Below are 144,179 nucleotides of genomic sequence, written 5' to 3' on the forward strand. Positions count from 1 at the left end.
GCAGTGTCTCGCAAGTATCAGCCTAGCCTGCGCAGCCAGGTTCCTCGCCTTGCTGCGCAATATATCTTCTCTGGGAGCATCATTAGCACTGTCACTTAGGCACATTCCCAAGTAAGTCAGAGAGGCCATCTCCATGATCTTCTCCCCCCTCAAATACCAGGTGTTTTCCTTGCCTTCTCTTCCAGGTTTACGGGCCAGGGTTAGAATTCTCGATTTCTTTTACATTTATTTTCAGCCCATTAGACTTCACAAAATCTGGTCTGATCTAACAGCACCAAATTGTCGGCGTACAATAGCGGCGGAAAGCATCTGGTGTTTATAAATGCTTTCTCTTTATCTGATATATACAGATTGAACATTGCTGGGGCCAAAGTCCATCCTTGCTTTAGACCCTTTGCCATCGGGATAGGCTCGGACATATTTCCAAAATAGTCTAGTCTCACCCTGAAAGTCGTGTCCAAATACAGAGCCTTCATGGCTTCTCTTATGTCTTGAGGGCAACCCCAGGCTTTTAACTTTCTTCAAAGAGTGAGTCTGTCCACTGTATCAAAAGCCTGGGCAAGGTCAATCAAGGCCAAGTATATTTTAGTATTATTAGCCTTGACCCTGCTTTTTAGGGTGTTAATCAGAAAGAGATTTAGTGCTGTTCCAATCCCCTAAACAAATCCCGCCTGCCGTCGATCATAGTTTTCGTGTGAGTGCTCCAATTCGTGAGAGCCTTCAGGATCAATGCAGCGAAGATCTTACCCACAACGCCTAAGAGGGCCACAGGCCTGTAGTTAGTAGTATCAGACCTATCACCCTTCTTGAACATTTGCAATAAAATAGATCTAGTCCATGAGACCAGGATAGTTTGGTCTTTTTGTTTAACTCAAACAGTTCCAGCATAAAAGAGGCCCAAAGCTCAGGTCCCCTTTTCAGCATTAGATTTGTTATGCCATCCAGGCCAGCTGCCCTTGAATTGCTTGATTTCCTAATTAAATTAAGGATTTACCTTTTCTCTTTCTGAATGGACCAGTTCATTGGTGGCGCATGGTTTTCACTATCCACTGCTTTAAGAGATCTAGTGAATAATGTCTTGAAATGATCTACCCATACTCCTGCGGACACAGCATTTGACATCAGAGAGAACGTGGGGGATTCATCTCATTAATTATCCGCCACATTTCAAGTGTATTGTTCGAAACCATATATTTTAACATTCTTTTGGCATCTTGAAGTACAATTTTGTGCTTATGATGTTTCATCCAATTTTTAAACTGATGTTTTAGTCTTTTTGAAGCTGCCTCCATCTCCTTTGTGCTGTTTTTTTTTGCACATTCTTACTAATCTATTAAGAGACTTTTTCCTTGATGCCACTTTGATATCAAACCTATGGCATTTTACAAAATCTCTTCTCGGGCCGACGGATCGGTCTTTCGACATAAACCATGAGGTTGCTGGTGTAGTGAAGGTTTACCCCTGACGGAGAGCTCGAGTTACCCCTTGGTCACCCTTTAAGAATCTTCGTAAGGGACACAAAACATTCAGGGTATATTTGGAGCCTATTTCTACCCAGAGTTACTCCAGCCTTTGTCTCTATGATTTCAAGGGCTTCGGAGTTCCATTTCTTGCTGGTTAGCTTCAAGATGTTATGATCACTAAACTTAGTTTACTGTACCTCCAAGCACAACAGTTATTCTTGTATATCTTCAGAAACGAAGATATAATCTACTACCTTCCTCTCGAGGCCTCTCTTCCAGGTTGGTCTAGCTGGTATGTTCCCCCTTAATGTGTCCATTAACCAGCTTGATGTTCCTCAGGGCAATATCGTCCCTCCATTGCCAGCCTCTCATTACCGATAGAGAGGTGTATGGAGTAACTTCTTTTATCAAGTTCACCTCTTCATCGAAGCAGTGGACATTTAAATCCCCGCACAAAATAATGTCAAGATTTGACCATCTCCTCACAGCGTCATCAATGAGGTCCAGAGCAGTTTTTGCAAAGTGAACCGACTTAGTTGCACTAAAAATTACAATAAAGGTTGAATATCATCACGATCCTGGATGCGCAGTCCTGAAGTTGACCCACCTTTAGTGTCAGAACCTGAATCAGCGGTGATGGGTGGATAGCTGAAATTACTTTATTTCTGCCAGATTTAAGTAAATGGAAAAGCTCTCCAGCACTGGTAATTCACGAAGCCACGTTTCTTGTAGGCAGATGACATCTAATGGTTAAAGTCTAGATAACCCTTGCCAAATAAATGGGCAAAGCCTCTAGTATTCCAGCTACCAAAGACCATGTGAGGATACTCTACCTCTTCTTCAGGCTTTAAACATCATGATCACAAACTACCGATTGCGAGTACACCAGTTAACCAGCTCCAATTATCTTCTTCCAACCCTTGTGATCTTTGCTCCAAATTGCCTCTCCCAACCTTGAGCGGTTTATTACCTTCCACCAAAATGTGGAATCTCTGATTTTTTTTATTTTAGTAACCATATGATGGGAGTAGGTTAATTCGTCCTCTATTTTTTTCACCCCCGTTTTCCCGGGACTTAGTATCCATGATTCTAAGTGCAGGTGTTTTTGAGCGAAACATCTGTCTTCTTGCAGTTTGCGGTTTATGCAGTCTTTCTTCTTTTAGCTCAAATTTCATTAATGAGAAGTCTATTGGGAGTAATTTAGCCGCCTCCATCAGTAACAGATGTTTAATCACAACAGAGGATAGATAAATTACAGCTTTATCTAATCCAGCTTCTTCGGGGAATACAATCAGATGAAGATCCTTTGACTGACTCCCCCTTAGTTTGGGGATACAATGGAATAGCCATAACACATTTGCTCTGTTCAGGGTTAGATCGTCATTTATGTACAATACTCTGTCCAGGAACAATCTGAAAGTATCAAGTTCGGTTTTTTTGCAGATATCCTTTCCTTGCCTCCCAACCTTATCAACTCTTTGGCTTACCCAGTTATTGTCCCCTCTTTGGTCATTGGGTCTGCTTGCTTGGTCCTTCCTCATTTGTTCCATTGTCTTGAATGTTACAGCATTATTGACAGCCCAGTTCCTTTCCTTCTAGATTGGGTAGAAGTTGCAATGAATGACGGGGGGATGGGCCTCTACCCCACCATAGGCCTTATCGGTCCTCGCCCCTTCTGACACAAACTCATTTATAAGTGCTCCAGCTTATTCACTCTTAATCTGCTCATCATCAGATCTTTCGTCTTCTTCATCACCATCATTTTCCTACCCACTACTTCTTTCAATACAGCTGTAATCGTCGTGTCTATGACTAACTGCTTCATCCTCTACCTCTCCCGGTCCTATAATCACCTCATCATCAGAATATGAATTTGATGACAGGTTAATTAGGTCCACATCCTCCTCTTCCTCGTGCACCTCCACTACTTCACGACCAAACTTTGTCAGCTCTTTGTCGGACCGCCTACCATTCGATTCCTTTGGTTATTTTTTCCCTGACTCAATGGGGTCACCATTGGCTTTGGCGAGTGATAGATTTTTCACTAGAGAGTTTTTTTTAGAGGATGGCGTTGGCCGAGATACTCTTGGATTTTGTATCCTTTTCAACACCTTGTTCACCTGCTGCTTATTTTTAGAAAGATTATTCTTTAAAGTCTCTCTCTTACTTTGTGGAGTCCATTCGGCCTCCTGGGAGACCTTCCTCTCGTCCTGTAATCTAGAGAAAATATTGAATTTCTTGTGAGGTTTAATCGAACTAGGCTCCTCGATCGTAGCTGAAGCCCCTAACCTGCCAGTAATCTTTCCTGATTCCCTTCGGTCGCTTGGGGCCATCATATTGAGGGTTTCTGGGTTTTCGTAGTAGCTGACATCAGTGGCCTCACCCTCAGTATGCCTGGAGGGATATTCGCTATGAGCTTTGAAACCAGGCCCTTTCTGACCTCCAAGGCCTTCGAGTTGAATGGATCTACTAGCACCTTTTCACTGGGCCTCTCAAATGAGTGCAGTGTTGGGATAATGTTTCTTAATGTTTCCACCTTACGTAGGGTTTCCGTTGTTTTTCTTTATCCCGATCAAACCTCTTTTTATTGTTTCATTTATTATAGGGTCGATGATACAATGTAGGAAATCTGTAATCTGCGCAGAATTTTTATGCAAATTGCCTTGCAGCGCAGTTATAAATCCTTCTACAAATAGAACCTTGGAATGGAGCATTGCCATTATAGTTGTCTGGTCTCTTATCTGATCACTCAAGTTTTCATAAAGTTTGATAAAAGGCGCCATCGTGATCGAAAAAGCGGCTATCAAGCCTGCATCAATTGTAGCTTTAATTGTCGACTGTTCTTCGACTTGGGCTGCTGCCATGTCCAGTAAGAGGTCTTCATCCGAAAGTACTCTATCTGACTTCCAATGGGCACCCCCTGCAGCCTGCAGTGTTCTAGGAAGCTTTGTATTCAGGCAGCAGGAATGGCTTACTTGCCGGTTTGTTTCGGGTGTCAATTTGGCCCTTTTGTTGCTTAAGCTTCATTCTCATCACAAGCCCTTCTCCTCCAAAATTGCCCTTTTACGAGATGTTTCAATATCAAGTGCCCAGTTCCTCAGGGCACGGGGAATGGAGGGTCCCTCCGGAGTAATGGCATTCTGGCCCTCCACCTGACTCTGGACGTCCTCACACCTCCTCCCCATAACTTCAGAAGGATTATTCTCCCCCTGGGGGAGGCTAGAATGTCCTCAGTATCCACAACCGTCCTTCCAACACAGTCCAAGATCTCACAGTCTGGCACCTCCTACGCCACCTCCTGGCGAGGGACAGGAGGTACCGCACAATCAGTAATTCCAATATTTACTCCAGCCTTGTGACATTCGATTAAATTCTCTTATCTGATCTGAAATAAAAGAAGCATTGTTTCGACAGTAGATTAGTCGAAGTTTGGCCCCTGGGCTGACATATTGACTTAAGTGAGGGTTGTAAATGTTTTTTGTTTGCCCTTTAGTTTTATTTCCAAAAGTATATATGACAGGTAGCTGGCTCACCGCGATTGACCCGGAGTCAGCCTCTGTATCGTTCTGCACGAGCATGTCAATCATTGTAGCATTCTCCGGAGCAACCGATGACCACGGAATGCTAATTTTATCCTCTGCCAAATTAGCTGCTTGCCCAAAGTTGCTGTCTATTGTAAGGCCCGGGCGGTGTCCCCCACTTGGCGTTGCAAGCACAAGTCCTTTGCCAACATGTTTTATGGGTAAACTGTTCTTGCACTGATTGTGGTCTCGTGCAGAAGGGATGTGGCCTAGCAGTTCGGGCTGGACCGCCCCTTTTGGGGTGGGGCCAAGCCTGATTTGCATATGGTCTTTCCCTTCTGTAATGGCTTGGCAGGCGAAGAACGGTGGTCTGGAGGGTTGCCCAGAGCATTGCCAGTGGTTAAGATTAATTCTAAACCTTCCAGCCATCACCTCTTTGTTTTTGCTATGTCACCCCGAGTGGGACGGGTATGCCCAGACGTGGGTCCCGTGCCTGCTGGGCCTAGAGACCCAAGCTACTCCTCACTGATGAGCCCCAACAAGGGCGAAACATGTTTGGGGATGCTTGTGGTCTCGTGCAGAAGGGATGTGGCCTAGCAGTTCGGGCTGGACCGCCCCTTTTGGGGTGGGGCCAAGCCTGATTTGCATATGGTCTTTCCCTTCTGTAATGGCTTGGCAGGCGAAGAACGGTGGTCTGGAGGGTTGCCCAGAGCATTGCCAGTGGTTAAGATTAATTCTAAACCTTCCAGCCATCACCTCTTTGTTTTTGCTATGTCACCCCGAGTGGGACGGGTATGCCCAGACGTGGGTCCCGTGCCTGCTGGGCCTAGAGACCCAAGCTACTCCTCACTGATGAGCCCCAACAAGGGCGAAACATGTTTGGGGATGCTTGTGGTCTCGTGCAGAAGGGATGTGGCCTAGCAGTTCGGGCTGGACCGCCCCTTTTGGGGTGGGGCCAAGCCTGATTTGCATATGGTCTTTCCCTTCTGTAATGGCTTGGCAGGCGAAGAACGGTGGTCTGGAGGGTTGCCCAGAGCATTGCCAGTGGTTAAGATTAATTCTAAACCTTCCAGCCATCACCTCTTTGTTTTTGCTCTGATTTCTACCCTAACATTAAAAGGGTAATCCCACTGAGGCCTTGGACTTCTCCGTCTTCAGTTGGCCACCCTCTAAGCCATGAGCACATACACTGTCCCCCGGCATCTTTCCTGTACCCTCAATTCGGCATGAAACTATAGAGTTTTCAACTGCTGAGGCCAACTCCAATTTATCCAAAAAATGATTGGTAGGGCCTGGGATCTCAGACGCACCACCCCTCTCAGTCACCATCTCCATTCGTCCACTCGGCCGCTTGGCATTTCTAGCTGTCAACAATAGGGCTCCTTAAATAGTAACTTGGATCAAAGGGCTGACGCCCCACAGTCTCAAAGTTAACAATGAGGCCCTAAGTGGTAGACTTAGTTTGTATAAGGATATTGAGAGTATTAAGAATATTACAGATCCGCACAGGTAGGAAAATTTGAGGTGAAGTGCCGCGTTGGTTCAGGTCAGTTCAGACGTATGGCAGTCGCTGCTGACTGTTTCAGAGTAGCATGCTGGAAAACGAAAGACTCAGAGGTAGAATCTTCAATCAGCTGTACTCACATGGAAACTTTCCCAGCCACGGGCGGCTGAGACAACCACAGCTCTCTGTCCGCCAGCTGATGCTGCTGCTGTCTACGGACTGCAAACTGCTTCCACTTGCACACCACTTTGCGGCCGCTTTGCGGTTCACGTGGGATTTAATAGCAAATACGGGGGTGAAGCTACTCTCGCTCAACACAGCGTCCCCTGATTTAAAGCTACAGTGCGTCTCCAACAATCATCCGGACAGGAAAAATAGCGGCCTGCTGCAGACTGCTTCCACTTGCACACCACTTTGCGTAAATTACCACAAAGTAATTACTGTCGGCAAAGGGACATGGAACCACCACTGAGGATATCATGAACCATTATGACTGCAACTATTTGCGGGTCTGGGAACATACAACTTGTGCTGTGTCTTGGGGCGCAAATGCTAGTAAAAAATTCACTTGCTCATGTGGTTCTCTCACTGGCCCAATATGTAGTGAATCTCACTCATGCATTACGGGCACAGAATACATGTTATAGGAAATTCACGCTCCTTTAGGAAATATGAAATATCTATGTTCTATTTTGTATCATTGCTACTGATAATGGAGATAAACAGTGCCTACTGCATCATACAGGCCGCCATAAAAACAGCATTTGAAAATCATTCTCAGAAAAGACTGCAATCTACACATGAATACATTGTCAACATCCTGCAATGCTCTCTGGCAACAGTTGACAGGACTAGAAAGAAATCATGTTTAACTCCATTGGCATAAAACATGGATCAGAACACCACAACATCTTTCTCCAGGATATTTCGACCACCCTTTCCGATTTCGTAAGCAGTGAAAGTATACATCTGTACAATCACACAATAGACCTTTTTGAAGAACCTGGGAATGTTTTTGCAGTTTCTTCTATTCCTACTCAAGCAGCGTCACTTACCCTTGGACACCCTAAACACAAGTATTAACATGTGCAGAGCTGCGAAAGAAATTGTTAAGTGCACTTTCCATAAATGATTGTGGATTTAGCTTTGTTGGCACACAACCACTGGCCCCTCGTCAGTGTTCGGTATGGGAAGGGGTAGAGTTTGGTAGAGCATGCATGCGCTTGAAAGCATCTAGGCACAGAGGCTTAGCTCTGGGAGGGGGATGATTCTCGGTGAAACAGCCAGGTTTTAATGACTTTCCAGAAGCAAAATGCATCCTTAATGAGAAACCATTTAGAGGAAGGAGGTGTGAGTACAGATGAAGAGTGTCCACCGTCAGAAAAGATCCAGAAAAAGATTCAGACAAAGATTCAGTGGAGGGTTGCAGAATGACCTAGAAGAGATTTAGGGAGCTAGTTTGCAGCTTAGAAATGATGGTCTGATCTCACTGTTAGCACAGTGGGAATTACCTAGGCTCTTAAAAATAATGCACTCTTTCATCTGGAGCAAGTGCAGGAAGCACAGAATTTCAACAGCGAGTGCTTTTTCATCAACAGAGTCTCAGCTTTCTGGCTTGTTTCCAGATTTTGAAGCAGTCAGAGAGAAGAGAGTACAGTGAGGTTCCGGAGTCAAGGTATTAATAGACAGGGATCAAGGGTGCAGGAGCTGCATTAGCCTACACAAGTGTTTTTGCCCTGCAGGGCCTATGCATGCTGTTGAAGGAGGCCACGCTCCCTGCTCATAAAAGTTATCAGCCTGGCCCGCAGGGATCAAGGGTGCAGGAATTGTGCTCTCTCGGGGAGTTTCGCGAGAGCTGGGTGAGTGGGCACCACACCAGGCGAAGTGTTTAGAAGCCTGGACGGGAAGGCCGAATTGTTGATTGCCGTCCATAGCTGCGGGGAGGAGCGCCGCCTAGGTACATTTGATGACTGTCCAAGTGGTAATTCGGCTTGTGCTGATTGAATAAGACACTGTTAAGCACTTGTTCCTACCTTTATCCGTTTATTGAAGTCTATCCCGACTATTTGATACAGTGCTACCTAGGACGCTGCAGTGTACCCCTATGGTTGACCTTTTACTTGAACAAAATAAGCTAGGCATCTGTTGCTGGAGGGCTGAGGTATCTACGATTTGTACTGTGAAATCCTGGAAACCTCTTTCTTTACTCAACGACTTGTGAGGAGCGGGGAGGGGGAGACGGACTATGGCTGCCCCCTGGGCAGTCGCGCGTTGCCCGCTAACTCCATAGACTGACTTGAGAAGCCACAGTGTTCTTTTCGGCAAAAATGTGTTTGTGTTTTTTTTATTTTTTACGTCAAACATTTTTGTCTTTTAACTTAACAGATTTTAAATTGGGCATTATAGTGAAGCGTAAAGCAAATGTTATCGCTTCGCCGGGACTTGGATCGAAAAGAGCATTTAAACACTTCAAACCCATACAAGAGGTCAATTAACTAATTTCTGAAATTAGAGACTTGTATGATATTGATGGAGGTCTCTCAAACAATTGTAAATCTAATTGTGTTATTCAAGAAGTGTGACCAATCGATTTGGATATAATTGAGCCAGCGGACATGGGTGGTCCCAGCTCTCATAGTGACAGAACAGTGGTGTTGAAGTGTGTAAGAAAATTGGATAGCAAGGACCCCCTCGATAAATTTACAGTAGCAAATAATATTGGCCAGGAGGGGGGTAAAAATTGACCATGTCCCGTTATGTAATTTGAAGTCAGTAGTTCCTGCCATTGATAAGATTATCGAAATACACATGTCATTAGGGTTCAGACAGCAGGAGTTAACTACAGATATCCCTCCATTACACTTGTTGTCGATCCGAGAAAAGAGGAATGATATGGGGGGCTATGTAAATTTAATCAACACTGATCAGAGCTTAGCTTCTATTCCAATGGCACCCAATATAAGGCCACAGAATAGATTCTCGCAGTTGTCGGAACGGGTGAGGATGATGGAGAAACAGATAAGGAGGGCATAACTGGTAGGACAGCCAACTTGCAAACAATTGTTACTAGTGATAGGGATGAGGTGTCCAGAAGGACAGAAGGAGGACCTAGTCTCAAGGAAAAACCACCCAGGAAAGGGGCAGATAGGCTAACAGCTTGTCCCAATTGCCAATGGAAGAATCATATGGAATAGGGATCTGTGGATGTGAACATAATCTAAACCATACCTTAAATATAATATTTGGGGAGGTGTTTAAATTGAAAGTTGTTGTGGCTTACCTGGTTGGTGTCGTTACTGAGCAGGGGTTACAGCTATCTAATCTCCAAAAGGAGCTCATTACTAATCGGGTTGGCATCTCGCCTGGGCTGGATGAGCAACGGGTATTGGTGAAAGGTTTGGTCCCTCCACAGAATAAGACCAATGTGTGTGCTAATAATAGTGATGGGAAATGTAAGCAACCGATTACTGAGAATGTGAGAGTCAAGAATGATATTAATCGGGCTAAAGCAAAAGTAGAACTTACTAATCGGTACCTGCCACATGCCCATTATATGGCCACCACAGTGTTTGCCATCCAATGCCAGGCGACATAATTTAAGTAATGACCCCAATTGTGCACAGGTAGGGATTGACAGGAAAGGAACTGTTTACTTGTGCAATGCCCCAGAATTGAGGCCAGGATCCTATGAGACCAAGGATGCTTTAATGAATAAGAGTATGCATTGGATACGACACGCCAGAGGGTGCACCTCTGTTATAAGAGATTATATTATGAACTGCACCAGAGGCGTATTGCCATATGGTCAAAGTGACTTCATTCAACTAACATTAAAGTTTGGCACAGGGGCTGTTGACTGTAGAGGCAAGATCTTATCCTACCCCGGGAACATCCACTTCATTGAGGCCACCCCCCTATGGTGGACGGCAGGGGGAGCCTGGGAAACCTTGGACCGAACAAGATCTGGGGTGTGGGGGTGGTCAGCCTGCTCAGGTGGTCAATCTGGAGGAGGTTGATTTACCTCCTCTCCCCTTGGGCCCGGGGGCTTCTACCTTGGTGGCTCTGGAAAAGCCAGGGGGAATAAAAGTCCTAGTCTGGAACTTTGTAGAGGTTGGGAGAGATTTAAATCGACCCAGAATTACTCGATCTGATTAACGAATGTGAGATTGCCTGTTCCCAGGAAACTTGGGCCTCATCCAAGATTGAGATACAGGGGTATAAGGCTTTCAACACACTAGCAATTAAAGGCCCCAGGAGAAGGGTATCGGGTGGGCTTCTAACCTTGATAGCTATTGATTCAGTGTGCGTAGCTGAAATATGTCAACATAGTGCACCATATCTACAGTTGGTTATTGTTTTAAATAGAGGGGCACACTTTGCTTATATGTAATCTGTATAATAGGCCTAATGGAAGTAATCACATGGGAACACTATCATTACTTATCAGAGAAACTGCATATTGTAGTAGCAGGTGATTTAAACTTTCAATTTGAACCCCTAAGAGAGCTGGAGGGAATGTGGGACGGATGAAGTTGACCAAGAGTCGGATATTCTATTGCTAGAAACAAACCCCCCAAAACGGGCCTATAAATACACCCTGGTGACAGCCCGAATGTTATATGGTTTAAATTTGAGGGCATGTAATGGAAGGAGTATAGGTGATTGCCCAGGAGGTTGTATGTTCTTCGTAATTGGTTGCTCCTCGAGGATTGATTATATTTTGTTTTCATTCCATGATTGGGAACTTATAGAAGAGGTCACCATAATTGACCCAAGAGATAGTGACCATAAACTTCTCTGGTCGGTGGTAAGATTAGAAGGTAAACTAGATGTTAAGCAGGAACCAACTGTACCATAAGCTCTCTCAGGAAATGGTAGAGGTGTAATAAAGTGGGAGCATATACAGATGGTAGGTTTAAAACATGCAATCTATCATGCAGCACTGGACGATATTACACGTATTTGTGATGTTAAAACTTGAGGGGAGGTCATGGTAACATATAACAAGTCAGGCCGATTCATGGAATTAATGTGCGCTGAGATTTTCAGCCAAGTGTGCGAAAGCGTGCGAATCGCAGTGCCAGTGCGAAAATCGCAGTGAAACCCGCGGACAGCGATTCATGGAAGTCCGTGCGCGAGGAAATTCCAGGATGTGCGCCAAAATTCTGCATGGCGCACGCTGGCGCACACGTCTCCAAACAGCGGGCGCTAAGCGCACAGCGAAATCGCACATAGAGCGGCGCACACAACAAAAGTAGGAGGAACAGGGGGCGTGACACGCGGAATGGGGAACAACTTGTGAAAATGTGGGCGTCACGGTGGAAGTACATGAGGCAAGTGCGCGGAACGCCCACACGCATGTTCAAAACACGTATTCATGGAATCGAACGGGGCTAACACGTGCGCCAAAAACGACGCGCTAATCCGGAAACACGTACGCCAGCAGGAAGCAGGCGTACGTGGACCCGCGCAACATAAAAGTGCGCGCAAACAACAAACAAGCACAGACGCCAGGATGAATATACCGTTCCTAGCAGCAGTGGTCGTGGGATACCGCAGGAGGAGGAGGAGGATAGTCAGGCCCAGAATTTTTACACCCAGGACCAGCCTTTTTGGGATGCCTGATGACCAGGCGTATGGGAGGTACAGGTTTCCACCTCACATAATACTCGACCTGGTCAGTGAGTGGGAGGATGACCTCACATCAGCCACCCTGTGCTCCCAAGTACTCAGCTCCCTGCATAAGGTCCTCAATGTACTGCACTTCTTGGCCACTGGATCAGTTCAATGGACAACTGCTATAGTGGGGGGGTGTCACATGCCACGCAGTCATGCTGCCTACACCAGGTCTTGGCCATGATGCCTGCACGCCCATCAGTCCGCAGGCACATATACCTGCCCAGAACACCTGCAGAAAGGCAGGCTGTTGTCCAGGATCTTAACGGGGTGGCACACTTCCCCAAAGTGCTAGGTGCCATTGACTGCACCCATGTGGCTCTACGTCCCCAAGGGAATCACCACCTCAGTATATGCCAACTATCCAGGGTCCACCCACGACAGCTTTATTTACAGAATGTCAACCCTAAACCGGGACCTAGAAGCTGGGCGGCATGGCGATACATGGCAGCTCGGTGAGTATAAATGCCACAGCACATGCGTGCATGTCAGATACTGAGCAATGTCACAACCCCACTAATGATACCCATCACCACATCCCCAGGGGACAGTACCTACCCTCTGAACACCCACATGATGACGCCAATTCGGAACCCCACCACGCCACCTGAGGTAAGATACAACACAGCCCACATTGCAACCCGGGCATAGTGGAGTGCACATTCGGAGTGCTCAAGTCACGCTTTCGCTCCCTTGACCGTTCTGGCGGGCAGCTGTTATATGCTCCCCCAGTAGTGTGCAGGATCATAGTGGCAGCATGTGTTCTGTACAACGTTGCAACACGCCGGGGCCTGCCCGTGGACCTGGTGGTGCCCCCACATCCCCAACCACAAGCACAGCCGCTGCGCATGGGAGGGGAAAGGGCACGGGGTGAGGCAGCCCGTACACAGCTGATGGATAATTACTTCACCTAAAATCACACCCCTATGGAGTGCACACAGCCCTGGCACATGCCAGCTGACAATCAATGATGATGACATAAGGGACAGTCAACTGTCACAACCATACCAGCCTGAGATGGTCACCTGGAAGTGTTACATTGTGTGCCCTACCTACACAAACACCACCAATGCTGTGTCATCAAAAGACACACTTCTATGCAGCACAAATCATTACCCACTTGCAAAATACAACATGACAACAGTGCCATGTCACCCAACCCCTCCCCAGCACCGCCACCCAACACACCATGGCATGTCATGCTATGTGAGAGCAAACAAAGCAATCCCCAAAACATCACACAAGTGTCAAAGTACAGTGTCCTCAATGGAAACTGCCCACACACAATATGCTCCCAGTAATGTAGAACTAACAACACACATGACCAAATACTTACCAACAATACAATGCAGCTACACAACCTCAAACATAGCATAAACATGACAGTACTAAGTTAAAGTAGTGGTAGTCTTACAACCTGATCATGCCAGCACATCGGCCATTTCCAACTGTACAGTGCTGCTGCCACGCAAATGTCCAAGTGCACTGCTTACAACATGAACTCCATCTCCAAAGTAGACGGCCTTGTGAAGACATGATGAATTAACCTGAAAATTAGGCGAAAGACATGGATGCACAAGCACATAGCAATACACCATGCAGTGTACAATTCAACAACAATATCCACTAGGAATGTATACACAGTATTGACTACAGATTGCCCACACAGCTCATGGGAGTCCTACGTCACCGTGTAAGTCAATGTCACTTGGGCACACCCTTTGCAAGCCCATGGAAACGGGAAGCAGGAGGGGTGTGTGTCTCACGAACCCAAGCATCTAACCCAAACTCAGGACAAGCCTGCATGTGCCCAGCCAGAATACAGTGGATGCCCACGGGAGCCACACAAGGCAACACACTGCAAAAAAAAAAAAAAAAATCAAAATCAAAAATGGCCATGTGGGGCCCGCGGGGGAGGGGGCCACCTAGGAGGTCCGAGGACAGGGTGCGCACCAACACCCACCTGTGTGGATGTTGGGAAAAAAAAAACACCTCCATGGGCTCATGGCCTGCATGGCTATGCCAATGTGGGAAAACTGCTGCTGTCGCTATCATCACCCTCTGCTGCTGCCACAGGAGGTGGTGGTGCAATGGGAGGCAGCCCACGCAAAGCCCTGGTATGGTCCTCCAATGCAGCAAGCATGCAGGTGTGGAAGGTCTTGTTTTGGAGGATTATAGTGCGGAGATCCCCATGCAGCACCTGACGTGATGCACGGATCTCCTCCCGAGTTGCCTGCATCTCAGCTGAGAGTGAACGTGTGAGCCGCTCCAGCTGCTGTTCTGTCGTCAAGTTAGTGGAAGCCTCAAGGTCAACAAGAGTCTCCTTGAGGTGATGGAGTTCTACCCTCAGGGCTTCCCTGTGGCCCTGGGACTCTATTGATTTCGATTGGCGCAGAGTCTCCACTGCCACCCGTCTGTCCCTGTTGGACGCCAACATGTCCTCCCTGTGTGATTGACAAATGGAGTCTGTTGCCTGCTGTAGTAGCTCCATCTGCCTTTCAGGGGGGACAATGGAAGTGGCCACCCTCTCCATTGCTTGAGCCATCATCTCAACTGATGCTGCCTGTTGGGTTGCCATACCGTAAATGGATTGTTCCCATGCGGTATTGCCTAGTGGCATACGGCCACCGCGTCGGCAGGCACCACACCTGTTTGGGGCAAGGCGATCTGCGCCTTGCTGTGCCGGCACTGCCTGAGGCTGCAGGACTGCATTCCCCCTCTGATCTGCTGGCCCAGGAACAGGATCAGATGTTGTGGAGTGTGACCCTGCATCCGTAACCGCCAAAGGCGGACTTACCAACACTGACATCCCCATAGAGGGTTCTACCCCTGGTGCCGGTGGGCTGGACAGAACAGAATCCCTGCCAAAAACACTTACCTGCAACGGCACATAGGTCTCATCATCCGAATCAGCACCTGAATAGAGGTCTGGGGAGGTGCACCCAGAGGCACCCCTCGAAAGAATGTTCTGCAGCAAGATTGGGTTCTCACCCACCACCACACCACGTCCCCCACTGGTGCCCTGTCATGCCTGAGATTCCTCCTGGGTCTGCACCATCTCCTCAACCTCAACAGCATCAAGTGCGTCATCCCCTGCAAAAACATGAAAGACAAAAATGGAAACAGGCATTAGCACCATAGCACACAAATAGGCCTGACAAGCTACATAACCAGTACATGATTTACACGATTTACACATGTCCCACATGACTATAACCCTCCCATGCATGCACTGTCACTGAGTTTGAAGGGGACCGAAAAGGCAGACACTGATGACACCTACATGGAAGAGCAACACATTTGCTGCATGCTGGGTAGCACTGCCATCACACATTGGCCTGTGAGTGGCATATCCAATACACATACATGACACATGCCATCACACAGATGGCATGTACCATAGCCATGGTAAATTCCACATGTCAGTGAATGAATGCTGTCAGCCATCCATGTGAGATGGACATGATGAGATGAAAAATGCTACATAGTGTGACAAAATAGGCATGTGCCACACACTGCAACACATCCAGTGTACAAAAATACAGTGATTGCAGGCCGATGTACACATCAATGGTTTGTCACTTTAACATGACAGGAAACAACTATCATGTTCCACATTCAAACAGGCTCCATAAACTCCTGTGATCAGGCCAATACTCAATTAGCCTGAATGGTCAAATCATTCATCTAACAAGGTAACACATGTGGTCCAATGTGGGGTTCATCAATGACAGAAGCATGTCACAAATGTGACAATAGGGCTGAGGAATGCGTAGCCAAACTGGGAGAATTGAAACAATCAGCCTGAACGAACACTGAAAAATACAAACAATGTTGTTGCAAGATGCCACTTCAAGGGCAACTGCCGTAATGTTGATCCAAATTACTAATGTGGCCAGAAGGGATACTGTCACACCCAAATCCAAGGCCGCTGAATGTTTTGGATGAAGCACATGGGTGACCCATACCACTCAGGCACACACACCCTCACCTGGCACTCAATCAGAACCCGTCACCCAAACAACATACACATGCATTACACACACATGCATGGGCACTCATCGGACAATGCTTCATAATCAGGTAGTCCTCCCACACCTTGGATCTGTTCCTCTCTGACGAAGGCCCCAGCAACAGACTCATGTTCAGTGAGTTTGTTGTCCTCTTGTGGAGACCCACCGCCAGTCACCAGAGTAGCGGCATAATTTGAGGACAGCTTGTTCTTTGCTCTGCGTTTCAGGTCATTCCACTGCTTGTAGAAATCATCAGCTGAGCGCCTCACAAATCCAAGGGCACTTATGCGGTCGGCGATGGTCTGCCAGTGTGCCTTACGTTGACCAGGTGTGGTCTTGCACCATGCAGTCACCACCATTTCGTGGCTATGTGCCGACACATAGCCCACAAGTGCATCAAGTTCCGTCTCATTGAAGCAAGGCTTCTTTGAGGTAACAGAGTGTGTAGCCGTGTCTGGGGTCTCAGCCTGTCGTGCCAGAGCACCCTTCTTTCTCTTCTTTAAAGGTGGAGCACAGCCAGAGTGGCTTACGCTGCTCTGGTCAGTAGGGGCACAATCACCGGTGGACTGGGTAGTAGGAGTGTGGGAATGCACAATGACCATAGGTCTTGATGCAGGCATTGGTTGCAGGGTTATGTTGGCAGGGGCAACGTCAGTTTGATGGACTGGGACTGACACTGTCCTGGCTGGGAGAGTCAGAGCTGGGGCGGATGGAGCTGCAGCTGCCCCTGCAGCCTCCCCACTCTGCATACTTGGGGCAGCAGATGACATAGCTGCCCCAGATCCACGTGGATTGGTGACAACAACTTGCACCGCTACACGTGGCCTAGACTTGCTGACCTGGAAGTCAGCCAGTGAGTCATCCTGTGCCAGATGAGGTGCCACAATGGGCTGGTCCAACAGGGGCTGAGCTTGGATGGTGTCAGTCACGTTTCCCTCAACCATGGGGGGAGGCGGCATGGGTGTCCTTGATTGTTCCTCCACACATGGGGGCATATGGGCACCCTGCAAATCCCGGCCACGTCCCCTACCACGCCCACCACGCCCACCCTTTGAGGGTCGGCCACCTTTGCCACCCTTACCGCTTGGTCGCCTCCCAGCCATGGCACTGATGTTGTTATGCATATGGGAGTTGCAGTAAACAATTGTCCTGGGCAATTGGGGGTCAAAGGGGTAGGATACCAGATGGAATTCGTACCCTAGTGCTCTAACAAGGCTGTCTGTGACCCCTGGGGGAAGATGACGGGTCACGCAACGCACAGACAGCCCAAAATAAAAAATAAACGTGCATGCAACCCCTTGTAGACCACGTGCGTGAAAAAATGAACTCGCACTACGCAGCCTACAATGACCTCTGAAGGGGAACGCGACACACGGGGCAAGCACAGTTGCTAAGTACGTGCGGAACTCACTGTCTGCCTGGAAAAAGAACGTGAAAAATACACGCCTGTGCGCATTGGCAACACCCCCGCCAAAAGAAGAATTGTACGCTGTCTGAAGAGACAGGACAAAAGGAGAAGTGAACTCTGTTTGAGGAAACAGGCCCAACAAAAAATCTGAAAAGAGCTGTCAGAGGTAACAGGGAGTACGAACTAGAAACGCTGTGAAGTAATCGCATGTGAACGGACAAGAAGTACAGATTTCACCCACTCGCTCTCCATGAAAAGCACGTACAAGGAAATAGCGTCCTACACGCAGATTTTAAACCGGCCCACACGTACACGTCAGAGACGCGTGTACGCAGGCGCTTTCATCCAATTACACGCAATGACACTCGGATGTGCAGTTTTTCCACGTGTGCTCTGTCATCACGTGCTATGAGGGAAACGCCCGCGCGCATAATGTAATTACTCGCCTACACGCTAAGGGCCTTTGGTCCAATGGAATCACATGCGTGTGCTGACGCGCTTACGCGCTAAGGCCCTTTCCTCGAATTACACGCTGACGAGCAAGATTTTCACGTGCCAAAAATACTCAGTATCAAGATGGCCACGCAAAAACGCACAGAAGACCACGCTCCTGCCCTGAAGGCCATTTTCCTGCCCCCAAGACCCCCGAGCACGCTCCCACCTGCCATCTACTGCTGCCTCCCTGCCTGCTGCCCACGTGCCCTGCTATTTGCTGCCTGCACATCAGCCATCTGCAGGGGTGCAGTTGCTGTGACCACCCCTGCTGGAACTGAAGATTCCCGACTGGGATACCATCGCTCCAAAGCCCAGCCCCAGGACCCAGTTGCCCACCCATGCCTGCCTCTGGGGTTGCCATCACACCACCATCTGAGACCACTGGCAACCCCCAGCCAGAGAGGCAGAGGGCCACCAGCTTCACTGTCACCGAAGTTGGTTTCCTGGTGGAGCAAGTCCTGGGGCAGTATGATGCCCTCTTCAGAAGTTTGCGCGCCGACAAGGAAGGACGGACGAGGATCTGGATGGACATCGTGACTGCCATCAACGCAGAGGGCGTGGCAGTCCGAAAATTCAAACATGTCAAGAAGCGCTGGGAGGACTTCAAGTCCAGGACCCTCAACAAGGCCCGGCACCTCCTGAAGGCAGCGAATGCTAAGGGGCGCCGGGCCACCTGTCGGAACATCAAATGAGGGTCCTGGAACACATATCCCCAGCGCTCCACGTCCAGGTCCTTGAGAGGCAGACCCGTCTGGAGTCAAGCGGTAAGTGTACAAGCCTACTGATTGTAAGCTGTGCATGTGGTGGTGTGCCAGTTGTGTGCAGGTTGCATATGTGGTTTTGTAGGGCCATGTATGGATGTGTATGTACAGGGCCGTGAGGCTAACACATGCGAGTCCTCTCATGTCTGAGACACATGGATGGTGCATGTGTGTGTAAGCTTGCATGCCAAATGCAGATGTGTGAGCACACATGCTTGAATGACTGTGTATGTAGGCATGGTTGTGGTGTCACACATGGATGTCGGTTCCAGCTGCATATATCTGCACTGTGTACATGTGCATGTGTGTGTATTTCACAAGGGTGCAACAGTGATGCAACATGGATGCTTGGGACACTGATATGTAGAAGACTGATTGCCAGATGTGACATCGATGCCGATCTCATCACTGCGACAGTTGGTGGAGGTGTACACTTGCATGTAAGTGTGGTGGCGTGTGTGCATGTCTAGTGCACTCCCTGTGTTTCATGTGATGTCTGGCTCACCTTTGGCTGCTCATGTTGTTGTATGTCTATGGATGGTGCTGGCTGTTCCCATATGGCTGTGGAATTGCTCATGTGTGTGAGTTGACATGCTATGTGTGTTGGGGATTGTGATGCCATGTCTGAAGTTTGACACTGCCACTCATGTGCAACTGGCATGTGTGTATCAGTCCATTGTACAGTGTCCTGATGCCTGTCTCCTATCTCTCCCTGTCTGCAGCGTCAACTGATGAAGAGGGCGGAGAGGGTGCTGTGGAGTACAGCGGCGGGGATCACACCACCAGCCGGAGATGCAAGGCCCGGCTCCCCTCCCAGGTTGTGATCTCGTCAGGGAGTGAGGAGTCCGGTGCCGCGTCCCAGGCCGCAGCTGCCGAGGGTAGGTCCAAGAGGCGGAGGTCGGAGTTGGACTCCTCGGCAGCAGAAGGGGCAGCTGAGACCCCACAGGGTCCGACGAAGGAAGATGGCACGGAGTCATCCAGGTTGGTGGGGGGTTTGGTGGAGGAGGAGGCCGCGCAAGGGACAGAGACGGGGTCTGGAGGTGGGGATTCCACTGGTGCCAGTGGTGCAGTGCAGGGGCAGGGACAGGAGGCAGCACAGGCCGCCGCGGAGGTGCCTGTGTGTAATCCTGTCCCCGATCCTGTGACTGCATCATCCCGCACCAGCAGGGATGCCTACGTCCAGACCCGTTTTCAGGGAGGGGATCCACTTACAACAACTGGCCTTCCTCTCCCTGCGGATGTGGCTATCTGGGACCGGGTTGAGCCTGTCCTGGGTGGGGTGGCGTTGTGTCAACGGGACATGCGAGGTGACCTGCAGTCTTTTCATGGGGAGACTGCACGTCATCTCGAATGGCTCGTTGAGCACGTCAGCCTACTGGGACAGGTCACCCAGGCCGGATTCCTCCGTTTGCTGAACCTTCCTTCGACTCCCTCCTCACCTGAACCCCCTATGCGCCAGTCATCCTCCGTGCCATCTTCCCACCCATGTATCACCTGGGTACCCTGTGGAGCTGCCTCTGACCGTGAGGTCAGGCTGGTGGAGGACACATACCTGCCACAGTCGGGAGTCGGACGTCCAGCAGGGGTAGCCACCTCAACAACTGCACCCCAGCAGGACGATGATGTCCAGGCAGCAGGAGCCAGGGCCCGTTCACAGGCACAGCAGCAGCAGCAACAAGGTGGGAGCCATGATGGCTCGGGGCCTTCGACATCGGAGGGGCAGGCATCGGCCAGAGGGCAGGAGGACCCAGGACGGGAAGTGTCTTCTGTGTGGCAGCGGTTAGGCCATGCTATAGATGCGGAGCGGCAGCGGGCGGAAGAGGCACGGCTAACGATGGTCAGGGAGGAGAACTCCATGCAAAGGACTCTGAGGCGGGCCGAGTGCCTCGAGGCAATTCGCAGGGACCTGGAGGTCCGGATGTCATCGTCCCTGCGAACCCTCGGGGCCTTAGAAGAGGACCGCCTCCGGGACATCGAGCAGGAGTTCGATGATGCCCTGGCCCGGGAAATCAGGAAGTGAGCCGTCGGACTAGCCCGCTGCCATTGTATATAGTTAATTAGTGTTAGGTTTCCTTTTGATTTTCATTTCATTTGGGGCGCTTGGACAATGCCCCACCTTTTTGTATATAGTTGTTCATTAGGTAGGGTTTTTGTAGGTTTCCTTTCAATGGTTGGGCTCATGGACCCTGGATTTGTACTTTGTATGTAGTTCTACACTGGATTTCACTTAATTTAAGTTTCTTTTTTACCATGGATCAATGGATGTGTCTTATTTTTACATTTTGGATTTGGTTGGACGGACAGACTCTTTGGACCCATTTGCTTTTGGATTGATTTGGATTCTGCTTTCACAAATGTTTTTTGAATATTTTGGACATGCAGTTTTTTCTTCATTATTTCCATTATTTTGTGTTTTTTTTTAAATTCATTTGGTTAATTATTGAATACACATTTATTATATACTTTACTGATGTGGTCTTATCTCATTTGTTTTGTGCATGTCACAATGTTGATCTTTTCACAGTCATGTGTCACCATTGCGTGGGTCTGAGGGACATTGATTCATGGCCATGATGTTTTTTTTTTAATTATATAAAAGTTGTTTATTAGTTTGATTAACAAACTTTTACAACATAATATCATATGTTATATTCTTATCATACAGTACTTATTACTTTAACATATGATCACAAAAAGAAAAACATTAAATGTCTCATAAATTCCTTTCATACAGTACTTATTACCCTAACATATCGTCACATAAAAAAACATTAAATATCTCATGAATTCCTTTCTATCATACATTCACTACTATAACTCTTTTTAAACAGTTTACAATTAAAACACAAATTATTAATATAGATATTTTCAAGTAAGGAGGATAAGAGTAACGGTTCACAGACATTGTAAATAATTCTTGAATTCGTGACACAAATTATTCCTTATTAAGAGAATGAGCAGACTTACATTTTTCTATCTTGATTCTGCTTTTAAATTTGCAGTTCGGGTTATACCTTAGCTGTTATTCAATTTTTATCCATTGATCACCTCTTTGTATTCTAACTCATGTACCAAAAGTATAAGAAATCTCATACGTGAGATTATAGTTTTAGTCGAATTACCCCACATCATATTTTTTCAACACCATTCCCTTGCATTTAGTGAGTTCCCGATTTTTTCAGGTCCTATCATATCGTGTCGTACTGATTCAAAATAACTACAGTAGATAACCAAATGTTTCAAAGATTTAGTTTGTGACGTAACTTTACAGAATCGATAGATGGTTACACTAATGTTTTCAAGGGTTTTATGCCATCTTGAAATATTTTCTAAGGTGTGGAGTTGATTCAACTTAAATCTCATATATAAATCTCTCTGTTTATTACAAGGAAATTGTATTAGGTACATTTTTCTCGGAGTTCTTGCAGTTGCAAATAAATTGGCCTCGTAATAGTAAATTTTGTTGTTCATTATATTTAGTGTTTTAGTCCAATCCAATTCAAATAGTCGTTTCTTAACATGCAACACCCTACATTCCAAATCCTCAGTTGTCACTGCCATTTCCTTAAGTAAAGTTCCCATTTCTTTGTAAAAATTCATAACAGAAGGAGGTTTCTCCTCAATGATCATCGCCCTAAATTCTTCATATATTGAGTTTTTTGGCGGGTACAACATCTTTGCTAAATTCGACAATTGCCGCCATTGAAATCTCACGGATAATGCAGTTAGGCCCAATTCCTGCCGTAGCACACAGTTAGGCATGGATTTGGCCAACCGCAGGGTACATTTCCAAGCTTTTCCTTGTAACTGATCTAAAATGTCATAAATATCCATTAAACACAAGTCGGGCCCATAAAGCAGGACTGGTTCTACTTTGAGCATGTAAAATTCAAAGAGCGGACACATCGAATACTTGCAATATCTCCCATAGATCATCTTCACTTGTGTTATTAAAGTAGAGAGTTTTCCATTAAGCCCTTCCTTCCAATTAGTCTTAGAGTTGGTATCTGTCACGTTATAGCCTAGATATCTTAGGGAAATTTCTACTGGTATGATCATGGAGTCGATAGTCCATTTCGTTAACTTTAAGTTCCTTTTGAGGTTCCTAAATATCATAATTTTAGATTTGTTTACATTACATTGTAGATTGTGTTTGTAGAGAAATTCAGCAAAGATGTTTAACTTCAATTGTAGGCCATATGGTGTTCTATCAAAAATGATAACATCATCCGCAAAGGCCAGCCACTGAATTTTTAGGTGTCCAAGCCTAGCGGGGTATGATATCTCCCTTGTCCAAATTTCATCAATATCACAGAGGTAGAGGTTAAACAGGGTCGCTGCCAAATTACAGCTCTGCTTAACCCCCACCTGCGTCGGTATTAGACGTGTGGTTGCTCCTGTAGCTCTGGTTCTTACCAGGTAAGATGTGTTATAGTGGAGTCCCGCAATTAGAGATATCAAATGATCTGGAATACCCTTCCTGGCCATTTTTTCCCAAAGAAGTGCTCAAATCACACAGTCAAACGCTGACGACAGGTCCACTGAAGCCTTGTATAGTGGGCCTGAATTGGGAATTTTAGATTGTGCCAGTAAATGAGCTAACTATGATGCATTCAGAGCAGTGCCCATGTGGGCTCTAAAACCAATTTGGAAGCGTGAAAATATTTGCGCTTCACTAATAATTGTGTGAAGCTCTTGCAAAATTAAGATTGCAAATACTTTAGCACTTGCATCAATTAGTGCAAACGGCCTATAATTTAATGGGTCTGTTAACGTAAACCTTTTATGGATAGGTACGAATATATCCTTTACCCATGATTGGGAAATTACTTGGTTGCACATAATTTGTTGGATTTGATAGTATATTATGTTAGCCCATAACATAGGATCTCTTTTGATCGCACAAGGCGGGATACAGTCCGGTCCAGGTGCTTTTGAGTTGGTACGTTTAAGTATGGCATTTTTGATTTCTGACCGATCCCAATATGAACAAACTCCCACAATGATGATTTGCTTGTTAGAGTAGGTTCTTTCATAGGGTTCAGGTAGAGCAAATTTTTGTTTATAGAAGTTATACCATTCATCCTCTGAAATAATAGATGTTTGTAGTCCTCGCTTTTTGGCTTTATCATTGCGCAAAATAGCCCAGGTGGAGCGCCTATCGTTGCGACACAGATTGGAAATCATTGCCTGATTAGTAAGATTATATTGATAGATTTTATAGTTTCTGCATCTATTTCTATACAGGTTACATGTCCGTCTTTTATATCGTTGGAATTCTTCCTCGTTCAATTTTAAATATTTCAATTTTTTCAATTCAGAGTTTTTCTGCCTTTTGGCAAGTTGCATTTCTCTGCTAAAGTTCTGTAAGCACCAATTCTTAGTTTTGTTTGTTTTTTGTCTTGAAATAAGTATTGCAATTGCCTCCTTAATAGCTTTCAAATATAGTTCCAATCTGAGTTGTACATTTGTGGGTAAACAGTGGGCTAGTGTATGTATTTGTATATTCTCTTCAATTAACGCATTTAGGGAATCACAAGTATACGCGCTCCAATTTAGAGAGGCTCCTAGCTTATCGTTTGTTATTAGAACATGCGAGTGGTCACATATTAATCTTACTTCTTTTTGTTTCAACGTTAAATGCAACATCTTGTGATCACTGACACCTGGATCCGTGATTGCTATATCATTACACATTCCACATATTCCCGTAGAACCAACAAAATAATCAATCACAGAGTAGTTGTAATTTCTGGACCAAATAGCCATCACTTTTTCAGATTCAAATGGCACAAAGTACAACTCACCAAGACGTTAAAAATGCATACCACACATCCCCACGTACATTGGCTGGAGTATTTTTGTAACTAGCGCACTTCATTGAATTAAGCTGTATGATACCAAGGCAATCTGCATTAAAGTGCCCCCCCCCCCCAGAATCACATTAATTTGTGGCCACTGTAAAAAGACATCCTCAAAAAGGGCTGCTAGTTTCTTCGTAATCTGTTCTAATTTAACATTTATAGGATTGTGATATAGGGAGATTACCAAATACCATTCTTTATCCTCAATCCCTATTTGCATTGCAATTGCCAAAAACGATTGATCCTTGTATGTTTTGTGAATCACATATCCTAATTAATTATTAATGAAAATAGCAATTCCCCCTGCAGGCCTTCCATGAGAGCCCTTTGCTGCAGCTATTTGAACAGCCTTAAAACCATTAATCTGAATGGTTAACACCCTCATGGTTTCCTGTGAAAGAATGATATCAACCTGCTCCTGAATGTTATTTGTGCTTGCCCAACATAGTAAATTTTTAGTACCACAGGAATTCCATGAGACCACACGTAGTGGTGTATTTAGTGGTTAGATATTTCATGTATTTTTAGATTCTTTTGAAGATGCTAACAATGCGGACAGCCAAGACCAATCCTTGCTGGTCGCCGATATTGCTGCTAATTGTGCTAATACCGCAAATTCAGAAGAGTGATTCTCTGGGTTTAGTACCCTAGGACTTACTTGCGTAGTAATATTTGGTAAAGGTTTCTCATTGAATTCAATTGCATCCTCAATTGATTGTAAAAGATGCAATTCCAAACCTATAATATTTAGTTGTCGTTTGTACTTCCACAGCAACTCGGTAATAATAGTAGATTGAACCTGGAACATCATCCTATTGTTTTTAATCGGTGGAAGCGTGATCCATTCAATATCATTGGAGGATAGTGTTCTCAGGGCAGGAATTATTTGAAAGGCTTGTAGCATAAATGACCAATTTAAGCTTTTTTGTTGGTTGATTTCGGGGGAACTGATCCATCCAATGATACAGGTCTTCAGCGGGATAGATTCTGCATACTCCTCCTCTTTAGCTCCTTCATATTTGTCTTCGACATAATTTGATTTTTCGTAGTACACTCGATGTTCGTGTTCCTGAGAGCAACCCTGTTCCTGTTCATGGATTACTACATTTGGTGAGAGTACAGGCTGTTCGCCTTTTAAGTTCTTATTTGTTGTGATCTTTTTGGGATATTCCATAAGTGTTGTCTGATCGAATTTTTGCTTGTTCTGTTCATCCAATACCTTTACATTTTTTTCAATACAACCTTTTGAGGCAGCGTTTGTTTCAAATTCAGCTACCTCGGACACTTTGTCCCCCACAATGTCCCCAAAACATTTCCCCATATTAGATTTTTTATTGGGGATGGGTTTATCAAACAAAGAGAGCAGTGTCTGTTGAGAGACCGTGAGGGATGGTACAAATTCATTTTGTTTTAGTACAATCAGTTCAGCACTTTGTTTAGCTACAACATCATCTGGAATCTCCCTAATTTTCACATTTACTTTATCAGTGATAGTAGGCTCACCTTTTGCATTTAACTGGAGTGCTAGCCTACTCTCCATGGTAAGTTCCTCCATATTTATTCCCAAGTCAGATGATTCCTGGGGAATAGGGCTTTTCATTTTTTCTTTTCTGCTTCCTTCGGTTTTTTCACATTTTTTTATCTTTTTTTTTTCTTTGTTATTATTGTTGCCTGTGGGCAGTTTTTTGTTGATTTCACCATCACAAGCCTTTCGAAGTTGAGCTCTTTTCAAAGCACAAAGGTAAGATTTTTTTTCTTTCCTGGAAGTAAAGTGTTTACCCTGTGGAATATTTAGGGAAGCATCTTCTATGGAGTCGACTTCATCTACCTCCTCCTTCTGTTTATTTTCCTCATCCATCAGTTTTATGAGTACTGACGGACTATCCGGTATGGGTTTATTACCTGTATGATTTGGTAACCCATCCGAAGTAAGCTCCACTCATTTATCCTCTGCATTAATCTGATCGAAGAACATCAGTTGGTCAATTTTCTCTGCATGAGCTGTTATCATCTGACATAATTGTGCATGTGAGAACATTTGGATCACCTCCTCAGTGTTTTTCGTAATCACGATTTTTGAGAAGGATTGAGGGAATGTATAGATTGATAGACCTTTTGACTGAGGCTCTATTTGGTTTGGAGGAATTTCAACGTACTGATCCTTCTTCATAGTATCAGGGTCCGTTTGGGTCGCAGATGCTTTTTTAAGCGTCCCGGTTGATTTTGGTGAAATTAGTCCCCCATTTTGTTTATAGGTTTCCGCAAATATAAACCCCTCTAGCTTATTGAACTTTTCCAGGATAAGAGCTAGAGCCGTTTTAATGTCCCTTAGCTCATAGTGAGTATATTTGTGTCCTTTATCTAGAAGATTTAAAATTCTAGATATCACTGGATAGTTTGCTTCCAAGGATTGCATTTCTTTTACTGGGGATATGAGTGGAGGGGGAGATGAGGTGTTCTGTGAAGCTATTCTAGGAGGCCTCTCTGGCTCCTCTGCTATAGATGCCTCTTCATATGCCAGGATTTTGTTAGGGATATCAGAGGGTCGCTCTCCCAATTCAACTGCATATTCTTCCTCACCCATGATATAATCCATGGGCAGTGAAGCATGACTCTGAATGGCTCTGTGAAAATGTACTTTGGCAACTCTCCCTACTGGTGCAGTCACTGGGGTTGAAGGACCCTCTGATAGCTCCATTCTTTTTTCAAGCACGTTAAGAATCTCCGGTGCTAGCATAGATACATAAGCTGCATCATTTTGCTCATCATTTACTGGAGAAACGGTTAGTTCACAGTCTCTCATACTTAAGAAAAATGTTGGTAGCTTTGAGATAGACCTCTTCTCAACCTCCTTGATCAAATTGAGGCTACTAGGTAGAGGTGGAAGGTTCATTGATAATTTCATATAAGCAAAGGCCACCTTATGGCAAATCATAGATTCTTCTATCGTCTTTTGTTTTGTATCTCGCGGATCGCTACCCCCAATATTTGTATTGGTATAATCACAGTTTGCCATTACAGCAAGAGTACTTTTAGAATTTGCTAAATGATTTGAACCATGGGGCATGCTTTGCCGCTTCTTAAGTGGAGGCTGCCCCTCTTTGTGTCCACTGCATAGACGCACTACCATCTTTTATTCAACTTCACTTTGCTGTTAATATTCACCCCGGAAATAGAACATTGACTGAGTATATGTTTACCCATTTCTCGCTTGGGGTATTTTTGCAATCATTACAATACATTCATGTGTACGTCTTATGCTTATAGAATAGCTTCAAGATACAATCATAAGTGCACCCCACATCACCCACCTCCCTGCTAACCTTCTCAGCCTAACAGCCCAACAGCCACTTTCCAATGCCACTTGCGATGCGCGCGTACGATGCGCGCGCACGATGCGCGAGAGCCCCAGTAAATAAAGAAACCAAGCAAATGAAGACAAGTATGGGGGCGTGGCCAAGCACTGCAAAGAGAGAAGAGAAAGCTCCAATAAGATTCAAGGTAAGTAAGAAGCTCACCGCAGTCCGCGGTACCTAGCACAGAATGCACAGAATGCACAGAATGGGCACAATAACCCAAAGAGTCAGTCCAAAAATGAGTCCTTTACTTCAATTATGGTTGTAGTAGTGTTACAGCTTGTAAACACTCAAAGGGGCTTCCTCTTGCTGACGGCAGCGGCAGCGTTTTTCACCGAGCAGGGGAGGGCTGAGCATCGTCCTTCCAGCCCAACAGCCACTTTCCAATGCCACTTGCGATGCGCGCGCGCGATGCGCAAGAGCCCCAGTAAATAAAAAAACCAAGAAAATGCAGACAAGTATTGGGGCGTGGCCGAGCGTTGATTTATGGTTGTAGTAGTGTTACGGCTTGTAAACACTCAAAGGGGCTTCCTCTCGCCGACGGCGACGGCAGCGTTTTTCACCGAGCAGGGGAGGGCTGAGCAGAGTCCTTCCAGCCCAACAGCCACTTTCCAATGCCACTTGCAATGCGCGCCATGATGGTTATGTATTTTCTATCATGACTTTGGGAATTCAATGTGGGGTGTTTGGACTGGGGTGGGATTTGGGTGGCCATGAGGGGCATGGGTCTGGAGTGTGATGACCTGTCGGGGGGGACATGTGTGGGGGCCTGCTGGCAGGTGCCCCTGACTGCTATGGGGTGGGGGTGCAGGGGACATGTGTGGGACATGAGTGGGGCCTCCTGGCAGGTGCCCCTGACTGCTGGGGGGTGGGGGTGCAGGGGGTCATGAGTGGGGGCATGCTGGCAGGTGCCCTGCACTGCTGGGGGGTGGGGGTGCAGGGAGTCATGAGTGGGACATGAGTGGGGGCCTGCTGCCAGGTGCCCTGCACTGCTGGGGGGTGGGGGTGCAGGTGGTCATGTGAGGAACATGAGTGGGGGCCTGCTGGCAGATGCCCCTGACTGCTGGGGGGTGGGGGTGCAGGGGGACATGTGTGGGACATAAGTGGGGGCCTGCTGGCAGGTACCCCTGACTGCTGGGGGGTGGGGGTGCAGGGGGGCATGTGTGGGGGCCTGCTGGCAGGTACCCCTGACTGCTGGGGGGTGGGGGTGCAGGGGGACATGTGTGGGACATGAGTGGGGTCCTGCTGGCAGGTGCCCCTGACTTCTGGGGGGTGGGGGTCCAGGGGGACATGTGTGGGACATGAGTGGGGGCCTGCTGGCAGGTGCCCCTGACTGCTGGGGGGTGGGGGTGCAAGCTGACATGTGGCTTGGCTGGGGGGCATGCCCATGGTGGATGGGCTGCCTGCGGGACATGATCAGGGGTGGGGGGTAGTCCCCTGTGGTGTGGGCTGCCTGCAGGTGCCGTGGGGGGTGTAGAGGGAACACCTGGGAGGACCCACACTGCCAATTCACTTGTAGGACTCACTACGCACCCCTGAAATTCACGTACCCCGCTCTGACTGCAAAATCGCGTGTGAAACTTCCCTGCGAACCCCAGAAATACACGTACCCTGCTGAAATCGCGTGTGAAACTTCCCGCGAACCCCAGAAATAAAACACACCCTGCTGAAATCGCGTGTGAAACTTCCCGCGAACCCCCGTAATACACGTCCCCTGCTGAAATAGCGTATGAAACTTCCCGCGAACCCCAGTTATACACGTACCCCACTCGCACAGGCCCTTTCGCATGTGAATCTTCACGCAAACTCCTGTAATACACGTACCCTGCTGAAATTGCGTGTGAAACTTCCCGCGAACCCCAGTTATACACGTACCCCACTGGCACAGGCCCTTTCACGTGTGAAACTTCCCGCGAAACCATGTAATACACGTACCCTGCTGAAATCGCGTGTGAAACTTCTCGCGAACCCCAGTTGTACGCATACCCCACTCGCACAGGCCCTTTCGCGTGTGAAACTTCCCGCGAACCCCCGTAATACACGTACCCTGCTGAAATAGCGTGTGCAACTTCCCGCGAACCCCAGTTATACACGTACCCCACTCGCACAGGCCCTTTCGCGTGTGAAACTTCCCGCAAAACCCCGTAATACACGTACCCTGCTGAAATAGCGTGTGAAACTTCCCGCGAATCCCAGTTATACACGTACCACACTCGCACAGGCCCTTTCGCGTGTGAAACTTCCCGCGAACCCCCGTAATACACGTACCCTGCTGAAATAGCATGTGCAACTTCCCGCAAACCCCAGTTATACACGTACCCCACTCACACAGGCCCTTTTGCATGTGAAACTTCCCGCGAAACCCTGTAATACAAGTACCCTGCTGAAATTGCGTGTGAAACTTCCCGCGAACCCCAGTTATACACGTACCCCACTCGCACAGGCCCTTTTGCGTGTGAAACTTCCTGCGAAACCACGTAATACACGTACCCTGCTAAAATCGCGTGCGAAACTTCCCGTGAACCCCAGTTGTACACGTACCCCACTCGCACAGGCCCTTTCGCATGTGAAACTTCCCGCGAACCCCCATAATACACGTACCCTGCTGAAATAGCGTGTGAAACTTCCCGCGAACCCCAGTTATACACGTACCACACTCGCACAGGCCCTTTCGCGTGTGAAACTTCCCGCAAAACCCCGTAATACACGTACCCTGATGAAATAGCGTGTGAAACTTCCCGCAAACCACAGTTATACACGTACCCCACCCGCACAGGCCCTTTCGCGTGTGAAACTTCACGCGAACCCCAGTAATACACGTTCCCCGCTTGGCGTTTGCTGTTTGGCAGCCCTGTAAAGTGGTCCAGGGTTAGCGCAGCCCTTTGTGCAGGATTGGGGATTTTGATGGCTTTTCCATGCGCTAGGGGCGTTCTTCGGGGTGTAACTGGCGCTGCTGCAGGGTCGCTGCGCCACTCTGCTCCACGGCTGGTTTTGGAGGCGAAAATCCATGAATATGCTGTGCGCGGAAATCGATTTTAGCTCACGTGGCTGGCGCAGACATTCGCACGCGCACACTGTGCGACAGCCGCGTGCGCCACTTTTGTGCGAAATTCTATGAATTACCCTGTTAGTAGTGGGATTTGTGCCTTTTTTAACTAAACCATCAAAAGAAATACAATTGATGGAGAAAGAAAAGTGTAACTGGTTTGACAATGAATGTAGGATGTCCAATAGAGCCTTACTACATTGCCTCGCCAACTACAGTAAATTAAACAAAGAGGAACTGCGCTCCTTTATAACCACTTACAAGAAAATAATAGGGGGTAAAAAAGAAGGCTATTATAAACTTAAGTGGAAAGAACTTCACGAGGCTGCCATCATGGGGGGACTCAAGACCTTTCGATTTTTGTTTTCGGATAAAAAGGGAACCAATGATAATAGGCTTCACTCCCTCATCACACCAGAATATTGGTTAAATCAATTCTCTGGGTTGTATAAAGGTGAACGGGACAATGGGGTGGAGATTGAAGCAGGGGATTTGGCGGAAGGTTTAGAGATTACTCGTCCAGTTATCGATATACCTTTGGCAGAAGTGAAATGTGCAATCCCAAGTGCCAAAGCCACAAAGCCCCTGTTACCGACGGGATTCTACTGGACCTGTTGAAAGATGAGCCAGATGTTTTGGCTCCGGTTATGTTAAAACTGTTCATGTCAGTTGTCAAATTAAATTAAGTCCCAGATTCCTGGTGAAAGGCACAGATTGTGCCTATTTCCAAAAAAAGGTGATAAAGGAACACCAAGTAAATATAGACCTATTTCATTGTTAAATTGTACAGACAAACTGTATGCAAAGGTGATTTTAAATCAGTTGCAGGATTGGGTGAACTCAAATGACTTGGTTTCTCATTTACAGGCAGTCTTTCGATCAGGGATAGGTACAATTGACCAATGTTTTCGCTTATCTCTCGATCTTCAAAAATATACAGTGTTAAAGTGGATGCAGGTCTATGCTGTATTTGTGGACCTGTAGACTGCTTTTGATTCTGTTCTCAAAGGCCAACTCTGGTGGGGGCTGATGAAGCGGGGTGTTCCCGTAGAATTGATAACTGTTATTTTTTAAAATTATTATTTGTTTATTTTTAAGGGATCTGGGCGCACCTAAACACAACAGGACAACACTATCCGGCATCTGTATAGTAGAAATACTGCAGTGGTAAGGTGGGGGACTGTAGGAGAGTGCACTGAAGAATGTATGGCAGACAGGGGCGCGCGCCAAGGCTGTGTCCTTTCTCTGCTCCTATTTTCCCTCTTTACTAATGAAGTAATCTTGGCACTGTTGGCTGAGTGTACAAGTGGTAATCTTGATTCCCCCAAACTTGGCATCGATATAATAGCAGCATTATTTTGTTGCCAATGATACTCTATTGCTGGCTACTTCTCCAATGGGGATTAGGCGTAGTTTAAAATGTTTTGTTACCAATTGTTCTCGATTAGGTTTGATGTTGAACTAGACTAAAACAGAAGTCATGGTATTTAGCCCAGCAAATACCAAACCCTGTGTGTGTCACATGGAAATAGAGGGGGCAGTGCTGGAACAAGTGGCTTACTATGACTATTTGGGGGTAAGAATTGCAGGAAGGCGGGTCATGGTCACTGCAGATGTACAAATCACAGGTCACCCTTGATAGAAATAGTGGAGGTATACGGACATTTTTTGTCAATCACAGTGACAGGGCGTGTTTCCCCGGCTATAAGCATTTACAAGATTCAATCTCAACTGGCTGCTTTGTATGGAGGCGAATTATGGGGATACATCAACAGCCAACAATTTGAGTTTATAGAGAATACATTTTTAAAAATGTTACTGGGCCTCACGAATCGCTTCCCGAATGCACCATTGCAGATGGAGTGTGGCCTAGAGCCAATGAATGCCCAGTTAGTGTGGAAACCAATCTTTTATTGGATTAGACTCTGGGTGACTGCAGGCGTAATTAGGTTCTGAGAGGCAATTACAGTTTTGCTAAGCACACCAGGCGGGGGCTCATTACCATGGGTGAAGCCGGTTAGAAAACAATCGAAAGGTTTGGGCTTAAGTACCAGCTGGAATAGTCAAAGCAGCTGGTAATCATATCAAACCGCACAAGAGATGAAGTGAAGCTTGCCGTAAAACAGGCTAACTTCGAAAAACTCGTAAACGATTGTTTAAAACTATAGCTAGGTCTGTATTTAAAAAGTGAAGAGGGAATCGAAAGCTATTTGGACCTTATACCACCTGCTAAAACCCTATTTATGGATTTAGAATTGGTACCCGTAAGGCCGCCAAATTTATAAGCGCCTGTAAAGGGCAAACTTTGCAATGTTGCCTGATTTGTAATTTGAGCTCGGAGTCCATTATGCACTTTTTGCGATTCTGTGAGAAATACAGTCACCTGAGAAGACTATTTATTACAGCTGTTCAAAAAAGCTTGTGAAACTTGACCCTTGGAAGCCCTATAACTATGCCAGTCTACCAAAAATGTTAATGATGTATATTTTGTGGTAAGATTTGTACACCCGGCTTGGACACGTCGGAAGTATTTCATTATGCATTTGCAGTGAAAGTGACATGAGCTTACTAACTTGTATTATTATGAATTATGCTAGATCTTATGAACTCATATTTTATAAAAATTTTAACCCATTGATTTTTCATCTCGTTTTATACCTGCAGTTGTCTTCATAATGTTTACTCTTCTACTATTGTGGCAATGAATTGCTCTGCAAAAGTTAAAGTAATGGCTGAACATGTTAGATATATCATTATTTTCGTAACTGCCATGTCTTGTTTTAATTGTTTTGCTAAAGACAACCTGTCGAATAAAGTACACGATGATGATGATGATGATGATTAATAGACATTAGTGGGCAGCATGAAGTCATAGAAAACAAAATACAGTAAGGGAAGAATGCCCCTGGGTGCATTTAAGCGCAAGAACCACAAGTCAGCATTGAGCATTTTATGATGCACTTCATGGTCTGTGCAACACTATTATGCTGATGTTGCCATAAACGTAAGGGTGGATACTGAAAGAGCCCTCTCTGTTCAGCAATGCCTTTACAATACCAAGTGTAGCATAATTTGCATATAATTATCACCTAGGCACATGTATTATTTAACGCATGCGTTCTGATTGCGGCATAGCTTAACTTGTGGGCATTAACCAGCGATACAACTCCACAGTTCGAGCTATCTGTGGGCATGTGGACCTGCCATCCATTTTAATGTTACCTTACTCTGTTCTTGCGGCAGATCCACCTTGGGATTCTGTGATGATGCCGGTAGGTTCAGCGCAAGTTCTGGCCCCGCCGCCACATGTTCCTAGAAGTCAACAAAGGTACAAGCTGAGATATGATCTGTAAACAACCAGTTTAAACATTAGAGGTAATGCAACCGCCATAAAGAATAGAAATGATTGTGCTACACAAGTAGGGTGAGGAGTAGAGTGCACTCACACATTTAGGGAAAGTTGCAGCATACACAGAAAGGGTTAAACAAGTAGCATAGAGATAGGCATAGGTAGGGATAGGTTGCACAATACTTGGGCAAGGAATAATGTATGGCGCCATGCAACGCTCGAGACATGAAGAGTGGAGCAGTCTTGTTGAGCCCCTAGAGAGTCTATTCTCTCTACTTTTCTGAAGGCAGAGCGCTGTTTTCAACACCACCCGGCTCACGGAGTGAGTTGCAGAGTGGAGCAGTCTTGTTGAGCCCCTGTAAAGTTGTCTATTCTCTCTACTTTTCTGAAGGCGGAGCGCTGTTTTGAACACCATCGGCTCAATTAGCAAGTCATGGAGTGCAGCAGGGTGGAGCAGTCTTGTTGAGCCCCTGAATAGTCGGTCTATTCTCAATACTTTTCTGAAGGCGGAGCACTGTTTTAAACACCATCTGGCTCACAGAGCGAGTCGCGGAGTGGAGAAGTCTTGCAGCATGTGCAGCTGCACGGCTGTGCTGCTGGAAAGCCAAGGAAGGAGAAAACATTGATCAAATCCTGAGACTAAATATTTCACCACTACGACGCTGACTGCTGAAATAACATAAACTCTGGTGAGTGACTCTTGTATTTGTATTTGTATTTGTATTTATTTATTTGTAATGCGCACCAAACCCAAGGGTAACTGGGCGCAGAGGCAGCAAGAGGGTTGCAAAGCTTCGTTACATACAGTAAGGTGAGGTCCAGTTGGGGTTACATTGCCGGACGTATCACGCCAAATAGGATAGGTAGAGCATGTACATTAGAGGCAGTAATATGCATATTTACATTCAATGAGTAAGCTAGAGCATATATATTCGGGCAGTACTATAAACATATTTACATTCAATGAGGAGCCACATGGTACTGGCGAGTCCGGGTCTCAAGAGTCGTTATGAGTCGAGAGATTTGAGCCAGTGGACGGTCCTGGCTCTGAACTGGTGGTAGGGTAGGTCCTCCCTGCAAGTCGGAGGGAGGGAGTTCCAGAATTGTGCTGCTTTTACTGGAAAGCTATTGCCCCCAGATGTAGTACGTTTGAACCTGGGCACAAGTAGAAGGTTGGAGTTGGCCGTTCTTGAGGGGCGGGAGAGGGTAGGTCTGGTAAATCTGGCGATGAGGTATTGGGGGGCTGCTTGGTGGAGGCATTTGTGAATCAGAGACACCGATTTAAGGAATATCTTGTCCTTGGTGGATAACCAATTGACAGATCTTCTGGAATCTGAAATATGGGCTTTCTTTGGGATACTGAGGGCCGCTCTGAGGGCATTATTTTGGAGGATTTGGATTTTGTTAGAGATATATTTGTTGCACCCTACGTATAAGGCATTGCAATAGTCCAGCTTGGACAGGATCAGCGCCCTGGCCAAGGTGGTGCAGTTGGTGGGGGAGAGAAAGGGTTTGGCTGCCCTGATGAGTTTGCAAGTGTAGGAAGTGGCGGATGCCATTGCGTTCACTTGTTTGTTAAGGGTAAGGGTGGAATCTAGATAGAATCCGAGGGTTTTAACCTCCTTAGCTACCATGATTTTGTTATCGTCAATTATGAATGATGAATATTTGTGGCCCAGTTTGTTGAGGTAGTGTGTCGAGCCTAGAATGAGAAGTTCCGTCTTGTCATCATTCAGGCATAGACCGTGTGAGGCCATCCATGCCTGGATGATGAGGTACACTTTATTAACGAAGGCCAAATCCTTGTCATAATCCCCCGACAACGGGAAGAGGATCTGGGTATCATCGGCATAATTAGTGTAGGTGATACCTAGATCGTCTAGATCATCGAAAAGGGGCTTCGTGAAGATGTTATAAAGTGTAGGGGAGACGCAAGATCCTTGCGGCACGCCACATGTGATAGGGGTGGGGTCGGCCGCAGAAGATAGTGAGAAGACTCTCATCGTACGGTTATTAAGGAAGGAATGGATCCAGTTGGTTGCTTCTTGAGAGAAGTGGGCGGCTATTTGTAGGTGGTTACACAAGATCTCATGGTCGACCAGATCAAAGGCCGCGGAGAGATCAAGGAGAAGCAATAATGCTGTCTTCCCCTGGTCTCTCAGCTCGTCTATCTGTGTCTTGAGATCTATGAGTGCGGTTTCTGTTCCGTGTTGTGGCCTGAAGCCCGATTGTCGGACTCCTAAGAGTTGGAAGTGCTCAAAGTGTTGTTGGATCTGTTGGTAAGCTATTTTGTCAATGATTTTGAGAAGGAATGGTACTGTGGTGATAGGGCGGTAGTTAGTTGGGGTGGAAGGGTCTAAGTTCGGTTTTTTAAGCAAAGGGAGGACCCAAGACTGTTTTAAGTTGTTGGGTACGGTGCCTGATGTGAAAGAAGCATTTATTAGTTTGGTAATAAATGGAGCAAGATCACGGGCAGCATCCTTGATCAGTTGAGCGGGGCATAAATCTCTGTGGCAGTTAGAAGGTTTGAGGGTGAGAATGGTATTTTCAACCTCTTTGGTGGATACTTTGTGGAAGTTGAAGGAGGGGTTGTACGCTGGGGGGGAAGGTGGACTCGGGTGAACCTTTTTGTGGGGGATGGTACTCTGCTTGGTGGAGGAGAGCAGAGATTCTTTTTTGGTGCTTATCTTAGTCTTGAGGGATGAGATTTTATTCGCTAGGGCATTTTGAATGCCCGTGCACCAGTGTTTATCTTTGATACACGAATCTGGTGCTTGGATCGGGGATTCTATCTCTTTAAGAATTGTGAAAAGCTCTCTAGTGTTAGATTTAGCATGTGCAATTCGCGTGCTAAATGACGATTGCTTAGCCAGTATGATTTCTTTTTTATATTGGGAGGCTAGATTACTCAGGTATTTTTTGTTTTTTTCTGAGGGGGAAGCTCGCCAAAGTTTTTCACAGCGTCGTTTTTCCTGTCTGAGGGCTTTGAGGTGAGGTGAAAACCAGGGGTTAATGTGTTTCCGAGGCTTGCTCTTTTTTAGCTTCAAAGGGGCTATAGCGTCAAGGGATGAGAGCATAATTTTATTGTAGATGTCAACCATCGTAAGGGGATCAGTGTGATCTGGGATGGCGTTCAGAGTTGGTATGATGAGCGGGATCAGATTGTCAGGGGTGATGTTCTTTTTATTACGGGATTGGATAGCTGGAGCTATGTTGTTGGTTGGTGCTGGGGTTGCCTTTAGGGTGAACGAGATCAGATAGTGGTCTGTCCAAGGCTGCGGGAGTATGGCAGAGACCAAGACTGGGCAGTTGTGCACGGCTAGCCAGTCCAGAGTTCTCCCTTTGATATGGGTGGGCTCGGTAATCTTCTGGGTGAAGCCCAGTTCCTCTAGGGTGTTATTGATTGTACTGGCATTGGCGTCTGCAGGGTCGCTAAAGCCAAGGTTAAAGTCTCCTAGTAGGATACGTTGTGAAGAGTTTTTAAGATTATTTGATAGGATGTCTGTGAGGTCTTCTTCGAATGATCCTAGGGGGCCCGGTGGTCGGTAGATAAGGTGGATGGAGATGGATTGAGTACTAGAAAGTATTAACTTAGCTGTTAGAGATTCACAGGAACTAACATTAGTGGGTGATTCAATTATGATAGTAAATTTGGTTTTGGCTATGATGGCAAGACCTCCACTTCTAGAAGTGGTGCGATCAAGTCTTAGTAGCGTGTAGTCATCTGGGACTGCTAGCATAATTGCAGGGCCTGCCGTGGGGTGAAGCCAAGATTCAGTAACCGCTAAGGCATTCTGCCTGGTTTGTTGTTCTGATTTCTCTTTTGCCTGCGCTGTTGGAATACAGAAGGTTGGATCTGGAGCTCAGATAGTATCAGAGCTTCCTGGCCACCCATAAGTTACCTCTTCTGTCACGACAGGTCAAGTGTTTTGAGCTCCCACTGGTCTTCATTTGCCTCCCTTGGCAGTATTACTTATGTGCCTCAGCCTTCGATGCTCCCCTAAGGCTGATTCGCACACACAGAAAGAATGATTTAATGCGTAATGTCGACCAAGCAACCATGTACGCGACAACAGGGGAAGCCTCGGGAGAGCATTATTTCGTCTTCTCAAGGCCCAGGCCCTATCATCAGCATTGGGACCCCCACATAAAATGCTGGAGATCCTTGATGTCTGCCATGAGGCATCCAATGCTATACGCAATGACACAGAAGTGACATCTCAGGGCTCCATCAAGCCCCACTTACCACCTTCTATGGAATCCCTCAATATCGAACACTCAAAGCATTGGGGGAATCATCTGACATGGAAAAATGTTCCATGGGCTTAGAAGAGATCTTGGAAGGAGGATTTATAACCCGGCATAGCTCCTTGAAATCAAGAGAAATACTCAAGTCCCTGACAACCTCCTTTATAACCCCTGCCTAATTTAGACCAGTCATGGGAGGGCAAAGCCCTTGACACCGTGAAGATAACCGAAGACGCTATTGTCGGATTTTATCCTCCATCTTGGTATGACACCTTTGAATATTAAATGGATCCTAACTACTTGGAGGATGTTTTTACTCGGCTGAACTTTTGAATTACGCAATACTCAAGTTAAAAAAGGAAAGCAATTTTCAAGAAGACACTGGCCCTCATGACAAGTTTGCCGGTGCGAAAAAAAAGGGTGGCGGTAAGCTCACTGGCACCCTTGTTTCTGGACCGGCAAACTACAGGTTTGCCTGCCAGAGCCGCTGTACCTAACAGGTCTGACCCTGCCGGGCGCAGTGGTCATGGTAAGCAAAGCCGTCACGGAAGCACTGTTAACAATGGTGCTGGTGCTTCCGTGTTCCCATTCGCATAGAGTCCTATTGACTATGGGAATGGGGATTTACAAATTTACCAGCGCCTGACTTCCTGGCTGCCGGACTTGTAATGAGCCCATGGCACCGGAAAGTCATGCACCAGTAAATGTTTACAGGCCCGGCAGCAATCTGCTGGTAGCACCGGCAGGGTTACAGCCAGGCCCGTAATGAGGCCCATGGTCTTTGAGAGCTTGGCCCTTGACGGTCTTGAGACCCAACACTCTGCAATAGTAGTGTTCCCATTCGCATAGAGTCCTATTGACTATGGGAATGGGGATTTACAAATTTACCAGCGCCTGACTTCCTGGCTGCCGGACTTGTAATGAGCCCATGGCACCGGAAAGTCATGCACCAGTATATGTTTACAGGCCCGGCAGCAATCTGCTGGTAGCACCGGCAGGGTTACAGCCAGGCCCGTAATGAGGCCCATGGTCTTTGAGAGCTTGGCCCTTGACGGTCTTGAGACCCAACACTCTGCAATAGTAGGGAAACTTACTCGAGATAGGGCAGTAATAAAATGTACTATGGAAGGACAGAGAAGACTCAGTGATATTCACAATCAATTGCCCTTGACTCCTGTTCCAACAAAAGCAGTCTAGAGGGAGAACATTTCCTGGAAAGTGGGAGTAAGAAACAATGGTACCAAGACAAGTCTTTGGCGATGCGGGTAGAACTATCCGTTACCCTGCTGAGATCGACAGAGAGGGGGGATCGACCTTTGGACCTACCAATGGTCAATCAGAATTCTGAGAGAGGTTGCCAAACCAGCTAGATTCAGCGTTCTCATCTTCTTCAGACGCAAGACGGCTGGATGGCTCTTTTAATAGCCATAACATGTCCTTCAGGAGTCACCATCAAACCACTCTTTCCATGGAATATATCCAATCGATCATAATGTCGACACTAATGGTGTCTCTTAAATCCCTTCATCAAGCTGTATGAATGCCTAAAGGACACTATGAAAGATCAAGCGTCCTTACTGGCAATGGCAAATACAAAATTATTGCTAATTGAGTCATTTCTAGATACATTAAGAGGTCGCCTGGATAGGTAGGCGGGAACCTCATCGCAATGGCAAGAGAGGCTGCTCGACCTGGCAAGAAGGGAAGCCAATGAAAGAAAATTGCTAATGATTGCAATTTTGGAAATTTTGAATTGGATAAGAAAGACACAATAAGTGTCTCATAGACTTGAAGATCGACAAACTTTCAATGCCACTGATAGAATCTCTACTCACCCTGTCCAACCTGATCCCCGCTCACGCTCACACTGCTGAGATTCGTCCATTACAAACAGTAGATCTAACAGAGCCTGAGGGGATCCAAGGGACTGAGAAGTCTACGGGGAGCAAACCCGTCATTGGGCTAAAGGCTAAGGCCCTGGGTGCTAAATCTTATGTGAGCTTCGAGAAATCCAAAAGTAAAGAAAGAGCGAAAAAGAGTGAAGGCACTGCACAAAAAAAGACCAAAAATCAATCCAGTATGAATAAATCTATATCCAATGGGTTGTGGTCTTTCTTGCGTAAATTGACAACACCACCCCCGATGAAATCCACGCAAGTAAGAGCATTGCATATAAATAATGCAATGACAACCCAAAAAGGAGAGGCAGGAGGGGACACAACCAACAAGCCTGACAAACAGACATGGTTATGGATGAAGAGATGCCTTGTTTTCCGTACCTTTCTACCTACTCAGATGATCAAATCTGACGAAGTCGGCACCAAGGAAACAATACAAGATGATGAACGGCCTAACCAGTCGGCATCTCCCAACCAAGTAATGGCATCTCCCCCCCCTAGATCCATAAATGGTTCGCCAGAAATTAATGAAAAGGAAAGATTGCCCCTGCCGACCTTCATCACCTTGGAGGAAAAAAGAATGAGGAAGACTATCCGCGCCCAGGATAAAGAGACATGGACAGATGGAAAACAACCAACTCGCTATTTGAGAGGTGAATCGAGGGAGAAACCTATCAAACCAGTGGGCAATGATGGCCTATCTAATTTGGTGCTAAAGACGGTTTAATTTTGAATCGTGAAAACATCTTGAGACTCTTGCATCATGTCCCAAAATTGAGGAATATTAAATCTGAATACCTCAAAATAGTTCAATTTGTAAATGAGACTTGTATTTACTGGATAATATTACATCTACACTCCAGATTGGTACGAAGCATTCTTTTGGAATCAGCAGGAGACCTACTCCTTCGAAATCACTGAAAAAGCTCTTTCCGGGTCGTGGAGTGGAATCTCCTGGCTCGTCCCAACATGGGAATCCTAAACAAAAAGTGGACAATGGGAGATACAGAGGCAATAATGACCTGAGTCCACTACTGATTTGCCCAATAGGTAGAGGTAAAGACCCATTACACCCTCAGCGAGCCAAGGACTTTCCATCGCTAAAAATTACTGCAGATTGCACGAAGGAAAGGAAAAAGATCGATCAAGATTGCTGAGGAGCAGAAATTGCAAATAAAAAAGGGACAAAACTGGTCATGGCTGACAGGGGCCTTCGCTCAATATGTAGGAGAATAATGTTTGATTGAGGAGGAGGGAAATCATTTATGTTGGTGTTTATGGAATACCAAAGGCCATGGACATCTGTTCCAAATGGAAGGATTGGAGTTTGAGAAATATGATGTGATATGTTTACAAGAGACCTTGCTCACTGTTCCCCCCATTTGTGATGGGTTTGAGTTAAATGTAATGTGGCTAAAAAAAATCTTTTGGGCTGCCCATCATCTGGCCTCCTTACTATGGTAAAACTGGGCAGTGGTTTGAACATAGTGGCGAGCATAAACCCAAACATGTATGTCTAAGTGATCACGCTAACTTGGGAGCAAGCAGGGGGACTAACCAAATTGTGCTTAGTGATTTTTAACATTTACTGGAACCCAGTCTTCATGAATGACAACTTGTTTGTTAATTTGCTCATGACTCTGATTTACAAGGTATATTCGAAAGACCACAAACCCCATATTATCATCTGTGGAGACCTTAACATAAGATGCTTAGATGACAAGGGTAAGATGCTTTCACCCCCCGATCTTGAGAAGTAAGGCCCGGCTATGGATAAACTAACTCAAAGGGTGTGACATCATCATGCTGAATGGTCATATCCGGGGAGACATACCGGCCAACTATACATGGGGTTGAGGTTGCCAACGCTCTTGTCTTGATTATTTCTTTGTTTCTACCAGCATCCATAATTGGGTCTCAGACTTAGTCGTCATACCCTTCGGGCAGAGTGACCATAATCTTCTACAGCTGAAATGGAGCTGGGTGGGAATTCCAAGGCCTATAAAGGGAAGTGATACCTTACAGGTAAATCAAGCTGGCACTAGATTGAGAAGTCGCCACAAGGAAGTTCCCAGCGTGGTAGAGGACCTGAAGCAGCTGTCCCTGGTAAAGGTGCATTTCTGCACTATGAAGTGATACTGTTTCAGTTCCATACTAAAACTATCTTGGGTCCACGACACGGTATAACTCGCCTCCATTTCTATAACAAAGCACTGGCGGAGCAAAGGGAACATTTATCATGCTGATCTAAGAAAACTACATTGTTTGGAGACGAACGAGAGCTTGGTCATGGTAAAAAAAAGGAAACAACGATACTGCAATTGGCTGCTTTCTTCAAAGGCCATACTCCTTCAGCATTATGCTGAAGAAATGCTCAATGCCATAGTGAAAAAGGAATACTTGAGATCTCTACGCCCTCCTAAATAATAACAATGTTTTTCAACCAGCTAGTCTGCTAACTTCAATGTCGGAGGCTAATTGGATACATCATTTTTCCCAGCTTTTTTTCAGGAGGCTATTGAAGGGGGCGGATCCATTGTGGTATAGTACTTCTAGCCCACTGGGACAGCTGGAAGATGATAAGGACCCCCATAATAAAAGGATTGGTGATCCTAAGTGGGATATTGAATTTGATAAAGATCTTTTAATGCTCCTAATCAAAATATTGAACTCTTCCAGGGCAGCTGGCCCTGATGGCCCTAACAAAGAAATATTAAAGCAGAATCCATTGTTGTGGTCTAACTTCTGTCTTTTATTGTTCAATCAAATCATAGAAGGTAAAGAAGTCCCTAATCTTGGAAATCTGCTCTGTTAATCCCAGTGTTCCCGAAGGGATGCATAAAAGATCCAAGAAATTATAGGGCCATCGTCCTCTTCGACACCCTGGGAAAACTGTTCTCATCTATTCTCCTCCAACATCTATTGAAGTGAGCAGGAGAGGCAGGGCACCTCCCTCCGAGACAAACCGGATTTGGTAAGGGAGTGGGGACTAACCTTAACCTCTCCCTGCAAAATACCCTAAATCTTGCCCTTTGGGACAAAATCCAGACTGTTTGTGGCCTTTATTGACCTCGAGCAGGCCTTCAACAGTATTAGCAGAGAAAGCGTGTGGGGAAAGCTCATAGCCTGGGGATGCCCGAGAGACCTGATCGAGGCAATGATGGCCTTATATTTGAATAAAAGTGTGAGGGATAGACTCTCCACTCAAGGACTATTCTCTGGAAAAATCTCTACCTGCAGAGGCTTGAAGCAGGGTTACTCATTAGCACCTGCTTTATTTAATCTCTACTTAGCTGATATTATGGAGGGTCGCGATGCGGTTCAGGTCTTTGCCCCTAGAATAAACAAACAACATGTTCCAATAATCCTGTATGTATACAACATAGTTATCCTAGACCAGACCCAAATTGGCCTGCAGCGACGACTTAATGAACTGGTAAAATATCTCGAGCTGAATGGTCTGAACACAAAAAGGGGAAAAGACCCAAGAAATTCAAATGTTATGTCGGCAAAGAGATTTTGGAATAGGTAGATTTGCAACCCTATTTGGAAGTTCTGGTAAATCACAGCATCAGTGAAAAGCATTGGTTGGAGAATATTAAACTTAAATGCAAGCCACTCACAACCCAGGGGATAATTCTCCACAAAAGATTTGGCAAATGGTCATTAATCCCAGTTATCACCTTTTTTAAACACAAGGTGATCACTACCTTGATTTATGGAGCCAAAACTATACGAATTTGTCCCAAAAATATCTGGGAATACATTGAAGGATATTTCTGGAAAAGAGTGCTGCATTTGCGAAACTCTTTACCGAATGTAATGATTAGGTTTGAGTTTGGACTCCAATCTATGCGCTCAATGGTCAAATGGAAGAATCTTGCCCTTTACACCAAATATATAGATGAGGAGGCAGCTGCTCCATTTGGTATATTGAAATACAACATTAACCAGGAGGGAGAGGCTTGCCTAGCTGCGTGGGCAAAGAGCTGTGACTCCTGGCTTGAAGATTTAGACTGTTCTAAAGAAAGTCTGCTGTAATACCCAGAGAAAGTCAAACATCAGATAATGCAACTGGATTGCTACTTTGACCCAAATATTAACATATAGGCTAGTTCATAATTTGGAGCTGGAAGGCAGAGGACTAAATCAATTACCAAGATATTTGGAAAGGTTTCCCGATCCATGGTATCACAACCTTTTCTTAAGGTTGATGTTAAATATCCTATCAACTAAAGAAGTAATGGGCAATAGAAGGCTGTTGGGTAAGCTTGGGCCTGATTATAGATCCTGTGCCCAGACATGTAGCATTGAGTCCCTCGAACACTTAATCATAGATTCTAAAGCCCTAATTGGGTTAAGGTCCAAATACATGAAAGAGATCTTTGGGGAATGTCGCCAAAGGAATGTTGGCTAAAATGTCTAATAGGCGAGAATAACTCAGCAATTATAGGGGCACTGAAGTTTATGAAAGATGCCTTGGATATTCACAATGACAAGATCACTAGTGAATAGGAAAAAATGAAATTGGAATAATATTTGAAATTTTACTTTATGGCTGGGATTTTAATTTTGTTTTCTTGGGAACATATATTGATGGTTGGAATTGTAATCTTTTTCTTTTTTGCCTTTGTTGTGATTAGGATGGAAATGTGATGAAAGGTTTGAATAAACCAAACATAAATAAAAAATAAAATAAAAAACACTAACATGGCAGAGAAATAACTAGAGCACCGCCATTTTTCAGACAGAACTTTGTAAGGCCTTTATTCTGAAATACTGAATCCTGATAACAAAACTGCTTTGCACACAATCCCAAGCCCCACGATGTTCAGAAAGACGCTCAGGCATCAAGGTCAGTAAGGAAGGAGGCCCTGACAAGGAATCAAAACCAGACTAGATAACATTCTTCAGAAGCACACAGCATGCAACTACAAAGTTAATTTGTTTTACTGGTAGCAGTGAGAACGTATAGATAGCCTTGATTCAGGTGTCAATAGCTACCATGCCAAACTACCTCCTAATGAATAAATGTGCAGCGCAGCATACACGGGTTAGGATAGCAGGAAAATTCAATATATAGATGAAAGTGAGCTCTGAGCAGTGGTCCTCTCCCATTTGAACTTAACAGTGATCATGTATTCCAGACCTAGCTAAATAGTGCACGTGCTACTCCCTTAGCACATCCATGCACCAACGACATGCCAAGTCCACAAACACATTGGCAGATAAGTCCTCAAGCCTGGGAACGAGAAGGGAGCAACTTCTTAAAACTGAATCATAGTGGTCCGTTCATCTCCCCTGTTTCACCACGGACCCTGGCATCACATTAAAGTGCCCACGGTCAGATGAGCAAACTATTAACCAATTAGGATTCTGTCCACTGTGTTGGCTAATTTAGTATAGTTCCAACCAATGATATGTTAGTATGAAGGGTATCATTTTTAGATGGATGAACGTAGGAGAAGCCATCAGTTAAAGAATACCCAAAAGTAGTAGCCCTCACAGTGAATGTATATTATTAACCAATAGGACAGGTGAAAACATGTTTTTTTCTTATCACTAACCATGATGTCATTTGTGAGGTGTATTTGATTTAAAAGCTTTAAAGAAGTTTTTTCTCCTGCACTTGGTGTTACTCATTTCATTTTGTTAGTGATCACCTATTATCGATTATCAGTAATTTGGATCACCTTAACACTTGGCTGCTGAGATACCCATTGTCTGGTGGAGGGTTTAGGACTCCTTGCCGTTTCTCCCTTGGGCAGAGTAGGCCACTTGCAAGGAGCGGTTCGAGTGCGCACCTAAGAGGAGGTTGGCAGGAGCCCATATCTCTCAAAGTCCAGAAGGTCTCTCAGGCGGCACGCTGGGACTAGTGGGCGGAGCAAGCAGGCAGAGGGGACTTGACACCGACGGACCTCAGGGATCCTAGGATTGTATACCTGTGCACAAGAATTCCTGTGGGGAGGCGACAGTTGACTGTTGTTTTAAGTTGAAAAGGAGTATTGGAGATAGAAAGAGCAGATACTTCTGACAGTAGTTGGGGAAGACTGTGCGGTTGGGTGTAAATGCCAGTCTCCTTTGGGGGGCAGTTAAAAAGAGATAAAGAGGAGATACCTCATATAAAGGGAAGACAGCAGTGTTGAATAGGGGATTTTGGTTTATCTTGATTATTTACCTGCATTGTTTTGTATATAATAGAGCAGCAGAGGTGTTTTTTGTGTGTTGGTAGCACAGCAGTTATGCATGTTTGGTGGTAGATTGAGATTATGCGTTGTAGCCGTGGTGTAGGAGTATTTTGTTTTTTTGTCACATGGATCGGAGAGAACACGTCATTGGGCCGCATTATAAGGCTGGTGCTCATGGAATGAAGGGGGCTGGTACGGGACCGGCCCCCTTCATTCCGTCAGGGCTGATTATGAGGTTCCATTCGCGGGACCCAGATCGGACGCCTGATAAAAGCAGGCGTCCTTTCCGGGTCCTGCGAGGGGAAGAGGGAGGTAACAACGGGACACTCATAATGTGCCCATTGTTACCTCCATCCCCATTCCCATTGAGCCCTATGGGGGCTCAAATTGGAATGGGGAATGGTTCCTGCAAGGAGGATTTACCGGGTCCTCCTATGTCGGAATGACCCAGTAAGTCCCCATTGCAGGAAACCGGTAAAGGAGCCCGGTTTGGAGTCAGCCATGGAGCTAATAACTCAATGGCTGCCTCCAAACTCGGAATGAGGCCCATTGTGTTGACATCATAAGGAACTGAAGGAGATGGGTGACAGGAGGGAAGGAAGTGTGAAGGTGTATTGTAGTGGCGAGTGGCGATTTTTTATGGTAAGTTGATTTGTCTATATTGCTATAGTGACAGACACCCCCATTGCTCATCTGTGCAAGACACTTCCCCAATATAAGGAGAAGATTGTCAAATACCATATGAAATGGTTCAAAGAGAAGGGCGGCAAAAGGTATCAGCCTTGGCCTCTAGAAGGCACAGATTTGAAAAGCTTGCTGCAACACATGCACACATACATACATACATGTGAAATACAAGGGGAAAAATTGCAAAAAAGATGAAGCATACTTGAGCTAAGGAAAATAATTGAGGAAGAGGAACATATTGGAAATGAGTATTCAAGTAACCCACACGACAAAGGGCGTGTGTAACCAAATGCGCCTCCCCTTAATCAGCTGGGCATTTTGTTTTGACCGTACCAGGGTTATACCCATTGCAGGCAGCAGCAGTCTATACAAATCCTACATTTTCACCCCCCGGAGGAACAAGATGATATTGGTGTACAAGGCACGCAGGGCGATACAAGAAGTGCGTTAATGTTATATACTGTGCAGCACAGTATATAAGTGAAATTAAAAGAACAATTGAAGAAATAAAATACATTGAGGGGAGGGCGAGAGCCTCACATCAGACAAATGGATAGGAGGAAAAATAGTATTTAAAATAGATGGGACAAATACTGAAAATTACAATGTAAAGGCATTGGAAAGAGGGGACGAGCCAGGGAAAAGGGGAGACGAGTACAGAAAGGAGGTTAATGCTAGCATTAGTAGAAAGGTGGCAGAGGACAGGGAAAGAGAAGAGAACACAAGGGAGGTTTATGCCAGCGTTAACAGAGACATAATAGGGGAGTATGAAAGAGGAGTGTATGTAAAGGAAGGCCTTGCAAGTGTCAGCAATAAAGTGATAGAAGAAAGTGAGGGAGATGAAGAAGGCTGGGAAGAAGAAGAAGTGGAAGGAGATGAAGAGGTAACACAAGCTCCTCCAGTAGGTGCACCTTGAACACCGGAAGAGTATTCACTAATAGATCTGCAGGATAGTTAGTTACAATAGAGCGGGCGTCCACCCCCCCAGAGCTTCTGCCAATAAATTCAGGAAGGATAAAGCCATCTATAAACAGATTAAGGAGCTTTCCAGGCCGTTGCACATACCCCATAGTGATACTAGAGAAGGAAAAAAGGGTGCGGTTTCGCCTGTCAAAAAGACTGGGATGATGCAATTACCTGTGCATCAGAAAGGCGGAGGGGGCTGGCTCAGGATATACCATGTCTACAGCCAAACAAAGTCAACTTAATGACTAAATTACCATTGCACACAGCAGGAGCAGGGATGTGGATTTATGCGTTGGTAAAACAAATGTCAGGGATGACATTGGACATAGGGCATATGAAGAGTTTATTTGCTTCTATATTGGGGGACCAATCGGAAGATGTATAGAAAAGGTCATGCTACTACTAGGGTAACAGTGCAAAATACCACACATGATGGCTCACCTTTTAACACTTGCCGAGCAGACATTTGGAGGGCATTAAGGGTACAATTCCCAGACACATCAGACATGAGCACGATTATGACATGCAAAATGGGGTTAAATGAGGACCCAGCTGCATATGTACATAAGATAAAGGAGAAGAGGCAATTGGAAACGAGAGTGAATTGGGATAATAGTATACCTGTGTTTTATCACATCTTGAGTCAGGGTCTCCCTGAAGACATGCAAAACCTATTAAAGAAAATAGTGAGGATTGAAGTAAAACAATGTCCCGAAATACTGTTCAACATAGTTCATTTTTGTCGAAGGAAACAGGATAAGGAAAGGAACAAAAGTGAAGAGAGACAGAGGGATGAAGCAAAATTAGTGCAAAAGAAATTGTGAAAGATATCGATAAAGGATTGCAATGATTACGAATGTTGGGGGAGAGCAGTATGGGCAGGAAAGTCTACAGCCAGGTACCAGCAGATATTTTGCAGGGAGGGGGGAAATTAATTATTACACCAGGGAGTGGGGTATGCACCAAGAGGAAGAAGGTATAGGTTTGGAACTGGATTTGGAAGAGGATTTGATGCGTGAGATCATGATTTTGGGGTCCCAGAGGATTTGAGGGGCAATGTTGGATGTGTGTCAGAATGGGACATTATTCACAAACATGTGGGAGTAGAAGGGGGTTCAGCAGGGATGGCAGCAGTATGGACCAAGATAGAGACCTGTATACCCCAGCATACAGCGCTTATGACTCACCACAACTGCGGCAAGAGCAAAGCACATTTGATTACGCACAACAAAAATGATTTCCAAATGGTAATGAGCAGTCCTACTGCAATATGCACCACGGCCACAACAGCATACATTGCAGTAACAGCCACAAGTATCGATATCCCAGATACAGAAACCACAGACACAACAACAGCCAACAAATGCATTGCAAATGCAAGCACAGCAGTTTGTACAGTGGCACAGGAGCATATTGCTGGAAAACACAGGTGCCCAAAGTAGTGGGAGGGGTTACAGTTGTGGGAGGGAACAACTTTACGGGGACATCGATGAACATGTACCCAAAATAGGATAGCCCACAGAGTGGCATGATGTGTCCAGTCCGATCAGTAACTCCCGACCCGGAATGGGTGAGAATAAGAGACATAACATTTTCCTTTTTTGTAGTATTACCGGGGCAACGAGATCTTGTGTCAAGGAAGGGAGGTTTCCACTGTCAGAAAATGTGATGGACATGCAAGGATTCTCTGGGGCCTTTGTTATATTCCCAAAAGACACCAGTGAACATATTTGGGAAGGATTCGATGAGTAAACTGAATTTGATGATTTCATTTACTAAGGAAGGAATAATGTGTTTGACACCAGATATTCATTATGTAAATGCAAGGGGATTCATACAAGCATTATATGGTCAAAGGGAACTGAGAGGGACACTATTGGCCGCAGAGGTATTTCTTTATGGAGTACAAGTGTTGTTAGGATGTCTCCTGCAGATAAAATGAAAATGGTTGTGCTTACCTGCAGAATTTCTATTCAGAGTGGAGGTGCCCGTGGCTGTAGCAGAAGATGTCATTACACGACAGCCAGAAGCAGCAGTGGTGTGAGAGGACAGAGTAGTATTACATGGGATGGATGACAAAGGTGTTAATCAGAGCACAGTGATAGCACTTGACTCAGCAAAGTGACTAAGTGACGTGATAGGTTTTGACCTATTTGAAGACAATGACACAGATGATGAAGTTATTTTCAACATCTGCGCTCCATGCCAGTTGCAGGTACAATACAGAGAAATGCCTCAGATAATGTCATTGGTTAAAAGGTACCATACTGCTTACAAGAAGACTTAATTAAAGTACCTAGTGAATTATGGGCTAGCAGCCCCAATGATGTAGGAATATTGAAAGGAATTGGAGCAGTGAAATCTGCAAGGAGCTGGCCAACCCTGCTGCAGTAGCCACCCCTCCTCTCGCCTCTCAGGCTCTTTGCAATGCTCTTGCCGCACACTTTATCTCAAAAACCCAGGGCATCTCTCCTCCTCTCCCACTCCTCTCCCTTCTCCTTCTCTGCTTGCTGACCCACTTTCAGCAAACCACCCTCCCTATTTCTCCTCCTTTCCTCTCTTCTCCCCCGATGAGGTTGCAAGACAAGTCCGATCTATGAAAGCCTCATCAAAACAGGTCCATCCCTGTTCCTCTAAAACCATTAAGGACCACAACGATACCCTTGCCAATTCTTGCCCAAACCCAGAGCTGATCCTTCTTTCCCAATATCCATAACTCCCATTTTGGGTAAGCTCCTGGAAAAGCTTGCCATCTCTCAGCTTAACCTTCATTCTGACTCTGTTGGCTCTCGCCATGACCACCAATCTGTCTTCAGATCTGCCAGAAGCATAGAAACTGCTGTCCTGAACATCCGTGAAGACCTGCTCTCCAACTTTGACTCTAACATTACCTCTGTCCTCATTCTACTTGATCTCTCCTCTGCTTTCGACACAGTCAACCATACCACCCTGCTCAATCGTCTCCGTGACAACCTGGGTGTCATCGATCAGGCTCTGGCCTGGCTGACCTCTCTTCTCTCTGATCGACCCTCCCAGGTACAACTTGTATCCTTTCTATCTTGTATCTCCCTCTCTACCTATGGTGTTCCCCAGGGGTCTAACCTTTTGCCCTGGATTTTCAACCAATACCTTGCAACTTTCGCCTACTGCATTTCCATCTTTTGCTCAAATTTCCAGTGCTATGCTGATGACACCCAACTCATTTTCAGGCTTCCTTCAGCCACCTCCTCTCCTTCCCTCATCTCTGAGTGTCTCTTCGCCATTCAAAATTGGTGTGCCGCCAATGATCTCTGTCTAAATGTCAACAAGACTGAGATCCTCCTCATTGGTACACCCTCTCCATCCTTTCCCCTCAGTCTCTGGCCAGCCTCCCTTGGCCCTCCTCCTGCCCCTACCTGCAAAGCTAAGAACCTTGGGGTCATCTTTCATCCCACACTTTCCTTCTCCCCACACATCTCTGATGTCTCTAAAAAGTCAAACTTCTTATTGCACCTCCTGAGAGGTACTCTTCCTTTCCTCACTTTCCCTCAGACGCTCACTGTCTTCCAAGCTCTGATTCTCTCTAGGTTGGACTACTGTAACAGCCTCTTTCTAAATCTACCTGCCTCCACTCTCCGCCCTTTACAACTAATCCAGAACAGGACTGCGTGACTTGTCCTTGCGTGACTGCATGACTTGTCCTTGGCCTCAAGCCCTGGGATCGTATCTCTCCAGCTCTGTAATCCCTTCATTGGCTCCCAGTGGATGCAAGGATTACATTTAAAATCCTTTGCATTGTCCACAAGGCTTTCTGGGGCTGGGTCCAAAATACCTTCAACTATCCCTCCGTAAATACCTCCCCTCTCGAGCTCTTCGCTCCTCTACCTCTAACTCCCTCATGGTCAGTTGTTTTTCAAAGAAATGAGCTGGAGGTAGATTTCTGTCTTCAGCAGGGGCCTCCCTTTGGAACAGCTTCCCTGCCACCTTGAAACTTGAGGAGAACCATCTACAGTTCCGGAAGGTCCTCAAGACCATCCTCTTCGCTTCTGCCTTTGCCCTGCTTCTCCGCTGCTGATCTGCCTTTTCCCTCAGCAGTGTGCACCTGGCCACCCTCTGTCCTTCAGGCCCAGGTACCTGCTGACCATGCCATACTCCTGCACTGCCTCCGGGCCACCCCCTGCAATGGGGCCTGTATCTGTACCCATACAGTTCCCCACCCACTTTTCCTCTGCACTTATCAGATACACCCTATATGACTAATCTAGCACCTTTGCCTCTTACAGGCTGCACTACCCACACTAACACTCTATTTAATTATGTGTTTGCTTACTATTTATTTTGTTTCTCTCCTATGCTCTGCACTTCCCCCTTTTTCCCTTCCCCATGCACTTTCCCCTGTTTCCCTTCCCCATACACTTGCGCATTCTCAATGTCACTGGGCCCGGTAAGATAGTTGTTTTTGCTTCTCGCCTGTTCCCCTCCCTTTGTGTGGTCACACTCTGAAACACCTGTGTATGAGCGCAATATAAATAAAATATCATATCATATCAAAATAAAATGGAAGAAATTAGCAATTTTGCCCGAGTAAAACAGTACCTCATCTCTAGAGAGGCAGACAAAGGCATCTATGAAATTATTGTCCCCCTGATGAAACAGGAGATAATAGTACCATCTGAATCTCCATGTAAGATGGCAGTGTAACCTGTGAAAAAAGCAAAAGGGGGTCTTGGAGATTTATACAGGATCTGAATCCATTAAATAACATTGTGAAGGCAGAATCTCCAGCTCTGCCCAATCCGGGTTCCATTTTGTGTAACATACCACCTACGGCCACACATTTTATATTGATTGATTTGAAGAATACTTTCTTGTTCATCCATTTACACAAAGATTCACAGTATTTGCCAGTGTTTACCTATAGACTGACCAAACTACAACATACAAGACTTCCACCGTACTGTGAATCCCCTAATGTGTTTAATAGGTTTCTGCAAATGGACTTGGGTAACTTGCAGACCCCAGTACCATTATACAATATGTAGAGTGTGTGTAGCTCCACAAAAGAAGGGGGCAGGACAGACTAAGTGACATTATTGACCTGTTTGGATGATAAGGGATACAAAGTGGACAAGGAGAAATTGCAGTATTGTCAGGAAGAAGTATTTAATTTGGGCCAGTTAATATCAAAATAGGAGAGAAATGTGGCCCCTGAAAGAGCAAAGGCAATAAGTAATATGCCTCGACCAGAAACAGTCAAAGAATATTTTGGGCTATCTAATTACTGCTGTGTCTAGGTCTGTAACTACAGCATGTATGTTTGGCCCCTGTTCGAAGGACTAAAGGAAGCACAGAAAGAAAACAGCACCATATTGTGGACAGGTGAGAGGATAGATGCATTTGATGAACTGAAAAAAAGCAATACAGTCATCTCCTGTGTTGGGAATACCAAATTACAAAGATGAATTTCACTTGTTCTCCCATTCAAATGGGTATGTGATGACAGCTGTCCTCACACAAAAGATTTCAATGGGACACAAACCATTAGCATATTAGAGTGTGATATTGAAGATTAGAGGACATTTCCCACACGAGAAAGCACTAGCTGCAGCAGCTTTTGCATTAGAAAAGTGCTTAACAATAACAATGGGCTGTTCTGTCACAGTGTATGTGGAACATACCCCTTTTGCCATTCTTGAGAAGCCAAGATCCATGCTCACCACACAGCAGGCATCTGGATATGAGGTTATATTGTCCAAGCCATCGATTAAAATGTCTAGGTACCGCACAGTGAACCCTGCGACATTTATTGCTGACCCAGTGGAGGAAGGAGATTAGGTCCAAGATTGTACTTCATACGTTGACATATACAATGATATCCCCCAAATTAAGGAGATTGTGCTACAGGCGGAAGAGGTGGTCTTCATTCATGGGTCATCAATGACAGATCAGAGCACAGGATTGAGGCATATGAGTGCAGAGGTGGGGAAAGGGAAAGGTGACGATTTTGCAGTAGTGCAAAGTGTGAAGTTACCAGTGTATTTGTCAGCACAGGCAGCAGAGTTAGTGGCAATGATAGTTGCATTTGAACAACATGAACACAAGAAGTGACAATCTACTCTTATTCTGTCTTTGTAACATCTACAGTACATTCAGGACTGTCACAGTGGAAAAGGAGTGGTTTTCAGCACAAAGATGGCACTCCAGTATAGCATGCAGCATTATTAGAAAGGTTGATCGAGGTGCTGGCATTCCTAGCGGCGGCTGCCTTGGTGAAATGCGTAGCCCACACTAATGGAACAAACTTGATTTCCTGTGGTAATGATGCAGCAGATGAAGAAGCAAAAAGGGTAGCACATGTTTTACAAGTTCTAGAAATAACATATACCACACAGAAAATTGAGCATAACATGATGATGAGAGAGAGCTATAATGTATTTCCATTGACACAGTTAATTGAGCTATAGGGACCAACACCACAAGAAGAACAGAAATTACGGGTGAGGACATGGTGTTCATTGTCCCCCGCCGACCTGGAATGGTGTCAATAGAGTGTGGGAAAGCCTGTAATGCCTCTCAAGTAGCGTGAGAACATCTGCACTACCCATGGATAGGGAGGTTTCATTACAGGAGATTTGGTCGAAGCCAAATCCTTCTAATGTTTTCAGCTGAATTTGGCTGCAAATATATGTGGGGGGAGGGTGGGTGAGGGTAAATATTAAGGTTGGGGCAAGAGAGAGCTGTGGGGGGGTCTCTCCTCCCACATATATTTGTGCCAAATGGCTTAAAAGAAAAATAAAATTTTATGTATTTGGATTCAACCAAATTTCCTTGATCAAATCACATAGAACCCTACTGTGCTGAACCTAAGGGTGTCACCCCTTTAGTTGGGACAAAGACCACTATTCCCATACTTAAATTAAGACTTGGCACACATCTTTGTCTTTCTTGGACACTCAAATGCCACACCAGCGGGCATTTGCAAAACCAGTAGCTCCAACTATAGGTGTCCTGAGTACTGCGACAAGGAGGCCATGGAGGGAGGTCCAGAACGGTATTCAGGTTAGTCCTTCTTCTCTTTTAGTTAACAGGTCCTGTGATAAAAGAAAGGAAGGACAAAACGCAAGTGGTTGACGAAGTAGAAGTCGTGTTAGCAGTTGGAACAGTAGCAGTGGTCCAGTACCCGGAAGAAGTGGAGGTACGTGACAGAAGAGAAGGAGTTGGAGATGCAACAGAAGTGGAAATTAAGTGACACTGAGAATCAGCAGTAGAGTGGGAGAGGTACACCAGACACTAAGACCCGCGTCAGAATGCGGAAGGCGTTTAAAACTGGACTTCGTTACTGAGGCAGAGAAGTGTGGAACAATAACACGTTAACGAGAAAATTGTTCACCATCAGGATTCTGTTGCCGGTACGACCGCCAACATGGGACAACAAGGTACGGTCTGCAATGCGAGAGAAGAAATCAGATCGGGTTCAGGCCCCGTGGAGAAGACCGACACCTCTTTGGGAGATGGAACACAGAGCCGTTAGCTGAGACGGCATTCTAAGGCGGACTGAACGTCAACCTCACAGGGAGTGGGGAAATCTGTGCATGAGCACTGAGAACACTCACAGGAAGGTCTGTTTACAGTGGCAAACCACATCTGTGACAGGTCCACTAATAAACGAAAGGGCTGCAAGGTTAGATAAAAGAGAGCCTGCATGCCGGCTATGAGACCGAGAGAGGGGCTCATCGCTCGAGGGCTTCAGTGATTGGTGTCAAAGACGCCAACCTAAGAAGAGGATAAATGCCTTCCAGAAAACTGTTGGAATGTCTGTAAGCAGCTCGGAGACAAGCAGCATTGAAAACACATCTCAGCAGGTACAGTCTGGGGTGGGGGACGAGTAGCATTTTCGATAACAAATGGTTGAGCACTAAATGTTATTGAAGAAACATTTGAAAGAGCTTGTGATACAATCCCAGAGGAAGGAAAGCTAAGTACTCATAGTTGACCATGAAAGACTACCTAATCTATTTAGGAGGGTAATTTATACTGGTGTGGATAGTAAAATAAAGAATAAGAGACAGACATGGATGTTGTCCAAAACCACAGACGAGACTTGACGTAAGCCCTTCGACATAAACCATTGTTTATGTAGAAAAAAGCTGTGAGGGCCATTAAACACAGTGAAGACCAGGGAAGGGTTTGTTCCCCTGGCATTCCAAGACCAGGGAAGGGTTTGTTCCCCTGGCACACAATGACCAGGGAAGTGTTTGGGCCCCTGGAATTTATGGAATAAAGACGAACGCACATGGATCATGAAAGTTGCTAGGCAGGGAGGCAACTTCATTAGAAGACAGGATGCAGGAAAACAGCCAACATATTATTATTTTCCCTTGCAGTAGGTTTGTGTCACACTCACCTGTGTCTCTGCAGGAGCGATGGACGAGCCTTCCTTGACCCCGAGTCTTCACTTCCCCTGTTTCACCCAGAGAAATACCTGTCAAATACAAGGTATACACTCAGACCTGAATTCACCCGATTCCCCTGGTCCCTTCCCTTCTCTTTACTGCGTGCTGTGATGTCCCCCTATGGGCTTACCTTGATCTTTAGTAGGGTGTGCACTCCATCTTGCATTTGCAGGGGCGCGATTCACTCATGTGATTGGTGCCAATGTTTGTAGTCTGAGTTCAGATGCCAAACGCTGTTCTATGCCTTCACAGCAAGGCGAGAGTTCAAGGCACCAGTTTCTTCACAGGCTAGAAAGTCCTTCCCACTAGTGAACGTTGCGTGGAGAATGTTGAGTGTCCAAAATTGTCTGTATTGTCTTTGTTTTCTGGTATTTTGTGGGTGAGTAGCGCTGCGTGTAGAAGCTAGCTGCTGGTAGGTTTGTGCAGTGCCTTCAATTCGAGCACGCCTGGTAATGTCTCTCCCTTTCCCTTGCAGGAGAAATTATGTGGTATTAGCGCCTCAAGTCTGGGTTCAGCGCTATTGGAGACTTGGTGGTTAAGAAAGTTTGCACAGAGGCTTTTGGTAAGTATGCACCGCGTAGAGAGAGAGAGCGCAGTGAAAAAACTGTCTGCGTTATTGGAGCGAGCGCTATGAATAATGTCTCTTCTTTCTTACAGGGGTGTGCGCTCATGCAACTAACCTGGATTCCAGCGTTGTGGGAAGATTTGGTGAGTATGCGCAGTGTTAATGATGTGCGCGTGTTAACGCTGTTCTTCTTTGTTCTTACAGGTGCCGGTATAGAAGTCCCCTCTTGACTGGAGATAGCTGCAGCGTGGAGTAAGAACCAGGTAAGCTGAAGCTGAATGATCCAGAGCGGGTAAGCAGAAGCAGGATGATTATGAGCAGGTAAGCAGAAACAGGATGATCCGGAGCAGATAAGCAGAAGCAGGATGATCCGGAGCAGGTAAGCAGAAACAGAATGATCCGGAGCAGGTAAGCAGATGCTGGCTGATCCAGAACACGGCAACTGTGTTGCTGATACAGCTCACAGTGAGTAACACGAAGCACTGGAAGAATCTTGGGTGTGGCTTATATAGCCAGCCACACCCAAACACTAGAGAGCTCATGAGTTATAATGCACTTCCTGTTTGGCAACAGGAAGTGGTAACCAGGAAGTTACTACAAACACTAGGAAGGAATGAAAGGAGGGATTTGTTGTGGGTTCTTTGTGTGCCTATGCCAGGCCTGCAAAGCCTCCACCCAGCTTGCCCCAACTATGTGCCTGATACCCATGACAGTTTGAATACATGAGTGTGAGCATCACAATAGGATTTGGACACAGGACTGTGGATATTTTGTTTGGACATCCTGTCTCACGTTAGTTTTCTTGAGGCAGGGAAACCCCACATAGAGTTAGGGATAGTGAGGCCTTTTTCCCAACCCTCTTATTTAAATTATGAACCACTTAAAACTGTGTCCATCTTCTTACTCAGGTGCCTCACATTAGCCACCACATACCACAAGGGAATGTCGTGTAGCAACCATTCTTGAAGCATGGTTTGTTAGGATTAAATTAAGAAATTTGCATGAACACATTGTTAATTTCATCATAAATTGGTTAACATGCCAAAAATATACCGCTGGACATGCCTTGAGAATGGTGAGAGAGCAATAGCCCACCCTACAGGCCCATTTCGGCATTTCCATATAGATTATATTAGTATGCTCCAAAGTGGTAATGGATATTGATACATGATTGTGGTCATGTGTCCCTTTTTATGCTGGATAGAAGCAGCACCATGCACCCATGCAGACGCCAAATCGGCTGCTATGTTCCTTGTACGTGAGGTGTTTCCCTGATGGGGAGTATGCAAAGTGCTATGGTCAGATAACGGACTATACTTTGCAAATTAATTATTTTCTGAAATGATATCCCTGCTTGGCATTAAGCACACGCTTTGTTCTGCCTATAATCCCCAGGCCAACAGCGTCATGGAACGTCTCAGTGGCCTTTTGAAGGAACGCATTGCCAAATTGCGAGATACTTCAAATAGAAATTGGTTGCACTGGCTTATCCTGGCTCTCTTTGCCTTATGCAATTTTTCAAAATCTGCAAGGAACTCGATAATCCTACTGCAGTCTCCATTTCTATTCTGCCTTCCCTGGCACTCTGTAATTCCCTGGCCTCTCATTTCATTCCTAAAACTCAGGTCATCCTGTCCTCTCTCTCTTCTATACCCCACCCTTCTCCCTTACCTTCTCCCTCACCTGCTCTCAGGCCTAGCTTGCCCCCAATTCTCATCTGCTATCCTCTTTTTCTCCAATATCACCTTATAAGGTTTCTAGACAAGTCAACTCTATGAAAGTCTCATCTGAACAGGCACTCCCCTGCTCCTCCAGAACTATCAAGGGCAACATTGTCTCCTTTGCCCCAGCCGTGGCTGATTTCTGCAATCACTCCTTTTGCCACGGGATCCTTCCTGTCACCCCTCAAGCACTCCCTTGTGGACCTTCTCCTCAAACAGCCTTCTGCTGACCCTTCCTGTCTGGCTAATTCTCTTTGGCTTTTCAACATCTACATTTCCCCGATAGCCTATTTGATCTCGGCCTACTCTCCTAACTTCTAGTGTTATGCAGATGACACACAATTCTCCTTCAATCTTACCTTCTCCTATTCCTCTCTCATACCTGACTCTCTGTCTGTTATTCAGTCATGGTGCACTTCGGTCTTCTAGCTCCAACTCTCTGCAGATCAGACACTTCTCCAAGCAAAGAGTGTGTGGCAGATCTCTCTCCTTAGCAGTTGCCTCCCTCTGGAAAGACCTTCCTGCCCCTCTCAGACTTGAGCCAGATCTCCTTAAATTCCGAAAGCTTCTCAAGACCCTTCTTTTTTTCTTCCTCCTTCCCTATTCCCCACCCCTGCTAACTCACCCCCCCCTTTGCCTCTTGACTGGTTACCTGGTTCCTTCAGATTCAGACAGGGCACCAGGCCCTCCCCTACCAGCCTACCTCTGCACTTGGTCTCCTTACCCCTTACCCCAACCTGCACTTGCCCTTTTGGACTCCCTCTCCCTACACTATCCTGGCTGGGTGTGCACGCCCTTAGCCCTTTCAGCCTGCTACTCGCCCTTAGCACGTGGATCTTTCTGTCCCTGTGCTCTCTTCTCCCTGGGCTCTGTTCACCTGGCCTCCCCGGGCATTTCGTTAAGCCTCCGGCACTTCTGTTACCGCACTTGCATGATCCAAATGTTACAAGACCTAGTAGGACAGTTTCTGTTTTGTCTTCCCTCTCCCTCTCCTTGTCTTGTTGCACCTCAAAGTACATTGTGTATAGACACATTATAAAAACCCAATAAATAAATTAAAATAAATAAATCCCACATGTGCTTGGTTGGATGAAGAAAGTTCTATGACTGTGTTGGGAAATTAAATACATGATTATATAATTGCCATGACTAAATGTTTGAATTTCATTTCCCGACCGATACAGGTGCAGCAGGGAGACCAAGAAGCAACCAACGACATCAGAGAGGGAGTTGTAGATATAAATGCTGTAATATCAACCCTGCAGCTAATCCCTGAGGATTTAGTGTACATGCAGAATTTTGTCCGCAAGTGGCATACACCACGATTTGATGGCCCATACTCCATCCAGTATGCAACCCCTTACTCTGTAAAAATGTGAGGAAAAAAAGGCGTGGGTGCATATAGATGATGTGAAAATATTTCGAGGCATGACCCCCCTGTCGGAAACAAGAGAGGCCAGGAGAAGAGGTGACCAGACACCGGACGAGTGCAAGAGTGAGAGCTGACCAACAACGAGACACATGATGTGGCACCACAGAAGGATATATTTTTCAAGGGCAAAGGACATTGTTTTTACTCCCCAACATGTGCATAAAAGATGATATTTACAGAAAATGTACTCTATAAGTATAATGCTTGCTGCGTTTTTCATCTTTTGCTTTTTTCTGGCTTGCATATCTTATGGCAGTAAGATTTTTTTGTGATGATATTATTAATATAGCTGCCAACATGAGTGGAAGTATGACCAGAGTAAAGAGAGATGTGATTGATGATTAACATTTTCTGAGTAGACATTGAAGGTTAAGACCAAAATATTAATAATCTGCGGTACAGACATAGGAGCGAAGTGGGGAGGAAGAAATTGGATGAGAACTGCTTTGTCTGCTCCCTCATTCCATGTGCATTGAGCGCCTCCAAGGTGTTCATGGCCAAGGAAATACAAGTACACACAGCACATTGCCTAACTCATCTTGTATTGTGCAAAATGAGAGGACAATTTCTGGGGAGGTATGCTTGTGTAAAATGGGTTACACAAGCAGAGTTCCTGTATGAGGGTAATTTTATCAAGAAAATGAAAGTGAAAGGGACAAAAGAATTGGTAATGAATTATACATTGTCAGGGGCACGCAGAGGTGATGTGACAATGATTGATCACCCATTGTTGAAGTGCACAGATTCACAGGGGAAAGAAATACTGTACAGATGGGATAGGTCACATTTGTATATAGTAGGTGATGTGTACACCTCAGAAGGATGGGTGGAAGGGATTCACAGTAGAGGCTCTAAAAGGCGTTTGGAAGGGAATATTTTGGAAAATGTCAATAAAGTTTGTTTTGAGGAATGGACACATACTGTCAACTTGCTGGCTTGGGTGAAAGATGAAAAGGGGCCAATACACATTCCAAAGATGGTAAATCTTTCCCCGTGCTTCATAAACAATGGCACAGTGAAAATGGGAAAGAATGAAGGATGCAGTCGCATCATGCATTTACCAGGTATAAAAATAGGCACAGTGTACTAATGGACCACTATTGGGCCTGCGATACAAGGGTTTATATGCAAAACTGCCAAATTGGGGTGGCATATGCTTACTGGCAGCGTTGCATGTACTGCCACTGGTAGTGCCTCAAAGTAACGTGGTGCAAATTGGAAATGATCCCATGACCAATAATAAAAAAGAGAGAAAAGGTCCTTAATGCTAAGTGGATGCAGATAACTAGATGGAAATTACTGCAAACGATCAATGCCCATGCAAAGGGGATTAACACTATTAAGGAGGCGCTAAGCGCTGTCAGATTGATGACTATTTAAAATAGGTATGTCCTTGACGTCCTCACTGCCATGAAGTGGGGAGTGTGCACAAAGATTGGATGAAGTTGCTTTACGTTTACACCAGCACACCATGAGCAGAATGGGAGCTTGACAGAAGCTATAACGTCCCTGCAAGAATTATATACAAAAATGGTACAGAGACTGAGGAAACAGAGGATGAGGACTGGTTCGATTATCTGTTCTCATGGGAGCCTACCTGGTTAGGAGATGCGTTTAAACTACTAATAGCAGTACTCGTATTAGTACTGACTGGCATCTGTGTCCAGCAAAGTATCCTGAGACAATGTAAAGAGTGGGGAAGAAAATAGTAGAGAAACACATGCTGACAATAGTAGTGGGTAAAGATAACAAGGCACGTGTTCACATTCATACAGATGAACCACACTGCATGCATGACATAGAAAGACCAATTGATCCCCCTGGTACTAAATATGAACTCCTGTCTGGACTGCGACAGAGATGGGGACTGCTGTTTTATGACATGTGGGCCAAAAGAATATGTGGAACAGGGAGGTAGCCTGAGGAGGGTCTTTAAGGTGTGCCTCCCTAAAGGTGGATATGAGGTAATGAAGAACAATGGGTATTTGGTCAATAAATTGAGCAGATGGGTGAGTGTGATGATGCAGATGAGATTAGCACATGGTCTGGCCCCGCCCCCACCTGTTGCTAGAAGTGAACAAAGGTACAGGCTTAGAAGTGATCTCTAAACCACCAGTTTAAACATTAGAGGTAATGCAATCGTCATACAGAATAGAATAGATTGTGCTACACAAGTACAGTGAGAGTAGAGTACACTCACAAGTTTAGGGAAAGGTTGCAAAGTACACAGATAGGGTTACACAAGTAGCATATAAATGGGTATAGGTATGGATAGGTTGCAGAATACATGGGCAGGGAAAATGTTTGGCGGCATGCAACGCATGAGACACAAAGAACATTAACGTGGCGAAGAAAGAACTAGAGTACCGCTGTTTATCAGACAGAACTTTGTAAGGCCTTTATTCTGAAATACTGAATCCTGACATCAAAACTACTTTGCACACAATCCCAGGTCCCACAATGTTCAGACAGATGCTCAGGAATCAAGGTCAATAAGGAAGGGGGCCCTGACTAGGAATCAAAACCACACTAGATAACATTCTCCAGAAGCACAAAGCATGCAACTACAAAGTTAATTTGTTTTTACTGGTAGCAGTGAGAACGTATAGATAGCCTCGATCTCCAGGTGCAAATAGCTGCCATGCCAAACGACCTCCTAATGAATAAACGCACAGCGCAGTATACACGGGTCAGGGTGGCAGGAAAACTCAATAAATAGACAAAAATGGGCTCTGAACAGTGGTCTGCTACCACATGATCAGAACAGTGATAATTTATTCCAGGCCTAACTAGATGGACACTTTGCTACCAAGGCACGAGAAGACCTCAAACAAACAGAGCCCACTACTGGGAGAATAAACAACAAGATGTTTTTTTCCCTGGGAAAAGCTGATTCCCAAGAGGACGCCGAGGAAGGGGACAGGGAAGAGACAGGTGAGACACACGACATACCCACCAGTGCGGGGGAGAACACAGAGATTTTGGTGAAACTGGCACGTGATTTCCAGCAACACGTGGATACTGCAGACAGCCAAAGGGCTGCAGTTAGAATTTGTCCAAGAGCCACACAAGAGCCAGACCCCTCCACCGATACACATGGCTCAGGCAGAGAGAGTAAGCCTGCACAGCGAACTCCAGCAGCTAGCGTAAATGAGAGCTATCGAGCCATGCATAACGCCTCCCAGATTCATAAGCAACATGTTCCTGGTACACAGGAAAGAAAAAGTAAGACCAGTGATAAACCTAAAAGAGCTGAACAGCTGGGTGGCATACCATCACTTCAAGATGGAAGGGATCCACCAGTTGCGGGATAAGATAAGGCAGGGCAACAGGCTCACAAGGATCGATTTAAAAAATGCGTTTCTCATGATACCAGTACAAGAAAAATACTGACCTTTTCGAGCATTTTCCTGGGGCAAGCGATACTGGCAATTCACAGCAATGCCTTTTGGTTTAGCATCAGCGCCATGGGCCTTCACGAAACCCATGAGGCCGATAATGGCAGCGATCAGGGAGAAAGGGATCCGCATGATCATATATCTGAACAACATCCTGCTGCTGGCAGACAGCAAGGAAATGCTCCAATAGCAGACAGAATGGGTGAAAGACTTGCTCTCATTTCTAGGGTTCCTAGTGAACCAGGAGAAATCCGACACAACCCCGACAAGGAGAATAAACTACCTCGGCTTCATTATAGACACCAAGACATCAACGCTAGAACTACCAGCCAGAAAAAGTGAGGTACATAAATAGAGAGATCAGAGGATGCCTGAACAAGAGCGTAGCATCCCTGAGGACAATAGTGAGAATAGGGGGCTTGTTGGCAGCATCCAAGCGATATTTCCAGGGCCCCTACACTATCAGGCTCTCCAAAGGTTAAAAATAAGGCCCCTGGAGGAAGGGCTAAAATAGCATATCAATATGGATAGATGGAATGGAGGGATGGATGGATCGATGGGATGGATGAATAGGATGGATATAATGCGCCGGTGAAATGGAAGCAGAATCTAAAGCCCCTCATGCGCCCGGCCTACGATGGAATCACAGTGCGTGTAGGTCATCACTCACTATTCTCTATTCCATATATAACGAATTAACTCACATCCTCACTAATACAAATACTTGCTGTAATCGTTATGAATTTAAAAAACATATAAGCACCCATTTACTTCATTTTTCTCCTGAATAATTTTTTTAGAACGTAATGTGTGATTCATAGTATTTTGCATTTTCTCTCAATTTTTTGTACTGATCTCTGTTGGTATACTATTGGAAATAAATAAATGAATATTGCCCACGTCAGCTGCTTCCTTAATTGTAAACTGCACCCTGCTTTCCCTCCTCCTCACTTCACGCTAGGGCGGTGTCACAAAACGTCTATGACAAGGATAGGAACATAACATAACTCTTATTAAAATATTATTCAGCTGAAGTTGCTATAGCCACTCACAGAATGTATGGCAAATGAAAGCTCACTATTGTGTCTACTAGGCTCGGACTGGTCGATAGGGCAATGTCTGAACCAAAAACGCAAAATGCCAGTGTGGGCCAGTTTTTTGGGGTCAAAGTGGGCCACTTTTAGGGCCAATGTGGGCCAGTTTGATTAGTTACTGCACTATGCAGCGAGTAGTTTTGACCATTGGTGCAGAATAAATATTCTTTATTTTGCAAAATTTGCAATACATTTTATCAACAAAAAAAAACATTGAGTAATATTCAAACAGTCTGTCACAAAAGAAATGAATTGCCATTTGCAACATTGGGCCACTTCCGAGACAATTGTGAGGCGCAGTCCGACCCTGGTGTCTGCACAGTTCTTGATTTGAATTCTATCAATGCGGTTAGACCTGTAGGAATCGTGCAACCAAGCATTCGAATGCGCAGAGGTAACGTCGACTATATGAGCGCAAAACAATGCAACACTAGAACGGCACGCATGTATCGCCCTCCCCAAGACGCCTCGGACGCTGCTCCGACAGATAAACGTACTGTGCCTGGGCACTGGGATAGAAGAGTGCGCTAGCTCACGATCTGGCAGCAGGACTGTCAGGTGCCTCCCTCTTATCAATCCAGCAGCAGGCTCAACACAGGCTCCATAACAGCGGCCATGGTCCACTGGAGCGCCGAAGAGAGAGCAGCCCTGAACGACGTGTGGGGTCAGGTGGACATTGAAGAGGACGGGCACCAAATGCTGACCAGGTTATTATGACCCCTCCTCCCCCCACATCACATTCTGTCTGCATTACTTACTTGCAAAACAAGGCCAACCGCACACGACTCTTACTAAGATGCACACACTCCAGCCATGACGCTGTTTACGCTAAGAGAGCAGTATTATAGCAGAAAAATAGTAAACTATTTTAAGTGATGCAAAACATAGTCGTGCAACATATACATTGCACTCGATTGGCACATTGAATGGCAGATATTCATGTGAAAAAATAGACAATGCCAGTGTATCTTATCACATTGGGCAATTTCTACGACAGTAACACATGCACGGTCCTTTTTGACAGCATCAGGACGGAAAGAAATATGTTATTTGGGAATGTTAGAACCCCAGAATTAGCGCGTTTTCTAGAAAAAGTTCACTGAAAAATTCGAAAGTGAATTCCCCAAGTTTTACTGTTGTGCACTTTGTGATAGCATCCACAAAGGCCGTAAATCTTGGCTTATTATTTATAAAGTGCATGTACTTATTCCAAGCACTGCTCGATCTGCAACATGCATTGCACACTCACTGCCTATGTCACAGGGGGCCGCGAACCTTGGATTTTCAGATGTTCTGGATTTAGACTACCCTCAGCACTTTCTGGAATAGTCATTAGTGAGGGATAATGGGAGTCCAAGCCCAAAACTCATTATGAGCCGCAAGCTACAGACCCAGGGGTTAGTAGAATGGCAAAAGGGGGATATGTGTTAGGGGCACAACAAGACTGAATTTTTGTGAGGGAGGGGCTAGCACATTAAATTGTAGGGGAAGGGCTACCTTCAGAAACCTTTTATGGGTGGGGCACATTTACCTGTATGGTGCCCCATTCCCGTTGTCCCAATAGAATGTTTGTGAAATCGAGTGTCAAATTAGCAGCCAATGGTTCAATTTGATATACAAAGGTGAGTGACATTGTCTGAAACATGATGGGCCTCATCTCAAGTTGGGCGGTATCCCGGCGGTAAATCCACTGGGATACTCACCAGCACAAATAGCATTACCCCAATTTAGCGCCAGATCCTGAGTTGCGGTAAGGCTATAAGTCCCCATTTTGTAAAGAGTCCATAGGACTTTATGGGGCATGTTTGGCGCTATTACCGCAGCGCTAATAACACCGCTGTAATGGTTCCCCAAATTGTCAGAAAGTCGAAGATTTACCTCCAGCTTAAAGCTTGGAGGTAAATCTGCCACTTTTCACCAAGCACCTAGATTTGGGATTAGGCAGAGCGGTAATGCAGCGGTAATAGCATGTATCGGTGTATCCATAAATCCTCGGGGCTTCTCTCTGCAGCTCTATAATCTGAACAATTGGAATTTTATCTCTTCCTCTACTCCCTTCTTTCTCTCTGCCACCATTATTTGCGTTTTCCCTTTTCCCCCTGGTACAGCCTCATACTTTCCTTAGGTTAGTAGGCTGCTTCTCTGGCTGCTCTGTCCGCCTTTTCGTTACCTACTGCTATTTGGTCCTACTCACCTGTGTGGCCACCACATTTTATTATGGCCACTTCCACTGGCAATTTCAGTGCTTCGATCAATTGCACTAGCAGCTCTGCATGTTGTACCAGGGACCCATCACTTCTCCTGAACCCCTTTCTCTCCCACAGCGCCAATCCTTAATGTATTGTGGATGTTACATAGGCTGAATCCGAGAATATGTTAGCTGCATGCCTTCCATCATGTTTAATGCACTGATCATCCCCACTAACTCTGCTGCCTGTGCTGAATAATGTGATGGTAATCACTGCTAGGATGCTATAATGTATTACCCATTCCTGTGGCACACAGTTGCAGCTCCAATATGTCTCCTTCCAGTGTCGGGATCTGTACTTGATGACCCATCAATATAAACCATTTCTGCCCCTTCTATTTCTTCTTCTATGACCTGTATGTTTGCTTCCATTCTGTCGATATGTGCTGCACAGCCATGCATATAGTCCCCTTGTTCTGCAGGTTCTGCTATGAATGTTGCTGGGTTTGTCATTATCACCTCATACCCCGATGTGCTCTGTGTCATCAGTGTGCGCTTAAATTTTTCCAAGACAACAAATAATGAGTGATCCACATAAAGTATTAAGTGGCACCGCATGGTGATTGTCGCTGCCTGCTCTATTGCAAATGCTGTAGCTGTGAGCGATTGCTCGCAGGGGAAGTGTCCTCGCATCACTTGGTCTAAAATCCCACTCTAGTAAGCCAGTGGCTTGTGTCCCTGTGGCTTATTCTGCGTGAGGACCGCCATCATCACTGAGCCATTGGAGTGGGAGAACAAGTAACATTTCTCTTTGTAGTTAGGGGTGACCAACACTGGCATGTGAGCCAATGCTTCTTTTAATTCTGTGAAGCTTTCTTTCATTTCTCATGTCCACTTTAACTCCCACATCTCTTTCTGTGCTTCCTTAAGGGCCTGCAATAGGGGTTTCGTGTATGCAGAGCAGTCAAAGACCCATGCCCTGCAGTCATTGCATAACCCCAGAAATGTCTGCATTTTCTTCACTCTGCAGGACGTGCTGTTAAGTGAATTTCCTCAACCCTCTCTTGTGTTATCCTGCTCCTTTCAATGGATATTATTTGTCTGAGATACACAACCTCCTCCTGGCAGTATTGCTGTTTTGCCTTATCCACCTTGTACCCCATCTCTACTACTCGTGTAAAGAGGTGTACCGAGTCGGCCCTACACTCTTCCTCAGTTTCACTGCATATCAGCAACTCGTCAACGTACTGGATCACTGTGCTTGGCATTTGTAAATTGCTCAGATCCATTTGGATCACAGTACCCCAGGGCAGTCTAGTGTATTAGAATCGGGTCCCTCGATACATGAACGGTGTCAGGTATCTTGACTCAGGGTGCAATGGAATGGAGAAGAAGGCATTCTTCAAGTCAATGGGCCTCATTATAAGTTTGATGGTAGCCTTGCCGGTAAAACTGGCAGGCTGCCGCCAAACTTGCAAATATTTCTGGCACCCAGGAATGGGCAATTCCCGGGGTATTACAACCCCAACTGACCCAGGAATTGCCCATTCCTGGGCGCCGGAAAATATTCTTCCCCATTCTCATTGAACCCCACAGGTCTCAATGGGAATGGGGGAACCGGATGCACCGGTACCATTCGTGAATGGTGTCGGTGCATGCGGCATGCTCTGCTCGCGAGTGCCGGTACGCCCACCAAGTCAGATTTGGTGGGCGCAAAGGCACCTGCGAGCATAACTCATAGTTTGCCGGTCCGGTAACTACGGTACCGACAAGCTTACTTGTACCGTAGTTACCGGACCTGCAAACTCGTAATGAGGCCTAATGACTGTGAAGTACTTTGCTTTGTCTGGTATGTTGCACAGTATTGTAGTGGGGTTCGGTTCCAAGGGAAAATCTACCTTAACCACATCGTTTAGAGTGTGTAAATCCTATATAAATCCCCATGCCCCACCAATTGTTTTGTTTATCAGGTATATGGCCGTGTTGCATGGCAACTAGGATGTCTTTATGATGCCCTGTTGCCATAGTGCACGTAGAGTTAAATAGATTCCCTCATCCGCTTCTCTGGACAATGGGTATTGTTTTGCACTGGACAGCAGTGCCCCTTCCTTCCACTTTATCTTCACCACCCCCCCTGTTTTCAGTACCCCTAAATCATGGGGTCCTTTGCTCCATAATTTCTCTGGGACCCGTTTGAGGTCTTCATCTTTGCGTTTGCTTCCTTTTTTCACCAGTTGTGTCATTATTGGTACCAGATTTTCTACTACTTGTACTGGACAAGGTATCTGTAGCTAGAACGCAATCGCACCATCTTCTACCTCATTGGAGAACAGCAGCTCATCCGTTACTCCTGTTACTGTCAGAGTTGAGTCGATGCATAACACTGTATGCCAGTCCATGTCATTATTTGTCCCACATAGGATCACTATGTCCTTGCGTATCACTACCTCATCTAGCTGTAGTATGGGGTGGTATACCTTTTATGTCGTCTTTTTGGCACTGTGGCCTGAACAGGAATTCTGATGCCAATCGGAATACCTTCCCATGTATTTCCTGGACCCAATCCAGCAGTATCTCAACCCCGTACAAAAACATGCTCGGATAGAGGGGTTGGCCTCGTAGTGTGCTTTGAGCGTGTGCCGCTAAAAGTAGCGCGGCCACTTGTGTGTAGTAAATGCCTGGCGTTGTGCACACCATCCCTTTCTCAGTGAATGATATTGTGGCGTTCAGCTTGCTGAGTAAGTCTGCTCAGTAAGTCTCTCCCTAGTATATTGATCGGAATACAGTAGTGGTGCTATGATGTGCTGCATCCCTATTGTTAGTGGTAAATCTTTTGTTACTGGAACCATCACCACCGTCCAAGTGAAGCCCTGCGTATCCATCACCTTGTTCGAAAGCGGGAATCCCCCTTCCCTTATACAAGATGTGGTTGCTCCTGTATCTTTGAGAAATGAGAATTATCTTGGTCCTATTTTCACAGCTATCTCAGGTTCCTCTTCGGGGCCATCAGTTGCTGCTAGGACTGGACACTCTCAGGCTTTATGTGGGCACCCTTTTTGTTGTGGGATGCCCTGTGGGAAATGGAAAGGATTTCCTCTGACAACACTGATCCCGGTGTAGTGGGGCACCATGTTCTGCCCTAGCACCACTGTACTTCCTGTAGCTACTGCTGGTGTTTGTGCCATGGTTGGGGATGCTATCCCACCATCCACTGGCCTTCCTTGCACTTGTGGTGGTCCCTGCTGCGTGCGCATCTGTCACTGCTATATCTGTGCTGGGGGAGGCTGTAGCTTTGCGGTAACATACCCTTGATGCTGTGCTATCTGCACTGCTCGTGCCTGAGCCTGTTGCACAAAAGGACAGGTGCAGGCAAGGTGCCCCATGTTTGGGCATATGAAGCACAGCCCAAAGACACAATACCATGCCCCCTATATCCTCCTCTTCCTTGTTGCTGGTACCCTCTCCCCATTGGAAAAAATCTGCCATGCAAATAACTCCCCTGTTGTGGAGCTCTGCGCTGTGGCATATACTGCAGATACATGTAACCCCCTTGCGGTGGCGTTTTGTTCACCACGGGAAACCCTCCCTGTTGGGCGTGTGCCACTGTGCCAGCGTGGGGCATAAGCCTTGCCCCTTCTATGATATACTTCACTAGTTTCTTTTGTACCAGTATATTTTCGGCTTTTGCTGCATTTTTGGCCGTCTGCCTCTCGCCCTCCTGTTTTCGTTTGCAGTAGTGTACTATCGTTGCCTGTATCTCTGTCCACCCCTTCGCTTCTATTCCCATAATTTTGTCTAATGATGCCTGGAAATTTGTTGGCAGACCCTTGACCAATATGTGGTAAAAAAAAATGGGTATGCATTTGTCCCAGGACATCCGTGTCCCCTGTGTCCGGAGATCCTGCACCTGTTTCATATAGTTTGTGGGATCAGCGCCATTCTTCATTTTATGAGCCATTACTATCCACAGGTCATAGCTATCAGGATACATGCTTCACAGAACTTCCCATACATGTGCTTGGCAGTTATTGAATAGAGCCCCATTATGAGCATTAGTAGTTAATTTCACTCCTTTTTACCCCGCCTGCTGCCATATTTTGTCCCCCTGTTCTCCTTTTATGCTCGCAAACAAACGTGTCTTGTCCCCTATGGCCAGTGTCACCCCTGCCACCATTTTCTCAAATGCCTGTATCCATTTGCTGGCCCCTGCCCCAAGGGAGGGCAGGCTGCATATTCAATTGTCCTGGTCCATTGTCTGCCATGGTACGTAATTTGCGTCCTCTCTCCCTTTCTGCAACAGCTGCTTTTTTCCTCGTCCTGGGCCCTATTCCCCCTCCCCATGGTGGTCTGGGTCAGACACATTCTTATCTTCACCTGTCTATGAACAAGGGAAGTTGGCTAGCCCCTTCCACTGTCGTCTCTATCCTGTCATCTTCTTTGTTTGCTACCCCTTCTCCTGTCTTTATCAGATGTCCACTCATCACCTTCTCCATCTCTCCACTCCCCCCAACTGCTCCCTCATCTGAGGCCGCACCACACTTGTCCCCTCCTTCTACTTACTCATCTTTGCCTTCTTCCTCTTCATCGTCCAGTCTAAATGTTATCCTCCCTGATAACCATTCTCGCAAAGCCCCCCTTTTTTTCTCTACTCCTCTTCTATCACCCTCTCTGCTTCGTTGAATAATGCATCTAACTGCTGTTGTGTATTCTTTTCAATGTCTGCTAAGTATTTCCTTTCCCCCTTTTGTGTACCTCTTCCATCCGTGCATCTCAGTCCCTCTTTTCTCCTGTTGTCTCTTTGTCCCCTCCTGTGTTTTCCCTCTGTGGGTTTGTATACCCTGCCGCAGGCCGCAATGTCAGCCACGCAACTTAGGGCAGGGGTGGAGTGCTTGGTCCTCCCCCTTCCATTGTCCTCTCCGCCCCCTTCTTCAGTTTTTCCCCTTTTGTCTCTTTGTTTAATTTCCAGAGCCCCAATATATTCTGCCTGCTTTTCAACTTGGAGCTCTTGTATTTTATTAACAAGTATGAAAACATGTTTTCTATTATTCTGCTATCAAACGTTCTTTCTCCTGGCCACGCATGGAAACACTGTCCTGCAGTCTCCTGAACCCACTAAAAAATATGTTATGTTATGTTATGTTATTTGGCATTTACATAGCGCTCTATATATCATTGGTTTGACCTCAAAGCTCTAGTGGGTTCAACGCCCTCAGGGACCGTGGTCCAGGTCAGTCGAGAGAGTAAGGTATCATACGGTGCTTGGGTGCACCGATTATGTGCGCAGCTGATACGATTGCCTGATGGTAGCTGCATCCTAGCATTAGGTGTGATAGTATTTGAGATCAGTTGAATGTGTGCAGTCTGGAAGTTGGTCACCAAGACTGGGTTTTGGCTGCGTTAGGCCTGTGTATGAGGCTTATGTGTACAGCTAGGACAATTTTTGTGGGGTATCGCTGCGTTCTAGAAGAATGTTGAGGTGTTCATGGAGTATTGTTCGTATGTGGGCAGCTAGGCTGAAATTGATCGAGGGGTGTAGCTGTGCTCTATTGTGTGTTGGTGTAGAGAAGAGAGTGAGCATAGTGATACGAGAGGTGGGTGTCTTGGTGGAGGTTTTGTTCTTACGAGTCCACTATTCTGTATTTCAATTACGTGTTTGTGATTGTTGCGTTCTGAGTGTACTTATTAGTGACTTATAGTCGCATTCAGTGGTGTTGTTGCTCGGTATCTCCTTGAACAGCAGGTTGCAAGATCTCAGCGGCCTTGTATGGTTTTTTTGGGATTATGGAAACAGCCAGGCTTTTAGAGCTTTGCGGAAGGCCATGCAGTCTTGGGTGTGTCGAATATGTGGTGTGAGTGAGTTCCACAGAGTTGGGGCCAAGGTTGAGAAGGCGGATCCTCCGATCCTGGCAGAATTGAAGGTTGGAATCACTAGAAGGAGGGCAGTGCTTGATCTTAGGGTGCGTAATGGGAGGTAGGATTTTATCTTCTCTTGAATGTACATTGGGCTGGTCTTGTGCACTGCTCTGTGGGTAATGCATCGGGTCTTGAAGGTAACCCTTCATCTGACTGGGAGCCAGTGGAGGGTGCGGAGAGTGGAGGAGATGTGGTATCTGTGACCCAAGGCGAGGAGGAGTTTGGCAGCAGCGTTTTGGGCTCTTTGGAGTTTATTAAGTTGGTATGCCGGTGCTCCCAGGTATAAGGAGTTGGCATAGTCCAGTCTCGACATAACAATAGACATAACAGCGGCGAGTCTGTTGGGGTAGCAGAGTTAAGGACAAAATGTGTCTGAGGAGTTTGAGGTGGTAGTGACAGGATTTTGAAACATTATTGATCTGAGAGGCGAGGGTTAGGCCTTAGTCCATAGTGCAGCCTAGGTTTTTCACTATATTGGAAGGGGGGGGGCGAGAGAGGGGGGCCATGGAAGCAGCTGTGGGAGAAGGGCAGCATTGCCGCACACCATGATTTCAATTTTATCAGGGTTCAAAAAGAGGCGGTTACTTGTCATCCATCGATCAATATCACTGAAACAAGCTTCATGGTCGGGACGTGGGTTGGCGCTTGTCTTGGGAATTCTTAGGATAATTTGGGTATCATCGGCATAGTTGTAACAGGTGAGGATGATTCCTGTTAGAGTGGTGATTCCTGGGAGAGTGGTGAGATAGAGGTCGAAAAGGTGAGCAGATAGGCATGCGCTTTGGGGCACTCCAGTGTTCACAGCGCGAGCATTTGAGACAAAAGGGGAAAGGAAGGCAATTTGTTTCCTGTTGCTGAGGAAGGAGGCAATCCATTTGAGTGCTGAGCCACGGATTCCTAGGGAGTGGATGTGGTCAAGGAGGATTGAATCGTTAATGGGTCAAGGGTTGCAGAGAGGTCGAGGAGAATCAGTGCTGCGTAACCCTCAGAGTCTGCCGCAACCTTGAGATCATCCCAGAACGAGATCAGAGTGATTTCTGTTCCATGTCGAGGTCTGAAGACTGATTGTGCGGGGTTGAGGAGTTTGTTGGATTCTACGAAGCAGTTGAGCTGGGAGTATGCAGTTCGGTCAATGAGTTTCACGAGAAATCTGGTGTTGGAGATTGGCCTGTAATTCTTAGGGTCAAGGGGGTCGAGGGATGCCTTTTTTAGAAGCGGCTTGACATGAGCTATTTTAAAGGCTTCTGGAAAGATTCCAGAGGTGAGGGAGTCATTTATTATGGCTCTTGCAAGTTCTCCTGCGTATGTACTGGAGAACATTTCTTTCAGAAGAGTGGCGTGGCAGGGGTATAGGGGTGACCCACAGGGTCTGCTGCCTGATAGTAGGTCAAGGAACTTGTCTCTGGAGATGGGTTTGAAAGAGTCAAAGGTCGGTAAAGTGGGCATCAGGGTAATGGGATCAAGAAAGGGAGGTGTAAGGCAGGGGGTGAGGGAGGAAAATTTGGTGTTAAGGTTTGCCATCCTGTCAAGTGCGTTGTTGTAGAAATGTAGTGAGAGGGAGTTGCAGAGTGATTGTGTGGGAGTGGATTGGGCAGAGGTGCAAGTAGGTTTCACAAATTCAGAGATGATCTTGTGGAGTTCTTTGCTGCTGCTGCCACAGTTCAGAATTTGTTTATTGTAATAAGCTTTTTTAGCCTTTCGGATCTCGGTTTTGTAATTACGGTGGTAGAGTGCGAACATGGATCTGCTGAGATCGTTTTTAGATGCTCGCCATTTGCATTCAAGAGAGTTATTTTGTTTTTTGAATGTCCTTAGGTGGGGTGTGAACCATTTGGGAGACAGACCTTTGTGTGATGTTGCTGGGCATGAGGAGGTGAGAGGAATTAGTGATTCTTTAAGCCAGGAGTCAAAGGATGTAATGGTTAAAGGTCTACCACAGGAAATCGTTGCTGGGGGACAGAGTAGCAGGGCTTCAGCTAGGTCAGGGAATATCTTGACTTTGTTCCAGCATTTGTGATCAAAAGAGGGGGCGGGGGAGCTGTAGGAGGAGAGGCTGGAGTGTGGATAGAGAAAGGGATGGCAAAGTGGTCTGTCCAGATAAGCGGTTTGTGACTGGATATAAAGATGAGGTCATAGGAGCTGAAAATCGCATCAAGGGTTTGCCCACCTGAGCGAATTGGAGCAGTGGTATGTCGGGGGAGGTTGAGTGCATCAAGACTCTCAACCAGAGGTTGGGCATATCGAACCAGATATTGAAATCTTCCAGGAGTGTAAGAGATGGGTGATTAACCTGAATGGTAGCTGTTGAGTCAGAGAGATTGTTGGCAAAAAGTCTGCCGTACCCAGGGGGTCTGTAGATGAGTAGGAAGCTGTGGGCAAATGTCGATGGTAGCGAGAGTTTTACTAGAACGGATTCACAGGAAGGGTTGCAAGTCTGGGATTCAATGAGTGGTATAGAGAAATGGGGTTTGTAGAAGATTGCCACTCCGCCATCTCTGGAAGGTCTATTGTGGGCGATAAGGGAGTAGCCTGGGGGGAAGGCCTCGTGCGCGACTGGTGCAAAATCACCTGAGAACCAGGTTTCAGTGATAAAAATAATATTGGGATTGTAAGAGGATAGGAGGTCAAAGATGCTGTGTCTGTTTCTTGCTACGGCGCGGGCATTAAAATGTTTGCACGTGACTTTGTGAGGGGAGGTGGTTTTTGTAACGCTCATCAGAGGGAGTGCTCGGTGGGCATGGGTGCCCGATGAGATGGGGTGTGTGGTAGGATCATTCTGGGTGGTTCAGACTGGTTGAAGAAGGGTAGTAGGGGGACTGGATGGATGTTCACTTTGAGGGTCGGGTGAGAGGGTTACGTCGATGGGGGCGGGAAGAGTAGGCGGGTGGTGGTAGGTATGTGAGAGACATGGTGGGGAGGATCAGAGGAGATTGGGAGGGTAGTGAGTCAAGCACTTGAGGTGTGGGGGTTAGTCAAGTTGTTTCTAGTTCGAGACTAGAGGGCGCTGGGGTTTACGTGTACTGGGTGATAATCAAGAGCAAGCGGGGGAGACGGGGACAGGGGGAAGGAGAGGGGCTAAAGGTAGGGGTGGGAAAGGCTGGGAGGTTGGACCAATGGAGAAGTGGTGAGGCATGGCATGTCGAGGGAGAGGGCCAGTCACTCTTTCTGCGTTTAGGGTGCCATAGGGGTATGAGAGAGGGTAGGAGGGTCAGAAAGGGAAGAGGATGAAGCTACTGTTCTAGAAAGGGCGAGAGGAGATACTTTCAGAGAAGGGAAGGGATATGAAGGGAGGGTGTCTGTGGCAGGGGTCGAGTAGGGGCTGAGGGGGAGGGAGAGGCATGGGAGACTGGGTGAGAGGGTGAGGAGTTCCTCAGTGTAGGAGGACTTGTGATGTTTGGAGTGCCAAAGAGCTGCTCTGGCTTGTGAGTTTGATATTGCGCGGGGTGTATGGACAGGGAGTATGGGGTTGTTCTCAATAGATTCTAGGAGACAGGTGTTTGGCGCACCATAGTGCTCTTCTGATCTTAGAGTTGGAGGTGGAGTGATGGTAGGGGGATGCGGAGCCGGGGTTCCGGTGTATCCTTGTTCGGAGGCAGGGGTTGTGGGTTGCGACCAGATGGAGGATATTGGGGGGGGGGTTCATGAAGTTGGGTGCTAGAGCGCGGGTTATGCGCCGGGAGGGGTGAGTTATGGGGGAAATGTATGGTGCTGAAAGGCCGGAAATGAGGAGGGTTTGAAGAGGTGGTCTCTACAGGTGGTCTCATCCTGGGGGGAGGTCAGGGGCAGCACCTAGAATTTGAAGTACCTGTAACAGTAAACGCAGTGACCCTAGATGTGAGTCCAGTGTCTAGATTTTGGACACCAGGACAGAGAGAGAGGGCCAAACAAGGGGGCAACAGTAAATGCAGTAGCTCTAGATGCAACATCAGCGCCTAGATTTGGGACATCTGGATAGAGGGAGAAGGGCCTAACACAAGGACAATAGATGCAGTAACCCTAGATATAACAGCAGCGCCCATACTTGGGACACCTGGATAGAGGGAGAAAGGCCTAACATGGGGACAACAGTAAATGCAGTAGCAAATTATATACAATAACACATTATGCATTTGAATTTAGTGCCTTTCTGGCTCTCACTGCTAAAATCGAATTTAGGTGTCCTTTGTTTATGCATTTGAATTTAGTGCCTTTCTGGCTCTCACTGCTAAAATCGAATTTAGGTGTCCTTTGTTTATGCATTTGAATTTAGTGCTTTTCTGGCTCTCACTGCTAAAATCGAATTTAGATATCCTTTGTTTATGCATTTGAATTTAGTGCCTTTCTGGCTCTCACTGCTAAAATCGAATTTTGGTGTCCTTTGTTTATGCATTTGAATTTAGTGACTTTCTGGCTCTCACTGCTAAATTGAATCTAGATGTCCATGTTTAGGCCATGCCATGCCTCTGCTGCTCATTGTGACACATCCACCTTGCATCCACCTGGCTGCATTCTGCACTGCCTAGCCTTTTGTTCTAACAACCTGACTTCTGCCTGGTGCATTCTGCACTGTTTTACTTGATGTGCCCGACATCTGAATCTAGCTGCGCTGTATTCTGCATTGCCTTAACCTGTTGTGCCTGACAAACCCTGACTTTTCATTGTGCCGCCCTGGTCACTATATGATTGATGTTATTTAGCCAATGCTAGGCATTTGCACACATTGTACACTCAGGTCACCTTATGTTTGCTGGGCTTGGATTCACGGTGCCGCTCTGGTCATTGATACTTTAGTCCCATATAATGAGACCCAATCTTGACCCGTGTGAACAATTTTGTAGGTATCCTACTCAGGTAGCTAGTACTACCATCATGCACGTCAGTGTGCTCCTTCTACTATACTACACTCTAGCCCTACGGGCTGCCCCCGTAACTCAGTTTCCCACTGCAACAACCTTCCCCCTTTGGGCTAAACCCGATCAGCCACCCAATAGTCTGGCCTGCCCGGACCTACACCACCAGGCACTGGCGACTGTGACTGAGATTCCTATAACGAGCAGCAACCACCACAGGCTTAAATTATTCTAGTAACCACATTAACCAATACCTTAATGACCCATCTCTATGGCTGGAACACTTCGCGAGGAAACCCACACCTAACCAACCTTGCCCCCTCTTTCTTAGAAACAAGAGACTAGGCACTAGATTCCGCTTACGACACTCCTGCAACAACGCCACCAAGCAAAACCTCACACACACCACCTGGCTCACCCTCATCCACCGCCACATGCAAGTCCACTACCACAGGGGTTAAACTGCCTGTGTTCAAGGGCGCCCTTATCAATGCCAGATCTCTCACAGCACACGCATTAGACATTGCTGACCTCATCACCACCTCTGACCTTGACTTCATCGCTATATCCGAAACGTGGCTACATGCTGCATCTGGCCCCTCACTATCCTTGGCTTTACCGCCTGACTACAGCATCACGCGATGTGACCGTACCACTGCCCACTCCAGAGGCGGTGGCGTGGCCTTCATCCATAAAAACTCTCTGGACCTAAGAGTGGTATCCGACTCCAAACTCGAATCAGCCGAGTCGCTGTCAGTCAAACTATCACTAACGCCCAACCAAACAGCCACCCTCCACCTTATCTATAGGCCCCCAGGTCGTGCACCGACCTTTGTCAGTGAAATATCCACTCTCCTCCATGACAAAACTAAACATAATTCACAAACAATTATCCTAGGCAACCTTAACTTAGGTCTTGGTGACCCAAAAGATCCTGTGGCAATAGATCTGGAGAATTTTGTAACTGACCTCTACCTCACCTTGTACATTCAAGAACCCACCCATATCAAAGGCAGAACCCTTGACTAGTTAGCCAGCTCTAACTGCAATATCAAGGTTCTCGACAATACCCCTTGCTTATGGTCTGACCATCACATTATAACTTTTAATATTGAAGCAACCCCGTGAACTCCGACACTGATAGCCCCAGCACCCCCTACTAGAAGTAAAAAGGACATAACTAAGGAGAAACTCCTCCCACTGTTACTCCCTTCCCTCAATGCGGCTACCAACACCTGCTCTGATCCCACTTCCCTAGCAGACACCTATAACCAAACTATGCTCACGGCCATAGACTCTATAGCACCCATCAAACTCAGGAAGGCCAAACCACAAGTACATCTTAATTCATGGTTCACCCCACAGTTAAGAATGCTCCACAAAGTTAAACGCTGTGCTCAAAATCGCTGGAAAAGCCACCCCTCGGATGAGCATAAAGATGGTTTCCTTCTTGCCTCACTCACCTACAAAGATGCTATCATCACTGCAAAAAAAGAGTCTCTTAACAATCGTATTCTGCAAGCTGATTTGAATACAAAGGAACTCTTCAGAATCCTAAAAGAGCTAGAAACTCCAGTCTCCCCCCTAGACACGTGCACGAAAGATAGTAAATGGTGTGCTAACATTCAAGCAGCCTTACTAAATAAAATCTCTACGCTACAATCTAAAATTAGAGACACGCAGGACAGCCTGAAGCTCGACAACCCCTCACTCTCCCCTGCTAGGGCCCTCCCTCTAGACACTGCTATCACCAAACCATTTGCCTTCTCACCGCTCACCATTACCGAGGTAGAAAATATCATCCTGAGAATTAAACCATCCAATTGCCAAGGTGACCCTTGCCCAGCTCCTATCATTAAGGACTCTGCACACGATTTGGCCCCATTCATTACGGCCTTCATCAACTCTTCCTTTAAAACAGGTATTGTCCTGGACAACCTCAAGGACGCTTGGGTGATCCCACTGCTCAAAAAACCATCCCTAGACCCAAGCATACCTACTAACTTCCGACCTATCACCACAGTACCGTTTTTTCTTAAGATTTAAGACCGCGCAGCATACCTTCAGATCCAAGATTACTTGGAATCTAACAATCTGCTAGGTCAACGACAATCCGGATTTCGTCCCAGACACGGGACGGAAACTGCTTTAATAGACCTAAAAACCCAAATTGAGGTATTGAAGGATAAGGGCAAACTAGCAATGCTACTACTTCTCGACCTCTCTGCCGCATTTGATTTGGTCAACTACCAGATCCTATGCAGGCACCTCCATTCTTCTGCCAACTTCTCGTCCTCTGCTGCGGCCTGGATCAAATCCTTTTTGAGCAATAGATCCATGAGGGTCTTTGCCCCTTCCGCAGCCGCGGACCCTTCCCCAATTCACTGCGGTGTTCCTCAGGGATCTTGCGTGTCACCTTCACTCTATAACATCTTCACGAAACCACTCTTTGATGTGCTTGACTATCTGGGTGTCTCCTACACTAACTAGGCGGATGACACCCAAATACTCATTCCCATCAGAGGTGTTTACCTAGCTGACACCAAGGCCCTTAACTACGTCTACCTGGTCATTCAAGCCTGGATGGCCCAACACCAGTTATGCCTAAATGACGACAAGACGGAGCTCCTTATCCTGGGCACCGCACAATGCCTGAGCAAACTAGAGCTGTCCTATCAGTCATTTAACATAGACGGTAATACCATACGAGTCTCGAAAGATACCAAAACGTTAGGTATTTACCTTGACGCCACCCTATCCTTATCCCGACAAATAAATGCAATCAGATCTGCTTCTGCATACACATGCAAACTTATTGCAGCTTGCAGACCATTTCATACCACCCCTAACTGTGTCACACTAGCTAGAACTCTCATTATGGCTAAAATTGATTATTGTAGTGCTCTTTACTTAGGTACCAGCCAAGAGAACCTGAATAAACACCAAACAACCCAGAACAATGCCATTTGTGCTGCCCTAAACATCCCCCACAACCACCACATTTCAGAATCTAGAACCAACCTAAAGTGGCTACCTGTCAAGCAGAGAATTTCACTACAAACACTTGCCCTCAAATGCTTGGCTAACAAGGCCCCTATCTACCTCTGCAGTCGGCTGTCTCGCCACTCGACCTCCCAACCTCTAAGAACTGCCCAAACCCGCTGTTTATCGATCCCGAGGTTTAAACTTCAAAAAGCGGGGGGCTACAGCTTACCAGTCCTAGCCTCTAAGCTATGGAATTCACTCCCCGCTACAATCAGAGCTGAAGACTCATTCAACACATTCAAGGCCAAAACCAAATCTTGGCTTTTTGACCAGCACTAAGCCATGCTCTGCGCCCTTGTCTACATACTCTGGCCCGCTGACCTCCGTTACTATTTTTTCTGTACACCCTATGGGTATATCCACTGTTAAGCGTTAGCGGCACTGGAACCACTGTAATATATGTAGATAGAAACTTTGTTAATATTTCTGTTAATGTAATCTTTATGTCTGTATATATGCATTTCTGTAACTTTGTATAAATTGCGCCCTGATGCCTCCGGGCCTGATGGCATGCGCGTTATAAATAAACAAATACAAATACAAGATGTAACAGCAGCAACTAGACTTGGGACACCTGCATAGAGGGAGAAAGGCATAACAAGGGGACAACAGTAGATGCAGTAGCAAATAATATACAATAACCCAAGATGTAACAGCGGCGCCTAGACCTGGGACACCTCGATAGAGAGAGAAAGGCCTAACGTGGGGACAATAGTAAATGCAGTAGCAAACGATATACAATAACCCAAGATGTAACAGCAGCGCCTAGACTTGGGACACCTGGATAGAGGGAGAAATGCCTAACACGGGGACAACAGTAAATGCAGTAGCAAATAATATCCAAAACAATGGTTTGTACTGGTTAATTAGATGCAGACTTTGGTTACTGGGTAATTGTTTAATGTGGGCTCTGGTTAGAGTTAGGACAAATAGCAGTAGGACTCAACAAAGGGTTGCTATGGGTGATGGGTTTGTACAATTCACAGAGGGGCATGTGGAGAGTTCTCCTACCTGGTCAACGCTACTGGTTGACGGCTGCAGGCACGACAGGCTAACACAGGCCAACACGGTCTGGAGTTGCCTCACCAGGAGCTGGTATCCTTCACTTCGGGTCCTTCACCACCAGGGCTGCACATCCAGGGGCTGCCCTGGGTGTGTGCACTAAGTGGATTATGGACACCCAATCAGGGAAGGTGCGCGGGCTAGGAGGCAGGAGTGGGCTGGGGAACAAGGAAGTGGGTTGGGGTGGCTCGGGGGTATGGGAGCACGATTGGGGGAAAGGGGATCAAAAAGGACACAAAAAATGCACAAGTTTAGGCAGGCAGGTCCTGGGAGGGCACACCACTCAACTGAGCACACGAATAAAAGCAGCGTGCAGAAGATGGTGCCAGGGATATTTTGGACTAGCAGAGAAGCAATGGACCAGTCAGGGGAGGGTGGCAGGCTGGGAGGTGGGTGGGTGGCTGCAGAACAAGGAAGTGGGTCGGGGGTGGCGGGATCAAAAAGGACACAAAAAAGACACACATTTAGGCAAGCAGGGCCTGGGGGGCACACCACTTGTCTGACCATGCAGAAAAAAAGCAGCATGCAGGAGATGGTGCCAGGGATTTTTTGGCCTAACAGAGGAGCAATGGTCCAATCGGGGGAGGTGGGCGGGTTTGGAGGCAGGAGGTGGGCTGGAGAACAAGGAAGTGGCTCGGGATGCCTTGGGGCTATGTGAGCGCGATCAGGGCTCGGGGGGTCAAAAAGGACACAAAAACTACTCAAATTTAGGTAGGCAGGGCTTGGAGGGCACACCACTCACCTGAGCATGTGGAAAAAAGCAGCATGCAGGAGATGGTGCTGTGGATATTTTGGCCTAGCAGAGGAGCAATGGACCAATCAGGGGAAGTGGGCTGAATGTTTGATCACGATACTGAAGCAATTCATTGCACATGTGATCCAGGGGGCTATCTAGATAGGAAAGTATCTCCTGGCCTCTGGCTGCCCTTCCTCTGCATCCCAATTACCCTAGCCACCCTTCCCACTTCTCACTGTATACCCTTTTTTTCCCCTACAACACCCACACTCAAACTCACGCCTGAACACTCGCCTCCTCATTCGTTGACCCTGGCCTTCTCCACAGGCCCACCCATGCACTCTCAGTCATCACACTGGCCTTCTTCCCCGGCCCGACCACTCACTTTGTGCAAGTAAACAACAGCCCTCTCCACAGGCTCACCTTTCCCTATGTTAATGAAGATAGGCACTGTATTACCCCTACTCCTCTCGCACACGCCTACCGCTTAAATGCCAAGTGCACTATTATACGTCAGGTACCTGATGATGTTGATCCATCCACCATGAGTCAACACCTCATTATATTATGAGCAACTCTCACTACCACACGTGTGTCCCTCTCTATACCTCTGAAACAACGGAAGAAATTACACTCCTCTACCCCAAATGACACAACTATACAATTGCTGGTCCTATGAGCAACTCCAGTGTATCAGGGTCCTCCTCTTACTAATCACCTTACTAATGACTTCTCCTGCGCTCCTGCAGGTGTGCCCGAAACCCACTTCCATTCCCTGGAGGGTGGTACGTGCTAAATTCTTAAATTGTAATGCTACCAAGGCTGATCGTCCTCCCATCTTCAGGATGCATCCTAAACACCATTAAGTACTGTCTCTCCCCCGCCGTGGGCATGCAACTACAATGCAGCATTTTATTGCATGATTGCACTCACATCCTAGAGATCCTTCAGTACCCTCAGCACCGAGCCTCTTGTATGGGCTCACTCCCTCCCTTGAGCGTGGGTGGGACTCGGGACAGGCAGACCTTTGTGAACTCAGCATCTGCATAGCCTCCTCAGTGACGTGTCTAGATTAGGTTGGCGATCGCCATACCCGCGCCCCCAGTGAGGGAGGCCAGAACACCCTCAGTGGACCAAGAGAACTGAGGATCTTGCTGGCACCTCCAAAAATGCATCGTGGGTCCTCCAAAAGCTTGTAATAAATAGTTATCACAAGTAGTCCAAAAAGGAGTGCACAAGGGCAAGAAGTAATGATGTTTATTATAGCTGGGTGAGCAAAAATCAAACAAATCAGTGGAAAAGAGCTGGTTGATGAGAGCTGACAAACTGGCATACAGCGAATTATATTTATAATACAATGTTCATAGTACTGGAAATAGTTGCGCTTCAAACTTCACGTCTTGGTGTTTCCCACGAGCCCTACTGGTCAAAATATGTCATACCCAGATAGCTAGACATACATTAGTAGAGCACGATTGGAGCAAACAGATCTGCCCTCTCTTAGCTCATCTCCTCCCCATGTGGTGCCACATGGATCCTCCCGAAAACAGATTGCAATTAGTATAAACATTTGTGCTGACTTTAGGTTCTTTATTAACCTGTCATTGGTCAGCACTATAGCGGAAGGCACACGAGACACCTGGAACATGTGGGACGGGAGACATTCACATGGCACCTGCAAGCCAGCGACCTTCACAAACTTTGTAGTGGACACAGAGAGGACTGGTTACCTCTCAGGAACACCAGAACTTACCGTCTGATTGGTTCTTCGAGGAGCGCGGCTTCTTTCCACCTCCCCTTTCCCATACCCACTGGCCTCACAGCAGTTAAAACTGTTTTGGTGTTATGTGAGTGTTTCTCTGGATTATGTCAACTTCCCCAGCTCCCACAAGCAGCTGTGGGACTGTCTTGCGGAGTTGGATTACAACACCCAGTGATGTCTCAGGAACTATTGTCTGCTGGAGATGAGGAGCTTGAGTTCAGCTTCCCCCCTCCCTTGACCGTGGTGCACGAATCTTGTGTCTGGAGCAGGCCTTCAGGGTGAAACCCAATCTGTGGCATCCCCATAAAGTGTGCTTACCTGTGGTTATCTCCTTTCTCATACTTGTGCATACAAGTGCCTTGTATCGATGTTGTAAATAGGGTATCCTCCTCCCCTTGTTCCCTTTCAGGCTTCATTAAATGGTTAACTGCAGCCCCAAGAGACCCTTTGTTCCCTTCAAGTGGTGTCCCAGCCCCTCTCGATTATTCCCTCAGTTGGTAGGAGTGCCCCCCTGTCTGACGCTGAATCAGCACCTTCATTGCACACTACACTAAACCCAGGTCCACAGGTTCGATGTCATCAAGTTAACCCCAGCACCGGAATGCAAGAATGCAAGCACTGTTCAAATAGTGCCATTGCAGCCTTTTGTAAGACATAGGGCCTCATTCCGAGTTTGAAGGCAGCCATGGTGCTATTAGCACCACGGCTGCCTCCAAACCCGGGTCCGGTCTGGCTGAATGGGGACTTCCCGGGTCATTCTGACCTTGGAGGACCCGGTAAGTCTCCATTCAGTAAACCATTCCCCATTCCCATTTGAGCCCCCATAGGGCTCAATGCAAATAGGGAAGGTGCTAATTACAGGCCCGCAAATAGCGGGCCTGTTATTAGCGCCCTGGTCCCTTAGCGGGACCCGCAAAGGACGTGTGGTCAGACCACTCGTCCTTTGCGTGTCCCGCTAAGGGACCTCGGAATAGGGCGGTAAGGGTTTACCGGCACCGGCATCCTTACTGGTGCCGGTAAACCCTTACTGCCCAACCTGGGAATGAGGCCCATAATGTCACATAGGAACCCCTCAAAATTCTATTGTTAATAACTTTTGATTCGAGTAACGGATTTGGCCAAAACTTCAAAAGTGATTAAAAGTATGCGTGCCCCCACTCCCCACCCCCACACCCTGCCCAGACTGCAATGTTTTGTTAAAAAAAAAGTTGTTAAGCGTCAAAAATATATTTTTTTCCAACGGCCTACTTCTCATTTATTTTCCCATAGACAAAAACGGTCAATTTTTACCAAAGCGCACAGCCTAAACCGGTGGACGAATTTGGATCAGGTTCGAAACAACTTGGGAACGAAACGTTGACTCGCGATCCATGCGTGGTTTGCCATCCGTGCTGTAGTTATTTTTAAATTTGACGGAGAAGGGTGTGCCCCCTACCCCAAAAATGATAGTTATATCTCCCATGGTGCATTGCAGGATCATTTATTTATTTATTTATTCGCATTTCTAAAGCGCACAAGCGGCTCAGGGGTATCGTGGCGCTGTTACAGAAGGCTTTACTTACAATCCGAGCATGACATAGTTACAACAAATGGCGCAAGTACATTAAGGTGTATAGTTGTAGACAGAGGCATAAGTTGTGCTGTTACTTTAGGATACAATTTGAACAGCGTATCAATGCATGTTAGTTAGATATAACAGAACAGTTTTGTTTTCAACAGTTTGCGGAAGGTGGAGTAGGAGTTTTCATTTCTTAGTGAGGTGGGCAGGGCATTCCAATTCTTAGGGGCCAGGTGCTGAAAGCTGGACCCTCCAGCTTTAGTTCTTTTGAAGGTGGTTACGTCTATCTGGTTGGAGAGATGTGACCTAGTGGGTCTTTTTGAGGAGTGGAGGGTAATTCTTTCTGACAGGTAAGGTTGGGCATCAAGGGAAATGCACCTGTGTGTGATGACCAGTGTTTTGAAGAGAATGAGTTCTTTTACCGGTAGCCAGTGGGCGTCTATCCCAGCTTGAGAGATGTGTTCCCTCTTTGGAATGCTAAGGGCTGTTCTAAGGGCACTATTTTGTGTGACTCGAAGTTTATGGAGGTTTTTAGGCTAGGTGCCCAGAAAGAGGCCATTGCAGTAATCCAGTTTGGTACCGACTTTGACCCTGGCGATGGATAGGCAATTTTTGGTGGAAAGGAACGGCTTGACTGCATTGATAACTTTAATGGTGAGTGCGACAGAGAAGGCTATAGAATTGATCATGGTTTTCAAAAAATGAAATTACGGCCATCTTGTTTTTCTCTCGATGCAAGAGATATTTGCGGCGATAGCCGAGGTTATGAGAAAATGAAACGCAGTAAAGCGCTATTTGCAGGTCAAAAAACATACAAATACCATCAGGGTAGAGGTGGGGCGATGGCTAGAAATACTAAGTGAAATTTGGGAGTTGGAGGGGGTCCAGGGCCTGAGTTTGCAACACAAAGCTTTCTGTAGCCTCTAATAGCCGACATCTGAAAGCAAACTGTGTCACAGAAGCAGCGTGTGCTATGGGGTGAAAGGTAGAGGGGCAGGAGGCCGTCTGGGAAGTGGGGGGAGCTGGCACAGATGAGGGGGGCACTTGGTGATGGCCTGGAATAATTTCTCGCCCTGCTATTTTGCTGCTGAGTTGACAAAGGATTACAGATTAACACAGGTATGTGTAGACTTCAAAGGAGAAAAATCACTTGCCTTCCAGGTCTCCCATTCATGCAGTAACCAGGACACACACTGCTTAGCTTCTAGGTGAGGAAGGCGCCAGCCTCCTCATGTCATGTTGCCTTATAAATTAGCTAAGCTTACAAGACCACTTAGTGCAATGTTCTGGCCTTTTCTTGCTTTGAAGCTATGCAGGGTCAGCTCTGGTTACTGCATGGATGAACATCTGAATTATTTACTTTTTTAAACCGTTCTAATGTTAGTCCTTGAAGGTTTTGCACTCAGAGAAAATGTATTGCCTTTTGTTGAATTGGATTCAGGTATTTGTAGTCTCCCAGTCAATAATAAAAAATAAAAAAAAAAACTGGTATTTGTACAGCAACAGTGAGTTCCCTATCCCTGCAGTAACTGGGACAAACCCTGCTTAACTTCAAAGTGAGGAAAGGGTCAGCCCACTAAGGCCATGTTACCTAATATATGGGCCCCCTTAAAAGAACACTTAGAGAAGCATGGCCTAAAGGGGCTGGATCCTTCTTCGCTTTAAAACTAAGCAGGGCTGGTCCCGGGTATAGTCTGGATGGCAGACAGTCCATGGTCCTGAATGCTGTGTGTTTTCTTAGTTTTAAATATCTCAACATGGCATTGGCATTTATATAAAAAAGAATAAATGAAAGCACCCTGGCCTTAAGGAGTTTGAGAGAGAGCACTTAACCCTTATGCTACAATGATGTTATTGATTGAATTCTAACAAGTTTCATACCTATCCTTTTATCATTGAACATATTAATGAAAGGCTAAGTATGAAATGTATGCACCATGAAGTAGCAAGCCATTGTGGCCTAGTGGTTAAATGCTGGGCCTCACACTTTGGCAGACCAGCGTTCAAGGGTGTATGTTTTTTTATTTATTTAACTAATTTAATTAAAAAAAAGAAAAGCAACGCAAGTAGGAGGTGGTGAAGTTTGTTGCAATGCAGTCATGTGATCTTATTTAGCATGAGGGTATTTAGATGGCTGCAAAGTCAGCCACGTCCAAACATCCCTCGTGCTAAAATAACAGCTCCTGTATGGCTTTTGCAGCAAAAAGGGTGCGCCAAAATGGGTGTTGCAGCGGAATGGCCGTGCCAAATTGTCCCGCGCCGAAATGATGGCGCCGAAAAGGGGTGTACCACTTGGAGAACATTGCTTAACCAAAGTGTGTGCGCCATGGCAAATAATGTAATCTCACTGCGCATTGCCTAAAAACAATGGGCCTCATTCTGAGATTGGTGGTAGTCATGGCGCTATTTCCCCCAGGACTGCCACCAATAACGGGGGGTCCGGCACCGGTGTAGTTCAAAGGGCACTTACCGGTGTAGTCCGACCCTGGCGGGACCGGTAAGTCCCCATTGAACATGCCATTTCCCATTCCCATTTGAGCCCCCGTAGGGCTCAATGGGAATGGGGAAGGGCGCTAATAACGGGCTCGCGACTTGCAAGCCCGTTATTAGAGCCCTGGTCCCGTAGTGGGACCTGTAAAGGATGTGTGATCCGACCACATGTCCCTTACGGTTCCCGCTAAGGGACCTCGTAATTGGGCGGTAGGTGATTACCGGCACTGGTCTCCTTACCGGTGCCGGTAATCCCTTACCGCACACCTTGTAATGACCCCCAATGTCAGTTCTCATTGTTTTAAATATCTCATAACACACGGCATTCCGCATTATTTTTATTTAAACTGTGCTACTGTCAGTCCTTGAAAGGTTTGCACTCAGATACAATTTTTTTTTTTGCCCTTTGCATTTTGGTATTTGTAGTCTCACAGTCAAGAGGGGGGCATAATGCCAGAATTGTATAATTTTGCCTAACATATTTCTGCAATAATGTATACATTTGAGTGACACTATGGTATGTGTACTTTTGAAGTTAGCTTTATAAAGCAGAGTATTGTGGAAGGACAGACATGGGGATGAGGAGGGGAAATGATAAGAGGGCAAGTAAGTCATGAGCATTTGCCCACGATGTGGCAAGAGAGTTTGCAATCCTGGACACTGGTGCAGTTATTTTCCCCTGATAGTGGGTGTTTTTCAGGGCACCAGGAAAGGACACATGTGGGTGGACAGTGTAACTTTTTTTCAAAGGGTGGATGCAACCCCATGTGTTTTTTTGAAGTTGGTAAGCTTGCTTAAGTATTTGGATACCAGTATTTCACTCAGGTTGTCATGTTCCCAGTGCAGATGCTTACCCACAAGACCACAAACACTTGTTTCATATTGGGATTTTATTTTTAATGGAATATTTTACTACAGATTGCTGGGTTTAGAAGGTGAGCAGCTTTAATATTTTGCCAGCATATTTATTGAAAGGTTTCCTCTCTCAGGTTATTTTTCTGGTGTTCATTACTTTTTTTAAACGTTTCTGGTGTTTATTACTTTTTTAAAACATCCAATGCTATTTTGTCTTGCGCATTTTCTTCTAAGGAGAAGGTCAGTTGAACTACATTTGTATATTTCACTTTAAAAAATGTGGCCACTTACTGAGCGCATGTATTCATGGGTGCCAGCTTTTGATTTTCGCTATGGGGGCAAAAGTACCTGGGCGTATGTTATTCTTGCAGCCAATCATTTTTTACAATTTTCTGTGCTGCTTAAATGCAAGTTGTTTGGGTTGTGCGATGTATCACAACAGTCACCAAGAGACCGAAAACAAAACAAGGGGCTTGGAGCATCTGATAGGACATTTCGGCATGGCCAGTTAGGTGCACGCTGTTATGGCCTGACCTTTTCGCTGCAGTTTCTGTTTGGGCAGGGCCAGTTAGATGCAGCTAGTTGGGGCAGGGACCTCTCGGCGCAAGGATCGTTTGGCATGAGAGGTTGCAATTGGAACAGCACGAACCTGCAGTCACTTTGCATTTTGTACATCTCAGCACATGGATGTTTTGGCGTGAGAGGTCGCAATTGGCATGAACCTGCAGGCACTTTGCATTTTGTAATATGGATTAAACGTGAAAAAGATTTATTTGCTGCAACATTATAAAACAGGATGGGACATGTATTACACTGTCGTTGCAGAATTGAACACTTATTAAACATGAAACACATTAATTTACTGCAAAATTATAAACTGCATGCAACTATCCCTCCCATACAACTTTACACCATGCACACACACACATGTTCACATTGCATGTACACACACATTGCATACACAGGGCCTCATTACGAGTTTGGAGGTAGCCATGCAGCTGTTAGCTCCATGGCAGCCTCCAAACCGGGTTCCATTACCGGGTTCCTGCAATGAGGAATAACCGGGTCATTCCGACATAGGAGGACCCGGTAATTCCTCCTTGCAGGAACCATTCTCCATTCCCATTTGAGCCCCCATAGGGCTCAATGGGAATGGGGATGGCGGTAACAATGGGCACATTACAAGTGTCCCGTTGTTACCTCCCTCTTCCGCTCGCGGGACCCAGAAAAGACGTCTGGTTTTACCAGACGTCTGATCCTGGTCCTGCAAAGGGAACCTCGTAATCGGCCCTGACGGAATGAAGGGGGCCGGTCCCGTACCGGCCCCCTTCATTCCGTCAGTGCCAGGGTCCTAATGAGGCCCACACCCTCTCAGATGACATGCACACCCTCACACCACACATTCCCCCTTATAGTGCACATATATTCAAAAAGAGGACTACATTATAAAACAGAAAAAATGAAATAAAAAAAATCACATTTATGCTGGATGCTGAGAACTCTGGCCTTAAGGAGTTTGAGACACAGCACTTAATCATTGTGCTACAATGATGATATTGTTTGAATTTTCACAAGTTTCATACCTAGTCTTTTATCATTGAATATATTAAATGATAGGTTAAGTAGGCCCCATGAAGCACCAAGCCATTGTGGCCTAGTGGTTAAATGCTGGGACTCGAATTCTTACAAACCAGGGTTCAAGGCTGTATGTTTTTTTTAAAATGTAATTAATTTAATTTATTTAAGCTAAAAAGCAACACAAGTGGGAGGTGGCGAGGTTTGTTGCAGTGCAGTCCTGTGATCTTATCTAGCATGAGGGCATTTAGACGTGGCTGCAATATCAGCCACGTGCAAATATCTCCTGCGTCAAAATAGCGGCGCCGGGATGGCTTTTGCGCCAGAAAAAAGGGCATGCCCAAATGGGCGCTGCGGCAGGATGGGTGTGCCAAATCAGCCTGCACCAAAATGATGGCGCCAAAAAGGGGTGTACCGATTGGAGAACGCTGCTTAACCAAAGTGTGTGCTCCATGGCAAATAATTATATCTCACTGCGCATTACCTAAAAACATTGTGAGTTCTCAAAGCCTGCAATCCGAAGGCCATGGCTAGTGGTCTGGTAGCATTTTGAAATGGAAAGTTGACATGGCCAAAGCCCATGCCCACTGACCATGGCCGAAGACCATGCTAGTGGTCGGGAAGCGTTCGAAAATCTTGAAATTCAAGGAAAAAACTTTAGTTGCAGGGACATTAAGATGAGCCCTGCAACTAAACCTTTGTAACAAAACCTTTGAAATTCACAGAATAATCTTTAGCTGCATCGACGTTAAGGTGAGCAATACATTGTAACAAAACCTTTGAAACGTAAGAAAAAAAACTTTAGTTGCAGGGACGTTAAGGTGAGAACTTAATGCAACAAAACCCCTGAAATTCAGCTAAAGCCACCTAACTTCACGCTCCTTGTTGCGCAGACTATGACCACAATGATGACATCACAGATCATCACTGATGACATCACTAATTACATTACAACAGTAACTGGCATTAAACATGGGTAAATATATTTTAACATATGAATGGGTACTAATCATAGCCTTCAGTTAGGGACAGTGATCACAACTTTCACCCATGTGCACTGAATATTTTAAAACACTAACAAGCTACCAACCATAGATTCTGGCCTTTAGCAGTGGATGCAGCTTTCAACAGCCAGATATGAATACCTCCCATCTCCCAACTCGGATTCACACTCAACATTACTGAACCCCCCACCCCCACAATAAAGGTAGGACTCTAGATTGGTTGGCAACTGCTCCACCACCATCCTAAAAAATGAACCACTTGCCTGGTCAGACCGCCACAGCATCACATTCTCTGTACAGGAGAAAACTTCGATCCGCACAGGGGTAAACCTTGCCCCTCCCACCTTGTCCAGGAACAAGCGCAACCTAACTATAGAACACCTACTGCCACTGCTACAGCCCATCACCAACTCACCCAATGATGACAAGGACCCCACCCTTCTAGTCGAAAGGTACAACAACACCCTGGAGCAAGCAATAAATAAGATAGCTCCCTTAAAGCTTTGAAAATCCAAACCTACAACCCACCTAAATAATTGGTTTACAGCAGACCTAAAATCACTCCGTAATGAAAAGAGAACAGCTGAAACAATTTGGAGAAAATCCCCCTCCACCACCAACAAACAGAATTTTGTCGCTGCGTCCACAACCTATAAAACAGCCATTCTTAGCACTAAAAAGGAAATCTACATTAAAAGAATCCAGAACGCTAAGTCAAATACTAAGGAACCTTTTACTATACTAAGGGAACTTGAGACACCGGCACCTCCTGCTGACACATGCCTGAAAGATACCGCCTGGTGTGCAAATATACAGAAGGCCGTATCAGACAAAATAGTACTATTACAAACTAAAATTGAAACAAAAAAATAACCTACCTACTAGTGCCAACATCTCCGGAACCTACGGTCACCAACGCCCACTGTGTACCCCCTTCCAATTTATACCAGTCTCCATCAAGGAAGTAGAAAACATAATTCTTGGGATAAAACCTTCCAACTGCCAAGTTGACCTCTGCCCAGCCTCGATCATCAAGGATGGCACTAGAGAACTAGCACCATTCATTACAGCTTTGATAAACTCATCCTTCAAAAACTGTTCAGTACCCGATAATCTCAAAGAAGCATGGGTCAGACTGCTTCTAAAAAAACCTAACATAGATCCCAGAATCCCTACCAATTATAGGCCTATAACAACGGTCCCCTTCCTTCTAAAAATTCTAGACCGCGCAGCTATCTCCCAATTCACAAACACTTGGAAGATAATGATCTACTAGGTCTACGTCAGTCTGGTTTCAGACCTAAAATTAAAGCAAAAGGTGAACCAGTAGAACGGGATGACACATAGATTATTCAGTAATTATAAATTTTAATCAATAAACATATAACAACATAATTGTATGTATAGTTTAAAACAATTAGTTCATTCCATCAATATATCTTTCAGATCTCAAAAATTCATTCACAATCCCATACTTACTCATTCATACATTCCTATATAAAACCAATTTGGTATCTAATACATTGGGCCTCATTAGACGGTAGGCGGTAAGGGTTAACGGTCACCGGTAAGGGTACCGGTGACCGTTAACCCTTACCGCCTTATTACAAGGTCCCTTTGCGGGTTGGTACTTTGACGCCTGCTTTTAGCAGGCGTTAAAAAACTAACCCGCAAAGGGACCTTGGTGCTAATTACGGTACCGCAATTTGCCGTACCGTAATAAGCGCCTTCCCCATTCCCATTATGCCCTATGGGGGCAAAAATGGGAATGGGGAAGGGCCTTGGTGAACGGGGAATTACCGCCCCCGCTCACCTTTGAGTAGGGGGGTAATTCCGCCATCCACCAAGGCGGACACAGTAAAATACCGGCGGCAACCATGGTGCTAATAGCGCCATGGTTACCGCCTACCGTGTAATGAGGCCCATTGTGTACTGATAATACTACACAGAATTGTTTCGGTCAAAAAGACCTTCTTCAGGACGTAGGGCAAGGAGTAGTAGATCCGCCCTTTTCAGAAACGTATAGGCCAATTTCCAATCTAAAAAAACATACATAAAAACCATCAGGATATAGTGTTATCCCTATTTATTAGTGTCGGTGACCAGAAATGTCACATGTGTACTTCTAATCTATAAACACATAAAGACCTACTCACCCCCACGTTTCAACTCTAGGGATAGCGGGTAGGAAATCGGAATCAATCCTCCACTGGAATCTATAACAATATAAAGATCCTGTGGACCAACAGAGAAAGGTCTAAGTACTCTGTTATTCAACAAAAGTGGACAAAATCAAATTATCTGACTCTACTTTTATTTCATTAAGAATATTTTAAAAATATATATTAAAAATATATTAATAAATATATTAAAAGTCCGCACTCACAGTCTCCACTTGTTAGTGTGGTATAATCTTTTCTAGGGTGTCCTTAGATAATGGTAGACGACCACCATCTACACAACAATCCTGTATGGATCCTTCAGATGTTGATTCTTTGTCTCTAGTTGTAATTGCATGCGACAGCCGAAGATCACTTCTTAAAGACCCTAAAGGTGTACAGAATGGAGATACCTTAATAGAGGGCTCCGCCTCCTCATCAATACCCCATATATTACAAATGTATCACATTCTAATAACCCCTCTACGCAATTGTGTTAGTAATGGGGTTAGAATGCAACTACACCCAGTGTGGCATTACTGTTTAATGCCGTGAAGTGCATAGGTGGTACATACTGTCGTAGTCCTCTTCAAACGCAAACGTATACATATCCCGCGCTTACCGCTGACTAAAAACATACTCGTAGAGTAATCGTGTAGTAGTAGTAGTAACTTCATAATGCGATGACAACACTCATCCTCGCATGTGCTCGAATAATCTACTCGCATGCCCTACGTGAGAAAGCACAACTAAAAAAAAGGGTAGAATTGGTTAATTAATGTAGAAAATCTTCGTACATATGGTGAATGGGTATTAATTCCAATTAATGGTGTGGTTTAAGAAAATGTGACCCTTGTCTATGTTGTGTGTTCATGGTCGAAATGCTGTGCACTTAATAAAAATCTATGATATGTTCTAGAACTCACGTTAGAATAATTGAAATGAAATCAGCCATACTGAACTGGTATTATGCATTAATGTGTTGGTGACCTGGTCCCTATGCTTAGGGAGTCTAATGATTTGTCTTTTCATATGTGAGGTTGGGCAATTATTCAGGTGTTCTCCGCTTCCCGTGCCTGTTTTTGGGTTCCTTCAAATTTTTTGGTCCCTTATTTGTGTTCGTTGTGAACACAATTGAAGACATAGTGCCTCATTATTACTTGTGCGGAATGGGTTTAACGGCGCCGGTAAAGGTGTCGGCTCCGTTAAACCCATTCCGCACAACAATTATGAGGTCCCCTCGCGTGACCCGCTCTGGACGTCTGGTTTTTCCAGACGTCCATAGCGAGTCCCGCAAGGGGACCAGGCAGCTAATAACGGGCCCCTTGGTAATGGGCCCGTTTTAGCTCCGTCCCCATTCCCCTCGAATGGCAATGGGGAAGGACCGGGCCCGGGTTCCCTGAAGGAGGAAATACCGGGCCCTCCATACTCGGCATGGCCCGGTATTTCCCCATTCAGGGAACCCGGACACGCAGCCATGCCCTTATTAAGGGCATGGCTGCCTCCAAAGTCGTAATGAGGCCCATAGTCTGTCTTCAGTGTCTATGAAAACGATAGGGATATAGACAAAGTCCTTCGTCTGTTTCCCTGTCTCGGCAACAATTGCGTGCCGGTGGAATACCTGGGAGTGTTGACGAGGTTCTTGTAGAGCCTACTAATAAATATTGGTGAGTTCGAGAGAAATATCTAGTTGTGCTTTCTCACGTAGGTCATGCGAGTAGATTATTCGAGCACATGCGAGGATGAGTGTTGTCATCGCATTATGAAGTAACTACTACTACACACGATTACTCTACGAGTATGTTTTTAGTCAGCGGTATGCACGGGATATGTATACGTTAGCGTTTGAAGTGGACTACGTCAGTATGTACCACCTATACACTTCACGGCATTAATCACGGGACACGTACTAACAGTAATGCCACGCTGGGTGTAGTTGCATTCTAACCCCATTATTAACACAATTGCGTAGAGGGGTTATTAGGATGTGATACATTTGTAATATATAGGGTATTGATGAGGAAGCGGAGCCCTCTAGTAAGGTATCCCCATTTCTGTACCCCTTTAGGGACTTTAAGAAGTGATCTTCGGATGTCGCATGCAATGACAGCTAGAAATAAAGAATCAACATCTGAAGGATCCATACAGGATTGTTGTGTGGATGGTGGTCGCCTACCATTATCTAAGGACACCCTAGAAAAGATTATACCACACGAACAAGTGGAGACTGAGTGTGGATTATTAATATATTTTTAATATTTTGATTTTGTCCACTTTTGTTGAATAACAGAGTACTTAGACCTTTCTCTGTTGGTCCAGTGGAGGATTGATTCCGATTTCCTACCCGCTATCCCTAGAGTTGAAACGTGGGGGTGAGTAGGTCTTTATGTGTTTATAGATTAGAAGTACACATGTGACATTACTAGTCACTGACACTAATAAATAGGGATAACACTATATCCTGATGGTTTTTATGTATGTTTTTCAGATTGGAAATTGGCCTATACGTTTCTGAAAAGGGCGGATCTACTACTCCTTGCCCTACATCCTGAAGAAGGTCTTTTTTACCGAAACACTTGTCGATGATTTTGTGAACAATCTGGAAAAATAAAAAACCAGACGAGATACGACACGTGATACTATGGACTGGGTCATTAACAATTGTTACAATTGTAAGAAATTATGTGTAGTATTATCAGTACACAATGTATTAGATTCCAAATTGGTTTTATATAGGAATCTATGAATGAGTAAGTATGGGATTGTGAATGAATGTTTGAGATATGAAAGATATATTGATGGAATGAACTTATTGTTTTAAAATATACATACAATTATTTTGTTATATATTTATTAAGTAATTATACATTTTAATTAACAAATTAAAATGTATAATTACTGAATAATCTATGTGTCATCCCATTCTACTGGTTCACCTTTTGCTTTAATTTCATGTACTTTACCTGAAGGACCAGGGACCGCATTGCAGGTATACCCCTTTATTTATAATTTGGTTTCAGGCCTAGACACAGCACTGAGAAGGCTCTCTTAGATCTAAAGATACAGATGGATGAATCAAAGGGCAAGGGCAAACTAGCCATCCTCTTACTCTTGGATCTCTCAGCAGCCTTCTATTTTGTCGACCATAAAATCCTGACTAAGCACCTAACCTCAGCAGCAGCCTTCTCACTGAATGCCGCTAGCGGGCTAAAATCCTTCCTCTCAAACAGAACCACTAGAGTCTTCTCACCCTCAGCATCTGCTCTGCCAGAGCCCATCAACCGTGAGTTCCACAAGGTTCTTGCATCTCCTCCACACTCTATAATATATTTACCAAGCCTCTCTTTGATCATCTTAACAATCTGGGTGTCACCTATACTAATAATGTGGCCGACACCCAGATCCTCATCACGCTCACTGGTTGCTATTTAAATGACACCAAAATGTTTAACAACATCAACCTAGAGATCCAAGCATGGATGGCCACCCACAGCCTTTGTTTAAACGATGACAAGACTGAACTCCTGATCATCGTCTCCCAAGCTCAACTTAACAAACTAGACAAACGCTATTCTGCCTTCATCATTGACAGGAACACCATAAAAGTCTCCAGTGAAGTAAAAACGCTTGGTGTTTACTTTCACTACACTTTATCTCTTAAAAAACAAGTGAACATCACCGCATCCACCACAGCCTATACCAACAAACTCATAAATGCCTGTAAACATTACATATCAAGCAGTAGTCGCTTAACACTAGCCAGAGCACTAATCCTCTCGAAGCTACACTATTGTAACACCCTATTCCTCGGTTCCTCCTCACGGAACTTAAACATTCAAGTCCTGCAGAACAATGCCTTAAAATCAGCTTTAAACATTCCATGCACCAGCCACATCTCTTCCTTCAGGAGGGATGCACTCTGGCTACCCATACGCGACAGAATCACATTACAATCCCTAGTCATCACGCACAAATGTCTCTTGAACACAGCACCGAAATACCTTATGGACAAATTCTCTAGAACCCAGTCTGACAGACCCACCAGATCCAGCTACCTGAACTGACTCACAATCCCCAACTACAACCTGAAAACGGCTGGAGGATCCAGCTTCCCAGTGCTCGCTGCCAAGTGCTGGAACTCACTCCCGCCAGCCATTAGATCTGAAACCTCATTCTGGGCCTTCAGACCAAGACCAAATCTTGGCTCTTCTCCAAAATTACTAACTTTCACATTAGACTAGGTCACACTTTGCATACTGTATATACTGTAAATACAAACGGACATCTAATCATCATGATCATGTACCCTGGCCACCGTTGACTTACGAGTCCCTGGGTTGACTGTAATTCTCTATTGCTAAAGTCAGAACCTTCCTGACCTTATCTATCTGTAAATACATTATCTATTGTGTTATTACTCTGTAACTCTGTAACTGTGTATCTGTTTATCAAGTGTATTCCATTATGTAACTTACTATGTATTCAAGTACACACGCCCAGTTCCCTTGAGTTAGGAGCGCTATATGAGTAATAAACTAAACTAGACTAAACTAAACAGTGTCCACTTTATATTATATACAATGAACAGGCACTAGCCATGGACTTTAGCACAATACTGGCCTGTGGCCACAATCTTTGACTGTGCTCACTATGTATTCTAACATATAAATGGTCCCCTATCCATGGCCTTTGAACTTGATCAGTTTGTACATCTTTGGCCATGTCGACTGTAAATTTTAAAATAATAAAATACAATAAGCAATGACCTTCTGCTGTGCCCACTGTGTATTACACAACACTAACCAGCCGCTAGCTATGGTTTGCAACACAATACTACTAGCCAGTGGCCACATCCTTTGGCTGTGCCGACTGTATATTCAGACATATTAATGAGTACAAGCTATGACCTTTAGCCATGGCCACTGACTACAGCTTTCAACGTTGCCCACTGTATATTTAAAATCAGTGATGGGCTACTAGGCATGGTTTTTAACCATGCACATTGGTATTTATAAACACTAACCGACCACTAGCTATGGCCTTTGGTGCTAGCCAGTGACTAAATTGTTATTAAGGTAATCAGAGTTTTCATGCGCTTACTCATAAATGATGTTATGTCTAATTAGATTATTGATGCAGTAGGTTATATACAATGCAATTAGTGTTGTCACCAGTGATGGCATCAGTGATGTGATTTGTAATCTCATCATTGTTCCCATAAAACATTTAAGGGCTCTCTTCAGACTCTTCTAACCCATTCACTTTGATATTGCTTATCTCTCATAGGTAGTAACTTCTTTTAGACTATTACTGCTGTGAAAGGCTAGATAAGGAGTCCCATAATTTGGTAGCCAAAGGGAGAATATGGAGCCTCCTTGGCTTTTCCTGTTGAAGTTAGGAATTGGGGTTAGAGCTGAGCTACTTCAATTTAGCATCCTGAGAGGTGTGCAATGGTCGCCTTTCCTTGTGAAGGAAGCTGGGCCTTCTCAAATGGTAAACGCAATGAGCAATGCATATAACTTTGAAATGTTTTCTTTTCTTGAAGGGAGACAATGGAGCATGAAAAGTTCTGGAGAGAGGAGTAATCTGGCTGCCACATTTTGTACTCTGTAGTTTTTCCTTGAGGTACTCTGGGAGTCCGAGATATTGGCTATATACATAGTCCAGTCTTTTTAGGACTGGTGAGATCACGGCCATGGCTCTGTGAGTAAAGGATATGCTAGGTTGAATGCTTCATAAAGTTCAGAGTTGGAAAATCATCTCCTGACAAGGGGCTCTCATTTGCAGTGCAAATGTGAGGCTGCTGTCCATTGTGGTCCCTATGTTCCTTACCATGGAGGATGGTTCTATCCATGGGCCCATCTCTTCGGGCCAAGGGCTTGAGGTGGTGTTGGAATGAGCTGCACTGCAAAACACAAGTTCTGTTTCGGGAGGGTTGAGCCTTATTCTGCTTGCCAGATTCCATGTGTCCATGTCTGCAAGGTATATTTTAGGTCTGGTAAATTTGTTGCAAGGTCGTTCTTCAGTTATAGATTATTTGTTTGTCATCTGCATAGTTGTGTCAGGTAAGACCAGACATGCTGATGAGGTCCAGTAGGGGAGTCATGACGAGATTTTAAAAAGAAGAGGCGACAGTATGGACCCTACGGATATTCCACACGTCAAAAGTAAAAATTAAATGAAATCCCTCTTCATGCCAATGGAACTCCTACAACAAAGGCCAGATGGTGATAATCAATGAGTCAGTGCCACTCCTTGGGGTGAGTATCTAAGTTTAGGGACAGTGGGTCATCTGTTGTTTTCATAAAGCTAATTAAGACTTGTCTAATTCTTGCATATGTGTTTGGAATCTTCGGAATAATGTGACATTTTAGTAATAGAATGGGGAATATTGACTGCATAGATTTTGTATTCAAATAGCCAACAGGCATCACCTCTCCTAGAACTAACCAGGATTATCAGATCACAATGTCTTTCTTGAAAACTTCAGTATCAGGGGCTAGGGCAGGATCATAAACATGTCTCACAAGGTTGCATCCAACACATCCGATTGACAAATGAATCATTTAATGCTATGGTTATCTTGGTCAGTGAGATGATGGTAATATAAATGTACACAATCACGTGTCAATAGTAATGCTCTCTTCTACATTTTCACTTATTTCATACCTGTCTCTTGCTTTATTTTCTGCCCTGTGATGACTCTTTCTTATGCTCTTTCATTTTCTCTTCCCCTATACCTCACTCCTAACTATGGTTATCTTTCTCTCTCCCTTTCTTTACCTCTTTCTCTCTCATTCACCCACACTTTCTAACCTCACTAGGTTGCTGCTGGTGTCTCCCTGGACCCGGGCATACTTCAGCAGCTTTGGAAACCTCTCAAATGGAACAGCCATCAGAGGGAACGTGAAGGTCCGTGCTCATGGTGCAAAGGTACTCGGTGCTCTCGGGGACATCATTAAATCCCTCAAACACGTCAAACGCTCGCTTTCCAACCTGAGCCAAATTCACTTTCAGAAGCTGCACGTCGACCCGCAAAACTTTCATGTAAGCCGCCTCAGCATTTTTTGGTGTTTGGCATCATTGTCAGGGGTTTGGTTATGAGCAAAGGCACAGAGTTTCCCAAGACCATCTGAGTCACACTCCCATTACCCCAATTCCCACAATCTACTCTCCGTAAGGGGTGGGTCCTTCATACCCTTCCAAATACCAGTTAGTCACTTGCATGTTAAAATACTGCCAGCGGTTTATATGCCTTGCCAAAGGAGTTTGCTCATGTGCTCACTCCACTTAAGCTTTGAGGGACAGGAGAATTGGCTTAAATACTCTTACACTTGTAAGTGCAGTCCATGATTGCATATATTTTATTAGTAATTATATATTATTGTGTGCAATGTAAAGAATTTACACTGAATTGTTTTTTCAAATATTTCTTTGTTGACCATGGATGTACATCCATTTCTGTGATTGGAAATTTCCAATTTCATTAATTTTTGTCTTTAAGTGCACATGAATTACTTTGATTCCCAATTTTCCTTCCAGTTTAACTTCACAGATATTCTGGTTGTATAGACTTGAAATGTGTTAGTTTGTTCCAAATTGTTAACTTTTATTACATGGTTAGAGACTCCTTTATCCTTAAAAGTGTTTTAATTCTTGGAGTAAAAAGTTAAATCTTCAATGTATAATATTGCCAATTTCCTTGTTATTATATAGATCTCTCCTTATTTTAACTTAATTCAATATGTTTTGTTGTCTAAAATAAAATTGTAATACATTTCTTTATGGGTAGACCTTAAATAATTTTCAGTCCTCTAGGTGATCTGTAAATGATTCTCAATCCTCAATAGTAGTCAATCCTCTCGTAATACTCAATGGTCCTCAAACCTCAATGTCTTTCGCTACAGGCGTAGCTCATCAGGAGGATAAATAGGCCTTGTATCCTGTCATTCTTTTCTTGTATTTCTATCTTTTCTTTTTGATCTTGCCCGATAAGTGGGTTTCTTCTTTTTAGGTTAAAATGAAGAATCAGTGTCTTTCTGAACTCTAGGAACTCATGCTTCTTCCGCGCTCTTAATTTTGCTAGAAGACTATAGTTATTCTAGCTATACATGCAGGTTTTTTAAAAACATTTAATAATAACAATGGTATATGCATTAAGGAATTTTTTAAAACATACTATCAATTTTGTATAGGTTCTTTAACTGTAGGATTGGATGGGGATTATTCTCAAATGGTGAATTACTGTACTTGACATGCTATTATGGACATTTGATTTGTATTTTCAGTGTTTGTTTTTAAAACCAATACCACATTTAAAAAAATACAATACGATAATGAAATGGGAATCTCCCACTATTGTTCTGACACCCTTGGGAAAGTAATTTTTTGCTAGAAAAAGACTGCTCAGCAGGCAGTCTTGCATGCGTCTGTTAGGAAAACATACAGAAATCCTGTATTTCGTCATTCTGAAATCAGCAAAATATTTGTTTGGTATTTTGGTTTACAGCAGGAACAATTTCTTCTATTGATGTTTATGCAGGTGAGTGGGCTCCTTTACCAGGGGACTTTATGTCCTATTGGTATGCATTATTCTGCCTGTTTGTCAGCATCATAATTTATTGCTTGAATTTCAAATCCCTATCATGACCCCAATATATGTGTCCAGAGTCAAAATGATGCTGTAAAAATGTCTTTTCCCATCATCACCGAGTAATTAAATGTGAGGTTTTTAATATAGCAGATATGTGTTTCATCGCTGATTACAATATTGCATCAGAAAGGGAGCATTGGAATGCAATATTTGTAAAGGAGGGTTTATCTGCTACCTCTGTACATCTTGAAACTCAAATATTTTCTCATTAATATGTGTTGTTTTTGCTTGTATTTGCAGCTCCTCTGTGAAGTGCTGGTAATCGTGCTGGCTCAGAAGTTGGGAGCTGCCTTCTCACCTCAAGTCCAAGCCACCTGGGAGAAATTCCTTTCAGTTGTTGCCGCTGCTCTTAGCCAACACTATCAGTAAACTCCAGTGTTGCATAAAATACTCCACATGTGTACTATATAAAAATGCAAACCTCATGCTTGTCTTGCAAACAAGCATGAGCGTCAATCTGCTGACATTTGTATTCACAAATTATACCTGCAGTTCATCATAATATTATAAAGCAAAGCATATGAAGTGGACAGTCACCTTTCATAGTCAGTGAATTGGATAGATTCCTTCCATTCTTGATTGATGTACACATACTCATATCATAGAAAGATCTATTGGAAGTACAAACTCAGACCTCCATGCAAAGAGCTAGCATTCATGTTCCTGAAACATAGCATGCCATATGAGATGGAATTTCTGTTGATGCACAGAAACTGCTCCACAGAAGAATTGTTCAAGGATAGTACATTAGTAGCAATGCACTTCAAAACAAGAGGACACAAGATATAAGCAATTAACCAAACACTTTAAGGGGCTGATAAGAGTGAGAGCCTCACTTCTACTCAAAAGGTGAGAAGGAAATTGATAAATAATGTGGTTACTGAGAAAGAGACAAACATTGGGAATCTGGTGAAATGTTTTCAGGATTCACCATCATGGAAGCTGTGTTATCCCAATCCTATTTCCGGAAGGTGGAAATGAAAAACAAATGTATCTGGCCACTAAAGGACAGCATTCACAAAATGAAATAAACAAATGCATTAATTAATTCATTATTGCCTACAGGAGAAATTTGATTATGAATAAAAGAACTAACAGAAAATGGTGGATTAACATAAAGATCACATGTACAACCACATTATTAGTGTAAGAACTGGTTTGCACAAGCAATAAATGGTATGTAGAGACTACCGTAGGAAGTCGCAACATTTCGATTTCTCTGCATACACATGTAGCAAAGTATCAGATATCCAAGGGCAAGAAAGGTCATTCAATTGAAGTAAGTGAACTACAACTCTTAAAAGAAACATAGTATCAGGCAACAAATAAACTGTATTTGATTCATATTGTCAGCGTAGGCATGAAAAGAATGATTGACTGTAATATTGAGAGAGTAATGAAGTGATAAAACTATTTCCAAACTGAAAACATACAAGAAGAGTATATAGTGTTTTGAAGGAAACGTGAAGATGTTTTACAATAAGTAATTAACATAGAATTGGTCTACAATTGGATATATTTGCTCATATCTAACCTACAACTACCAGTGACACTGAGCACTTCGAGGACATAAATGATTTGAGATTGTAAAATTATGTGTGTGCTATTGAGCATCTACAGAATGAATTTGTACTTGTAATTACACACAGTTAACTTCTTATTATAATCTTCAGTATCCATTCAATCAACAAAGCAAATAGGGATTTGCAATTTGTACTCTAATTTATTCCTTCCTAATGAAGTCACTGTCAAATTGTTCTAAAAAGAGATAATTATGTTTCCTTCTGATGAGGTATAACAATTATGCCAACGCATGTTTTGACCACTGGTCTTTTTCAGGGCAATACTATTCAATTAACCACAAAACCTGTTCACAATCTTGTTCTCTAGTGTTATAAGTCAAATCATCATGTTAGAATGTATCATTGCTCCCAAAGCTGAACATTTGGGTATTGAAAATGTTTGCAATTTTCCAATAATTTATTAGAAAGATGTGGATAGCAAAGAAAGAAGAGAACAAACATGAACAAAATATTTAGAAAAATAAAAATTGTTATAGCAGTACATGATGATGCTTAATTATTGTAATAATGATTCATTTTTGTACTATACTACGTAGAACATATGGATATTATCTTACCATACATATATTTTGTTAGGCCTTAATTGCATTGTGTTTTGAAACATAGTTGCAAACTTATCTATGGGAAGATATTATAAATTGATTATTGTGAGCAGAAAAAGCGAGGTATATATTTGTTTTGGTAGAGAGTGCCAATACATAGCTTACCATCTAAAATGGATGGTTATATACTTCATTCATTTATCAATCTTCATTTGTTTGGTTAAGGTTTATCCTATCATTTCTAAAGACACAAATTAGATATCAATATTATTGTTAGATGTCTACGTTAACCTGTATCAAGAGATGATGCTATTGAGCTCCACGATAAATCCTCACTCGTATTGCTTACCTTGAATTTGTGGATGCATTTCATTCAAGCTGAAGTCAGCTGTGATATCCAAAATCGAAGTTCTTAGTGTATTGTGGCCACCATTTTGTGAACTTATATTATCATTCATTATGTCACCACATTAGTGTAAAATGGTAAGTACCTCAAGAGAAATACGTTGCCATATTTACTTCCTGCATGTTGTTTATTGTTGCGTTATGTTATATCTTGTTTCATGGATATTTAAGAAATTACAAGACAACACTTTTACATTTTTTAGAATGTTCGATTATGGGTTAATCATTTTGAATCGTTGTGCATATTTTCTTTATAACTGAATATTTATATTAATGTTAAATAATATCAAAAGACTAAACACCAGGCATAGTTAATTTTTAATCAGAAACATGTATTAGCAATGTAACAAGTATTGTTATGGTCTGCTGATGTATGTTCTGTACTTGGACTCATTATTTGGTCAACCTAGCAATGGAAGTAATCATCTGTTGAACATTACTCAGATATTGTCCCATGACTACATACGTAAAAGTGATGACGTTATCAAAACATACATCATCACCTTAAAATCACTTGTAATCTGTGAACTATATCTAACAAGCAGGAAGCACACATCCAAAGTCGACAATCTGAGGCTTATAGAGGCTTATAGAGTTTGTGTGCTGCTGTGGTTGAAACTGCAGTTCTGTTGGGCCAAATAAATCAGATGCCAATCATATGACATCTTTGTTTTGTGCTAGGGGATACTCGAGAAAGTACTAAGGCATACCCAGGACAGTACATTGTATTCAGCAATTACCAGAGGTTTAAACACTACTTGATCTGACATATTAGGGCCAGCAGAGAAGATCTGTGATGCCTGTTTTGAGAAATTACATCAAATTATGTTTGTTTCCACCTACTCTAGTGACTACCAACTGATATGCAGAATCTTGCAGACAAACTAACATTTACTAAGCTAAATTGTAGATCTTTTCCATAATGTCAACTTATGAATATGTTTAGGAGAATTCCTAATATGAAAGATTTGTTATGTTTGATTTACGATGCACCAGGCAGGATATGTCACCAAGGACTTGCCTTTCCTCGCCGGGGAAGGGTTCTTTAGATGTGGGAAGTGAAAATAGTGAGACTATGCACCTCCCATCAAAAGAACATGTTGCCATTCTATACTGGATAGAGTATACTGCATTAATAACCAACTATGTTTGTCTAATTTCCATTTTGTCTATCTCTTCCCCTCCTTTTATGCTCATTAAGGGCTCAATTATTTTGAAGGGGGCAAACATGGTCTCTGATTTGTCTAGTTATACACTGGCATGATGTTTTGGTCCATGCCTCATGATGCCATTCGTCATTAGGGGATAGTGGGGCATGTGCCTTATGATGCTCAATAAGAGCTTGAATTATAATTGGGGGCAATATGAGTAACATATTTTCACCTCTATGTATAGGAAGGCACAGCGATACAACAGATGGCAACCGGTGGGCACACTCATGCAATAAGATTCCTTTAAAGGAAATTAACCTCCAGCAGATCAATTAGCTGTGAAAAAACCCACTCATATACCTCTACAATTATTTACATGCCAGATCAAATTTCAGACAAATGTCCATTTATAAGGGAGCATAAAAACAACATGAATGCTCACAAAACATCTTTAAATGTAAAAGGATGATCATACCTCCTAAAACAACATTTCATGGTTGCAAAATCAACACAATAGACTAGCTTTACATTTGTGTCTGTAACCAATGTCTGCAATTCACTACACATCACGTAAACCTTGGAGCAACTGTGTAGTTTTCATAATGAAAATAAACCAATGTATGGGAAAATAGCGCAAACACACTCTTTTAACAATGTGAATTGCAAAAGTCATTTTTTAAATGTACAGCAAGTATGTATGTTCAGGCTTAATATAAATGGAAAACTGATTAATTTAAACGATGTAGCTCACTTTTGCTGAATGCATTTTCGCTGAATGCATTTTCGTCGAATTCTCTACTACTTTTTTACCCCAAACTTGCAGATGGTAGGTATGGGAAAGGGATATAGTAGGGAGGGAGGTGGGGGTAGAAAGGGAGTGGACAGGTGGTCTCCTTCTGATATTTGTGGTAAAAACAAGAAACCTTGTCAAAAATGCATTTGACGAAAATTGAACCATTTAAACAAATTACAAATGGGTTGTATTGAAAATCATAAGTTCTAAGTTGCAAGTCTTAAGTGCCTTAATTGTTCTAGAAAAAATAGTTATAATTCCATTATTATAACCAGATTATACAATTTTCAAAATTACATTGTGTCATATTTTGACATTAAGAAGATCTAAATCATTTAATTCATAAAAAACACTACAATACATTTACAGTAAACCACAATACCTAATAATCAGAAATCAAATCTAAAACAAAATGTCAAAATGCTATATGCAAGAAAAACAAAACAATCTTTTGAAAAGATTATTTTAGAAAAATTATATCCAACATAGAATTATATCGTCCATTCATAAATTTGCATTATAAAAAAGTATCACCTTCGCTATTGTTAAGGCCTTGTGGAATCTTTGTTTTAAAGATAATGATGAGTCTCACTTCTAAACATCCAAGCAAGAGTTTTCTAGTTGTCTGGCATGCTGTTTAACCGTACTTCAACCAACCAATTTCAATTGTTTATGATCATTGAACAAACCGATTTTCAACTGGATAATTTTCATTGCTGTTCTTGATCAATCCTAATTGTTGTAACATGTGTATATTGATTTTTTTCCAATAGTACTATCTATGTACTTTTTCTGGCAAGGGAAAATCAATGCATACATTCCATACTCAGTGTTAAAATCCATATAATCCCGAATAAAAGGTTTCCAACTTGTGGACTCCAATGTAGAAATCGTTGTTTTGTAGACCTATTGACAAATACTGCATGATCCACATGCGAAGGAGCCCAATTTTCTTTTTTTAACCATGATATTTTGAGGAGGTTCATAACAACTGCTTGTTAGAGTATCACCAAGATTTTTACCACTTCTAGAACACATCAATGGTTTCTTGTCAATAAAAGAATGGAGCAATCTATGTTCATAAAACAAATGACAAAGTTTCCTATGTATACCTACAATTTGAGAGGATTGTGTTCCATTGGTTGGTATGCAATGCGGTTACTTGTTGATGGTCCCTTTTTGTATATTAATATATCACCTCTGATAACATTAGTGACTTTGTCTAGTGTTTGTTTTAATATGAGAGGTTTACATTCCCTTTGTGTAAATCAATGAACCCTCTTTTTGGAGATGTTCACACAATTCAAATTTGTATAACATCTCTTAACGCATAAAAAGTCAGAATATCGTGGATGGGAGGAAGACGTATGTGAAATTGAATTAACAACTGTACACTTTCGGAAAATAGCAGTGTTTAGGACATCATCTACAACTTGCACAATAAGACCCACGGCTTTACTATTTTTTAAACAAACCCCTGTTGATTTCTTCATTTTTAAGAGAGTATTGTGTGCCCAATCCAGGTTAAATAATCTAATGAAATCAATCTATTAATTATGACCATTATGACTGTTACATGTGATTTTATCGAATAAATAAGCAAAGACTGCATTTTGAATGAACCAAAACATTGAGGAAAGAAAATTAACACATTTTGTTTTTTGTCATTTTTGGGAAGTCCCCCGCACCACCCACAAGTTCACCTTTTAAAAAAAAAACCTTTTCCCAACCCCTTAAACCACTTTTCCCATTCCCAACCACATTTAATTACCCTTCTTTAATTCGTTATTTTTTTCCCCTGTTGTTTTGGGTTCGTCCAAAATTGCATTCATGGTTATCTATTCGATAACAACACTGCATACCTATTACGACACCCATTGATATACTTCTAAACTACCATAGTTCACACCCCAGATACGCAAGCCTGATGCAAGTTTGAATGGCATTATGGTCATGTGGTATGAGGCTCCCAGTGTAACGTGCATTCCTCGGGCATGGCAAGAAAAAGAAAAAACAATCTAAATAACATTCATGGTGCAAATGAGTATCATCCCGCGCTCTGAATTTCACACATAAGTTATCAGTGAAACAGGATGACATAACACACACAGAGAGCTTCTGACAGGACTCTGAGAAATGTAAAGAATAAATTACTTACAACTATGTAAACAACAAACATTTCCCAGTAAATATTGTATTCCTCTGATTGGTTGCACCAAGCAGCCTTTTATCCAGTAAAAGCCTTGTATTGTGACAAGGAAAAGGTCTGATACGAAGAACAGAGCGACCTGAATAATTGTTAAAAAAACAAAAAAGAAAGAGACTGCTGTTTATATATTTTACTAAAATTGGGTATAGGAGTGCATGTCACCAAAATATATTTTGTTATTTACTTTGGTCAACATTTGACATTGTGTGTTTTAAATTGGTCTATTTGTTTCTCATGAGGAAGGTTCAGTATTGACAACAGTTGAGAACTGAAACATGTTGAGTATATAATCAGCAACATAGTGATTTTGTTGCTGGAAATGTATCTAGTGAGGAGAATCTGCTTTACGTAAACACATGCAATTTATTTGTACTTGGAAATTTATGTTTATACTTTATATTTGTTTCTTTCCCTTTTTCCTTTTTCTACTATGAATTATATGTGCGTTTTTTTCTCCATATTTTTTATATTCGTAAAAAGTCATATACTAGTCCACTAGTGGCTGGCCTATATTTGTATAACTCGAACAAATAATATTTTTGAAGAAATAGTAACATGTATTTGTGCAAGTAATCAAAACCGCAATGGGCCAGCTCTGTTAAAATTGCATCAAGCTTGCCAGTACGTATCTGGGGTGTGAACTATGGTAGTTTAGATGTTTAGATATTGTCCGGTTTTCACACCACAGTTCATAAAATATTCCGAGCTCCTCCATCTGTATTATTTATTATACCTGTTGGTATACTTACATACTAGTGGAAATTTGAACATTTTACAAATTTTTTAATTCTTTGAAATGTTTTAAAAGAATGACTCGCTCCCTACCAGATCCACCATGTTACCTCATTGAATGTCTAGGTTGTATCATCTGTTTGCTCCTTAGAAACCAGTAAGTGATTGTTGGTTCCAGTCTTCTGTGTTTTACCTGATCTCCCTGTCCCACCACCACACCTTTACAGGGTAATTCATGGAATAAATGTGCGCCAAAAAGGGAGCGCAAGCGTGAAAATCGCAGCGCATGCGTGCTAAAGCCGCACACGCAGCCGTTCATCGATTCATGGAATGCGCTGCGCTTCTAAAACCTGGTATGTGCGCCAAATCTGTGGGTGGCAGACACGGGCGCACATGTCACTAAAAGGAGTGCGCGACGCTGACAGGGAAAGCGCACATCGTGTAGCGCACACAAGAAAAGTGGGCGTAACACGGGGCGTAACACGCAGAATGGGGAACAACGCGTGAAAATATGGGCATTACGGGGGAAGTACAGGAGGTAAATGCCTGCAACACCCACACGCGAGCTAACAACACATATTCATGGAATCGAACAGGGGAAAGCCGTGCGCCAAACATGACGCGCTAATCCGGAAATACGTACGCCAGCAGAAAGCAGGCGTAAGCAGCCCCGCGCAGCATAAAAGTGCACACAAACAATAAACAAGCTCATATGCTACGATGAATATACCGTTCCTCGCAGCAGTGGTCGTGGGACACCGCAGGAGAAGGAGGATAGCCAGGCCCGCATTTTTTTTACCCAGGACCAGCCTTTTTGGGATGCCTGATGACCAGGTGTATGGGAGGTACAGGTTTCCACCACACATAATCCTAGAACTGGTTAGGGAGTGGGAGGATGACCTCACATCACCCACCCTGTGCTCCCAAGCACTGAGCCCCTTGGAAAAGGTGCTCAATGTACTGCACTTCTTGGCTACTGGGTCATTTCAGTGGACAAGTGCCATAGTCGGGGGTGTCTCACAGGCCACACAGTCATGCTGCCTACACCAGGTGTTGGCCATCATGACTGCACGCCCCTCAGTCCGCAGGCACATATACATACCCAGAACACCTGCAGAAAGGCAGGCTGTCATCCAGGACTTTGATGGGGTGGCACACTTCCCCAAAGTGCTAGGTGTCATTGATTGCACCCATGTGGCTGTACGTCCTCCCAGGGCCACTGAGCACATCTATCGAAACCGCAAGCACTGGCATTCCATCAACGTGCAGGTTGTATGTGATGCCAAGGGAATCATCACCTCCAGCCATGATAGTTTCATATTCAGAATGTCACCCCTAAACCGGGACCTGGAAGCTGGGCGGCATGGCGACACATGGTTAATTGGTGAGTATAAATGCCTCTGCACATGCATGCATGTCAGAGACTGAGAAATGTGAAAACCCCACTAATGTCAACCATTATCACCTCCCCAGGGGACAGTGCTTACCCTCTGAGCACCTACATGATGACGCCAATTCGGAACCCCACCACACCACCCGAGGTAAGATACAACACAGCCCATATTGCAACCCGGGGCATAGTGGAGCGCACATACGGAGTGCTCAAGTCACGCTTTCGCTCCCTTGACCGCTCTGGTGGGCAGCTGCTATATGCACCCCCAGTAGTGTGCAGGATCATAGTGGCAGCATGTGTCCTGCACAATATTGCAACCCGGCGGGGCGTGCCAGTGGACATGGTGGTGCCCCCACATTCCCAACCACATGCACGGCTGCTGCGCAAGGGAGGTGAAAGGGCACGTGGTGAGGCAGCCTGTACCCAGCTTGTGGCAAATTACTTCACCTAAAATCCCACCCCTGCGGAGTGCACACAGGCCTGGCACATACCAGCTGACAATCAATAATGATGACAAAAGGGACAGTCAACGTTCACAACCATACCAGCTTGAGGTTGTTCACCTGGAAGTGCTAAATTTTGTGCATCCCTAGCTACTTAAAGACACCCAATGCTGTGTCAGAAAAAGCCACACATTCATGCAGCATGAAGGTCTACCCCCTTGCAAAATACCACATCAAAATAGTGGCATGTCACCCAACCCCTCCCCATCTCAGCTACCCAACACACCATGGCATGCAATGTGAAAGCAACCAAATGAATGCACAACACGTGACACAAGTGTCAGAAAGTGCACTGCCTCAAATGGAAACAGGCCACAGACGATTTGCTCTCAGTAATGAATAAAAAACAACACAAATGAACAAATACTTACCAGCAAGACAAAACATCAGTACAGGATCAAACAGTGGCAATATATAACAGTAAAAGATTAAAGTAGTGCAAGTGTCATAACCTGACTAAGGCAGCACATCAACCACTTCCAACTGCAGATTGTTGCTGGTAGGCAAATGTGTCAGTGTACTGCATACAACATGAACTGCATCTGCAAAGGAGACGGGCTTGTTAAGACATAAAGAAGGTACATGTATATAAGGAAAAAGTCATGGATGTAGAACCATACATAAATCCACCATGGAGTGGAGAATTGAACAACAATCCCCACTAGGGATGTATACACAGTTTTGACTACAGACTGCCCACACAACTTATGGGAGCCCAATGTCACTGTGTAAGTTACTGTCACTTGGTCACACCCTTTGCGAGCCCATGGAAAGGGGAAGCAGGAGGGGTGTGTGTATCAGGAACCCAAGCTTCTAACCCAAAGACAGATCAAGCCTGCATGTGCCCAGCTGGAATGCACAGTGGATGACTATGGGAGCCACACAAAGCAACACACTGTAAAATAAAAATAAAAAAAAAAAAAATGGCCATGTGTGGACCAGGGGGGGGGGGCACCCAGGAGGGACGAGGTACAGGGTGCACCCCAACACCCATATGCGTGGATGTTGACAAATAAAAAAACCCTCCATGGGCTCATGGCCTGCATGGCTACGCTACAGTGGGAGAACTGCCGTTGCTGTCATCACCCTCTGGTGCTACATCAGAAGGTGGGCGTGATATGGGAGGTAGACCACGCAAAGCCCTGGCATGCTCCTCCATGGCAGCAAGCATGCAGGTGTGAAAGGTTTGGTTCTGCAGGATGATGGTATGGAGATCCCTGTGCAGCACCTCACAGGTAGCACGTATTTCTGTCTGCATGGCCTTGCGTGCTGCCCGGATCTCCTGACGGGTTGCTCGGAGCTCAGCTGAAAGTGTGCGTGTCAGCTGCTCCAGCTGCTCCTTGTACTCCAGAACACCTCAAGTTCACACAGAGTATCTCTGAGGGACCTGTGTTCTAACCTCAGGGCTTCCCTGAGAGCCTGTGACTCTGCAGAAATGGCTGTCGGACGCCAACATGTCCTCCTGGTGTGAGTGGCAAATGGACTCTGTTGCCTGCTGCTGGAGCTCCACCTGCCTTTCAGGGGGTAGAATGGAAGTGGCCACCCTATCCATGGCCTGAGCCATCATTTCACAACATGTCCCCTGTTGTGCTGCTATAGTGTAGATGGAGTTCTCCCACAAAGTATTGCCAGGTGAGGCACGGCCACCGCATTGGCGAGCACCACACCTGTTTGGGGCAAGGTGATGTGCACCTTGCTGTGCTGGCACTGCCTGAGGCTGCAGGACTGCATTCCTCCTTTGATCTGCTGGCCCAGGAACAGGAGCAAATATTGTGGAGTGTGACACTGCATACGTAACCGCCACAGGCGGACTTTCCAACACTGAATGCCCCATAGAGGGGTCTACCCCCAGTGCAGGCGGGTTGGACAGAACAGCATCCCTGCCAGAAACACTCACCTGCGACGGGACATATGTCTCAATGTCCGATTCAGCACCTGATTCATAGAGGTCTCCGGAGGTGTACCCAGAGACACCCGTAGACAGTATGGTCTGCATGAGTAATGGGTTTTCACCCACCACCACCCCACATCCTCCACTGGTGCCCGGTTGTGGCTGTGCGTACTCCTGGCTCTGCTCCATCTCCTCCTCCTCAACAGCATCAAGTGCCTCATCATCTGCAAAAACATGAAAGAAAAGTAATGAAAACAGGCATGAGCACCATAGAACACACACATAGGCATGACGAGGTAGACATCCAGTGCATAAATGACACATGTCACACATGACAATAACTCTGGCATGCATGCACTCTCAATGAGTTGGAAGGGGAGGCAACTAGCAGACACTGAGGACTCCAAGATGGAAAACCAACACATGTGCTGCATGCTGGATAGCACTGGCATCACACATTAGCCTGTGAGTGGCATGGACAATCCACATACACGACACTTGCCAGCACACAGATGGCGGCACATAGCATAGGCATGGCAGATTTGACAAGGACACCCAGATGGTTCAAATCAGTACTGTCACCCATCCATATGAGATGGACATCATGAAATAAAACATGCAAAATAGTGTGACAAAAAACTCATGTGCCACACGCTGCAACAAAGCCAGTGTTGACTGATGCAGTGATGGCAGGCACATGGATACATCAATGGTTGGTCACTTCGACATGACAGAAGACAATTGTCATGTTCAACATTCAAACAGGGCCCCAAAATGATTGTGTGCAGGCCATGTGTAGGTGCACATTACTCAATCAGCCTGATTGGTGAAATCATTCCCATAATAAGGTAAGAAATGTGGGCCATTGTGGGGTGTAATCTATGACTGAAGTATGTCACATTTGGGGCAGTATGGCACAAGAATGTGTGGTAAAAATGCTAATGATTTCATCAATCAGGCTGAATGAACAGGAAAACAGTATGAACAATGTTGTGGCAAGATGACAGTTGAAGGGCAAGTGCAGTAATCAGGAACAAATTGCCAACTGCGTTCAGAAGGGATACTGTGAAACCGAAACCCAAAGCCGGGGAATGGTTTTGAGGGACCACATGGGTGGCCCATAGCAGTCATGACTACACAGCCTCACCTGGCACTCAATCAGAACACATCACCCAAGCAACATACACATGGATTGCACACACATGCATGGGCACTCACCGGACAATGCTTCAAGATCTGGTTGGTCTCCCACGCCTTGGATCTGATCCTCTGTGATGAAGGCTCCTGCGATAGACTCATGTTCAGTGAGTTGTTCCTCCTCTGGTGGAGACCCACCGCCAGTCACCAGAGTAGAGGCATGATTGGAAGCCAGCTTGTTCTTTGCTCTGCGTTTCAGGTCATTCCACCGCTTAGAGCAATCATCAGCTGTGCGCCTCACAAATCCAAGGGAACTAATGTGGTCCGCGATGGTCTGCCAGTGGGCCCTACGTTGAGCAGTCGTAGTCTTGCACCCTGCAGTCACCACCATTTCGCGGCCATGGGCCGACACATAGCCCACAAGTGCGTCTAGTTCTGCATCATTGAAAATAGGCTTCCTTTACGTGCCGGAGTGGGTAGCCGTGTCTGGGGTCCCAGCCTGTACTGCAAGAGCACCCTTCTTCCTCTGGAAGGTGGTGCGGACCCTGAGTGGCTTACGCCGCTCTGGTTGGTAGGGGCTGAAGCGCAGGTGGACTGGGCACTGGAAGTAGACAAAGGCACGATGACCAAAGGTCTCACTGCAGGCATTGGCTGCTGGGTGATGTTGGCAGGACCAACCTCGTTGTGTGATGGACTTGGACGAACAATGTCCCGGCTAGGTGACTCAGAGCTGGGGTGGATTGAGCTGCAGCTGCCCCTGCAGCCTCCTCACCCTGGCTACTTGGGGCAGCAGATGACATTGCTGCCCCAGATCCATGTGGCCTGGTGACAGCAACTTTCACCGCCACACGTGGCTTTGACTTGGTGACACGGAAGTCAGCCTCGGAGTCATCCTGTGCCAGTTGGGTTGACAATATGGGCCGGGTTAACAAGGCCTGAGCTGGGATGGTGTCAGCTACATCTCCCCGACCCATTGGGGGGGCATAGATGTCCCTGATTGATCCTCCACACACTGGCCTCTTGGGCCATCCTGCACATCCTGGCACGTCCCCTACCATGCCCACCTCTTTGAGGTCGACCACCTTTGCCTCCCTTACTGCTTGGTCGCCTCCCAACCATGGCACTGATGTTGTTGTGCGAATGGGAGGTGCAGTTAACAATTGTCCTGGGCAATTGGGGTGAAAGGGGTAGGGTACTAGATGGAATACATACCCTAGTGCTCTAGCAAGGCTGTCTGTGACCCATGGGGGAAGATGACGGGTCACGCAATGCTCAGGCACCCCGAAAACAGAATTTAACATGCACGCGACCCCTGGTAGACCACGTGCATGGAATAAAGAACCTGCGCTTTGCTGTGGCACCCAGAAACACAAAAATAAGCATACGCGTGGTACACACAGGCTACAATGACCTCTGAATGGGTACGCAACACACGGTAGCAACCACAGTTGAAAAATATGTGCGCGACTCACCATCTGCCTGGAAAAAGAACATGAAAAAGATGCGCGTGCGCGCGTTGGCAACACCCCCGCCAAAAGAAGAATTGAACGCTGTCTGAGTATACAGGGAGAACGAACTAGAATCGTTGTGAAGTAATCGCGTGTGAACCGACAAGAAGTACAAGAATCACCCGCTCGCATTCCACGAAAAGCACGTACAAGAAAATGGCATCCCACGCGTACCTTTTAACCCAGCCCACACGTGCAACGTCACTTACGCGCGTACGCGCTAAGGGCCTTTCCTCCAATTACATGCAGTGACACCCGGACATGCAGTTTTTGCACGTGTACAATCAACATGCACCCGTGTTGAGGGAAACGCCCTTGCGCGTCATGTCACAGACGCGCTTACGCGCTAAGGGCCTTTCCTCGAATTACACGCTGACGTGCAGTTTTTTCACGTGCCAAATCACTCCGTATCAAGCTGGCCACGCAACAACACACAGAAGACCACGCTCCTGCCCAGAAGGCCATTTTCCTGCCCCCCAGAGCCCTGAGCACGCTCCCACCTGCCATCTGCTGCTGCCTGCCTGCCTGCTGGCCACGTGCCCTGCTGTTTGGTGCCTGCACGTCAACCATCTGCAGGGGTCCAGTTGCTGTGACCACCCCTGCTGGAACAGAAGACTACCGACTGGGATTCCATCGCTCCACAGCCCAGCCCCAGGACCCAGTTGCCCACCCACACCTGCCTCAGGGGTTGCCATGTCGCACAAAGCACCATCTAGCACAAGTGGCAACCCCCCAGCATAGAGGCAGAGGGCTACCAGCTTCAGTGCCAATGAATTTGGTATCCTGGTGGAGCGAGTCCTGGGGCAGTATGATGCCCTCTTTGGAAGTTTGCGCGCAGACAATGAAGGACGGAAGAGGATCTGGATGGACATTGTGGCTGCCATCAATGTGGAGGGGGTGGCAGTCCGTGACATTGAACACGTCCGGTAGTACTGGGAGGACTTTAGGTCCAGGACCCTCAACAAGGCCTGGCGCCTCTTGAAGGCAGCGGATGCTGAGGGGTGCCGGGTCTGCCTAACCAACAACCAGATGAGGGTTCTGGAACGTATACACCCAGCGCTCCACCTCCAGGTCCTTGAGAGGCAGACCCGTCCGGAGTCGATCGGTAAGTGTACATGCGTACTGATTGGATGCTGTGCATGTCGAGGTGTGCCAGGAGTGTGCAGGTTGCACATATGTCTTTGTAGGCCCATGTATGGATGTGTATGTACAGGGACATGAGCCTGCCGCATGTGAGTCCTGTCATGTGTGAGACACATCAATGGTGTATGTGTTGGAATGCATGCTGGCTGAATGCATGTGTGGGTGCATACATGTTTACATTTCTGTGTATGTACTGTGGCATGGTTGTGGTGTCACACATGGATGCTGTTTCCACCTGCATGTATCTGCACTATGTACATGTGCATGTGTGTGTATTTAACAAGTGTGCAACTGTGATACACCATGGATGCATGTGACACTAACATGTAGGAGGCTGATTGGCAGACGTGACGTGGATGGCGATGATATCACTGCGACAGGTGGTGGAGATGTACAGATGCATGTATGTCTGATGGCGTGTGTGCATGTGTTCTGCACTCCCCATGTTGCATGTGACGTCAGGCTAACCTTCGGCTGCTCATGCTGTTGTTTGTGTATGGATGGTGCTGCCTGGTGCAACATTCCTGTTGATTTGCTCATGTGTGTGAGTTGAAATGATATGTGTGTTGGGGAGTGTGATGCCATGTGTGAAGTTTTTGACACTGCCACTCATGTGCAACTGTCATGTGTGTATCAGACCATTGTACAGAGGCCTGATGCCTGTGTTCTATTTCTCCCTGTCTGCAGTGTCAACTGATGAAGAGGGCTGTGACGGTGCTGTGGAGCAAAGCGGCAGGGATCGCACTGCCAGCCGGAGACGCAAGGGCCGGCTCCCCTCCCATGTTGTCATCTCGTCGGGGAGTGAGGAGTCTGGTGCTGCGTCCGTGGCCGCAGCTGCTGAGGGTAAATCCAAGAGGCGGAGATCGGAAGTGGACTCCTCAGCAGCAGAAGGGGCAGCTGAGACCCCACAGGGTCCAATGGAGGAAGATGGCACGGAGTCATCCAGGTTGGTGGGGGGTTTGGTTGAGGAGGAGGCCGTGGAAGGGACACATACGGGATCTGGAGGGGGGATTCCACTGGTGCTAGTGGTGCAGTCCAGGGGCAGGGACAGGAGGCATCACAGGCCGCCACAGAGGTGCCTGTGTGTAATCCTGTCCCCGATCCTGTGATTGCATCATCCCGAACCAGGAGGGATGCCTTCGTCCGGGCCCATTTTCAAGGAGGGGATGAGCGCACAACAACTGGCCTTCCTCTCGCTGCGGACGTGGCAATCCGGGACTGTGTTGAGCCTGTCCTGGCTGGGATGGCGTTGTGTCGACGGGGCATCCGAGATGACCTGCAGGGTTTTCATGAAGACTCTGCACGTTATCTGGGATGCCTCTTTGACCGCGTCAACCTACTAGGACGGGTCACCAGTGCTGGATTCCTCTGTGCGCTGGACCTTGTACCGACCCCCTCCTCAACTCAACCCCCTATGCGCCAGTCGTCCTCCGTGCCATCTCCCAACCCAAGTATCACCTGGGTACCTTGTGGAGCTGCCTCTGACCCAGCGGCCAGGCTGGTGGAGGACACATCCCTGCCACAGTTGGGAGTCGGAGGTCCAGCAGGGGTGGGCACCCAAACAACTGGACCCCAGCCGGAGGAGGACGTGCAGGCATCAAGAGGCAGGGCACAGGCACGGCAGCAGCAGGCTCAAGGTGGGAGCGATGATGGCTCAGGGCCATCAACATCAGAGGGGCAGGCATCGGCGGGAGGGCAGGAGGACCCTGGATTGGGAGTGTCTTCTGTGTGGCAGCGGTTTGGCCAGCAAATAGATACAGAGCGGCGGCGGGCAGAAAAGGCATGGCTCACTATGGTCAGGGCGGAGAACTCCATGCGCAGGGCGCTGAGGCAGGCTGAGTGCCTCGGGGCAATTCGCAGGGAGTTGGAGGTGGACATGGCTTTATTCCTGTGAAACCTCGGGGCCATGGAGCAGGCCCGCCTCCAGGAGGTAGAACGGGAGTTCGATGATGCCCTGGCCCGGGAAATCAAAAGTGAGCCGTAGGACTTGCCCGCCGCCATTGCATATAGTTAATTAGTGTTAGGTTTCCTTTCTGTTTTTCTTTCATTTGGGGCGCTTGGACAATGCCCCACCTTTTTGTATATAGTTGTTCATTAGGTAGGGTTTTTTGTAGGTTTCCTTTGAATAGTTGGGCTCATGGACCCTGGATTTGTACTTTGTATATAGTTGAACACTGGATTTCACTTCATTATTTTTTTATTTTACCATGGATCAATGGATTTGTCTTATTTTTTACCTTTGGATTTGGTTTGAGGGACGGACACTTTGGACCCATGTTCATTTGGATTTATTTGGATTCTGCTTTCACACATTTTTTTCTATTATTTTGGACATGCAGCATTTTGTTTATCATTTCCATTATTGTGTGATTTCATTTCATTCCCTTGCTTTTGTGTTTAATACATTTTTATTTCATACTTCAGTGTGTGGTATTCTCTCATTGGTTTCATGCATATCACGATGTGAGCTTTCTCATTCACTTGCACCCATTGTGTGTGTGTGACGGACATGTATTGATGTGCATACTTGCCATTTGGGATGTATCATGTGATGGGGATTTCAATGTGGGATGGATGTAATACTTGGTTGTGTGTTTGGACTGGGGTGGCGTGGGGTGTGATTTGGGTGGCCATAAGGGCCATGATTGTGGATCGTGATGACGTGTTGGGGGGACATGAGCCGGGGCCTGCTGGCAGGTGCCTGTCAATGCTGGGTGGGTGGGAGTGCAGGGGGACATGATTCAGGGCCTGCTGGCAGGTGCCTGTCACTGCTGGGTGGGTGAGTGGGTGGGTGGACATGAGTCGGGGCCTGCTGGCAGGTGCCTGTCACTGCTGTGTGGGTGGGGGTTCAGGGGGACATCATTCGGGGCCTGCTGGCAGGTGCCTGTCACTGCTGGGTGGGTGAGTGGGTGGGGGGACATTAGTCGGGGCCTGCTGGCAGGTGCCTGTCACTGCTGGGTGGGTGGGGGTACAGGGGGACATGAGTCGGGGCCTGCTGGCAGGTGCCCGTCAATGGTGGGTGGGGGACATGTGTGAAGTCTCCCAGGTGCATGGTGCCATGCGGCCTGCCTGCAGGGAATGCCCAGGGGTGATGGGGTGCCTGCAGGGCATGGGGAGGGGGGTAGGGACACACCGGGGAGGTACCACACTTCCAAATCGCGTGTGTAACTCCCTGCGCACCCCTCAGAATACACAAACCCCTCTCGCACTAGCGAAAACATGTGTAAAATTTCCCGTGCACATCCGAAATACACGTACCCCACTCGCAAAAGGCCTATCGTGTGTGAAACTTCCTGCGCACCCCCAGAATCCACGTACCCCGCTCGCACAAGGACTATCGCGTGTGATACTTCCCGCGCACCCCCAAAATACATGTACCCTGCTCGCACAAGCCCGATCGCGTGTAAAACTTCCCGCGCACCCCCAAAATACACGTACCCTGCTCTCACAAGGCCTATCGCCAGTGAAACTTCCTACGCACCCCCAGAATACACGTACCCCGCTTGCACAAGCCTTATCGCATGTAAAACTTCCTCCGCACCCCCAAAATACACATACCCTGCTCGCACAAGGCCTATCGCGTGTGATACTTCCCATGCACCCACGAAATACACGTACCCAGCTCACACAAGCCCCATCGCGTGTAAAACTTCCCGCGCACCCCCAAAATACACGTACCCCGCTCGCACAAGGCCTATCGCCAGTGAAACTTCCTACGCACCCCCAGAATACACGTACCCCGCTCGCACAAGCCTTATCGCATGTAAAACTTCCTGCGCACCCCCAAAATACACATACCCTGCTCGCACAAGGCCTATCGCGTGTGATACTTCCTGCGCACACCGAAATACATGTACCCCGCTCGCATAAGCCTATCGCGTGTAATACTTCCCGTGGACCCCCAAAATACACATTCCCCGCTTGCACAAGCCCCATCGTGTGTAAAACTTCCTGCGCACCCCCGAAATACACGTACCCAGCTCGCACAAGGCCAATCGCGTATGAAACGTTCCACGCACCCCCAGAATACACGTACCCCGCTTACACGAGCCCTATCGCATGTAAAACTTCCTGCGCACTCCCAAAATACACGTACCCCACTCACACAAGCCCTATCGCATGTGATACTTCCCATGCACCCACGAAATACACGTACCCCGCTCACACAAGCCCCATCGCGTGTAAAACTTCCCGCGCACCCCCGAGGTTCACGTACCCCACTCGCACAAGGCCTATCGCATGTGAAACTTCCCGCGCACCCCCAGAATACACGTACCCCGCTCGCACAAGCTCTATCGCATGTAAAACTTCCTGCACACCCCGAAATACACATACCCTGCTCGCACAAGGCCTATCACGTGTAAAACTTCCTGCGCACCCTCAAAATACACATACCCCGCTCGCACAAGCCCTATCGCGTGTAAAACTTCCCGCGCACCCCCAAAATACACGTACCCCGCACGCACAAGGCCTATCGCGTGTGATACTTCCTGCGCACCCCCAAAATACACGTACCCCGCTCACACAAGCCCTTTCACGTGTGATACTTCCCGCGCACCCCCGAAATACACTGTACCGGCCCTGTGAACTGGTGCAGGGTTAGCGAGGCCCTTTGCGCTGCGTTGGGGATTTCAATGCCTTTTCCTTGCGCAAGGGGCGTTCTTGGGGGCGTAACTGCCGCTGCGGGATGTTCTCTGCGCCAGCGCTGAAAATGGCTTTGAAATTCCATGAATACGCAGTGCGCCAGAATGCTGTTTAGCGCACACGGCTGGCGCACGCTCCCTCTCTGCGCTGCTCGCGTGTGCTGCCTCTGCGCTGAAATCTATGAATTACCCCGATAATCGTGGATATACCATTTTTTTAGAGATATATAGTTACATAAAACATTTACCTTTTTAAGAAACTTCCTCAGCCTGCTAAACACTAATGGCCATAGGATACCTCCCAGATGACGTACATATGGGCAACCACATAGCAAAAGGAATGACTATTGATTGATCCCTCTGTACATAAAGGACAGTTTCCCAGTAAACTAAATAATATTTTCTCCTTACGAGAAAACTGTATTCAGCTACCTGACTTTCAGCAGCTATCCCTAGCAATGGGTACCTTGTGCTCCCTACAAGTAAATATATTGCTTGTTCCAACTGAATTACATCTACCAATAGTGAGTCATCGGGAAAAAGAATATTTGTGCAATATTCCTGACACACCATTTGCTGACTGCTAATGGGAAATAAAAAAACAAAGCCTGGTGTACTGAAATATTCATGCTCACCATCAACCTCAAGAAGAGGCAATTTACATTGAAAATCATCCTTGACATCACAAATAACAGGATTGCACTGGGAAATCAAGAACTTCATTTATGAAAAGAATTAACTCACACCAATAATTATGACAATGGGACCACTATGTTCTAGGCCAAAAACTCCCAATTAGGAATCACAGATGATTTTCTACTTAATCTCAACTAATCTTTCAATAATAACTCACTGAGACAAATCCAACAAGCAATAACTAATCCCAAACTAAAAGATAAGGAACCAAACATAATCATTACCAAATTCAGGGATAACCTGGTTTACTCCACATAACTACATACTCAATAGTTCTTTTTTTCATTCATTCATCTTGTTTTACTTGGACATTACATCATAAAGCAACCATAAAATAATATTATACAGAGAGGTTGGGCCTTGGTCTGAAACTCCTCCTGCGCTTCAGTCTACTGTTGCCTAAGGTTGTTTAGCAGTGTGTTCACGGGTAAGTGGAGGTGCTGCCCACACTTTATTTTGTGAAATAGAAAACGGTCCTTTTCAAGGCTAAAGAAAGCAATTTTTCAACCGACAGAGGGACACTGCACACTGCGGCAGCCACGGCCCAATAAGCCTGACCAGGATAGCAGGAAAATTCCAGCCCAGGGTCTAACAGACAGAGCAACTTGAAAAGGACCGTTGACGTCGAAACAAGTGTCGGCTGACCACTGAAGACTATAGGCCTCATTACGAGATAGGCGGTAGCTATGGTGCTGTTAGACCTGGTTGGCGAAATAGGGACTTACCGGGTCATTCCAACCTTGGAGGACCCGGTAAGTCCCCATTTCGAGAATCATTTCCCATTCGAGCCCCCATAGGGCTCAATGGGAATGGGGATGGAGCTAATAGCGGGCCTGTTATTAGCTCCCTGGTCCCTGGTCCCTTAGCGCCTCCCGCTAAAGGCGCCTGCTAAAACCAGGCGCCCATAGCGGGACCCGCTAAGGGACCTCAAATAGGGCGGTAAGGGGTTACCGGCACCGGCCCCCTTACCGGTGCCTGTTAACCCTTACCGCCCACCTCGTAATGAGGCCCAATCTCTCTGTGAACACTTATCAAACCACAAAGGGTTTTGAAAAACATTTGTGTGGATATCCATCCATCTAATTAACGAGAGCAAGATATCCGGGACCAAACGGGTTTCTATAAAACAATATTAATTACAGGTAAAGTATAATTTCATAAATCTAGTGCAAAAATATACAGATCTTCCAGAAATTCTCAATATTACTAATCACAAACACATATATAATAAATGATTGGTGCAATGATAATAAAAACAATGTCAATATTGACCAAACTTTCAATTAAAAAAACAATGTAACATTTAAACTATCTTGTTATTCAGTTATTTTAAGGACTACAATTGTGTCTTTCATTGTTCTTATTTCATATCTATTCAATAATTGTGTTAACCACACTCTTCTCGGCTGTTGGTCTAATGGACATAAAAACATAAAATGTATTTCATCTTTATCCCAATTGGCGCCCATAGGGCATTTAGCCGATTTATCCATGCCATAACATTTTCTTAATTTAAAAAGTGGTAAAATACCTAAACATAATTTCACAAATAAAAGTTTTGAAAACTTTAACACAGGGAAGTCAATATATTTTTCAGAATCTGTCAAATTTCTAGGAGCCAAAAAACTGTGTTTTAACAGACATTAATTTGCTGATTTAGCACCTAATCTTTAACAGCGGGGACCACAACTGATTTATATCTTTCCTTACATGAGCATGGGCCACTCCAAAGGCTCAAAAGGGTGAGGTGAGTATTTCTTTGATTTGAAAAAAGCATGCTGTTTTCATGACAACTTGGCTGCTAGAAGATCAAGCAAGCCTTCTAAATATTACATCAATACTTGGCCGGTCTATATCCATAACCAATATAGGAGGGGTTTCAATTTAGTTACGTCAGCAACTCCTATGATGCAAAATTCAAACTGCTGTGGCAGAGAGCACTATACAGTAACCCAAAGAGGCCTTTCAATACCTTGTTCTTTCTTCCTTCAAATGTATTCAAGTTATAATGACCCCAAAGTTCTGCCCCAGAGGTTGCTGCATGCAAAGCCTAAGCTTTGTCGTACTTAAAGAGCATGGGAGAGCATCTTCCATGCAAAAGGTGCTGAAAGATTATTGACCACCTCTACTCTCCTAGCCAATGAGAGTTCACTCTTTTCAATCTGAGGCAATCAGGTCCATCACTTATAACAACATTTCCCAAGTAATAACAAGTACTCAATGGTAGCCAAACAAATAGAGATCCAAACAAACAAATAGTGATCCTACTAAGGCGGGATCCAGATGGAATAAGCACATCCTTCCTAAACAGGAAAGCATGGCTCTAACGAAGCTCCCCCACCCTCACCTGGATCAATCAATAGTGAAGCATCCATCATCAAAATAGGCACTGTTAACACTCGGTTAGTTATGTAAAATGGCAATACCATACTTCTATGCACTGAGGAGTTTAGGTTAAGTCTAAAACATGGTTTACTGATATCTACACCACATCCATGTGCTTTATCTTGCCAACTGGGTTCGAAATAGTAACCACCAATAGGGACAACATAAGATGGTGTGGAGTAGCCCTAATCTACTCAGAAAGACTACATGTTACTCTAATCAATATTACACACACAAAGAGCTTTGAAAAAATGTCTTGTTAATATTGCATTAAGAAACAACACTTTAATATTGGTGGTGGTGGGCTACCTCCCTACCGGATCTAACTCAGTATTCCTGAAGGAATGGATCAGGATTCAGCTGAGAGCTAGAAAAATATAATATTGATCCTAGGAGATATCAACCTCTGGGTAGACCAACCCAACAATCCCAATATTGGCCTTTTCGAACAAACTCTGGATAATTTGGACTTCATATCTTGGGTGGACCATCTGAGTCGAGACACTGTAATGTTCTAGACATCATCTATACTTTCAATGTGACTCGAGGAGATACCAATCATGGATCTATGATAGCCTGACCACCATGTACTATTCAATGTATGGAAACTACCTATTAACACTTCCCCAGAGAAGATGCTATTCACAGAAAGAATCAATGAAGCCTTCAAAAACTAATTCAGGCAGTAACCAAACTTAATTTTGAGAAAAACATTAGTCCCCCTAAATCAAAACCTGTCTCATGGAATTAACCTGCCAAACTGCTTGACAATCTCAGTAGAGAAATATTAATAACACTTGATAGGTTTGCCCCAAAACAAACCGAAATATTTAAATCGCCAATTCATTACAATAACAAATTGTCGCACTAATACCACACCTGAACACAGAAATTGTTAGGCTAACTTTGTAGAATTTAAAGAAATCTTGCAGTGGAATAAAACTGAGAGAAAAACCAAAAGCCGCTGCGAAACACTAAGTCAGGCCCAGCAAACCTGATCAAGGAAAACATAGCCACACTATTCAACCCATTGATTGAATTTGGCAGTGAGTCTCTAACTAGAGGGGTAATCTCTCCCAGTATGAAATGAGCTATGATTACACCACTAACAATAAAACCTAATGCTTATCCATTTCTCCCAGAAAACTGCTGCCCAATTTCCAATATAACTATCATAGTCAAGCTACTAGAGCAATTGACAACTCCCAACTCTATGCATGCACTAACGAAAATCATTTTTTTCATTAAACTCAATCTGGGTTTGCCCTAATTAAAGTGTTGAAACCAGTCTCCACTACATAAAAGAACAAATGTTGAAATTGCCTGATAATAACATGCCTACGATGCTATTACTGCTCAACCTAGCCACAGTTTATGACACACCAAACCTTAGTATGAGGACTTGAAAAACCAAATGGGTATTGATGGAACTGTGCTTGAATGGATCTCTGACTTCTAAACGAGTCACCTCAGTTAAAACATTAGGCAATTTTAACTTCAACAGCACTACTCTGACATGCAGGGTTACCCAAATATCTATAATCTCACCAGGGCTATTTAACATCAATGTCAAACTAATGACTGTTTTCATCAAACACCACACCCCTATACCCCCTATGCAAATGAGTCTCAGGTTCTCCTGAATCTGAATCCCTACAATGATAATAATCAACACATTGCTTTTCTATGAAAAACACTGAAGACAGCACCCTCTGTCTCTAATCATCACAGATGGATGTGTTTTCTCCTCCCCATTCCCAATTGATAAGTAAAGGGTTAGCCCCTGGTTTTTTGTTTAAGGGGGGCTCTCACTAATAAATGGGGAAAGTACATGTATAAAGAAAAAGTGAAGTGAAAAGCTACCCCTCCCTCGGATCTACAGTTCTAGTCAAACCTCTCTTTCCAGTGCATATGTATCATTAGGAATGCACTACACCTTCATGCCCTTTTTGGTGCTAACAAAATAAATAATCTTACAATATGAGCTAGGCTTATTTTACTCTCATGTGGGTTTAGTATTTAAAAGTGTTTTCATTGCAATCAATATACCAAATTCAATTTCAACCTTTTATACAGTGTTTTCATAGGTGACTGCTCCGCAACCAAAGATTGTGTTGTTGTGTCTAGTGGGAACCAAGTTTGTGTCACCTTTCCCTATCTAGGCAACAGTCTGCTTTTGTAGATTATGGTTGCAAAACAAAGCTAAAGGCACCCAGTGGCTACATGCAGATGTACTCAGTTGCCACTATTCAGTTTGTTGCTTGGATGTTAATTTTCAGAGAAGGCATGAAAGCCATTCGCACCGAAATGGGAGGAGCTCTGGGACCGGACCACAAAGCTCTGGTCCTGCAGGTAAGTGGGGATGGAGGGAGGGGGATGAGGGGATTCTGTGGGAGGGAGAAGTGGGGAGGCAATAGGGAGAGGATCCATGTTGGCACTCACATTAGCAAACAAACAAAAAGATTTTGCCAACCAGATAAGTGCTCTAGGTGGCTGCGACAGCAGGTTGAGAATGTGTATTCTCACCTGCTGTTCCAGCCACCTGATTGGCTGAGTGCCCTTCCCTGGGTGCGAATGTTCAGTTTTGAATATGAATATGAACATAAACATGTTGAGAGTTTACAATGACATACAATAAATTGTCATGTGAAAACACAATTTATTTGGATTGGAAATGATTTGATCATGAGGCACAAGAATAATTGTAAAGTACTTGATTTGTCTAGCCCTGGTGCCATAGATTCATATACATTTCTCAGCAATTTGAAAGCTTGAAGGGGCTATTACTATGGATAGGGTGCAGGTGAAGAAGAAGTACGCACAGCATTCTTTCACATAGATGTTGCTTTTCAATTTATATTGGTAATAAAGAAGGATATCTTTTGTATAAATAAATTGGTTTTGTTCAATTTTTGAAAAGCAAATGAATGGTCAATTAGAGGACTATAAGCAAAGGCGCTGAAATTACCTGCATTGACGATAGACAGCTCTGGTGGTGGTCCCTTGTGTTTTGCCATTTTCAACTACACATATGAAGAAAAATAGAACCATTTTGGGAAATTAACCATAAGGTTGATTTGACAGGCACCATTGTTCTCTCATGCTTACATTAGTGCAACAACATATACCTCAGACTAAGCAACTACCAATTGTAAGAACCCCAAATCCTCCAAAATAAAGTAAGTGTCCATACTGATCCTTGGCCTCAAACCATACAATCACATCTCACCAAATCTAAAATCTCTCAAATGGCTCTGAGAAGGTAAACAGACCACCCACAATGTACTCTGCCTCATCTCCCAAAGCCTGAATAACATCAGCTAACATTCTTGAATAACTATCAACAAACAAATTACAAATACAAGTTTGAGATTGTCATTCACTAACATCTTTCCAATCCCTAGGATCAAAAGAATGAAACATTGGACAGGTCTCTAGCAACACTGGGAGTTAAACACTGGAATAAGCACCCCCTTACCCCCCACACCTGAAAGATAAACCTAGTTAAAAGAGGTTTAAAAGAGAGCTGAAAGCCCGGATTGCTGAAAAAGTGTCATAATCAACTAGAATACATTCCTCCTCCTGACCTTACATGAATGCATCCCACATGAAACATAAACCCACCCCCTATATGTTGCCTTCAGTGATCCATGCCAGTAATTGCAACCTTCTAACAAGCACTTTGGTATGATTACTGCTATCCTCTGACCAAGCCTCCTATGGTCCTGTGAAAAATGACCTGATCTTTCGCCCTAACTTCTTAAATTAGTTAATGTATGTCTGACCTTCCACTCACCCCTGTACGTTCCTGTGGTATTGAAATGTCATACCAAGTGCCCCAAATATGCTATACCGTCATTACCGGGGCCTATGACTGCAACTACATAATGCAAATTAATTCCAGGCATGCAACCTTATCCAGGCATTGTCAATCTGTTGTTCACTTTGTTTCTGTCTCAGTGTTCTTCTTTCCAATGAGTTGCAGCTCTATAAAACTGCCAAAAAAAATTAAAAAATAAAAACAATGATTGTGTGTTATGTTAACAAATTTGTGTTAAGTATGGCAGTCATCTTGTGCATTTTGCAGAATATTTTTTATTTCGTGGAATGTATTTTATAGCCTTTTGTCAACCTAACCCATACTTCGCATGTATGGCATCGCTACCACATTTTGGGTGTGGCGCATCCTTTTGTATGTTTTGCAAAATAATGTTCATTTTGCACAATGTTTTTCATTTCATTTTGGCCCTATGCCGTTTGTGTGAATAACAGATTAGGCGGGGAGTATTGGGGCATGAGGATGTTGTTTTGATTTCATTTTGTCCCTCTGACTCTAGTGTGAATGGCTGAGTTCGGGAGTGTGTGTGTGTTTGCGTGTGTGTGTGTGTGTCTTGGTAGCTGCAGACATCTTTGATTTTTTGGGGGGAATATTTTTCATTTCATGGAAGATTTGTTTTTTGTTTTTTCTCCAACCCTACTGCACATCTCTGAATAGAGTTGTGTGAATGTTTTTGGGGCTGTATATGTTTTTGTGTGTTTCAATTAATATTTTTCATTTTGCTGAAGGTTGTCTTTCTGACCCTAGTGCGCATAACTGAAGTGTGTGTATGTTTTACTAGGCGATAGTGTTTTTCTGCAATTTGTGTAATATTTCCAGTTTGCAGATTATTTTTCATTTTGTTCCACCCCCCCCACCCCCACCCTACTGCGCATGTATGGTGACCCTGCTGTGTGCTTTGTGTATTGGATCATTGCATGCATTTTGCACAATATTTTTCAGGATGCTGCATAGTTTTAATTTAATTTTGGCCACCTGACCTTACTGTCCATGAGTGAATAGCATGTGTGTTGGGCCCTGAAGATGTTTTTCTGCATTTGTCCCTCTGTGCCTGCTATGCATGTACAGAATAATAGCACATTTTGTGGGCTTACAAATTGAATATCTTAAGTTTGGTGGATCCCATTTTTGAAATCTCTGCGGCATTCACTGTAATAGTCTCCTGATAGGTACATATCAAGCTAATATTAGAAAGTTACAAGTGACACAGAATGGAGCAGTACGTGCTGACTGTGGGCTAGGTCATCGATCTCATGTATATAAGTCTCACAGGAAATTCGGTTGGCTCTCTGTTGAACACCAAATTCAGATTAAGGGTTCCGTTCTGGTGTTGAAGTGCCTTGCAGGTGAAGCTCCTGTGTATCTCTCTTCAAGAGTGAAAAGAATTCCTTTCAAGCGGGCTCTTCACTCAAATAATAGTGTGACACTTCATCAACTGCAAGTCCTCTTAAAAAGGATTGGTGGTGTGGGCTTTAAGGCATGGGCACCTGCCTTATGGAACTCGCCCCCTCCCGGACATTAGGGGTTGCGTATCAACGAACCAGTTTAAAAAGCATCTGAAAACTCTCCTTTTTGACAGAGGAATGGACTAAAATCATATTGTCACTGCTCCTTACTAACTGGTTATGGCAGACTGTATTTCTTATATGTTCTTTGTTGTATTTCATGTGAGCACCCTGAGGCCTTGAGGCGAATGGCGCAATATAAGAATCAGCTAGATCGGTAGATCGGTAGATCGGTAGATAGATAGATAGATAGATAGATAGATAGATAGATAGATAGATAGATAGATAGATAGATAGATAGATAGATAGATAGATAGATAGGAGTAGGGACATACGTTTCCAGACTACCCCCAACAGGGCACTGTAAACCCTCACATAAGTGCCAAACTGGGCCCAACCTATCTAGAAGTGAGTGCCAAAATGCAAACCAAGTGCACCAAGAAAACCATCTCAGAGACAGTGAGCAGGTGGAGCCCAAAAGCATCTGGCAGCCTGAGAATCGTAGGTCCAAGGCTGGGGAAAGTTTTCACTCTGAACTTGGAGTTGAGAGGAGGAAAATCCTCACAGATCCAACCCTGGGAGGATTGACAACATTTTCCATGAGAACTGAAACCTTTGATTTGATATTATATTTTTTAGTCTAGACTTAAAGGAACTTTGAAGCACTTTTGTTGTGCAGCCACCATCTGGTTTGGATTACCTGAACTATTTTGCTAGAACTTGGCAAGGCTAACAGTTGCTTTGACGGACCCCTTTTTTGCAAGTGGGGAAACCCCTATTTTGTTGAGAGACTGGCTCCTTCCATTCACCTCACATCCTGATTACACTTGGAGATACAATCATACTGGCATTTTACCTTTTGATTTATTTCACTATCCTAACCACCTTCTGTTTAGTATCGGGTGAGAATACACAATCCCCAGCCACTGTCCCAGCCACCCGAGGCCCTTCCCCCGGTGGCGCTTTTTCTTCTTTCCTTTTTTTAATTAGGGAGGCAGCAGGGAGTCTCTCCCTGTTGCCTCCCCACCCACACCACTTACCTGTGGAACCGGAGCATTGCGCTCCGGTCCCGTAGCGCTTGCCATCTGGGCGCCGCCAAAGACATGGAAAAGGGACATAGTCCCTTTTCCATATTTTGGCAGCCATCTTTTATTAATTTTTCATCAGGAGATCGGTTGGGCTAGCAGCATGAATCTCCCGATGAAAAATGTTGAAAGCCATTCGCACCACGGACAAACCCTGGGGTGTGAATGGCTTTCATGCCTTACCAGGAGAGTGGACATGCTCTTTAACAGCCCGCACCCCGAGCTCAGGTTGGCGGGCCGATAAAGGTCATGTCCGCCCTCCTGGTAGGGCATGAAAGCCATATTAGTACATCTTAAATATGGGTCTGAGTCGCCCTTCTATAAAACATTGTGGTAAACTGACATTCAGACTCATACTACATCTAGTTTAGTACAAATGGTGTCAGAAACAGGATACAGAACGACTACGTCCGATAGTCAACCCATGACAAACAAACCCAGACACATACATTCATTCCCTTACACTACCCGGCAGGTTATCCAAATAAACCTTTAAATCTCGGGCAGCAAAACTGTACCAGGTGACCAGAGTCTTAGAGAAATAATATTTTGGATGTTTGAACTTTCTGAATGATTGATTGACGATGACCGTCACTTACACAGAGACTGAATGATCAAAAAAGGTAGAACAAGTGAACTTGTCAGGAGGTGAACAATGGATGGGCAGAACAGCAAGAAGTTTATTTTCCTTCCAGGAAGCCAAAACTTTCCAATATGGCTCAGTTCTAAGAAATATCAGAAGACAGATGGAAATGGAGGAAGAAGAAAAAGAGGCTTCTCTTGCCCAACTCCTCTAAGAGATTAACGCAGATCTAGTGACCAACTATGAAGAAATTGACACCTAATTCCACCAGAAAGAATAAGCGCAATATAGGGTGAACCATCCAAAATCAGGAGCCACAGTATGGGGGAGGATGTAACTAGGAGAAGCCAGATCAGGCCACTCCTACATACTCATGTGCATACTTCCCAGAAACAGCAAGACCACAAGCAAAGTATTACCATAGGATAAATTATAGAAAGTGCCTACTGTCAAATCTGAGTGGTCTCCCGTCCTTATAATATACCTGCTATAGACCGGAACACAAAACCTGTCTGGCTATTTCTTAGACAGAGAACATGTGGAGAAGTTCCTGACAGCACCCATAACTTTCAAATTTGGGCCATGTCACCTTTGTGGGTGGGAATAAAGACAACACTTTATTTCTCTTATCTGCTCAGCGATGTTACAACAGTCTCCTGTTTTAACTTACTGGTGGTAGAAACAACACAGCTTTAGGACATCTTCTTTTAGTTCCTCCTGGGTTAACTGAAGACTCAGTTCTTTCCTGTGTGGCTCACTGACCTCTATTTCAGGGTTATTCTTTTTAGCTGTCCTGGATATAACGTCTATGTTTCCCCTGCTTTCACCACAGGTGTGTTCTCTCCGAGGACAACGGACTGGGTGGTTCCAACCTCATTTCTGCATGGCTCACAGCCTTCTGGATTCTCACCTTTTTAATAACTTGTGGCTCTGAACGCGAGCCAAGTCAGTTTTAGTCAGTTTCCTCTGACAAAATATAAACAAACAGTTTCCTTCAATCTGCTGCTTCCCTCACCGGTGATGCTGTTGGAAACGGACACTTCACCTTCTCAATATAGATCTCGGCTCCCAACGGGATCCTAGTCAGTTTCAGTCAGGTTTCCCCTGACAATGTGTAAACAAACAGTCTCTTCCGATCAGCTGCTTTGCTCGCCAGTGAAGTCGCTGGAAACTGACACTTCTCCCTCTCATTGTAGATCTCGGCTCCGAACGTGAGCCTAGTCAGTTTCAGTTAGGCTTCCCCTGACAGTATGTAAGCAAACAGTTTCTTTTGATCAGCTGCTTCCCACCCTGCAGGAAACTGACAATACTGTCTCTACAGGATAACGCAGCTGGTTTCATTCAACAGTGTTCTTTTCTTCACCTGGGGCCGTCAGTATGTCCATTTGTATCTCACCTCCTCCTCTCCTTGCGCTTCCTGTTAAAACCAACACTACATTAGAGGGAAGCCCATCAGTCACCAGCTCATTTCCTGATTTGTTGCAGCATATTTCATTCATTCCCCTTTGTCCCTCCTCCTCCAGTTAGCTTTGCACCTCTTCCCAACCGGGATGCTCTGTGCTGCCAGCTTTCCCTCGGTGCATGCCTATGCAGTATTAACCGTTTCACAGACCCACATCTGTAGGCCCTTACGTCGGGAAAGGCATGGGCGCATGACAAAAAGTCTGCTTGAGCCATCAGCCAGCCGGGATGGTGAACGGATTAAAATGAGAAAGGTTGCAGGGACAGAAACCATATCAGAATTATGGGGTTCATGTCTTTGTGTCTTGCCAACCAGACCAATGGTGCATGGTCTGTAACCACGGTGAAATGTCATCCCAGGAGGTAGAATCGCAGCTCCTTCACCACCCACTTGACCGCCAAACATTCTATTTAAATCGTAGCCTATCCCATTTCATGAGGCAGTAGCTTCTGGATGATGTAGAGGATTGGTCTCAACGTTTTCCCTGGTTTTGAAATAGGACTGCTCCCAGGCCAGTTCCAGATGCATCGGTATGTAGAAAGAAGGGAGCCTAATAGTCAGGGCATTCTAGTATTGCTTGGTATGTGAGAGCGTTCTTTAGGGCATTGAAGGCTGCCTCAGTGGCTTCATTTCTCCATGCCTGTTTGGCGGGGGCTGAGGTTCTCAGAGGTCTCACAGTGGGGCGGCTATAGTTGGAAAATGAGGGCTGAACCGGCGATAGTAGCCGATGAAGCCGAGAAAGGCTCAGACTTGCTGGGAATTGGCCAGGAACTTTAGTATCTGAATCGCCTCCATCTTCTCCTTCTGTGGTCTGATGGTACCCTGTCCTACAAAGTATCCCAGGTATTTAGTGTGGAAGTTTGCCATTTGGGTTTTCTGCCAGTTAACATGTAGGCTGGCCCATTGTAATGGCTCCAAAACAGCCTCCAAATGTTTCATGTGTTGTTTCCAAGCCGGGCTGCATATAATGATGTCGTTTAGGTAGGCTCCCACATATTGTTCATGTCCCTTGAGTATGATGTTCTCAAGTCTATGGAAGGTGGCCAGAGCTCCCTGAAGGCCGAAAGGAAGTACAGTGAATTGGAAGAGCCCGGAAGGAGCTGCGAAGGCAGTCTTTTCTTTGTCCTCTGGCTGTTGGGGAATTTGCCATTAACCTTTTGAGAGGTTGATGGTGGTCAAATATCTGGCTTTCCCCAACTTATCTAGGAGATCTTCGATTTGGGCATAGGGTATGCGTCAAGCTTGGATATTCCGTTAAGTTTACGGAAGTCCCTACAGAACTTGGAACTACCTCCGGGCTTGGGTACCAGAACAATCGGGGAACACCACTGGCTATGGGAGGGCTCTATTACTCCCATCTGTAGCATAGATTGTACCTCTTAATTTATTGTCTGGATTATGGGATCCGGTAGGGCATCACCTGACGGTGGTTCCTGGGGTATCTATTTGGTGATAGGCTTGGATGGTTCGTCCTGGGGTAGAGGAAAATACTGATGAGAACCTGTTAACTAGGTGAAGTAGTTCCATTCTTCCTTGAGGGCTTAGATCAGGAATTATCTTCAAGGCCTCTTTTCCAACTTGGTCCCATCTCTGTTGTAGGTACTCAGTCGGGACATCCTCTGTGTTGATCAAGGTGACTATGGTTGGTGGTTCTATCAATTTTTTTAATAGGTTGATATGATAGTATGGGAGATTTGTCTGGCACACGTTATAAGTAACCCGGGCCAAGAACTTGCTCTGTGGTCTAGGGACCTCTCCAGGCTGCCAACATCTTATTCTCTGTTGTGGGTAGTAGGATCAACACCTAGTCGCCCACCTGAAAGGTTCGCGTTCGGGTGCCTCGGTTGTACCTCTGTTCTTGTCTCCTCTGGGCTTGTTATAGATGTGTCTGGGCAGTTCCCTGAAGTTTCTCTACTTAAGTTGTGCTACATTTTCAGAGAGGGTAATTTCTGCTGGAGGCTGTGCTTCCCACCCTTCCTTCAGTATATCTAGCAGAGATTGTACTGGTCTTCCAAACAATAGGTCAAATAGGGTAAACCCCGCCGAGGACTGTGGGGTGTTTCATAAAGTCATTAGTATCCAGGTTATCAGTCTGTCCCAATTACTTTCACCTGGTTCTATCGTTTTTCTCAACATTTGTTTAATAGTTTGATTGTATCGTTCTACCAATCCATCTGTCTTTGGATGGTAAATGGCTGTTCTTAACTGTTCGATGTGTAAGGTCTCGCAAATGTACTTCATTACTGAGGAAATGAAATGGGTGCTGCAGTCTGTCACAATTTCTCGTGGAATGCCCACTTGGGCTATAAATTGGACTAGAGCATCACAGATCTGCTGGCCGTTGGTACTCCTCAAGGGGAAAAGCTTCCAGGTAACGGGTAGCATAATCTACTATCACCAGCAAATACTTGTGGCCCCTGCTTACAGGGTCGAGGGGTCCTACAATGCCCATTCATATTCAGTGGAAGGGTTCACGAATCAGTGGCATGGGTTATAGTGGCGCATTTGGTATGCTGGCTCTGTTTTTCTTTTGGCAGAACCTCGCTACTTGTCCATACACTCCTAGCCAAAAGAATCTTCCTAATATCCCCTGGGTCGTCTTTTCCGCTCCTAAGTGGTTTTAAAGCACTTGTAGATGGGTCACTTCCAGCATGGACCGTTGGTATTTCCCGGGTACTAGTAGTCGTTGGATGAACTCTTCCCCCAGGTTTCCTTATCACTCGGTAGTACAAGCCTTTGTCTTGAAGAAAGTATGGGCCCTCTCCCACCCGCTCTTCTTTTGTAGTGGCTCGAGCATGTCTCAACACTGGATCCAGTTCTTGATCCATTCAAAAACTGTCTCCTTGCTCATCCAGTTTCCAGTCCACAGTTAATGGAAGCATGTTTTGTTCAAACCACCCCCTCTGTATTTCTCTCCTTTCAGCTCGGTTCCTTCTCTCCTTTGTAGGTGGCGCCAGAATTTCCTGGTCATGAAATGGGGTGTTTTACAGCCAACTTGTCGTACTTTGTATAATGTGAGAAAGGTTTGGGACATCTGAGCCCACCACGAGGGGCTCTGGCAGCACAGGCATCACTGCGGCCCTCATATCTATCTGTTTCTCCACCAACTTAACTCAGATCTCTTTTGTAGGGTATCTTTTTACATCCCCATGCACACATCTGATAGGAATGCTTCTGCCAGTCTTACGGTTATCACCTACCAGTTCGGCGCTGAATGCCGCCTGCAGACTTCCAGAGCCGATCATGGCTCGGGTCGGGCATCCCTCCACTTCTGCGTCTCAGGTGTAAACATAGGGAGATTTTTTGGGTGGTTCTGATTCGGGGTAATCTCTGTCTTTGGGTACATCGAAGGTCCCAATATCCATAGGTTCCGTTTTATTGCTCTTAGGGCATAGTTAGGCTAGATGGCACCATTCTGCGCATTATAAGCATTGAAGCCCTATTTGTCCCATCCCGGGAGGTCGACTCAGCATACTTCCCTCGCATCCAGGTCATATCCATGATCATTCCCAGTCAATTGTTCATGGCGTTAGACTAACGCGGCATTGGGGGTTGTCGGATCGTGCAGGTGGCGAATCCCCCGGTCATTGTGCCGGACTGGGGGTAGGTTACTAACCTCCCCTGTCCTGCCTTTTGGTAGGCTGAGGCTATGTTAACCACCTCTGTTAAACTGGGTCGATGGTGTTGTCACACCCAACGTTGTATTGGTAGGGGAAGAGCCTCTTGCTCTTGTACAATCTTTTCTGTCATCTCCTGGGTCGTGGTGGTGACAGTTGGCAGCCATTTGTCCCCCAATTCCTTTACTCTATAGAACACTTGTCTCAGGGTTTCATCTTGTACCAGTTTAGTCTCTCTAAACTTTATTCGGTAGGCTTCTTCATTGTGTCTTAACCCCTCCAGAACAACTATTTTCATATCCACATACGTCGTATCCCCCGTGTGGTTTGCCGCCTTATATGCACTCTGCATTTCCCCAGTCATTAGCAGGACAATATAGTGACACCCTCTATCCACTGTACATTACATGCCACTCTTTCAAAATTCACAAACAAATGTGCAGTTCCTTCCTCCGGTACGTACTTTTGTAGGACCATAGCCGGTACCTGCGTGTGCCACCTTAAGCACGCTGCATCAATCATTTGTTCTTGTTGTACCTGAATTGCTTGCTGAAATACCTGTCTGTCCGCCTGCGCTTGCTGACTCTGTAGTTGTGGAGCCTGCTGTAGTTGGTGCTGTCCCTCACTCAGTGTCTTGATCAATGCCTCCATGGTCTTCGTCTCTGCCTCACAGTTGCCACCAAATGTCACCTTTGCGTGTGGGAATAAAGACAACACCCAGAGGTTTTCTCACGTGAACTTTATCTGCTCAGCTATGTTACAACACTCTCCTGTTTTAACTTGCTGGTGGTAGAAACAACATACTTTAGAACATCCTCTTTTAGTTACTCCTAGATTAACTGAGGACTCAGTTCTTCCCTCTGTGACCTCTATTTCAGGGTTATTCGTCTTAGCTGTCCTGGATATAACATTTATGTTTTCCCTGCTTTCCCCACAGGTGTCCTCTCTCCAAGGACAAAGGAGTGGGTGGTTCCAACCATGTTGCTGCATGGCTCACAGCCTGGTTTACAGCCTGGCTCACAGCATGGCTCAGAGCCTTCCGGATTCTCACCTTTTTAATAACTTGTGGCTCTGAAAGCGAGCCAAGTCAGTTTCAGTCAGGCTTCCCCTGACAATGTTTAAACAAACAGTTTCTTTCGATCAGCCGCTTCCCTCGCCGGTGACGTTGCTGGAAACGGACACTTCTCACTCCCAATGTAGATCTCGGCTCCAAACGCGAGCCTAGTCAGTTTCAGTCAGGCTTCCCCTGACAGTATGTAAACATAATCTGCAGCTTCCCTCGCTGCAGGAAACTGACAATACATTCTCTCCAGCCCAAAGTGGCTGGTTTCATTCAACAGTGTTCTTTTCTTCACCCGGGGCCCTCAGTATGCCCATTCGTATCTCACCTCCTCCTCACCTTCAGCTTCCTGTCAAAACCAACAACAATACATTAGAGGAAAGCCCATCAGTCTCCAGCTGCTTTTCTGATTTGTTGCGGCATATTTCATCCCTTACCCTTTGTCCCTCCTCCTCCAGTTAGCTTTGCACCCCTTCTCTGCCGGGTCCGAAGCTAACACTGTGCTGCCACCTTTTCCTCTGAGCATGCCTCTGCAGTATTAACCCTTTCACAGGCCAACACAAAGGAGAAATAAAATGTGGGGCCCTGCAAAGCTGACACTATCTCACTCAGATATTTACTGCCCAAAGCATCCTCATGTGATAAGGAAAAATGCCTGCAAATTGTCCAGAGTAACAACCGCAGCTCAATGATGGAGACAAGCACCATAGATAAAGAACGCATAGAGGTACACTTTATAAAACAGAAAAACCTTGATGGTGTTAGGGGAAGTAGTCTGGAAGACAGTGGCTCTGTGAGGAAGACGAACAGGTTTGCTAAAGAAAAAGCAGATGACAGATTTTCAGGGGAGACCAAATTACCCTGTTATAAGGAGGACTACAGGAAGAACTAGTTTGGAGAAAGATTTTAGAAATTATGGAACAGAGGTAGGTATGCTAGATGAGTGATACAATAGTGAAACCAGTGAGAAGATCCAAAGCAAAGATATCCTCTGGGGTATGGAAAGAGAGGAAAGAAAAGGAAGTATTAAAAGTCGAGAGTGAGAAGCAGATACCCTCCCATAAACGAAAGACTAGGGATGTAGATAGGCAACCATCCTCAGAGAGAAGACAGAAAAAGTAGAGGGAGGAACAAGAGGGCAAGACAACGCCAGGGGACAGGAAGGAGAACACAGCAGAAGACACTGTAGGAACAAAGCCCTAAGTGGAACAGGGGAAACAAGGGGAGAGTAGGGGCACACTTCTCCACAGAGTACTGCACTACCAGGGTGCTGTAAACACTCACATAAGCACAAACTGGGGGCCATCCTAGTCTAGCTGGAAGTTGTTGCCAAACTGCAGAGTGAGACCACCTCAGAGTGAGCAGGAGGACCCCAAAAACATCTGGTTAGCCCTGGCACAGAGGCTGAATGTCTTTGCACTGAATTAGGGGTCTGAGGACTGCACAACCCCCACAAATTTCACCAGGGAAGGAGCAACATTTTCCTGTATGGGCATTTAACCTTTTGATTTGATTTCTGATAATTTGTTCACACAGAAAGCAACTTTGAAGCCCTTTTGTTTTGCACCAACCTTTCCATTTGGATTACTTTTACTATTTAGCTAGAACTTGTTAAAACAGGCTATTGTTTGGCAGACCACTTTGACGCATGAATGGAATTCTGACACTTGGAGATACAATCATCCTGTAACTTTACCATTTTCAGTTATTTCATTGTCCTGCCCTCTTTTGCTTTAGTGTTGTACATAAAAGGGTGTAAAACATCTTGAAAACATAAGATGGTGTCCGAGTCGCCCATTTAAAATAATTCGGGTAAACTGACAATTACAATCATACTACGGCTGATGTGCATTTTGTGCACATTTTTGTGCATTTTGCTGGATAATTTCCATTTTGCTAAATGTTTTTCATTTGCTAAATGTTTTTCATTTTATTTCGTTCCTCCCTTTTTGTGTGTTTAGGGGTATATTTTTAATTTTTTAGAACATTAAGCATTTTGCTTTGTTCCTCTGAATTAAGTGCACCTGACTGAATAGAGCTGTGTGTGCGTGTGTGCGTGTGTGCGTGGGTGTGTGTGTGTGTGTGTACGTGTGCCTTTTAGGGTCTGCAGAAGTGTTGGTGTGCTGCAGAAAATGTTTCATTACGTGTTATATTTTTCATTTTGTTTTCCACTCCAACCCAACTGCACATGATTGAAGAGTGGTGCATGTGTGTGTTGATTGTATTGAGGACTGTAGATGTTTTTGGTACTATTACTAACGGCGAGACCCACGGGGTCGGGCCTGTAGCTGGTTCAATGATTCCGTCTTCCAGGTGTTGTCTGAGTTCACCCGACACTGCGGCTTGCAAATGGAAACCAACCCTCCCTGGGTGTTGTGGAACTGGTCGGACAGTGGGGTCAATGTGAAGTTTGACGGGCATTCCTTTAATTTTCCCGAGGCCCTTACATATGAGTGGGAATTCATTCATGATGGTGTCCTTCGACATCGTATCTGCTTGGGCAGGCCCGGTTTGGATGTTGAACACATTGTCTCTTGTCTCGTGCGTTGGCTCTGTTGAGCGGATTTTGTCACCTTCTTGGACATGTATGTCTATGAGTCATACGCAAGAGGCGGTTCTATAGCTTAGAAGGCATCTCCCTTTGGTTGGACTGCGAATGACGTGAATGCAGGTTGTCGTGGAGTGGTTGTCGTGGATGAGTCGACGGCTGAAGGAGCCAATGGTTTGTAGGGGAATTGCAGCGCCCCATTGATATATCTTGGAGATGGATGGTGTAAGGGCCGGTTTATCAGGGATTTGGTGAAACTCCTTCTCTCCCATTATGTTGACGTTGGCTCCTGAGTCGACTACGAAACAGAATTGTCTCCCTCCTATTTCTACCAGTATTTTGGGTGCTTCACGTGCTTCTCCTTCATCAATGATGATGAGATTGGCATACTCGTCTTGGGAATATTGGTCATATTGATCGACTTCGTAGTCAAATCCTTGTTGTTCTGCCCCATAGTAGTTCTGGTGTGTTGGGCGTCCATCATATTCATCTCTTATGTGGGATACCTGATCGTGTCCCTCATTTTCTTGGGTCTCATCACTCGGGTAGACGTCTTCAACTACTCTGACATATCTTCTTGGGTTTTGCTGGTAGGGGCACGTTTGGTACGTCTGGGATTGTGGGCTTCGTTTGGGCACTTTTTATTGAGGGGCCACCGGCATTCGTTGTGTCGGAAACGGTCTGCCTTCCCTGCAGACTGACTGAAAGTGTCCTTCCCTACCGCAGTTGCCACACCTCTGGGATAGTGCGGGACAGGTCCCACATGGGGAAAGGCCATCCCAGAGCGGTAGCACTGGCGTTGGGTTCTCGGTGTCATCGAGTAGTTGGAGTTGAAGGGCCTCTCTGTCGTTCTGGTAGTATTGGACTGCATTGCCGCTATCATTTCATTCTTGTCTTGTTTAGTTGAGGTGTTGCCTGCTATCTATTTTACCTGTTTGTCGACCCTTTATAGGATTCTGGCCATCTCACTTACTTCTTCTATGGTGATTGGCTTCTTGAGGAGTTGCTTTTTTAGGGTCTGAGATACACATTCCTCGATGACTCTTAGGCATATAGCTTCATCAAGTGAGAAGGCATGAAATTGGAAGTTCGCTCCTTTTATTTGTAGGCAGGTGATGAGCTCATCAACTGTCTCGTCAATCCTTTGTGTGCACTGGTTAAATATGTACCTTTCATAATCCCTGTTGGGCTGGATCACCAGCCTCTTGTTCAAGGCTGCAATTAGTGCTGGGAAGTTGGTTAGTTTGGCTGTTGGAATGGTTTTCAGAAGGACTTTGATGTAATTCCCTGCTAGGTTTAGGAACATACTGCGTAGTCTCGGTGATTTCTCTTCCCCCGCAGCGTCTATGAATGTGTTGAAATCCTCTAACCACTCTACCCACCTCGGGCCTTTGTCCGCTTGTGGTGTCATGGAGAAAGAAGGGGGCATGCGTCATGCAGTGGCCACCGTGTTCCCTGTAGAGCCTGGAGGGGTTGGAGCTTGCTGATCTGTTGGAGAGCTCATGGTGAAGTGGTGGTGGTAGTCGTGGACCTGGTGCTGGGGGAGCAGTTGTCTTTCTGCAAGCCTCGTTGTGGCGGGTCGCCTCTTTAGTGCGTCTCTGCTGGGCTTTGGACTTTGCCCACTGGGGCTGCGACTTGCTTAGTGTGCGTGGAGCCGCAAATGGGTGGCTTGGGATTTCTATGTTGTGCAGTCACTATGGGTTTTGGGGTATCACCCACCTTTTGTCTGGAGTCTGCTGGGCTGCAGGCCTTCTGTGAGACCGCTGGTGGTTTGCCGCACAGTCGAGGTGTGGTGGGCGCTTCTCTTGCACCCTGCAGGGGCCAGTTGTCTTGCTGGCGTGGGGTTGTTGATTGGTACATGGAAAGTTGAAGCAGGAGGCATGCAGAGGAAGTGGGCCTTGTGGTGCTGGCATCCTCACCAGCGAAGGAGGAGGACGGGCCTGGGACCAGGCACTCTAACGTGCACGTGGGATCCACATGGCTGTGATGAAGGAGAAGGAGGAGGAGGGCAGCCTTGCAGTTGGGCGTCTGCCGGCACACCTGTGTGCAGCGTAGTAGTGTTGCACAAGGAGGAGGGCGGGCCTGGGATCAGCCGCGCACCACTGCGGGCCGGGATTGGTCTGTTGTGCGTAGGAGGATGAGGGCGGGCCTGGGATCAGGCACGCACAGCGGCAAGTCTGAATTCGCTTGCAGTGTATCTCAGAGCGGGATCGCTCTTGGAGGGCGGAGGAGGAGGTGGAGGAGGAGGCGGTCTGGGATATGAACCTCGTCGGCAGTTGTTGAGCCCGGATAGGCTCTGTGAATGAGGATAGACACGCCGAGGTTTAACATACGTCTTGTTTATTCGGAGGCAAGACATTGACTGCCGAACTGGTTCCCTCCCCCTTACGTCATCTGTCACGTGACGCTGCCCACGTGACCCGGCGTCAGTCTCTTAAGGAGACACTAGCCCTGTAACAAACACCAGATGGAAAAAGTCCAACTGTGGATGGGAACTGGACAGTCAAAGAGTACACAAAAAGCAGGGTTTTATGTTCCCTTACAGACTTATGTGAACTGAATGAATCACCAGTATTTAAGCATCCTGGTCATGCGCAAATGTCAATGAATCACATTACATCAAGTGTTCAGGCAATTCAAGGCAAATTAGTACTTCATACAGTTGAATCTAAAATTGAATGATTTATTTAAATTCAAAAGAATAATCAAAAACAGGCAATGTAGTAGGCATTTAAGGGCATTTTTGCATGATTATAAACACATACAAAAAGCATCAAAAACAAAAGTCAGGGTTAGTTCCGTGGCAGTCAACCTACAACTGGAGTAGGTCAATCAATATGACAACATATATAG

The 144,179-nt window shown here is 45.3% G+C and overlaps 1 protein-coding gene and 1 long non-coding RNA gene across 3 annotated transcripts; both read left to right on the forward strand.

Annotated features, from left to right (window-relative positions):
* The first annotated feature begins 34,976 nt into the window (after positions 1-34,976).
* On the forward strand, positions 34,977-64,893 carry LOC138569675 (uncharacterized). The gene is made up of 2 exons (XR_011303297.1): positions 34,977-35,145; positions 60,346-64,893. It is a non-coding gene; the product is annotated as an uncharacterized lncRNA (long non-coding RNA).
* Positions 64,894-65,601: 708 nt separating this feature from the next.
* LOC138569676 (hemoglobin subunit beta-2-like) lies at positions 65,602-104,109 on the forward strand. 2 transcript variants are annotated; one of them, XM_069647864.1, is made up of 4 exons: positions 65,681-65,792; positions 100,318-100,521; positions 101,086-101,308; positions 103,155-104,109. In XM_069647864.1, exons 2-4 carry the CDS (start codon positions 100,499-100,501, stop codon positions 103,281-103,283), a joined length of 375 nt encoding a protein of 124 aa, XP_069503965.1. In that variant the 5' UTR covers positions 65,681-65,792; positions 100,318-100,498; the 3' UTR covers positions 103,284-104,109. The 2 variants fall into 2 exon arrangements, with proteins under 2 accessions (XP_069503964.1, XP_069503965.1); XM_069647863.1 differs by lacking the exon at positions 100,318-100,521 and having other exon boundaries at positions 65,602-65,792.
* Positions 104,110-144,179: the final 40,070 nt, after the last annotated feature.

Source organism: Ambystoma mexicanum, chromosome 2q (genome assembly GCF_040938575.1).
Source record: "Ambystoma mexicanum isolate Mex_15411 chromosome 2q, UKY_AmexF1_1, whole genome shotgun sequence".
NCBI lineage: Eukaryota > Metazoa > Chordata > Amphibia > Caudata > Ambystomatidae > Ambystoma > Ambystoma mexicanum.

Excerpts from the sequence above, each read along its gene's own strand:
- LOC138569676 (XM_069647863.1), top strand. The coding sequence starts at position 65,701 with ATGGTCCACTGGAGCGCCGAAGAGAGAGCAGCCCTGAACGACGTGTGG. Across the intron at positions 65,793-101,085 it reads GGGCACCAAATGCTGACCAG|GTTGCTGCTGGTGTCTCCCT; the intron begins GTTATTATGACC and ends TAACCTCACTAG. Across the intron at positions 101,309-103,154 it reads TCGACCCGCAAAACTTTCAT|CTCCTCTGTGAAGTGCTGGT; the intron begins GTAAGCCGCCTC and ends TTGTATTTGCAG.